Genomic DNA, 106049 nt, shown 5'->3' with positions numbered 1-106049 from the left:
CCCTTCCCTTCCCTTCCCTTCCCTTCCCTTCCCTTCCCTTCCCTTCCCTTCCCTTCCCTTCCCTCTACAGTTGTTTAGATGTTGGCTCTATGATGTTCTGTACTTTATAGGAGCTGGCTCCTTCCTGTCTACTCCTGGACTTTTCACAGGATCTTAAATTTTATTTTTAACTAAAGAAATCTAGCTTATATCAGTGCTTGTTTTAGTATCTGTGCATCAAAGATAACTGACATCTTTGAATCTTGCTGCAGTAGCCAGTCTCCAAACTTTTATCTTGATTTATGCTAAGCCAATGTACTGAGTTTATGTTGCGTTCTCAGGTGATACTTGGAGCCATACATCATGTTCTGGTGAATGCAGAGGCATTCTGCTAGGGAAGCGTCCAGTCCTTCTCAGTCACCTGTGGATTGTTTGCTGTCCTGTTGAATGTGCTTTCAAGTTCAGTACCTAGCAATACAGACTGCTGTACTTGCAGTCAGGAAATCAGCAGTGCAGGTGAGATAAACATAGCTCTGACACTCAGCTTTGTGGTTCCACTGTTTCACAGCATAGTCATAGTCATTACAGGTAGGGTCAGGTTAACTTAAAAATTATGTAGTTTTGCTTATTTTGCATGTTCAGTCCAAGAAATTCATTTCACTTTTATTTAAAACTTTTTTTTAATGAAAAGCATTAGTATTTTTTTCTATGACAAAAATATTCTTTCATTGAAAATAAGAACAGATTAGAATTCAGGTTTCTTTTATTCAAAAGATCTTTTTTTTCAGTTAAAGATTTGAATCAAAATCATTTTCCAAAAATTATCTAAAGTATTTCCTAGCAGCTTTTATATAAAAATGTATAGCAAGTTATTACCTTCGTGATATCTGCACCTTAGCTTGCGTGAATTTATTTGAGATCTAAGGTTTAGACCTAAATACATAGTACTAGTGCTAGCGAAGTGAACTTTCATAAATTTTAGCTAGGCATGCTCATCACTGCTAGCAAGAATACAAAGCAGTGTGAGCCAGAGTTGCAGATCTTCACCTTAATTCTGCAAATCTCATCCTGGCCACATACTTCTTAGTAAATGAAGTAATTAATTTAGTCAATTAATTTAGTTTAGGTGAGAATTACTATAGCCATGCACATTTTTCTGAGTTTTTAATAGTAGGGTAGCTGAATGTTAGCATGTTCATTCAGATGAATATTTCCAACCATTAATGCAAGAAGCTATACTCACTGAAAGATCTTGAAGTCAAAGTAAAAAATGAAAGGAAATACTTTTAAATATGAAACACTAAAAGAAATCTTACATTTAGCTGAACTCTGTTTTCTTCTCATATTTTCCTTTTTAGGTATTATCTTTTACCATCTTCTAGTTCATTTCAAGAGTTCTAATGATGCATTTAAAGTATGATGTGTTTTTTTCTGCTAAATAAATGAATTTGTCATCTACTTTTATGTAGCTTTTTTCTTTTTCTTTTTTATTTTTGAGAGAGAATTGTATTGCAGGTGAGACACAATAAGTGGCCAATTGAAACTAAGCAGGGTCCATAATTAATACTGAGCTAGTTATTGGTGCTGTACATCTAGAGGAAAATTAATGCATTGATTTATCATTTCCTAGAAGTATGCTTATATATAAATGTAGGAAATAAAAGAACTATGGAGCAGATGCTTTTCTTTCACATGCTATTTAAGTGCCTGTCTGGGTGACAGAAGGAATTACAAGATCAATAAATTACAAGAATTAATCTTCTAAGTCTGCCCTGCCCCTGCTGCCGCTGAAACTAATGGCAAAACTCCCATCAGTGATAGTGGCTTGATTGGCTGAAAGCATTTAGACTGAACCCTGAAAGTGCATGATGATATTTTTCCTCAAAAAAAGTATCCAAGCAATGCCTTAATAAAAAATGTGTCTAACATCAGGATACTCTCTGATTTTCTGTACTTTAATATGTGTGCTTCAAGGATTTCTGCAGCTGCCTGCACTGCTTGCATATCTAATGCTGGAAAGATTTAAGGGCAGTGGGCCAAACCGATGCCATAATTTGTCTTGTTTCTATTTTAGTCAACTAACTTAAGACCAATTACCTCTGGTTTTGCTTTTAAAATAGCATGTTTGTCTTTATTAATGTCTTCCATACACAGGCTTTTTTTTTTATACCAAGCCAGTTTCCCCTGGCTTACGTATGGGTGGAATCTTCATTCACTGTGATAGAAAGTATTCTTACTCATTTTCCCTTGTAGGTGGATAGTTGTGGAGAAGGCATTGAGATTTGTATGAAGGAGAATATATTTTCTGAAGTAAAACTGTGAGAAAAGCATGATGTGTAAATTATGACATTATAGCTTCCAAGAGCCTTGTCTCATATAGAAATTAGGAATTTTCTTCTGTTTGGATAATTGTCCCTGGACTGTATGGTGAGGTTTATAACATTTCTTTCCTTGAGCACTGACATTAGCCTAGATTCTGCAGAGGCTTTTGTTTTGTTTTGGGGTTTTTTTTTTTTTTTGCTTATTTTTTGACCAGATAGTTCATACATATTTCATTTTAAGCAATTAAAAGATACTTTGCTATAAAATTGTGAACCATGATCTGAATCTCCAAGTCTATGTTAAAAGATTCTCCCACCTCTCTTTCTTTGCTTTTTATCTTTGCCATAACCTATATGTCATATGTCTAATGAAAAAGTAAATTTGAAGTAAGGTTTTTGTCATAGTTTCATCATAGAACTGATGAAATAAGTGATGCAGGAGTCATCACGATGTCTGAGCCTAAGTCCTGCCTGCTATTCTGTCAACACYTCTGGTGTTGTCTGTAAAGAAATGTGGATTAATCTCTAGGATATTTATTCATATAAGGGTGCTTCTCAAAGACACATTCACTGCTTTAATGGTTGTGTTGTAGTCTGTGCTAACATGCTTTGACTGTGTTGTTGGAATCCTTGTGAAAGTGGTGGCCAAAAATACTGTTCAGTAAAGGAGCAGAAGGAAAAAGGATTTTGACTTCTTACAAATTCTGCTAAAAAGTTATTTTCTTGTGTTAGTAAATGTGATAGTTCTGGTCATGCTAATGTCTATTTGCAGATTTTATATGGAAGACTTGTTTTTAGTTTCTTACTTTCCACGGGGATTTTCCACGGGGATTTTCTGGGTAATAGGTTCTGCAAATAGACCATATATATAACAGAAGGCAGACCAAGGGTTCATTTTTGTACACTGTTTATTAGAATATCGGTGATACACAAATTACCATCTTGCTTTTGCAACTGTGTAAGAAAAATATTACTTTTTCTTCTTTAGATTTCACTTGTTTCTTTAGGAAATCTGTATATTTTTTAGCCAAGATTTTGTACACTGTTAGGAGTGCTGAAATTATTTCTTTTTATAATGGAGTATCCTGGACTGTTCTTGTTTCTACAGTAATTTCCATACCAAAGGAAGAAAAATAATATATGAATTTGCTTCTGTTCCCCAAATCTCCTCTCCAATCAGCCTTGTCTTATGATTTTGGTAAAGTAACTTCGTTGCTCAGTACATCATTATCTTTATCACTGAAAGAAAACCTTTTGTTTTCCTTCATCTAGGTTCTTGAGATTTGAATTATGAAAATGTTTTACATTGAATCAACTTCAAAGTAATTTATAAAGCTGACTAGTTTAAGATTGATAATGTCCTTGGTTGAACACAAAGGAAAAGTAACCTCTGCATGAAATTTTCATGTTCATCTCCTCCTCAATTTTCTAGAAGTAATTTTATCTGAAAGGTAACTGAGATACTCTCAATAAAGATCATAAAAAGTGGTATTGATTCATCTAAGTGCTGAGCAACAGAGTCATTTCAAAAAAAGATTAACTTCTGTATTTATATGAAAAGAATGGTTTCTAAAATCCATACTAATGTTAAAAATTATTGTCTGTCATTTTATGATGTTTACAAAGCTGTGTGAAAACATACTGCTCCTCTTAATATTGTTTTCAGTGTATCTGATACAAAGGAGTCCTCTTACTTTTCAGAGGAGTACTGATAGCTCTGTTAATATTTTTTTTTTTGAGGTTAAAGCCTGCTTTATAATATCATGTAATATGATAATATCATAGTCACCCTCTCTAATGTCTGCTTGTAATGGGATGTTGTAATTTAGGGAATGGACTTCAAGCACTGAAAATACTGTACACAGTAATGCTCTTTGGCTGTCGGCCATTTAGGATTGATTTTGTTTTCCTGAACTTCAGTAAACAGGGTCATAATTGGTGTAACAGTTCTGATTTATTTATAGTCCAGGTATATAAGTAGTAAAGTATGATACCTTAGCCAAAATCATTTGAAAAGCTATTGCTGTCTTTGTCTTTATGAACCTCTTGCTGAGGAATCTTTTGTAAAAATTAGCTGGATGATAACTAAGCCTGTTCCTCATGCAGTCCTCCTTTTTCTGTTTTTTGTGTTCTCTTGCATTTTTAATTTCGATGCAAAGGAACTGGAGTGAACAGATAGCCAAGGACTCTTCGGATATGAAGGCCTCTTACTTGCTTTGTGGGATTGTGTGCTTGAAATTTTAAATGTGTCAGGATGGGAACCTGTTGTATTTATTTATCTCAAAGTACTATTCTCACTTATAATTTTCTCATAAAGTACAGAAAAATTTTGCACATATGGCAGTAGAAGTTTTTGCATGTGTTTAAAATCCTATTCTAACTCTCATATAGGCCTAACTTCTAGGATGTAAGACTCTCGATTAAGATAGGAGTTTTTACCTACTGATTCTGCTTGTCTTGAATTTCGAATATTTTATCATTTCTGCCATTGTAGCTCTTTCAGATATTTCTAAAACTGAAAGTATTGTTTAATTTATGAATGGAGTTGTTTTATGTCTAGTAGTCAGGATAAAATATAATCTTGTAAAAAAGGGCTCTGCCATCGCTGTATTGTGGCAAATAATTTTCAGTAGTTTATGCTGCAGATCAAATGCATGTCCTAAGATGTTTCCTTTTAGGTTTATTACTGATCTAGAGGTGTTGAAAGATGTGCTGGGTGGAAAGGTAGCGCATACAGTGGAAATCAGTGGTATACAATGCAAAGTTTCTGTTTGCAAATAGTGTTTTCCACCTATTGACATGTCTTCCCCTTCATTGTGATTCTGACATTATAGGATAGCTGGATGGTTTGGACAATGCTTTTGAAATTTGGTAGAAAGGAAAAAATATTCCTAGAATATTCATACATTTTGAAGTGGTCTGGAACAGGAGGGAAAAAAGTAATCTCCATCTCACATTTTGTAGGGGCTGGAAAATCTATACTTTTCAAAATTGCATATATTTGCTTCCAATATGTTTTGCAAGATAAGAAGGTAATAATTTACTAAGTTAAGAGTGTTTTGAAAATCACACAGAAAGGAACTGTTATCCCTGACACAGGAGTTTGACTTGCATTGTTACAGGGTCCTTGAGACCGTTTCATCATCCTGTTCTCAGTGCTGTTAATTTTGTTTTGCTGTTTCAGGTTAACCTGTTTGTTCTGCTGTCTGTTGTCTGTGTTCTTCTGAACCTGGCTGGATTTATACTAGGATGCCAAGGTGCCCAGTTTGTGTCCAGTGTACCCAGATGTGATTTGGTGAGCACATATGGTAACTCACACGTATTTCTTGACAACATGCCACATAAGCTCACCAAGCTAGGATCACAAAAAGTGCTATATGCAAGGATAAAAGCAGTGGATGACAAGAGATTGAAAAACAGCTACGGTATGGTGGGAAAAAAGAAAACTGATTCAACTGTAGGGTCACTTAAAAATTGTGAAGAGATTCACTGAAATCCATAACAATACTTCTATTATCTGTCTCTGTAAACTTACTTTTTTGAAGTGGGGCCTTTATAAGCTGTTGACCTCCCAGAATGAAAGATCTCAAATGCTATGTTGTGAAGGTATTTATTATTTTTTAGAAGACCTTGCTTAGTCTAGAAAAAGTTTTGTTTGATATCACTGGTGGTTGAGCTCTGTTTTCAGGGTCTGATTACAGATGTGATTCTCTGTGAGGCTCCTTAATCAATTTTATGGGGTCATGAAGGAAGGAACTGCAAATATATCTTCAGAGAAACCCTCTTGGTGATATTATACACTGATTTTTAAACAACAATCAGTTACAGAACCACTGTGAAAGTTTTATATCATTCCCCAAAAAGATAAGCCTGTTGAATAAAAAGCTTGAACAGGTACTGTTAACTATAAAACTGCTCTGTAAGTGTAGTCTATGAGTGGGATTCTTCTTTTCTCCTGGGGTATACATCTGGTTTAAAAGAATCATGTTCATATCATAAAGCAAGAACTATGAGAAAAAATAAGGAAGATCAAAGCATACTAGATTGTCAGAATATTTCTAATGGTTACAAAGAACACACACAAGGAAGGGCAGAAGACAAAAGATTTTTCCTGGTATCTGATGAGGTTGAAAAATGTCTTATCATGAGCCGGAAACAATGGAATATTTTAAATTAAATTTAAGGATAGAAGATTATTCAGTAATAAGGATGATCATGTTTTTGGCATGGATTTGAAGAGCTTTAAGGATTAAAGGAGCAGGGAGCATCCAAGGTTTGCAAGGACTTGACTGTCAAGATTGGCCCAATATCTGAATATATTGAAGCAGCATTGAAAATTGTTAATTTTAATTCAGATAAGATTATTAGATGTTCATAGAACATCAGTAGTCATCTGTGCTTGGAAAGACAGGACAAATCCAAAAAGTGTTCCCAGAATTGTAAACTGTTTCCTAACCTGGTGAGTACAAGGTGTGACACTGACTATGGAGTTTCTGAACAAATAGCAGTAACTCTAGATATCCAAAATGTTGAATTTTTACCTGAAAACTAAGATAACTAAGATGCTATTTATGAAAAAAATGCAAATAGTGATGGCGTGCAAGCATAATCATTACTGATTTGATTGGGATGAAATTATAGTGGTGGGTGTCATTCTAACCTTAGAAGTTCGAAAATATGCCCATGGTTCACTCAAAGAGAATAATGTATTCCAAATACAGAATGGTTTATGCATCAGTCAAAGAAAGAATTTTCAAGTTTCTCTGAAATTAGAGGTGTTTGAATACTAAGATTGTTCAGTAATTGGTGCAATTTTGATTAGAAGTGTTCTATTCAAATGTCCTGAAATTATCAGTAACATTGATTTGCAGATAAGAAGTATGTTGAATACAGTTGTGTAATGTGTAAGTCACTGGCATAGAAAATTGTAAAAATTTAATTTTATAAGAAGTCTTTGATTTGGTCTATTTTGGAGTCAAAGATACAGTATGAAGCATTAGTTCTTTATGGTGCAGCGGAAAGTTTTGCATAAAACAGCTAATAAACTTTTTTTTTTGAAGTTGGACACAGGTGAAAACAAGATTTGTTTCTGCTGTGAAGAATTTCATCCAACAAAATGCACAGAAAAGGATAATGCACTGAAACTATACCCAATGAAGTCATGCAGTGCTGTTCATCTTCTTCTTAAGGTACCTTGCATGTACTGCGCGGAAAGGTCACTTTGATAATGTCCCCTCTTGTGCAAAAGTGCAGTGCTGAAAATATTGCTGGTTTTACCATAACAAATTATTTTACTTCGTTGTGAATTTGTGCTCAATCCTTTTTGCATTATGAACATCTAAAATAAAGCTTCCGGGTGACATCATTTTCAAATATAGAAGTGTTGTAGCATTTCCTTTAATGGTATTTATTCCACATCTGTGTTTCCTACAGAAAGGGTATATTTCATGGATGAGTAGACGGGCTATAAATCACARCCATAGTATCTCAAACCTTTCTGTATCTGTATCTGGACTCACAATAAGGCAATGAAAAGTATTACAAGTTGTTCAAATATTAGAAACGATCTATCCAGAGTACTGCATCATGTACATAATTAAAAACTAATTGTTATAGATCCGTGTATTTTTCTTTTTTTTTTTTCCTTTGATAGTAACAAATGGCTTCATTTAATCTTCTAATTTTCATAATTTCCATGTTTTTCAGAAAGTTCTCTTTGCACTCTGTGCCCTGAATGCACTCACCACCACCGTTTGCTTGGTAGCAGCTGCTCTTCGTTATTTGCAGATATTTGCAACTAGAAGAACCTGTGCAGTAAGTGAGTGCAGTGCACTGCCTAACAAAAAACGTAGTGCTAACAAAATTGAACAATTGTGTTAGTGCTTTCTGTTATAGGTAGAAGCTTTGTTAAYGGAGGTTGTATTTGATTAGGATGAATCTCATGTTTCCATGGAAGAAACTGAAGAACAAGGTCACATTTCAGATCCTGAAGATTTCATACCACCTGTGCCACCTCCTTCATACTTTGCAACATTTTATTCTTGTACTCCCAGAATGACTCACAGGTAAAGCTCTTCCTTTATTCTTGAGTCTTTGGGAACACTTAATTTAAGACACCTTAACTTAAGACAAGTTTCAGTGTAATTAACTGAAAAATATTCTCTACTTAAAAATAAACCAAAACAAAAAAAACTTTGTGAAAGACAAATGTCTTTACCAGAGACAGTGAAAATACAGTACATCTGACAGGTATAGTCCTTATACACCTTAGATTTAATAGAAACTGATCCTGAGTAAGACAAATACCACAGCATCACATGGCTAGGAATTTGTATGATGCCGTCAAGACTGTGAAAGGGTGAAAACTGAACCTCAGGCCTAACTTCTTGGCAAAGCTTTGACAGCTGAGGATCCTAAATAGCAGTCTGGTTCTTCTGTTCCAAAGGCCTCTACTGCCAGAACAATACCACTTCCCCGCTTCAGTCAGTGAGAGCTGATTAAAGGGTGTGTTTTTATAGTTCTGTTGGGCCAGGTAATCACTACCCTCGTCTTAGTACTTGAGAAGGCTTAGCCACASTGTGAGCAGTCAGACTAAATTCATACTTGCTGTTGCTGACAATCTTCTCAAATTATAGCTCTAGGGTAGAGGAGAAATACAAGGTAACAAGGAAGAAATTAAAATTTCAGAATCAGAAAAGGGGATAGTCACATGTCACTGAAATTTTCTCCCCTTTGAATTCATTATGACAGAAATGAACTTTAAGGAAGAAGGATTTGGAGAAGGACGAAATAATGGTTTTGTGTATTTTCTTCTGAGTAAGAAGAAAATTCTTCTATGGGAGATATTGCTTTATTTGGTGTAACTGCCTCATGGAACATTAAAATATAAGCTCAGATTTTGTTTTTTGGGAAGCAGGTTAAAAAACTTGTAGTTTGACCGTTAAGAATGAAACTATTATTTTGCACTACTGAGATTTCCTGCAATTCATTGTTGAGTTCTAGGTTTTGTCCTTTTGAAAGTATACGGAGTGGTTATGCAGTGTTCACAGTAATTTGAAAATGAGCTTTGCTTATTAGGGTATGACTTAGGTGAGTCTGCATTGTCCTGCTGTGAACACCTGTGGACAGTCTTTGGTTAAAATATTGTAATGCTTAAGTAATCTTTTTATTGTAGAACTGTGTTTATAACTACTGCTTTCTGCATGCTCGAAGAATGCAGAACTGTTTTCTTTTCTTTTCTTTTTTTTTTTTTTTTCATCAGGAGTACTGTGTATGACCTGCAGTTAATTACAGCTTCTGTTGTGTGTTTACCCAGGAAATGATAACATCGTATAGAAATAGTTTTAGAGTGAGCAAAGTGATCTAAAACTCAGAAGACTGAGCTTGAATACCAAGCTTTGTTACAACTACCCTATTTGAGTCTTGCTTCAAGCTTTTAACATGCTATTTATGAAGACAGTGTTTTTTTGAACATTAGCTATTTGTTCAAATATGTTTATTACAGTTACCCTGTTTTAAAATGGGTCTGTCGTTCTTTGCCTGGCATGTCATTCTCGATGGTTACCTTCCTGACCATGGTATTTCTCTTCGTCTATTTTCAGCACAGTGGGGGCTGTACGCAGTATTTAAGGCTTCTTTAGGATAATAATGGATAACCACCTTGACTTCTGCAGCATTAAAATATGTAAATGAAGGCAATGTAATTCCAAAGTCAAGTCACTTGTTTTAAAGTGGCCAGGGTAGGACATAGCAAGGGAGAAGTTGAAAGCAACAGATGGACTTAATTTCCGTTCTTGGCAGATGAGGAAATATGACTCACCCTAGAATGGATCCACAGTGTCCAACTGAGTGACTTACATGTGACCTGGCCTTTTCTCTTCCAATCTCCCCGCACATCTCACTCCCCTCCCTCTCTGGTCTATGCCCTGAGTGTCGACCTCTGCCCATGCCTTTCCGTGCTGTACTGCTGTGACTGCAGCATCCAAACGTCTCTGCAACAGGGAGTATTCAGAGCTGCACTAGGGCTCAGAGCCACAGGACTACCYGTCTGCAAAGTGCATCTGGGCAGATTAGAAAGCAGATATATGCTTAGGAGAAAGGAAGCATTACAGTGAGCAAAGGATGTGCCAAGGACGTGTTTGGCATGGGCCAGTGTTCTCCTTCATTCTCCCAACTGCAGGGCCAGAAGCATATACGAGCATGGACAGTTTGTCCATTATTCATGGAAAATCTTTGTATTATTCAGTGATAGATGCAACAAACTAGTGTTACTAATGTCCACTTAACTCCTATCTCTATCTTATTATTTTATAATAGTAAGTTTTTGGGTTGTTTTTTTTTTTTGCTTCTTAACTGGCAGAACAGCGTGTATGGTTACAGAAGAGATTCCACATGGGAAAAAAAAAGTGTTATTGGCATATGGGTTTGCAAGGAGACTCCAGTCTGGGCACCAAACCAATTGCCTGGGTCTAGCAATTCTGTCTCAGTTCAATTTGAAATATTAGCTGGGGATTAGAAGAATTTAAGCATTTGCTAAAATGTGAAGTTAATTCAAATCATGTATCCAGCAATACAGCATGTTCCTCAGATTAGGCCCATGCCACTCAGACAGGTGTTTCACAGCCATCACATGTGTTTACTGCTGTTGAACCTTTAAAGATTCTGAGGGGCCAAAGTCCTGGCACTGCTGCTCAGCGGTGTCCATAGAAGATAGGTAGGGGATGACAAGGATGGGCTTCTTCCCTCTGTTGTCCCAACCGGCACAGGCAGCATAGCATCTTACCACGGTCTGGAAGCATCCTACGCTGTCTACACCATGGAATACACTATGGAGTTCCCTGAASAAACTTGAACTGCTGTTCATTTGCTTCCCATATCATCATCTCAGAAAGATGCAGAATATTTCTTGTTCCTGCACACCTGCTTGTTTTTTGAACCTAATGAGTCCTGAAAAACAACACTGGCTATGTACTCTGTAAATATTTTCTACCTGCAGTGACTGAATTTTGATATCATGAGCTAAAATCTCAGAACCTAAGTCCTAACCCTGTGCTACAATTGCTGGAAAGGGAAAATAATGGGGAGGATTTAATTTGGTGGAGTTGGAATAACTGTCTAGAGGAAAGGTTAGATGAATACTGCCCACTCTTTCTCAATTTAATTTCCATGACTAATGCATGAATTTCTCTTGCTTACATAGAAAGGGCAAGTGGAAATTAAAAAGTAAAGAACAGACTGACAAACGCATTCTGGAACAACTTTTATATTAAAGGAATGTTTTTTTGGTTGAGTGTTCTCTAATAAAATTTAATAAGTTACAGTTCTTGGGTGCAATTTTAAATTTTAAGGTGTGATTAGATCAGGCATATTTAAAAACAAAATAAAACTCTAAGGCTCAAGAAATGTGTAGTTGTGTAGCCTKTATGTAAACAGATTCAGCACGTAAGTGGAATACTTGAATACTGCGAAGAGGTGGGGCCAATGAAATACCAATCTCTGTTTTTCTGAAGAATCTGGGGAGTCTAGGGACTGGTGAAATAGCTGAGCTAAAGTTAAAACATGACTTACTCCCTCCAATTTTAAAATTATTATCCAGATCTTTCATTTTGTTTGCCTTATACTTCTTCCTGAATTATCTCCCTTCCTTGATCTTGATCAAAAATCTTTCCCGGTTCTTCTTTTGCATGTTGCATTCCTTTCCCTCTAAAATGAGCTTCCATAGGCATTTCCATTCCCTTTACATTTTCCTCTCAGCTTGCATAAAGAAGATTTTCATCTTCCTCTAGCCAGCGTTTAGTGAAGCCCCGAACTCTGGAAGAAGGGACTTGCTCTCATGGCTGCTTTTCTTTGTAGAAGATCCACAGTTAGGGATGGATGGGAGCTTTAGTTGGATCTGGAGAGCAAGGCCTGTGGATTCTGTGTCTTGATTGAGGTTCTTCTGCTCAGTACAAAGCCAGTACCTGCTCAGGTATTGGCTCCTTTCCAGAACAGCTTTAAATGGAACTTGAAATGTAAGTTTCTGTAACCTTGGTAGAAATGGAGAAGGTGAGGAGTAGTTGGAGCTTGATGAAAAGTAGGTAAAGACTTGTGCAGTCTGGATCAAACACTTCACTGAAAATTTTGTCAGAAAACTCCCTTTGGTGGCCCCCTTGTCAGTCACAGCACTTTGTTCCAGTGTTAAATGATGTAAGATGAAAGTGTTGTCCAGTTTTCCAAAATGAGTTTCACCAGAGACTGGACTATTTTTCCCTCTTTCAGAGCTACTTACTAAAAGGAAAATGATATATGGAAAAAGCCCTTCAGGATTTCTGCTGTATTTAAGGTTGCAGAGAGCTCTATATTAAAAACCAGAAAGTAAGATTAACAGTAAAATACATTCATCTTATACTGTTCTGAAAATTAACTGTAATACTCAAAATATCACAAAAGTGGACTTAGTTTGGGTTTGTTGATAGCTATGCAGCAGTATCTGAATGTAAAACATAATATCAGAAATATCTTGAATTTCAGTTGTTTTTCATGTAGTGGGATGTATGAARAAGATAGAGGCAAAAAAGTCAGACCTATCTGGAAATCCCATCCATGTTTGAACTGTGCCATTCCCGACTCTTTGCACAATAAATCCAAAATGGGTTCCCAGGTGAAGTGCTGCCTCAAGATGTTTTGTAAAATCTTGGTGAGCTCTTTGAAGAGGCACCTTCTGAGGAGCCATTTCCTGACTTGTTCTGCAAAAATTCTCTTACAGCTATTGACAAATTCATTAGCTTTGATTGAAATCTCAAAGTCTGAGTTGGCACAGGAAAGCCAGTGGGACCCTGTAGCTGATTGATTATGTATTTCTGCAGGTGAAATTTGTACTGACAGAGTAATTGTACTTGTTGTTTATCCTAGGATGCTTGGATCTGACGTGATTCCATTACCACATATTTATGGAGCTAGAATTAAAGGAATTGAAGTGTTCTGCCCCCTGGATCCACCTCCTCCTTATGAGGCTGTGGCGAGCCAGAACAGCTGTGAGCAGGTAGAGTCCAGAACCATTATTTTGTTTTTTTTGCTGAAAGGATATGGTTCCCTCAAGACACAGTAAATGTCCATCAAATTTTTTCATTTTCATTTTTTTCACTTAAGAACAGCAGGAGAATGCATTTGGTTAAATATCTGGGATCACGAAAAATGGCACTGAAGATTTCAGTTAATAACTCCCCTTTCAGTTAAGATGTTTTTCGTAGTTGTGTGTTGTGAAAGATGCCTAGGGAAAATTTTATCTGACCGTGGGAAATACAACAAAACATGCAGTAGAGGACACTATTTCCTGGTTGCTCTGTAGGACTGTTGCATCAACACCTTTTTACCTCTATCTTGTCCCTATGTGCCTCCCATGTGGGACAGCATCAGGATTTTTCCTTTATTTCTGTTCACTGTTTTTTTCCAGAAAGTATTCAATAGGATAAAAAATTGGCTGATGGTGATGGACACTGAATTCTAAAATTCACTACCCTTAGTGTATTTAAATGAGTAGCAGTTGTTTTGCAATAAAGCAAAGCTGTTCACTTTGTAAAGTGTATGTTACGGTTCTTAAAAAATCAGTCACCTTTTTCTGTGTACTTTTTGATTTTATTCTAGGAAGACGCACTACAAGTAGCTGTGGTAGAAGTTGCTATTGATTCTGTGAACACAAGTGATAGGCAGGCCCCTCAAGGTAAAAGATCATTTACAATTTTTTTAAAGAGTTCTACGCAATCCAAATGATTTCATACAGCAGCAGCAGCATTTCTTTCTAAAACAGCCTCCATGTTGCATGTTAGAGATACAGAATCATGATTACTTTGGAATRGTAGGATCAATCTCTAAAATTCAGAAAAGTTATTTGCTTGTAAGATAAAATGTATGGACTTGCAAAATATCTTGCAAATAATAAGATGTAAACTTATTTTCTTTTTGTGAGAAATAGTGTCCAGTTCCAGCGCTCTTGTTTTGTTTTATGTACACATTGGTGCCTGTGGACATTATGTTGCTGATATAGTAAGAATCAGAATTAAGTGTTGATATATATGGGGCTTCTTCTGTTATCCAGCCTGCACTGGAAGAATTTTTAATGGGTGTCTGCATACAGCGTATGGCAAGACCACAAGCAGAGGCCAGACCAAACTCAGTTCAACATTCTTTTCAGAAAACCTTGTTATCTTCCAGAGCTGTATTCAGCCTAGCCCTTCTCCTTGTTGTTGTGTACACCTGCAGTTAAAACGTAGTTGGCTCGCAGGTAAGCGAGAGGCAGTTTTTCCAATACGTCCATGGCGAAGAGGAAAATCATCTCATCTACTGTAATCTTCACGTTAACCTGCCCTTTCAATGCAGATTGCCCTTGGTGCAGCAGATGGCTCTGTGAATGTGTGCCTACCCTGCGCAGCGTTCACAACGTAAGGACACAGGGAGTAAAGACAGATACTAAAAATGTAATACAAGAAAATAAAGGTCATTGCTTCACTGGTTGAAGTGGCCCTATCAAGTAATGGCAGGAGAGAAAAAAAAAAAAAAAAGATTATTTTCATAAAGCCGTATTTAATCAAGAAACATTTTTTTTAAACTTCCTTAGTAAGGAAATCAGATTGCCTGAAACTCTGAAAACAAACATTTAGAGTCTTCTAATGACCAGAAAGAAAATAAGAAGACAAAGTCTATCAGAAGACTGATAGGGCAAAGTTTAATCTCAGAATCTTTTTATAGACAAAATTACCATTTCTTTCTCTGTGTGCTTTGACTACAAACTGAAAAAGGGTGTCAAACACTAGCTTACTGATAAGTCCTTAAGGTTAAAAAAACAAAAAACAGGAAAATAAGATTACAGAAGTGCTAACTATGGTGAATGAAAATCTCTTTAAAAAGAAAAAAAAAGTATGAGAAATGTTGTATTTAAAAAACATTTTCAGAGACATAAATATGCAGGCCTGAGCTCATGTGATAAAGTACCCCCTCCTCTCTATCTTGTAAACTTTCTCTCTTTCTCCCCATTTCTCTCCAAGCTTTCTCTCTCCATTTCTTCTGCTCTGAATGGTTTGTAAAGAGCAATTTAAATCTTAACATGGCTGCTAAATTCAGATTCAATGAGAAAGTAAGCATTTTAATTACAAAAATGAATACTGCTTTTTCTGAATGCCAAAGCAAAGAATTTAGGCAAAGAAAAAGCTCTGAACAGTGTCTTACTTTATTTATGTTTATGGAAGGACACAGAAAATGAGCAAGTATACTAGAATCATATCAGAGTAAGTTCATTTTAATGTTCTGTATAATATACCATTTACATTAATTTTTTGTTCTTGCTTTTTCTTTCCTTATACAACATCAGCCGCCATCACACGTAAGTACAAAAATAGGCTTAAGGAAAATAGTTTCACCAGTAAAATGGAATCACCTCTAYCATTGTTTCAGTTGACAAAATGTCACTGCCACCATCCTGGCTTGTACCAGGAATAGAGCAGCCAGCAGGTCCAGGGAAGGGATCGTCCCCCTGTACTTGGCACTGGGGAGGCCGCACCTCGAACCCTGAGCTCAGCTTTGGGCCCCTCACTACAAGGAGGACATGGAGGTGCTGGAGAGAGTCCAGAGAAGGGCAACGAAGCTGGTGCAGGGGCTGGAGCTCAGACCTTATGAGGAGCAGCTGAGGGCGATGGGTTATTCAGTTCGGAGAAGAGCAGGCTCAGGGGAGACCTTAGAGTGCTYGATAACTACCTGAAAGGAGGTGGAGGTTGAGCTCTTTTCCAGAATAACTAYAGATAGGACCAGAGGGAATAGCCTCAAGTTGTCCCAGGGGAGGTTCARGTCAGACAYGAGGAAGAATTTCTRCACAGAAGGAGCGGTGAAGCCTTGGGACAGGCTGCCCAGGGAAGTGATGGAGTCACCATCCCTGGCAGTGGTCAAGAAAYGTGTAGAGGAGGCAGTTAGGGATATGGTTCATCAGGCAGGATGTTGAAGGGCTTGTGATGGGACTCGATGATCTAGAAGGTTATTTTCGAACCATAATAATTSTATGATTCTATGACTTCTTTAAGGAAGAGGAGAAATATTTAACTGGAGGAATGCAGGAAAGATGAAACAGGTTAAAAAGAATTCAAGCAAATCTTTATTTTATGGTCTGCTTTACTCTGACTTTTATATTACCTTTACTCAGGCGAAGAAATTCCTAAGTCTTCCAGCAGAGTGAGCCTTTCACCTTCAAATGAACACACAATGCCTGCAGCCAGGAGAGCCTTCCATCCCCTGCGGAAGCGATGCAAAAGTGACCCTGTCCTGCACTGCTTAATGCCTCAAGGTGACTTGGTCTTTCTATAGCAAAGCTTCTGTCTAATGAATTCTAACAAGGACATTATCAGAAAGGGTAGCACCATAATCCTACCATGTGACTGAATCAACCATTCTATCCAACAAAAAAGTTATATTAAACCAAACTTTATGATTCATCTCATCCTTCTCTTCCCATCTTAGCCCACCTTCTCTTCAGGCTTTCACAGGGTCTGTCTTCAGTATTACTTTTTTTTGGGAGAGGAGGGATAATGAGGAAGGTCTTTTCCAGCCATAACTAGTCTATAACTTTATAATTCTAAGAGATGAAACTTGGGATATTCTGTGGTAACTTCTAAAAACACTCAGGTACATGCGTTGATGCAAACAATTAAAATCAGCTTAGGTGTGGAAAACAAAACAAGCAAGCAACAAAAACTAAGCCAAGGAAACACCCAGATGGGCACCCAGTGATGTCTGTCATAGTGCTCTGGAGGGGCCAACGACGCTTTGCTGTGTTGAAACTGAYGGTGTGGCTGCATCATTTTGCTGACAGTCTTAGTCAGAACCTGCCATCTTACTAGAGGGCTCTGCAAGGCCCACAGTAGTTGGCGGTACTTTTGTAGCACGCAAAAAGTGAGTGGAGAGGAGGCATGTGAGTAATAACCATTTGTTTTGAATACTGAGAATATGCCTATATGGATTATCACTTACTGTTCCATGGAGTCGTTTCCCGTTTTGTTGTTTYGCTTTCCTTCTGTCAACCTCCCATCAGGACCGCCGAGAATCTGCTGCTGAAGGAGTAGCTAAGTAGAGCAGAGCCCACTCATAGCCGTGAAAACAGAGCAGGGTGTTGGGGAAGGCAGAGTCCCTCCATCRGAAGCAGTTGGGCCCTGCGGCTCAGTGTGTAACGGAGATATAGATAAGGTCTGTTCAGCAGTGGAGGTGAAAGTGAACTAGGCAGCTACTGCAGAAATGGAAGTCAGCTCCTTTTGCAAGAGAAGTTGGTTCAATTTTGTTCCCCCGCCGGGAAAGTTTGGTGCTCCTGATGTTGTGCTTGGCCTAATGCCAACCCTGCAGAGCTCCCTCAAGGACTCCCTGCCACCTCTGGCTTAGCCCTCCCACCAAGACATTCTGAATTGATTTCTTTCTTCAGAAAGAAAATAAGTTTTAAATATTAATTATTTAATATCAATTATTTATAATTTGAGAAGAAATTATTTCYACCTAGCTTGTACTCAGTACTCTTTACACAGATAATAACTGAATGTTAGTTATACAGTAAGATTGTAAAAATAGCAAATTGTATTCAGCTTACTTATTGTGTTACTTTATGCCAATGTTAATGCTACCTGCTTGTTTCAGCTGCAATCAGTCATTCTGATGAGAAGCARAAGGAAACTGATGTACACAAATGGCAAAACTTCACTTTCACCAAAATGTTCCTCCAGACTTTTTCTGACATACAATATGAAGATTTTTTTTTCTCCAATAAGTAAATTCAGTACAGACTGATTAATAACTGCCATCATGATTGTGAAGTTTTATTGGTCAAACTGTGCAGCAGATCATTGCTAGATCAGTTCTGGAATCTCTTTGGATGTGTTTATCAGTACTTCTCAACTGAAATACTTATTTTGATCTTTGTTTTTAGGTCCAGTGCTAAGCTGTGAGGCTGCAACTCAGACTGAATTAAAACCAGGCCTTGACAYGGTCACTTTGCGGAGGGGTTTGAGAGCCAGGGCGCCAAGGGCAAGACCCCGCTCTCTGATAGACTATAGGTCCTACATGGACACCAAGGTGCTTGTGGCTCGCTTCCTGGGGCAGGCCTCGTGCAGCGTGACCCCCGACGTGCACGAGCTGCTGGAGAGCATCAAGGCCGTGCTGAAATCGGACGAAGAGCACATGGCAGAAGCCATCACCAGTGCCACCTTTCTTGAGCAGGTAGCTGTATTACCTGCTTTCTTGAGCAGGTAGCTTGATGTGATGTGCAAACCAAAGCTGTCCTTGCTCTGGAGGGCACATTTCTAGACACGCGCCAGCTCCAAATGCCTGAGCCCAGTTTAATTTCATGAGTATCTGTGTACATTCACATCTGGGAATGCACAAGAGCCATGAAGTCCCAAAGGTCAGGCAAAGTTTTTCAGAAGACTGAACAGCATGTATCCTCAGAATTGAAGGAGATAGTCCTGTGTGGTGCAATCATGAATGCAAAGGAAAAAAGGGGAAAAAAAAAAAAAAAAGGCAGTATTGCGCATATATAAGGGGGATAAGGAGGAGATTATTACAAAACTTTTATAATTGTAAGCTGTAAAGAACAGATGAAAACAGTAAAATTTTCATTTAAAAATCCACAAAAAACTTTTTTTTTTATGGTAGGTAGCCAGAACAAATATTAGTCTTATTGCTAAAGGGAAAAAAAAAGGGTAATAAAATAATGTGCTTTCATTAAATGGAATCAATATTTAAAAGTTTAGATAGTATAAACTTTGTCTAAATGTCTGTATGACATACAGAGCAGTTGGAAAGATGAGGTGATTCGGTGTGGTTACAAGTCATTTGCTAGAACGTCTGTGTTTGCTTTAAGTTCTCACAGAAAACCCCAAAATTATAATTCGGGTTCTGGAAACAGAGATTTTGCACTGCTGCCATCAATGTAAGCRTAACTAATTTGACCTACATGGCTGAAACACTCATCCTAGGAGTTTCTTAAATCTTTATTATTTGCCTTGGAGCAGGTTTTCACTCTAGCTGAAGCTTGTTCCTGCAGTGGCTTTTGCAGGAAGCAGCATTTGGATTCCTACTAAACAGTCACTGACACAGCCAGGCTGGGGGTGAACGTATTCATGTGCAGCCTCGTGGAAAGAGACGGCGAGACAAAGCAGCACTCCGTGTCCTTCCCCACAGGACTGCTTTTCACAGACCTCTTTAGCAAATACCAGTCATGTGTCCCAAATTAACAGGGCATCACTTAGATTTTGGTTTTTTTATATAGACAATAGTCAGGCTAGCCTTTATGTTTTGGGCAGGAAGCTGATGCAATGGGGGGGGGAAAAAGAAGAACCTGATTTTACTTTTTTTCCTTTTAAAGGTGATGACCCCTGCCCAGCGAGCAGTGCCATGGAGGGCCCATATGCTGCCTTTCAGACACCAGCCTGGGTTGCTGCACCTGGAGAGCTGTGGTGACCTGAGCACTTTTACACCAGCTGAAAGTCACGTAGCAGAGAGAAGGGTCCAGGGTCTCGAACAGGAGCGGCCGCACAGTCTTATTGGAGTTGTAAGGGAAACTGTGCTGTGAGTTGATTTCTGTTTCACCGTAGAGCATTAGTGTCAGACATGACAGACCTGCGAACAGGAACGTCATTTCTGACAAGTAGGTAGAAAAATGTGTCACTAATGCATTTTTTTGTGCCCTCCTGCTCAGACTCTCGAGAGGAAACTCACTCTACAAAACCTCTTACAGTTTCCAAGGTGGCCTTTAACATGGGCTGTTCAGATGCAGTTACCATGTGGCGATACAGTACTGTTCCTTTGCACCTTTTTAATCTCACCATGTAACATGCAGTTGATTTTGATACTCCTTTTCCAGAGACAGGGTGCAGGATTCGGTGCCTTCACTTATGGGAGGTGGGTCGAGAATAGTTCTGCCTGGGTGCAGTCTGCATCTCACTGAAGAACACAGGCCAGAGGCAGGGCCTGTGCTTCTGTGCTGTTGCTTGCTTGATTTTTAGCAGTTTTTTTTTTCCTAGCAGAGGTGCTTCTTAMGTATCAGCAGCCATCCGTGCTGAAAGCAGTTACCATTCACACAGTCATCTCCAAACAGGCAGGTCTCCTGCTACTTGACGTGGCTTTGGCCAAAGCCCCCCRAGGGCTGCGGCTCCCTGGCTGCAGGTCAGTGCACGAGCCAGGTGCCTCAAGCTGCAGCTCGTTTGTCCAACTCAGTTCTGTATGTATGCTGCTACCTGGGAATACACTGCAGTGCTTCCAAAGGCAGGGATCAGGCACACTGTGACTGCTCCCGAAACTGCCCGTAACCATCCTGCTGATTTGCAGAAGGCTACAGTGTATTCCTGTTGCTTTAGAGATAAAGCTTCATCTAACAACTATTAAACAGCTTTCCTACTGAAAAAGATAAAGCTTTAAAGTGATTTTGATTAAGCTTGCTCTGAAGGAAAAACCGTTCATGCARTTTGATGCATGAAAGATGATAACCTGAGTAAAATAAAATGTTTCTCTGCACTCTGAAACTGGTGGATTTTTCTTCCGTGTCCGGTAAGGCACTGTTTTTTTTCTTTTTTTTTTTTAATCTTGTCTTGAGGGACAAAGGGGAGGGACAAAGCAAAACAAATGCAAAACAGAACATCCCAGAACCTGCTGCTCCACTGTGGTAGCTCCTTCCTCAGCTCTGTTTGTTTTTTGAACTCCATTACTGTTAACAGATTCCTTTTACACGCRTCTTTTTAAGTAGGAGTTCTTTCTGATCTTCAAAAAGATTAACTTTCTTTTCTTAGTTTATTATTCCCCCTCTAAAACTAGGCTGTTAAAAAAAAAAAAAAAAAAAAAAAAAAAGAATTATGCCCCCTGGTTTGCAGTGCAAACTGCTCCAGTAGCTTTTAACAGGTCAAGACTGGTTTTTGGCTTAACATCCAGTATAGCTCCCTGTCACTTCTGAGTTATGTGTTAGGTAGGTAAGGCAGGTAAATGCTTCAGGTAAAAGGAAAAAGTAAAAACTGTATTCAATAAACTATTTGCTTATTGTAGCAATTAACTTCAAATTGAYAGAGTAATCACTCCAGGACAAGTAAAACACAATTACTTACAAAACACAGGAATCAAGCTATTGCCTAGGTAAGCAGTTCCCCTGGGGAGCTGTAAAAAACAAGCCTGCTGAACCAGTCACTCATGCTTTAGAAGACAAGAGGAAAAGCCAGATGGCAGCGAAAGCTGCCAGCCAGGGAGCTGGGCGCAGCTTTGGAGCGAGCGCCGGCGGCTCACGGCCCTTTCAGTCAGCCAGCGAGGCGCGTCCTGCCCTCCGCGTCCTGCCCTCCGCGTCCTGCCCTCCGCGTCCTGCTCTCCGCGTCCTGCCCTCCGCGTCCTGCCCTCCGCGTCCTGCCCTCCGCGTCCTGCTCTCCGCGTCCTGCCCTCCGCGTCCTGCCCTCCGCGTCCTGCTCTCCGCGTCCTGCTCTCCGCGTGCAGCCTGCAGCCTGCAGCCACACGGGCTCCCTGCCTGCAGCTCCTCCCTGCACACGGCAGCGCCGGAATGCCGCGTTTCCTGGACAGCGCCCAGGCGGCTTCCCTAGACAGGCTCCCTTCTCTGCCAGCGACTCGACTGCCCTGCTGGCTTCGCACTGCAGTCACGGTCTCGACACCTCGAGGGGCCTTAACTCTGTGTGTGGTGCGTCCTGCCCGCCAGCACCACGGGCTAACTCCGCAGCCCCTTCCTGGCACCTGGCTATGGATGGGTGTTCTCCGGCACAGTGACCGCACAACAGCAAACACTGCAAGACGGGAAACAAGTTACCACAAAATAATTCTCTCGCAAGCTAATGGCTTTACAAGATACCAGACAGACTACACAGAACAAAAATACTGCAAGCCCTGGGGAAAATAACGGAGTCACCAATAATCCAAGAAGATGTAGTAAGTTTTTTAGCCTAAAGCCCTGAGATACCCAGATGCAGAAGTGGCAACGGAGCCAAGGCTCCCCCTCATTCCAGTCATAACTGGAATCTTAGCGAGAGACRAGAAAAAGGACCTAAGCACATTTAATACTATTCCTGCTGCTCTAAACCATGCACCGCTTTCAAAAGGTACAAGATGCTTAGCAGCTAACTAATCMTCACAACATCATACTGTGCCACTAGCGTAACACAGGTCTTCATTAGCAAGGAACTTCTGTACACGAGGAGCTTCGCACACAAGCTCCTCGCAGGCTGTGAATGGCAGATGCCAGTGCAGCCCTTGGCTAAAACAAAGTTATTTTCATTTACTTGTGTCCTCCCCCTGCATCCTCGCATAAAAAGAAAAATTACGCAGATCTCTCTGATGAGAACCAGTCTCCCACTTGCACCTTCTCTTCATTTTTTCTTTGCTTTGTCCTACCAGCTTTATGAGCTACCTTATGTTCAAAAGATAAATGCCTTCCCTCCACTCCATTTCCAAATGCAGTCTCATTTGCCTTGCAGACAGCTTTAGGAACCAGCGAGAAGACTCCCTTCACCAGCAGYGCTCTCAGACTCTGCCAGGTCTTTCAGAATAAATCATACTGATGACCTTCCGAGGAAAATAACAAATCCAGAAATGGTAGTATGACAWAAAGTACTTTTAGTAAAATCTCATTTATGAAAAAGGTGTGTTTAAGATGATAATTAATCTTAATGAAGCAATGAAATGACTTTTCCGTCATACCGAAGGTGTCTTTAAATAATATATTTGTGGAAGACTCAAACATGGTGATAGTTAACACAGCAAAAACTGGAATGCAACCTAAGATACAGAGTAAGTTTCATTTARGAGCAGCTCTTTCATTTATTACCTGAAAATAATGCTGTTTTAAGAATAAAGTTAATAGCACTGGTTCACATTTGCAAACATATGTGTACTGTTACTCCAAACTAAGTGACAAAGAGAGAAATACCTTCCAAGCATTCATGCATTCAGTGTCGGCAAGGCAAATCCCAGGCTAGTGCCAGCAAACGCTCAGCCTCATCTGAGGTATTTTTGTTTTGAATTTTATTGTTGCAAATCTTACAGACATTAGCGCTCTGTTAAATAAAGGAATGTAGCACAGTAAATACACCACAACAGAACAGCTGGCCAGAGCCCCCTCCCCCCAACAACGACAACCRAAAAAACAATTCCTCCTCCGCTCCCCCCCCAACCAAACCACTGCAGCTTTATTAGAGAGGTCAGAGACCCGTGGCAAAAAACATCAGCGGAATTACATTCAGTAGATGTGCAGTATCAACATTCCAGGCTCACATATATTTTTTATATATATTTATATTTATATAGAGAGATCATTGAGTTAAGTGTTTACAAAGAACAATATTGTTACAAATACAATACTATACTTTTCCCAACGCTTTACAATAATTTCTATTCACCCTCTTTACAGAACAATAGTACAACTTCATACTCTAGGTACTGTGCTAAGTATGTACAAGAGATCTCAACCACATTGCCATCTTCAGAAACTTATTATTTAATTTAGAAAACAAACAAAAAAACAGCAAACAATTCTGGAAATCCCAATAAATTTGAACAAGATTAAAAAAAAAAAAAAAGCATGAAATTTGTCAATAAAAAAGTGTAAAGGATATTTCATCCTTAATGTAAACATTGAAGAGTTCATTAGAATGTATGAAGCAGGGAGGAAGGAAAGAAGAATTTCAGGGCAGTCACTGAAGAAGGAATGTAAAGCAGCAGTTTGTTCTTGGAATCCATAAAGAATTCACACACATAAAATCTAACAAAAGGCTGCACTAGTCTGAGAAATGCCAACTCTCCCTGTGAGCTCCCTGCTCCTGAGACTCCTTCCGCCCGCAAGCCGAGGTGGGAGCCGTGCTCCGGAGCGCGTGCGCCCCGCGCACCTCCGGCGCACAGCACGTCTCCGGGTTGGAGAAATCCCGCTCCGACGGCGCGGCCGGGACACGCAGGGCCTGGCTGGGCTCGGAGCCCGCGCGCTCCCGCTCACTGAGCTCTAGGCACCTATTTGTCACCTACCGTGAGAGAACTGGTTAAGCACTGACGTGCCAGTACGAAGCGTACGCTTCACTGCCGAGGTAATGGCCTTGTTTTCAAAGACGCAGTTGTATCATCCCCATGTATTTTTGCATCCCCAAGTATTTTTGCATGTTTAGGGCTCCCTGGTCACTCTGTGGAGTGAGCGGAAGACCCTGCTGCACGAGTTGGACAGAGCGACAAACGCAACGAGAGAAGCCGAGGGCGTAAACATAGCAGGAGCCAGAAGTGCGAGAGCTGCGTCCTCGAGAGCCTGCTGAGCTTCCTCAGGCAACTTACGTAAAGGCTGCACTGTATATAGTCCTCTGAATTGTACACGGTTATATATCATATTTACATATATTACTATATATAGAAAGTTCTCAAAAAAAAAAAAAAATCAAATGATCCTCATAAACCAATGCCTACAGTTAAACAACATACAGGTCATTCACTATCTATCCGCATCAGTCTGGTAGCAGAGGTAACTACTAACCTTAAATACTAATATCACTCTCTTGTGCAATCTGCCATTCCAAGATTGGAATTAAATTATCTAACAACAAGAACTGCAGTAAATCAAGTCATTCTACATTAATATCACACTAAAACAGCTTCACTTACTACAACAGCGTGCGCACTATTCCATCATCTCCTTTAAATATTTACTGCCCACTGAGATGCAGAGTTCATTCGYTCACCCTGATTAGCCCATGGATTCCCATGATTTCCACAAGCCAGGAATGCACCCCGGCGACAGGCGAGCACGCAGTGGCTCTCACCCACGGAGACAGGCCGGCGCCGTGTCCGTCATCTCCGGGCATTCCCTACGGATTCCCTAGCAATCCCTAGCATTCCCTAGGGATTGCTGCCTCGCTGCGCGCGGCTCGGCCCTCCCGCGGCCACCACGAGCATCGCCCCACGCAGGGCAGGGGCTGCAGGGGCTGCACGTGTCTGTGTCCCCCACTCACATCCCACTGAGCCTCCCTATCRTGGCCAGACACCCCAGAAACTGTCCATTAGGGAAATATATAAACATACACATACATATATATGCATACATATGTGTGTGTGTATATATATATATATATATCTATCTATCTCAAGGCATTATCCTGGCCTAATGCGTGACTCAGTTCTGGTGAAAACATCAGTATTCAGTCCTGGTGAAATGTAACCACAGAGAAGGAGATGATTTCGTCTTGCTTGGAAGAAAAACTTCTGCTTTTTTAAAAAAGAAAAAAAAAATCTACTTATGGCATGAAAGTTAGAGGCCTATCAAATGCTAAATTTTACATATCCCCATAGTATATTGTCTTCAAACAAGTGCATATAGTACACACAAATATCCTTTAAGTATCATATATATAGAAAAAATTAACATATAGCAAAATAAATAAATTTATTCCACCTTACCTCTTCCACTGTTATCTATGTCATTAACTAAAGAAAATGCTGATACAATTAGACGGATCTTTGGACAAATATATATGTTAAAACTGGCTCAGAGAACAAAATTACTCAGAATGGTATGCAGATCTCTTATATTCAAACTTCATAAATAGCAAGCAAGTTTTAAAAATGTCTATGTACACCGGCACACTTCTCTGTGTGCACAAATCTGGAAGCAAGAGCCTAGAAAAAGTGTAGCTACTCAGGACAGCCCCCCACTATCTTCCTTGTAGGTATTTAAAGGTCCTTCCCCCAGCCCCATTTCATTTAACTTCCAAAATAGGCGGGGGACTATAAAAGACCTGTTGCATTTAGGAACAAAGTAGAAGAAAACGAGGAGACAGAAAGCGGGGGTGAGGAGGGGCAGCTGTAGGAAACACCTCCCCAAAGGACTTGGTGTGAGCAAGGAAACTGCAGCGCATTCCAGCAGGTCCCGGATACTGCCTGGAGCTCTGTTATCCCGAAGAACTGATGGCTGAGGGGAACTGAAAGGTGCTGCGTTTGGGCAGGTGGTGTCACCACAGCAGCACCTTCTCGTTCTTCATGAGCACGTGATCCTTCACCCACGGTGAAACTTACCCTTTCAGAATCCTGCTTTCCCTACAATTAATAATGGTTAACACTGAGCTCAGCGCTGGTAGGGAAATAGTGGAAGAGAAGCAAAGGAACACGCGTGGTGTCCAAGACAGCTCTACAAAGACACTATCACTGTATCTATTTGGTAAAGTCAGCTTTCCTTCAGCAACACTTACTCATGTCATCAATTATAGCCACAGAAATAAAACTATGTAGCATAAAACACAGTTAACCCTTTTCGTGAACCCAGCTGTGAGCACTGCTGCTGTTATTTGCCTATTTCTGCATGTGGATCTGCATAAAGCTTCACTTGAAAAAGGAATGCAACCAAAACAGTCCCACAGATGTATCTTCCCCCTTCCCCATAAGCYGGGAAATAGTGGGGAAAGGGAGAAAAGGGAAGGAGGGAGGAAGGAAGCAAGGGAGAGGGAGGACACGTGTGTGTGAGAAAGAAGAAAAGGTCTCTGCAGACACAGAAATGCAGCACTAGAGACACAAGCACTGGCGAGGAGAAGGCTCCTCCATGCACTTGGAGAGGTGCCGGCCTTCAGATGTAAACAGGCTGCTCCTGAGCCGTCAGCAGCCGGTACATGGCGGCCGGCATCGTCTTCATGTGGATCTGCGGAGAACAAGGCAGGTCAGTCTGCGCTCCCCGCACAGAGCTGCTGGCCGGGCCCTGCCACGGTCTTGTGGGGCACGAGGAAAAGGTGAAGCCTGACAGCTTCCATACCCCTGTCCATCACAYGTGGCCATTCATGAATATGGAGCATCAGCCAGTCATCTACAGCTGCGGGCACTTAMTATTGTTATGAGGGTGTTTCTAAAATACATGAGAACTATGAGCAAATAATAAAGGAAATGGTGTGCTGTCCTGGAGTTTCACTTCTGCTATTTAAATTTGAACAGCAACGGCCCACGAGAGGTACCAGTGGTGACACACGTGACACCTCTTACCTCGCCAACAGCGTTGGAGAGGATGTGCACAATCTTCTCGTGGGGTGTTGCAACCACACTCTGCCCGTTGATTTCGATGATCCTGTGGCCGACACGCACGCCGCCCCGCTCTGCTATTCCTCCTCGCATAAGGCTACAGATCTGCAGAGCACAGGACAAATTTATCAAAGTCTGAATATGCAGCACACTTCAGTTCATTTACCTTTGCCTGCAAACTGTCACTCAGCATTTAAGCATATGTCCTTGTAACAAAGTCTAAGAAATAATGGATTGCTCATTCAAGGTAAATGTTGTTAGGGACAGAGATGGCACCTTCTCGCCCAAGAGCAAAAACAACCGCGAGCAGAGGCTGTTGGAGCTGTGCTGCACTCGTGTTGTGGTCTGGCAGTTTTAAGAGCCCAAGAAGGGTCACAGCTTAACAATGTTCAGGATGCAGATGCCTTCCCTTAAAAGAGAATCAGGGACAGCATCTTTCTTTCAAGGTCCTGCAATGTATTTGTTAGAGATATGATATAGACGTAAACCAGCCTCAGCTGCAGTTCCTGCTCTAACCTGAAGCAGCCTTTCTGCTCCTTTGAGACTCCCCAGCTGCAAGGGGAGCAGAGCAGAGCAGCTCCAAGCAGCCCAGCTCTCGCACGCTGGGCTCAACACGTGTGCCGAGTCCTCCCTGCAGTGAGGAAGGGAACGGCAGGTTCTTCCCCTCCCACTTTGTCACACACCAGCAAGAGGTTTCACTCTGTTACGGCTTCCCCAGGTGGTCTGGAGGTGACTTACGATCCCGTTCTGCACACTGAAGCCCAGCTGGTATCGGAGGTCTGGTCTCCTGATCAAGACGGTGGTTACTGGAGGACATCTCACTATGTTCAGCTTAACCCGGGCCTGGTTTTTCAAACCCTGTAAAAACAAATCCCTGAGAAACGCTGKCAAAGACAGGGTGCAACATGTAACAGGGGCTCTGGAAAACACGACTGCTGCAGTACTGGTATGGGAACAGCCCCGAATGTGCCGTGCTTTATGTGTGCATCCCAAAGGAACAGGAGCACTGAGTACCAGACACGAGCAGGGGGATATTCAGTGAAACAAACAACTCGGCGTCAAATTCTGCTTACCAAGAAGCTGACAGCTGTTCTAAGAAACCTGGYACCCTGAAGGCAATTCCCTGATTTCAGGACAGGAACCGTGCATGGGGATGCCACGGCACATGGCATATGGCAGGGGTGTCCGCAGCGGCGAGGTGGCCAAGGCCGGTACAGCTGCCATGGGGGAGGTGGCGGYGCCGTGCGCGGAGCCACGGCCGTGATGCTGCCCGTGCCCATTCCGGAGCCACGGCCGCGCCGAGGGGACCCGACACTGCGCGGTGCCCGTGTCCCGTCGGGCGGCCTCGTGCCCCCTGTGCCGCCTGCCCCGCAGCTCCTCTGCTGCGCCGACCATCCGCCGTTGTGCCCGGGGTCCCTGACTGACAGGGCGGCCCAAAGCCGGCCACGGACCCCGCGGGTGGCTCGAGCACCCAGGCCGGCACCTGCAGCGCGCGGCCGCCCCAGCCCTGCCCTGGCGGCCACCGCGGCAAAGCCGCTCGGCCGGAGCCGCCCCTGGGGACGGGGCTGCCCCCCGGAGCCGCCCCTGGGGACGGGGCTGGCCCCCGGAGCCGCCCCTGGGGACGGCGCTGCCCCCCGGAGCCGCCCCTGGGGACGGGGCTGGCCCCCGGAGCCGCCCCTGGGGACGGCGCTGCCCCCCGGAGCCGCCCCTGGGGACGGGGCTGGCCCCCGGAGCCGCCCCTGGGGACGGCGCTGCCCCCCGGAGCCGCCCCTGGGGACGGGGCTGGCCCCCGGAGCCGCCCCTGGGGACGGCGCTGCCCCCCGGAGCCGCCCCTGGGGACGGGGCTGGCCCCCGGAGCCGCCCCTGGGGACGGGGCTGGCCCCCGGTGCTGCCCCTGGGGACGGGGCTGGCCCCCGGAGCCGCCCCTGGGGACGGGGCTGGCCCCCGGTGCTGCCCCCCGTCGCGCCCCGGCTCGGCCGGCCCAGGCAGGCAGGGCCCTTGAGCCCTGGGAGCAGCAGGACGGGCCCCTGCCAGGCGCCTTGCCCTTGCATGGATGGCACCCATGCCCTCATTCTCCTGAAGAACACATGGTCTATCTTTCCACATTCCTAAGAAAAGGCAGAGAAAAAGAGGGGGAAAAAGTCGCATGTCCCCATTTTTTTTTTTTTTTAAATTTTGGATAAAGTATATATTTTTTAAAAATGGCTAATTAGATCATGTGGATCGGCCTGGAGTCTGTTTACAACAGCAGACCCCAGCAGATGCCTCTGGAAAGAGACCTAACTAGTAGCATAATGCAGTTAGGGAATAAGCATCACATATGGAAGGCGGCTTCTTAGCTCTGCCAGTCTACAATTGCGTTATGGTAAATTAGTAGCAGAGCTTGCATCTATAACATAAAAATAATCTTATTTGAAGTACTTGGAGTACTTCAAATGCARGGAACTCTCTTCATGGGAGTCTTTGCAACATGCTAAACATCTGAAACCCTGAGATCCTTCTGTGACTTTTGAATGTGCTCGTACTAGGCTGCCTCCTTGGAGCGTCATCCRGGAGCAGGGGTATGAACAGCTCCAAACCCCAGCTTTTCTTTGGAAAGACGAGATAAACAGCAGCTCCTCTGGCAGCAGCCACAAGCACCTGCGAGGAAGGAGTCTCCAGAAGGGTCTACAAGGGTCTCTAGAAGCTGGAGACAGCAAAGTTGTCTTTGTTTTTGTTTTAAGAAAGCACAGAAATGTTTCATCATTTCACAACAAAAGTCTACCTGGAAAGGCTCTAAAAGGCACAGAGCAGCAAAACTCACCACAGTTTCTGAAATAAAACTGATGTGGGATGGGAAAGAAGGACAGCAAAGCAAAAACACATGAAGAGCCTAAATTTGCAGCCAGCTTGGTTCCACCAAAGCTGGCAAGGAGATATTTAATATGATTAATTTTTCCTCTCTTCTCACACATAGAAAAGAGACTGCCCTTTTCTGCCACGGCTTTAGTGTCCTGCCCTTCCAGAGTTTCCTTTGCACTCGCTGGATCTAAAAGGGCAGGCTCAGGTTTGTGCCTCTGTTACTCCTCAGGGCACAGCAGCGGCATCCCTGGGTACGAGAAAGGCAGACGTCTTCCGAGCAGACGTCTTATCTCGGGCATTAGGACACCAGCCATGGACAAACACAAACCTATGTAATTCTGTAATTCACAAAGTAATACAAAATAAAAAACAGGTATTGCAGAATACAACTACATAGCAGGAATTAGCAAAAATAAAATTTCATAGGTATATTCCTAGAAATAAGGGGACTTTTGTATAGTGTGACCCTGCATGTCTACATGCTACCACGTGAAGGGGCTCTGCAGGATTACTTCAGCAGACATCCGAGGATTCATTTTAGTTTTACCTACGGCATTTCCTAGGGAAACTCCCCCTTTCTGGAAGCTTTGATGTCTACATACCCATTCCCTTCTCAGCTGCAGCTACCTCAGGCATTCTTTAGTTCCAGCTGACCTGCTTGCTTTTTGCAATCACATACTCTTGTGACAAAGAAGAGAAATCTTCCGATAAAACACACTGTTYAGACAAATTAAGAGGAACATTTCACTTCCACCTAGCTCAGGTAGCTTTTGCAGATCATAAATAGGCTCCTTTTTCTTCAAGATTAAGTTTAAAAGTTTCAACAACTGTACCAAAAAAAGAAAACGAAGGACAAAAAGACTCAGTTCCCTTTGAGTTAGATCCTAAGAGGCATTTAAACAGCAAAAATGGCTTASGGCAATGCTGGTCATTTGGGTCTCCATTTGTCATGTAAAGTTTTAAGTGTCTCCAGGCATTTATAGTGATATATTCCTTTTGAACCAAATACTGTCCTGGGGCCCGAAGTTCTGCACAGAATCCTTACCTATGCAATTAAATGCCATAGCTCCCTTCCTGGGACTCAGAATAACAGGCAGCACTGCCTGGTTTGCCCTGTTCTTCTGTRAATACACTCACGGTAACAAATGAAATGGGGAGTGCTAGCCAAAAACTTGGTAGAAATGAGRAAACATACAGTTCTATGCTTTCTACTTACTGTTATGCTGTAGCACTTTTGAATCGTGTGTCCTGCAGAGCTGCCCAGCCTACCTTGATGATGCTCTGGCAGGTTGAGAGGGGCAGCCCCACGAGGCTGGTCCCGTTGATGGACATGATCTGGTCCCCTATGTTGAGCTTCCCGGACTTCTCCGCGGGCCCTCCGTGCATCATGTTGGCTATGATMACCGTGGGCAGGATGGATCCCCAGCCAGACTCCACGATAACCACACCAAGGATTTCTCCCTTTTGCTTCTCAATGTAAACCTGCATTGTAAGAATAAAGTATTTCAAACAATTTGAACAATGTGAGAAGGAAGTTTCAACAGTCCTCCCCACAAAAACACCAGTATCTTTTATGAATCTTTTATGACCTGCGTGATGCAATGGTGACCTGGGTCATCTTTACTAATTTCCTTCAACATATACAATTCTTAAAGCAGGAATCAAACACTGTATCAAATACTGCCTCCATACTTTTTTTTTTTTTTTTTTGAATACTTTTAGCAGTCTGTTTTAAGTTAGTTTCAATAACATGCAGTGTCCTGTATGTCTCAAAACTGCTTGGTAAAGAGAACACAAACAGATGGCAAATTATTTCACTGCTGGTAAATTCTGGATTCACTGTTTCCCTTCGAAACAGAACTGCCCACAGGCTGTCCTACTGGGAAGGATATTTTGTTCTCATCGAGTCATTTACGAGAAGCACTAATGGTTTTCTAATTTCTGCCAGCATGGACCTGCAGCTGGTAGGGCAAACTCTGTTCTGACAAAACAGGACATACATCTTTGCAGTTTTCAGACTTGGAGAAGTGGATGAGGTCGTCATTGTACATGTCCTGGGTGTTGAGCAGGTCGCTGTACTCCTTCTGGCTGAGGTCCTCCGGGTTGATTCCGTTWGCCCTCAGGAACTCCTGGTAGGCCACACTGAACGCCTGACCTATGGACTGTGCAATCAGCTGCGCCTGTAGCACATCCCGGAGCAGAGAAAAGGAGGACAAAAAAGGGAAATCAGGTGCTCTCAGGATCTTGCCTGTGGACACTTTCRCTTACAGCCACACTGTAAAATGGTTCCTTCCCACGAGTTACTGCAACCCTTATAAAAAATAAATGCAATGTGCTGGAGGGATGGCAGTGCTCGATCACAGCTCCTCGTGTTCGAGCCATCCTCAGCCTGACACCGTGTTCCCTGCCCTCTCCCCATAGCACCRCTGGCTCTGCCAGCTCCGTGCCGCTTTTCCTCCCCAGCCCATCCAACGTGGCATGTACCTGCACCCTCCCAGCACCTTCCCGGCACCAAATCCCCACAAATTCCTCCTGCGGGACAGAAGTTGGGGACAAGGGCTGTGGCGCAAGGGCCGGAGCTGCCGAGAGCCACCCGGAGCCGGGCGCTTCCATGCGGCAGCAGCCGGGGAACAAGGTGCCTTTCCATGGCTGCCCGCTACCTGCAACATCCAGTGGGACTCACAAGGAAGGAAGGGTTCCCAGCCCTGAAACAGAGCTGGCAGCTACCTTAGARCAACTCAAGCTAGCACTAAACCTGCTGATGAGAAGAGCACGATTGTTGGCACTGCAGAGGCCTATGCCTGGCCTGTCATTATTTTTGGCAACGCTCAGATTAACCTGTTTTTGACATCAAGAACAAGAGAGCAGGAAAACAGAAGTACAGCTCCTCAGCTCACCAAGCTAAGAGAGGAGACAGGTACAGACTGTACGATCACGCATAAACACCGAGACACTTTTCTTGGAAAAGAGTTCAGCTCCAATGTAGACACACAAAACTGTTGCATGCCATGAAAGCTCCTCATGCAAGGACCATCACAAGCAGGAAGGCACTTTGGCCAACAATGACTGGACAGCTCATGGTTTATGAGGCAGCGACCAAGTAAATTCTTCTAGATATCCCACCACCCCAGATGCCAAATAAAYGACAGTGAAACATACGAATTTGTAGCGTGTGCAGTCTGTACTGCTCCACTGGAGGTCCGGGATCTTTGGAGCTGCAACCTCTTTGCTGCTAACAGCTACTATGATGTTTACACTCTATTCCTCCTGACTATTTTTTCCTAGTCATCTGGATTTTTGAGACAATTTTTGCAAGCTATTTGTGAGCTACGTCATGGTTCAAGGACATCTGACATAATCACCAGGATTTCTTAGCATATTTTCACGCTATTGAATGATGTTTTCTTTGGAACAACAGGCACGTACTTTCCAGGCCAGTATCTACTGGCACAGGGAGGATCACATCTGACACGAGTACAACCTSATCCAACTAAACAACTAAAGCAACTCCAGTGATCCCCAAATGGAAACAGATTCCAGCCAGCCATGGAATTAAGAACAGCCTAGGAAAAAGATCCGGGATCATAGTTAAGATATCACAGGCTCAAAGAAAAGCAGACGCTACTGCTGGCATCTGACAATATAATCTCTACTTTTTCAACAGGCCAGTAAAAGAATTCAGTGATAGCTAACATTTGTGACCGGAAATACAGGAATTAGCCTGAAAAACAGCCTGAATCTGGGCAGCTTATCAAATGACAGCATGCYTTCCAAATCACTAACTGCACTTGCACACTAGTTTCTTGGGGGATTTTCCAGAACTTGCTTATTTGCACTTAAAAAAAAGTTTTGAAACCCCATCATTTCTTATATTCTCTGTCAAAGTTTGGTAGAACTTTTATCAGTGCTCTTGGTCTCTGCAGTGGGCAATCAGCAATATAGGTTCTGGTATTTGCCACCAGAGAAGCTACCTGAGSGTAAATTCAGAATAGGGTCCCTATTACATAAAATCTCCTGTYTATATTCTAGGGAACCTTCCTATCTGAAAGTCCTCCCTCATACTCCACAGACTATAAAGGTAGACGAGCAGTTACAAAGTAAATAGTGATTTAGTTTTAACTTCTGTTAACTAGTTCAACTCCCACTGAAGTGAAAAACAACTCTTTTCTTCACCTTGTATGAGGCACATGAGGTAAGCTCATATATGCTAGGCACAGGAAGCAGAAATAAATAGAAATTACCTCCTCGTCTGTAGTTTGGGCTATATGATTCAATTGAACCACGTGGCTAACATTAATGACATTTTCCATGGAAACAGCCTATAACTTGTTATTTGAAGGGCTGAGAGCTAAATTAGATTTGCTTTCTTCCTAAATTATTAGACAACATTGTGTGGCATTTTTCTGCCATAGATACTTGGGCTTCCATTAGTTACATAACAAAGTTACATCAAAAAAAGTGTATTTGATAGACGGTCATTCTAACAGGCAGAATTTCTGAGMTAGTCTATGAAAGTTGCAGGCCTGCCCCTCATTGCCACTGGTATTGTAAGCACTTAAAATAGGGAAGCTTTTCTATAAATAACAATTCTGTGAATAAAATATCAACAAGATGCAAAACACAAGTTCCTCTGCTTAAATGAAGTATTTTTTTTCAGTTAACAGATAAACAGAGCACTAGTGATGGACTGTGTCAAAATGCGCTTACATTTCTCCCCCCAGACAMCCATGAGACAAGAGTAATTCCTTACATCCTCGGACTCAAAGACGTGGCAAATCATTTTGTACTGCCTCTTTCCATCCTGGGAAGGGTGAGATGCCTCCACGTTGTCCTGGGAGTTGGAGCGCGGCATTCGTCTACGCGCCATCAGGACAACTATATTCCCTATGTCTGCGATGTAGGAAATGGTCCGCAGGGGATGATCCATCATGGTTTCCTAGGCAGCAGAAAAGCCAACATCATCAGCTATTTCCAGGAAGCTCTTACTGCGCTCCTGGTGCTAGACAAACACCCTCACGGTAATTGTGAGACCCTTGTTAGTAAGGTCCGTACAAAGCTTCAWGCACAAGTGGAGGTGCCAAGAGAAATTCCACGTTCCAGAAGCAAACCGCAGTGCAAGTTTCACAAATTAAAATTACATTATCTCTGGAAAAGAATGCAAGATTTCAAATTCAGAACCTGAAGGTGCAGAGCACATATGGGACCAACATGCAGAATTATGAACTTCAAATTATCACAGCCTCGTGTTTTATACTACTTTATGCCCAACCTATCCTTGCCATGCTACCATACCAGGCTGCCTAGAATATTCTGTAAACTTAGCTTCTCATAAGAAGTATGCTGACTGCGGTAAGCTCTTATGGTTAAAAATGAGTAATACATGTAGGGTATGGTTGAGCATGGATTTCTTACTAGGAAATCCTGGCGGGAAATAACCATCACATTTTGGAAAGCCACATTTTCACAGGTAGCTGAGGGTCTAACAGACTGTTACTACAACACAGACACTGGCTTCTTCATGTATACCTGTGTGTCTGCATTCAATACTTTTATTCGCTGTGTAGAAATGAACAGGTCCACTTCAGTCATGGGCTGAGATTCACCTTCTGGAGCCTGCGAATAAACGGATCAGCGTTAACAAGCTATTAGATAAAAGCCTTAAAATGATGCTAGATCACCAACAGGGACACRCTAAGACACAGTCACCAGAACAACAACCCAAAATACGGTATTAGCTTGCAAAAGCTAAAGATAAACACAAAGATATGGAAATTATATAGATATATATGAAAGTTAATTAGATATTATTTGAAAAATTGTTAATTCCATAAAAGCCTGTCTAATCATTTCTCTGATCCAGCRAAGTTATACCTCACTGCAATATGAACTGCATAAAGATTCTGTGAAAATCAAATGATATTTCTCACATTATGAATCTCACTTTAAGGTAYGTTTTTCACACAAGCCATGCAAAAGACTACAGGTACCTCTTGCCTGAGGAGTTTCTATATGGTTTAACAGTGATTATTCAGACCCAAGGAAAAACATGTACCACAGGTGGGTACGCTTTAATCAATCTATAATGCAGTTCTGGTAAGAAGGTCTTCATAGTCAGAAAACATACTATTCAAGCACTAACCCACTCGAGAAATGATACCTTTGTTAACAGAAAGCAAATGCTTATAATTTAAAACAAATACAGCTAAAAATTGTTAAAAGGCTTAAAACTCCATAAACAAAAATTATTACTAAAACTGGTCAATCTCAGCATATTATTGTGTATATATGTAAACTTTTTTTTCTTTTTTGCATCCAGCAATACAATACACCTATCAATCAAGCAAAATACTCCTCACTGAGGGATTAAAAAAAAAGACCTTATTATTCAATCCAATCCACTGTTTTACAGAGTTGAAACCTTTGTCATGTCAGTGCTGTTTCTTTAGTACATATTTTGGATACTGCCTCTAATCGTTTGATAAATCCAATCTTTGCCCCATTTCTAACATGAAATGGCTAATGATAAGCAACGACAACAAAATAATTGCCAGTCAGGCAACTCATTTCTGAGAAATGTCAACTTGCTTGGCAGCTCAGAAATAAATCTAAACAAAAACTTGCTGGATGCAGAAAGTAAAAGAATAAAACAAAAATAAAGGAAAAATCCCTCCTAGAAAACAAACAAACAAACAAACAAACAAAAAAGGCATAACATCAAGCTGATGAAGTTTGTACTGCACCTTCTTCCTGCTTTTGGCTAATTTCTGGGCCATCTGCTTAGCATGAAATAAACAGAGACAGGAGAACAGTTAGAGAAGAACTTACAAGTCAAGCAGGGACCAGCACACTAATGCCAGGGCGTGCAGAGTACTAGCTACTCTAATTTAGTCCCTGCTTAGATAAATTTCTCCTCTTTCTTTTGGTTTAAAACAAAGTTTCACAGTTTAAAAAATGGTAAGAAATTGCACAATTGCACTACCAAGAATACAAAGGGCAAGAACACAAACGGCATTTAAATGTTAATCTAACCGAACAAAGGTCATTTTTTCTTTTTCTTTTTTAAAGGTGCTTCCTTTCATTCATATCACACATTTATTGCACACAGGAGGGGCTCAGAAACACCAAGTAAAAGGTATTTTAATCCTCAAATAATCCTCAAATATTTTTGTTCAGTAGTAAAGCATTTAAATTCAAGTTGCAAAATGCTCCCATACATGTAAAGTAAGCTTAAAAAATAATCCTCCCTACTGTGCTGTTCGTTGCTGGAGAAACAGAACAACTGAAAATAACTGACTGAATCCTTTTGCCCTCCTTTTCCTTCTCTTTCATGCAAATATACCCTTGACAATGTCAGCACCCTGCATCCGGATGGGAAGCTTCCCTGTGGYAGCTGCATGAAGGTTCCTATCACATGTGGTCATAACAAACAGTAGATACTTTCACAGACTTCTGTCTCCTATCACTTAGCAGTTTAATTATTTTATATCTAGAAATAATCCACTCCCTTGCATTAAATTAGTAACTTTGTGCTACTACTGTGACAGCAATAATAACACCAATAAATATCATTCTTAAAGTCTTGCAATCAATAATTCAAGTGCAATACAAACCAAAGATGCGCTGAACTTATGAACCAGCTTACTGAAGAAATACAATACTCACCAAGCAGGCAGATATTCCTTTATACTGCCTCTTGGCTCAGTAAATTAACAGGTGCTCTTGTGTTGACAAAAGTCTTATGACAGATTTCACAGATAAGGATTCATGACTAATTGTGTTTAGGATGAACAAAAAGAAAGCCTGAATCACAGWCATATCAGATGTTTAATGCTTACAACTTAAATCTATCAGTTTTAGTTTATATAAGTCTGAAAGCAGCAATTAATATTTAATTATTAATATTAAGACTGTGCTACTTATTTATCAGTATGAACAAACACTTTCAGACCAGTTCTGGATAAACGTTTTCAAACTGAGAAATGTGCTATAGCCTGGTGACAGCAACCACGTGCAAAACAAATTAGAACTGTCTCATGCTGCATTAAATTAATTTACACTGGTGCTCAGAAATAATGTACTTATCTTGAATACAACTGCCTGGCATATGCTGGGCAGAGAAAATGCTGAGGTAGAGCATTAAACCCTTCTCTTGTACGAACTCCACGGTGACAGACCTCACAAAAGAGAATCAGCACTGCTTCAAATGACAAAGGAGGAAAGATTCCTGGAGGCAGAGGTCTACAGTGCACAATCCAAGACAATCCAAAACACCTCGATTAGCATTTTCTTCAGAATTTTCTCCTGATTCAGTGGAGCAGCCTTAATTTTATTTTAACTTCTTGGAGAATGATTTTTAAATAATTTCACAAAACTGACGTGCCAGTTTTAAGAAGTGATAGGTGCTGCACAGAAAGGTCATGAAAGAAGTTTGGTCCTCGAAATTAGTTAGGATAATTCTACAAGAGAGACAACATAAGACATATCCTCTTCTCAAATGTTATTTTTGCTAGCTTAAGTCAAAAGATCTTTATTAAGTGTTCTTACAAATACAGAAACAACCTAATATAAATGAAATGCTATTTTTTAAATACACAGAGTCCAAACATTTAATAYAAGCTAAATGACAGTAAGTGAAATGTGACTATGCATGTACTTGTTATTTCCAAAATATTACTATTTCCTAAACAAAAAAAGAAAAAAAAAACAGCAAACTTTCACTTAGGCTAGAGGGATRGATTAAATACACAAATCCCTTTTACCTTCTAGAAAAATATACTRCAGATGAAAGAATCCCAGATGATCTTTATAAAAATAATATGCAAGATTTTCATGTATCTATTCTATCTTGAATTATTTCAGTAATTAAATCAACAATTAAAACTGTTCAAACTTGTTGATGAAAAATAAAATGTTATTTTATATGCAAAACTCAGCAACAAATCTGCATAGGTCAGTTGTGAACTGTAACTGTGAACATTAACTTTTCTAACCTGTTACAAGTTTAACAGTCAATAATATATGGAGAGATGTAAATCTCCTTGCTATTTGAGCAAAAGAAGACTACAGTCAGAAAACAATGAAGAAACATCTTTAGAGGAATATTTAGTCAAAAAAGTTTGATGAATGCATTAAAATAATTCTATGTTTTAACTTTGCTTGACTGGATTCCATAGAGAAAATCCCTAAGAAAAAAAAAKCTACAAGTCCTTTTTCTGCCTTTAACTGAAGAGATACTCAGGGAGATGCTCAGGTAAAGAAAAGTACAGAGAAATATTTTTAAAACCAGTTCAGACTCTAAATGACTGAATTTGTGCGCAGACTGAATCTACTAGAACATGSAGATGCATGAAGCTAACAGTACATGTTGATTTAAATGGAAGGTATGTGTAACAGCAGGTCTTAAACTGCAACTTCTTCCTTTTTCCCCCATGTTCTTAATTTCATGTTTGTGTGTTTTTAAATAATCCACCTTCATTCGTAGCTCTGTTATCTTTAACCACAGAGAAATGTTCTCACACAACACATTATACACTCCATAAATCAACACGAGTAGGACACCAGTGTCATCAGTGCTCTGAGGGCAGCATTTTCTACACGTCTGGGCTAAATGCTCTCCTGAGCAATGATGCATCTGGCAGGAGGAACTCCATCTGTCATCATGAAGTCATCACTAAGTAAGTTTGGTTTTCATGAAAATAACTAACAGAAGTAGCCAAAACCAAATCTAACAAACCAGAGATCCTAAGGCCTGGGGCTATTTACATTTCCTGAAGTTCTCCTAGAAGCTGAAAAGCAGTATCTGCCAAGCAGTAAGCAGTCAAACTTCTGAAGTTTACTCCTAGCTTCAGAAAATTCAAGTTCACAAGCCAGAGTGTCACCAGGCCAGTATGCAACCACATAGGTCTTCATTCTGAACAAATTTACAACCAAAGTATGTGCATACCTGTTCTTTGTTTTTGGTACATAAAATACCACTTTGACGGGTGAAATGCACTGAAAAAACAACATCTGTTGAGACAAAGCAGTGCTGGGCCATAACAGAGCCCTTGGAGAGTATATTCTGTTAATGAAATTTTAAAAACATATTTCATACCTAAGATTTTATGTTGCTCTGCCTCACCAAGTCAGTTCTAAAGYTATGAGGTTTTGTCCCAATTTTCTTTATCACTTTTCTCTTTTTCACCTTCCTTAGTCTTTGCCTCTCACACACGCCTCCTAGACACTCAGCCTCCAGGCCAACTTGCCTAAGCCTCCCAGCTCCCACCACCAGTTCAATAACAYAGCTGATCCTAACTGTTCCTTTCACCTTCCAGCCATACCTCTCTCCTAGATCCAGTCCTTACCTTATTTCTCTCCCTTCTCTTTCATTTCATCTGCATTCAAATCAGGCAACTCCTCTATCACGCATCCATGCAACAAGAAAGGAGATGTGGAGACTAATAAACACAGACAGGCACAGTCTTGCACCAGAGTAACAAAGGAGCAGACACTGTAAGGGAAACTCTCAGCTGTAAAAGTGGAATATTGCACACAAAGCTCTCAATAAGATTTCTTAAGTCTTAATAACTGCAAAAATCGTTTTAAAGGTGGGAACCAAAACCACCGTCACCAGGAACACACACAGATCACTGTTTCCAAAAAGGCTTACTAAATTTTATCAGATTCCTAAAAAGGCAGGGCAAGATTTACCTGTAACAGATAGGTTACTTCCCTGCCAAACATACCTCCCCTCTGGTGCCTCCTCTAGTGCTAGAGAGATGGTGATTTTCAGAGACACAGCTATGAGAACTTAGGCATAACTGAATATGGGGAAAATAACAACTCCTGAAGTGTCTAAGTGGTTCTAGCAGGAGCATCCTTCTAAAAGTTCATGCACAGACTGAAGCAGGCACCTGTCACGAAATATATGGGAAGGAACAAAGACTGTAGGAAGCATCAGGAGACCTTAACATCCAGAGCTATTAACTGAGCTCAGTTAATAATAATAAAATGTCATCTCCTTCCCTCTCTCTCTTTACACTATTGTACACATGGAGTATAAATTGCAGCCCAAAATAAATTGTGCAAAAAAGAACATGTAAATAATCTCATGAAAGCTTTCACATTATGAGATTATATTGGGTAGCTGAATTAGCAGAAGCTACATGAAATGGAGTCTACCATGCAGCACTGTATCGGGGTTAAGGGAATTTATCTTAACCATGCAGCATCCTCTGTACTCTGCAATATTTCATTCATAGATCTTACTATCTATTGACATACCTGTCCTACACAGAAATTAGTGAGTATTTCTGTTTTCAAGGAARTGTAATGAATATATCTGATTATATGAAAAATAAATTTTTCTCCATGCACCTCCACACCTTTTTTAATCAAGTCATAGCTGAAATGAGGTCAGGAACGATGGCCAAAAAGACCACAGCTTTGACCTAATACCATACCAGAAGCAACCACAGCATGAGCTTTCTTCTAAACCTGTTATTTCTCTTAGCACCTAGGTAGCATAAAAATTAGACCAGCACTCGCTTTAGATTTTAGATTATAGTAAAAGAAATAAATAGCATAGTAAGGAATTAAAATGATTCCTTATCATCATGCAGCATAGAACCGGTATTTGCAGAAGCAAGATAGGGCACTCAGCCTTTCTAAAAAAAAGCAGATAACCCAACATGAGAGGACTGCATATTTAAAAAGTTAATATCTACCACTGTTAGACACCAGTGTGAGAAGTAGGAGTCATTCCTCACCTTGATCCTGCTGACAGCTTCCTGAGCCTGCATCATTCTCACATTCTTGGAGGGAGTTTTATCTGAAAGGAGTTGAGTAGAGCCAAGGTAATTGGCAGCAAAAATGATTCCATCAATTAAGTCTTCAGGATCACAAGGTCCAGGAACTGTAACAGAGGGAAGAAAGCACTGAAGAAATCACACTGAACCATGGCACAGCAGCAGCACCCCGACCACTATTGCCTGCGCCTGACGGCTGCAAACCTCCTACTGAGGTTTAGCACAATGACAGGGCAGCCAGTTCTTTCAGGGGCACAAAACACTGAGCAAATGCTCTCGACATTTCTCGGTCAGAAGCTGTAATTCCTAATCAAACCTGTCACTCACGATAGCTCATTCTCTGCTGAGGCAGGCATCACCCCTGGGGAGAACAACCTCTGAGAGCTCCTGCTCCTGTGTAGACATGTGGGTRTGCACTTGTCCCCTCATCCCTGCCAACAGCCTCCTAATTTTGACTAGTCTAAACATGACACAGTTTAGACACACTCAGAGTCATACAGAGAGCTGAAAGGGTGAGATTTAAAAACATCCAACAACAACTTGGTCACTTGCTTATTAGCCACAGCAAGTAGGGCAGACAGACGAATCTCTCTGTTTTCCAGGAACAACACCCCTCCATACGGAGAAGGTTGGTGAAACTTCCTCAACTAGGCTTGCCCCAATTAAAGACAAGACTTTCATGCAGCTACTGCTGTCTGGAAAGAAAAGCAAAGCAATCTTTGAATTTTCTCTTTCTGTCATGCTCTCATAATAAAATGATTATTAGAGCATGCAGTTTCTTTGTATACAGAGGAGGTAAATCATGCAAAAGCTAACAAAAGCTCATGTAGCAGAAAACCTGCTTTGCACATTGTTCTGAGTAAGTTTAGCAAGAGTATAAGTGACTCCGAGACAGGCAGCTCTATTTAATCAGAGGGTCAGTACTTGTAAAGCCAGGAAGACTTCTTCTCGCAGGCCAGGGAATTAAATTTGAATGCTGGAGAAATCATTACAGTCATCTTGCACAACCTTGTCAGAACAATAGCCCATGGTTCACACACATTCTCATGTGCTGTGGAAACTTCATTAAAAAGAAAAAAAAATGTTTTAGTGGTGTTCTAAGTGATACTGACAAAACGGATCCACCAACCAAGAAAAGCCATCAGAATTGGGATAGAAACTATGAATGCAATACTGAAAAATAAAAGATGTGTATTTCTGAACCTCCAAAAGAATCTAGCAGGGCTTAGTTTAAGCTTCAGATCAGATTCAGTTTAACTCAGATCATCCAATCCTGAAAGTTTTCTATTCAACAAAATTTTACACGTTGTAAATTCCACAGTTCTTTGGACATATAATAAAATATTTAGAAGTTCTATATCTTACCTTCAACATAGGTTGGAAATGAAGCCAAGCTTTTTCTGGACTGCAATTAAGACAAAGAGGATTTCAAACAGAACAAAGCATGCACCAATATGCATTAAAAAAATTTCATGCTAAAAAGATTAGTCAAAGTTATTAGCCAAGTAAGACCACAGTTTACTAAGAATTCTATTACTCTGACTAGCCATTAGAGACTATTATTCCTAAGCACAATGCCTTGCATTAGCATGTTCACCAGGCAATAAGCTATACTCAGTTTTCAGCTACTAGCTGGTGTTCAGTAGTTTATTTCCTCTCTACTGATCTCTTCTTACTAACCAAGATGTACACAGAAAAATCCGTCCTATCTTATAGACACTGGATTTTCCGATTACATACAGACACACTAAGGGGTGTATGACTCCATAGCCTTATTATTCCTGACTGAAACCACCAGCCCAGTGGTTTAATCATTAACCACAATCTTATTTTTTTTTAAAATTAATCTGATCTTAAGTGTATCACTCCTGTCAATATAGTCTACACATAATCTTCCAGATTTCAGCAGGTTAAGCACTAACTTTATGGAATATCTCACTACTTTGTGGAATAAATGAATTTAGTAACACTACTCCACCAATTATGTTTGCATAAAAAGATACATAGACTCACACTTGACTTGGACAGTGAAAACTGCAAGGGCATTTGTATTTTCCTTATTGTATCCAGTAAAGAATCTGATTTCATAAGAGTCTCAATTTCATAAAAAGTAAACTAATTAAAAAACCCACTGTCATTTATCTTGTAAAATTAAAGACTAAAGCAGTACCTTATTTCCAAATGTCGCTTTCTGTGAAAAACTCTGTGGATAATATCAAAATCTGAAAACTATAGCTTAATTGAGAAGACTCAATTGTATGATCGTATCAAGATAGGATGTGAGTAAGATCAGGATAACGTCCACTGTGTTAGACAAATTCCAGCTGAATTTACACATCTACATATATGCTAAATTATTTTCTTATAAGGTGCACAACTTACTAGGTTCCATGTGTTAGCAGAGAAAATTGGAAAATTAACAAGATCACAGTTGTGCAGCAGGTTAAGGGATTAACCCCATGAGGCTTCTTCATTTATTATTACTTGAATAAAACAAGTAATACATTTCAACCAATTACTCAAGTCTTGCTATAAAATAAAGCCAATATAGCAGAAAAAAAACAAAATATGCATGACACAAGGAGAAGGGTCTGCACAGCCTAGAACAGCTACTGTTCCTTGTGAGAATGACTAAGATGGAGTATGCAACAAGGAAAGTTCTCCATCAGAGATTTTACTAGCACAAATAAAGTTGTCATTAAACTGTTATCTCCCACTTCCAAAGCATTTAACGGAACTCAGCTGCTGTGAGGACACAATTATTTTCTAATTGGGAGAAGCTGCTCTACAGCTCTTCTGTCTGCAGTGACCATTTTTACTGGACCTCCTATACAAACTCCATCAATGGTGTCCATTTGCTGCTGGTCTTTGGCTCTGARGAAATGGGATGTTGGGAAAATGGGACTGTTGACAGCCCAAGAGAACAAATCCACTGCATGCTTGAGAAAATTACCCACTGGTATGACTTTTCCAAAATATTATTATTWTTWTTWTTTTTAAACAGAAATGCTGAAGCTTGCCCAAAGTTTGTAATTACAGGTCTGACAACTACTCAACAATTTGACTAGTTCATACAAAACCCCGTCAAGAAACAACTTAATTAACAGCAATATATGCTTCTATTGCAAAAGCTCTATGTACAAATCAGATTTTTTATTACCCACATCAAAAGACATTCTGCTAAGACCACAGTAATAGCAATGTAAAGTTAGTGAAAAAGAAATGAAATCTATACCTTCTAATTTTACACATCCATGAATAATTAAACACTTAGGCCATTAATATTTTATTACTCTTGCTAATTTGCTTGCCTTTCAGACAAGTGTTATAACATCTATACTTTAAGAAATGTTTTTATTAAGAACTAAAAGCTGTTCCCAAAAATAATCAGGCTGCTTCATCATCGTTACTTTTGCAAGCGAGGCACTAGAGCAGAGCACTAGTAAGGCCTTATCTGAGGGAAGTAAATGGCCATATAGACCCCACTGTGTAAACGTCTTACTGAAATTAGAAGCATCTTGATATTCTCCTTCGAGTACATTTGATGATATCTAACAGGTGGAATACACATGAAGTGAGAAAGTAAAGACAATAAAATGTTAGAGCAAGGTCAGAATATTGCAGACAAATATGTACAGGCACAAGCCACTGCTGAAGGCTTTGGCACAGTAGAAATTAAGAATTTCTTGTTTTAGGTCTTTTGAAAGCCTCCATCATCTCCTAAATGCAAACATAAACTGGCACAAATATATATATATATTTAAACATATATATATATATTTAAACATATATATATATATGTTTAAAGCTTTTCTACCCTTTGATTATAACAGAAGATTTAAAAAATTCAGTACTCCTTAGTGTTTTAATTTTAACAGTATTTCTAGGTATAGTAGTCTTTGCCTTGGTGGAAGATAATTCCTTTGTTGCTATCAGTAACAAGATGGCATATTGTTAGCTACTGTGACTGATGTTTTTCAAGATTCTTCTTCACATTATCTTTGTTAAAGCTTAAAAAGGAAAAAAACCACAGATACTTGCAGATTTTTATGCTTATAGAGCCAGMCAGACTACACTGCTCTAAATATTTATTTTTTTAATGAAAAAATATTTCCTTTTCACACTACGATAGTTCCATTTAAACAACCTCATCTTGTTTTGAGGTACTTYGCAGGGTGAAAAACTCTCAGATGAGTATTAAAGAAATTATTTGATTTTGAGAATCAAAAATTATGGATTCATCAAAATCAAAAATTATGGAACAGTATCTGAGATCCTGACTGTCAACAAGTGTCGGAACCAAATCACTCAGCTCTTCCAGCAGGTCAGTTTGTCAGCAAAAATGCTGCACAACTGAGTTTTCACTTAAGCAAGGTTATTCATCATGCTGAATTCTACAGACATTCTACAAGATTTTAGAAAGAGCTCCTTTSATTTGCCTCTGATTCAGAGGTCATGCTGGCTGTTCTTCAGTGAGTCAGTATCTCCCCAGCCTGTTAAGAGAACCTTGTGGCAGCCAAAGGTAGAATCAGAAACACGATGATAAACTTAAAGCCTTTGGCATGTTAGAGACTCAGAGAGCCAGGCAAGCACAAAGGGAAGGAACTGCAAACTGTTTTTCAGTTTGTTACAGCTTAGGTTAGGAGAGAAGGAATTGCAGACACAAAGGGGCAACAACAACAAAAAGGCATGAACAGCAAGAAAAAGACTTGACTTTCAGAAAAGATTTCACTCTACCTCTTTATTAGTGGAGGGCTCTGTTGTGCTGCAGGCATCCTGGTGATGCTGCCTGCTTGATGATTCAGCACCTCGGGGTGAAGCGGAATCTGGAGATGGAGACTAGATATGGCAAGAAAATAAAATTCAACAATAAACTGGGGGACCAAGGTAGCAATTCTTCTCTCATATTTTTGTAAAATTTCACAATGGAAGTAACACATGAGAAAAAAAAAGACAAAACAAAAATCGGACATATACTTGTTGAAATGTTCTAACCTCCATTTCTGTATCATAAGTATCATATTTCTTACTGTATCTCACTGGACTTTAAAATGAAACCTAAGAAAATAAACCTTATGTTTCTTACCAGCAGCATACAGAAGCAAGCAGGACATAAAAATAAAGTCTACAGGCAGTGACAAGCACCACTCACTCAAAAAGTGTGTCATAAAAGTGCATTTTTGGATGGAGACTCCAGCACTGCGCCAAGCGCTTGCACTTCACTGTCATCCACCCTGTTAAGCTGCAGCTGCAGCATTTTCACTTGCACAAGACCACTTGCATGCAGACAAATTATCCCGACCTTAGTGGAAGCTGCAAGCAATGCAGAGCAACCTCCAGAACTCTGACATTCCAGACCGGAAAAGATAAARTCACTGAGACAGAACTAAGCTGCAATGACAGAGAAGTAAATTGACCATGACCAGAAAACATGGATTCAGCTGAAGTTTATTTAGTCTCAACTGTCCAAGAAGGAGAATGAACTCAAACTGATTTTCTCAGGTATGAACACAACTAACCTGGACTGGTAAATTAAATTAATCTGAGTAGAGGTAGGCTGCAGGTTTTCTATAGATGCTACCCCCATGTCACTATACAAGCACGGAAAACATTATTCTTACTGTTTCACAGATTCCCTGGAACAGATTTTCTCATTTTTATGGTTTTCCAAAGGACAATTTCAACAGGGAAACAGTGTCTTTCAAATCACTTTCCCAGTGACTTATTACCAAGAAGACCGTCCTCCCTTCTCTTATAATTAGGTGCCCTTCAGTAATAACCTTTCCTTGACTGGGTAAAAGTTAAGAAAGGTTATCCCCCGCCACGGCTCTGCAAAATACGAAGTGAACAGCATGGAAAACAAGTATCATGAAACTTCTCTCTCTGTGTGATCCATCAGTAGCTATGCTGGCAAGCCAGAATGGGAAGCCTATTGAGTATCAGCTGATTCATAATGAATGGCTGATCCATAATGAATGCTGCTAACATGGAAAAGCCACCCTCAGAATGCAAAGTCAAGCACAGGGAGAACTGTAGGACAAACATGACACAAGGCATGGAGCTAATGAAGGATGTCAGGATGTCAAACAGCACAAAGCCTCAACCCAGCAGGTGCTCCAGAAGCAGATCTTCCAGGGCTACTCMCAAAACATGTCAATATACCAGTCACACACTGAATTTTCAAAGGAAGTTCTAGCATTTAGTTATGCAAGCTGGGCTTTCAACTCAGCACCCCTACAACACTTCAGTCTCCTCTGACGTAGGAAGCTTTATCCCAGTTTTGCCAACTCAACAGTTCATCAATGACKGTAACAGGGAAACTGTGTTCATCTGGTTCCAAAAGCAATTACACAACACGGCTCTTCTCTAAGCCAGCTAGTACTTCTGGGGCTCTGAGCTGGCGCCAGTTCTAATCCAGGAGCTCCTTCCTGCTATGTCTTCATGCCAGCTCTTTCCCTAAGCTGAAACAAACAAGAAAGAAAAAATCTTTTTTTTCCCTACACTTTCAGTCTTTTACAAGACCAATCTTCACTGCATTTTAAGTATTAGAATTGTATTTAATAGAGTATACTAATAGAGGCTAAAGAAAAAAAAAAAAAAAAAAAAAAGGAAGGAATTAGCTGAGGAAAACAGGAATAGCCACCTGCTCGTGTTGCCAAACTGAAGGGTTGCTGGTTAGAGCCCTGGCACCCTCGTGGGAGCCCTGTGGGAGCTAAGGGGCTCCCGGACCTGCTGCCAACTTCCAGGAGTTACCGCTCCACACTGGCTCGGCTGCACAAAGAGCAATTCCKCTAGCACTTCCACTCCCACTGGTTACATAATACTATAATGTTAGGTTTACATAAAGGTGCATAGTACCACCCGCCTACGGCATCAGCATATTCTAAGTTTTAAATCGACAACAAAGAAGCAAAGCATGTAATCTTTCAATACCCAATGCTAGCTCTCGTCTCCACACACTGAGAGAGTAACAGCAATAATAATAACGTTCTTGTTTACATTAGCTCCTGAGATTTATAAATTATGCATCTTTTAAAATCCGTTAACAGTTAATCCTGTAACAGGAKCTTTACAAATATCTGTACTATCTCCATTTACACAGCAATGTTAAGAACCACACAACGTTCACAGAGCAGCTTTCTACATATTGTTTGAATGTCTGCTAAAAATTTCATTAAAAAGCATTCTGACCCAATCAGGAACACCCCAAACAAGCACCATACTGCCTACAGCTTGCTACATAACATGAAACTACAGCTATTCCCACAAATAGTCGTATACGACAGTTCAGTCTTCRGGAATAAACAGCCAATTTTCTTCTGCATGAAAATGTGAACTAAGAGATACAACATGAAATATACAGGCAAAGATGTGGTCAAAATCCAAAAGTAGCTTTTACAACAGCAGCAAAAAATACTTTGTTTAAAAAWAGTGGATAAACAACTTGCACAGCTCCTCCAAACACTACAAAATAAAGTCTAAAACAAACAAAGGTCCGGTGCTGCTTCATTGTCTGTAAACAAAAGAGYTGTAAAATACTAACAAAAATTCCTTCCGGACAAAAACAATAAATGAATGAAGTTACTACCCAACAAAATCCTATTTTCTTTAAAAAAATACAATAAATACAAGAATTGCTTTTCTTTCTTTCTTTTAAGGCAAGTGCCATAAAAAGTACTAGCAAATTCATTTCTCCTCTCTGAAGATCTACTTACATTTCTCCTACGATACTCAACTTGGTACATCCAAAAATTCTCCATCTCGCTTGCAGCCTCGTTGATTCCTACTAACACGCAACTCGCTCCTCTGCAGAACCTCTCCCTGCTGAGGCGCCGTGGGGCTTTTGGCAGAGCTCATGAACAGAGAGGTRAGAGCATCGTGTTGCACCTCAGCTATCCAGGTCTGCCCAGCTAGCCRCTTAAAACCACATGCAGACAAACACAACTGATACTAAAGCAATATGGTCTTGTTCACGTTTCCTCAGTAAGGATCCAGCAGAAAAAGTAGCTCTTTGAGGACCAAGAGCTATGCGAATTCAAGTCCATAATCTGCAGGTCAGAAGTCTGTGACCTGCAACACCTGTTTACATTTATGGTAAGTATGTATAAGTATCTGAGGGGAGAATATAGGAAGGGGCCAAGCTCTTCTCAGTGGTGGCCAGTGACAGGACAAGGGGCAATGGGTACAAGCTGAAACACAGGCAGTTCCATCTCCATGTGAGGAAGAACTTCTTCACTGTGAGGGTGMCAGAGCCCTGGCACAGGCTGCCCAGGGAGGCTGTGGASTCTCCTTCTCTGGAGATCTTCCAAACCCACTTGGATATGACCCTGGTGTCCCTGCTGGAGCAGGGGGGTTGGACTAGAGGATCTCTGGAGGTCCCTTCCAAACTCAACCACTCTGTGATTCCGTATTTCAAGTTAAATCTTTGTCTACTGTCATATTTCAAGCATAGGAAATGAAAGTACCAAGAAAGAGAAATGGTTTCACTTCTTTTTGTGCTTAATGAACAGCTAGCTCAAGTTAAAGAAAAAAAATATGTTGCATATCAAATATGAAAAGATTCTCTTGGGAAGTTTCTAATACCGAATAAAATGAGGTTTGTAAGCAGAATTGTTATACAGAAGATCATAAATCCCTTGATACAAGCAACCTACCTTCTGCTCTTACTTACCACTAGCTAAAATGATTGCTATTTGGCAGGAGTTAAAGTCTGTTTGCCAAGGCTGCCAATAATGTTGYTGCAGAGCATACGTAGTGATTTGAACAGCTGGCACCCTGCTCACTAAAAACTACAGCAAGACTATCAGCATATGTTCATGGATGTTGGACCATGGAAGTTAAAGGGTGCATTAARGTAAGTGTGGTATTAAAATAGAGGTTCTGAATAAGCTGACACACAAACGTGTATATGGCATGATCTGTGAATTTTAATTTATAATTGTGATGTAAGGACAGCACTTGGGTTTGTTGTGTATTTGAAATCGTGGTGCAGTGCACTCACTGTTCATAAATATCCCGGATGCTCCAGGCGCTGCCTGGCTGCTATCTGCACTGTCGGGACAGGGGCTGACTGATGGCCTTACCGCCCCACAGGAAAACATCTGAGCAGCTGCTGCAGGGGGTCCCCATGGAGGAGTCTTAGGGAGTCCCGGCGCTTCCAGCAGGTAGTTCCTATTGCACCTCTGGTCAATGGCCAGACACTGGTGGTTGCTTCAGGTGCTGACCCTCCCCTGGCAGTTTCTTCTGCAAAAAATACCAAACTGCTCACAGGTAAGATACTTGAAAATGGTCACTAGAATCATTCCTGCAGGTAATGTCATGCATAACCATTGTTTGTATGGTTAAGATGCTGGGCTGTGTGTGGTGCATAGCTCAAGGTGCTCTACAGCAATGACTCCTGGCTGCTTTGGTCATGCAGGGCCAGCTCTGTGTGAGAACAGCAGCAGTTTGGGGTTTCCCCTGACCCTCTGGAAGCACCTACCAACACCCAGATAGTGACYGACCACCTTGTCTGAGAGATTTGACTGGCCACAAGAGTGTTGTACAATGCAAAAGCTTTGAATAAAGTAGCATTTTTTAAATAAACACTCCACACACAAGTGTCTGCGCATCAACGCTGGCCTGTAATCCTGCAGCAAAACTGATCAAAGTTATGAAAACAGGGATTCTGCCCCAAGACATTCATGTCCTCTGCCAAAGCCTTTACAGAAAGATACTATTCACACTCCTAGACCTCAAAGTAATATAAAAAAAAAAAAGAAAAATAATACTCATGAGTATAGATCTGACCCGTAACGGTTTAATCAAGCTGTAACTGCTGCTTTTACAACACAGCCCTTAGTTTTGCCTGTTTGAGAGAGACCCTCTGGCCACACAAGACCGCAGCAGCCCTGGGAACCCCATGGAGAGGGGCTCTGCGAGCAGATGCTTCTGTGATTAAAAGCTGGGTCCGCATGCCCACCGCCCGCGAGACGCCCCACAGACGCCGGCACCAAGCGGCAGGATCCATCCCGCGCTTGCACAGGGCTCCATGCGGGGCCACACAGCAGCATTCCCGGAAAACGGCTCAGCACTGGCTCTTTCTCTTGTATCCCCATTTCGAATGCAGCATTTCACGTGTCAGCCTGACAAGATTAGCACAGAGCACACTGGTGTTTTCCAGACTTCAGAACTTCAGCACTACTGCTCTAGTTTTCAATGGCACCAAAAAATAATGCAAACGTGCTTTCATCTTTCAGTAAATTATTTAAAATATACTGAAAACAAAACAATTCAAGGAGTCATGAATCCAATCTTCACTCTAATTTAAATATCCATAACTCTTCTGGGGATGGTTTTTGTCTTCAGATACATTACTTGGTAAATATATCCTTTCTCCTGCATGGTTGACAAATCTGTATAAAGCTTTTTGCCCTAGTGATAAATATATATATTTTTATAAACTGGTTTGCCATATACTTTAAGACTGYAGATTAATGCAGATGACAGAAAGTTGACCTGTATTCTGTGCGTCCAATTAGGAATTTTAAAATCTGTTYAGAAAAAGAAAACAATATCCTATTAATAGATGCTCATCTTTATTTCATTCGTTTTCTTTCTCTCCCCCCTGCTTTTGTTCATCTATTACTGAAACCTGCTTAATTATTTAAAACAGACTTCTCTATTGCCTTATTAATAATAAATTACTTCTGCTGTGGAAAAAGTGAAACAAAGTCATCTCCATGRAGACACTACCATTCTGGAGTTATAAGAACTGAGAAAACTCTGCAACTGAGAACTTAAAAGACTGAAATAAAATAYATTCTACCCGAAAGGGCAGAGAAGCAAAACTCTGCAGGTCAGTTCCCCTCTACGTGAAGGGCCTGTCTTCAGCAATCAGCCTCTGCTTCAGAAGTCCAAGCCACCCATGTATGTGGTTTAGCTTTATATTAGTTATCATTCTAATACTCCCTCTGCCCTTCCTTTGTCTGCAAAGGAAGACCATGGACACCAGTGATGGGGTTCTGCAAAACACAAGTCTTACACAGCAATAAAATATGTCCTGGAGGGTCAACACCTGSATTTCACATCCATGAGCTTTTTGACGGGTGATCTAGTTTAGAGGATGATGGTCTCCATTCCTAGTACTAAGTTTCAAGACCTTATTTTGAGTGACCTATTTTCATCAAGGGYGAAGTTGGCTGTTTGCCTCTCTTCTCCGGTCAAGGGAGGAAGGAAACGCTCTTTAAACCCTAGCCTCCCCCATCTTCCCCCCAGAAAACAAATAAAAAAAGAAAACCTTAAGCTTCTTTGCCTTCCACTRCTTTTCTCAGTAGATCTCCATTTCCACATCCTAAAAAGGCTCTTCACAAAGCTCTGTGACCTTTTAATGCTGTTTAGACCTTTCATGCAGATTATACACTAGAATACTCCACAATTTTGAGACACCCAACGCATAACAACTCTTGTCCCTTCTAGCAAAAAGCACTCAGACTTCAGTGATTTGCCAAAACAYTGCACATGTCCCCTGTTTAGGCCCCTAAACACATGTGTTTCTGTGCTTGGCTCCACACACCYACAATACCTGGTTTCTGAGGAAGAGTCTGCCAGGGAAGGTTCTGTCTAAGTGGGACCAGAGCCACTTAAAAAGGGAACATCCCGGGAGGGGCCTGTGAACGGGGAAGAGATGCTTCTCAGGGAGCCTCTCATACCTGCAGGGTATCTGCAGGTGCCGGCACCAGAAGCTCCACGAGGGTCTCTGATGTCGAGCTTTGCTCTGCAGGAATTGTGCAGGATCTCCCCAGGTTCATGCCCAGGATACCTAACCCAACTGCAGCCCCTCTTTTCCATCAAGAGGCAGTTTCCTCTTGTCTCACTGCTGGCAGCTGTATGGCTCTCACTGGTACTGTGTTTGGAAGGGATTTTTGATAAACAGATTTTGGAAATACAGGCCAACTGCCTTAAAAATCATTTGACTGAGAAATTTCTAACRAACAAAAACAATCAAAAAATCAAAAACAAACAAACAAAAATGCCATCAACTGTATTTATTATAAGGTCATGGACAGCTTTTATCAAATATCTGCCCATAAACTAAATGTCAGAAGATTCAAAGCCTTTCTCACTCCAGTGAAAATATGCATCATTCAGTAAGACTGCAAAGGGCACATGACAGCACGTACTCTACATTGTTAAATATTAAGCAGGTACTTGGATGCATTATTTATTTATTCACATAAGTCCCTTACTTACTTTCTACATCAGAGGACTCCAACATTTTACTACAGTGGAATCATCTATGGGATGCTAGCAATATCCTTTTCATATGCAAACAAAACTTCGATTTTGGGGAGAAATACATAGGAATGACTGAATGAACTTGGAAATGAGGCTTCTCAAAAAAAAAGGGCATTCCCCACCTGATCTATATCTTTCTTACTTTCATGTTCGTTGCATAATCTTTCCAAATATTATTATATCTAATCTATTATTATAGACCCTTCTGCAGGGTGGTTATTTCAACTGTTTAGCTTCTGCTGGATCCTTCAGGCTGGTCTTCCAACAAATATCCTGGTTTTAATCTACCAGATTAAAATGGTAGATTAAATATACCAGAATTAATCCACCAGATTAATCTACCAGAAAATGCTCAGTACTAAGGAATGACAGTCACTTTCTCACGAAAAAATGTCAGAAAAGATACTGTCATATTTAATGACTCTCAACTGCAAGTCATTCTTCTGACTCCCTGGTTGAATCATTCTCTTTTGAAGATTCCTAGGTAAACAAATAGCAACTGCTATTTAGACCTAAAAAACTCTTACCAGTTTCAGTATTATATGATTAACAACACAAAATTGATCACTGATATTTCCAAGTACTACTCCTTAAAGCAAAAGAGTTTTGTTTAAAAACAACATGGAAATAATTTTCAGGACAGACTGGTAATATGCTAAAGCTAATAAAAGTACTCAAGTTGCATCACTTTCTCCTTGATGCTTCTGCAGGAGGAAAAAGCTGTTTGAAGTYAGAACAACACCTCTCTTAATCTTTCTTATTTCATTATCAAGTTTACAAACTAGGCTGAATTATGTCTCTGGTATATACTGCTTACACTGAAAAACTTTTCTTTTTTTTTTTTTCCCTTTCCTTATAAATAGCTTCAACTGTATTTTTATTCTAATTGATCCCTCTTGCTCATAGCCAACACAACCCAGTTTTATCCAATTTACTGCTAAGCAATTCTAGGAATGCTTTGTTAAAGAAAGTAGTCTGTTCAGACCTGTATAAGTTGATTTCTTAATAAAGATTCCAGTAGTGCAAATACAAACCTCATCTTCAGTGAACACCAGAAACTTTTCCAATTTCAAATACCATATTTCTTCTACCGCATTCACACTTTAATCTGCCACACACAATCTATACTACTTGCTTAACTTTTTTTTCCTCCATTCGAGAATGCAGATGGTCTGTATGTCTACAACCACCTTCGCACTAAAGCATCTTTGCACTAAACTATGCTTACTGTCATTAACATCACTGCACCAATTACTGCCAGCACYGAAAATCTCTGTGAGGCTTCTGTGTGAGAGGCCATGAAAAACACTCACTGAGAAATTAACTTTTTGGTGCAAAATCAAAACTGGGACATCTTACAAAATCAGTTCTGCAAGGTGCAGGTTTTGGAGAGTATCTGGAGCTCTTTCAGGGATGACTCAGAGCTTCAAAGATCCCCAGTAGCATTACTGCTACTAAGAGTTCTAAGCAGCAAGAAATATGATTCTCCTGAAGACATCATTTAGAAGCACAGAAAATACAGTGGCTAAAATTTACAGGAAACAGAGTAACACAGTTCATATTTGAAAAAGAAGGAATTAATCAAGGCTGTTGGAAATTCAATCCAAAAAGAAGCTGCATTCAAAATAACAAGTTTTCTTCTACAGAATGGCCAGTTGCTTAAGCTTTGCACTTGACTGCCAATCAAGCCTATAACAGATTTTATTTGTAAAACATGAGGGAATAAATATGCACATTACTGACAATTTTCAAGGAAAAAAATCTGTAAGCCTCCAGTCTAGGCTAGTTTGCTATTTTTTTTCTTAAGCAATTCATACTACATGCTCCACAGTCTCTTCATACTTGTAAAATACTACTTATTTTTTAATATACTTGAAGAACAAAAATTCATATTTCTATACTGCATGGGATCTTTCGTTGTTATCTTAATTTGCTTTGCTGACATTGAGGTTATCTTRAATAGTTCTGAGGGGTGGCTGGAAGGTTAAAATAACACAGCTTAAAAAGCCAAGATTAATCAAACTTCTATCATTTAGTGTTTTTCTGAAGAAAAACAACTTGTACAGCAATAAAGATGAGGGAACAGATGTTTACAGCACAGTTCTCCTTGAAGCAACAGGATGGATCTGCTAATAGATGACTTTGGTCCACTAACTCATCTATTAGCAGATTTTCCACTATTTTTTTCCACTATTATTTCCACTATAGCAGATTTGGTCCACTAACTTTGGCTTACCAGACCTTTCACATTAAGAAATTTAAAAATTTCTTAATTAAAATTATTTATGAGTTTATTGTATTAGGAATAAAGAAAAGCCACAAAATTTCACATAGAGATGGCTATGACAGGCCAACAACAGCAGCTGGAATTGTTATGGGAAGCCCCAGAGAAGAATGCATCCAGGGACACAACTTCCGCTGCTGTTGCTGGTACATCGTGAGAAAGTACGGACAAAACAGCAAACACCGGCTGAAGAGGAAGATAAGAACCACGGAATCTGCAAGAAACTGGCTGAAGGTGGGCAACAGGACCAGAGTTCATGGAAAGAGTGAGCATCGTAGATCTTGAAAGTTCACCAGAGACCCCCAAAGGGATGGGAGGTGCCCRCACACAAGGGAGGCGTGTGGCAATTAGTTCCAGGAGACAGAATGATTATGTGTGATCATTCCAGGAAATTTAATGCATATGCACATGAGAAATACAAGCATTGGTTAACGTAGCCTACGGTGTGCATGCTGGCAGGAAAGATCCCCCACGCACCTAGCACTGCAAATAAATAACACCTGCTACTTAATGCTACACTGGTGTTAAAAAGTTCTTAATTCTGACTTCTCAGCAACAGAATGAAAAACTGAACTGATTCTGATCCAGTTAAGCCTTGTGCCAAGAGTATTTAAGAAATGCTAATACTCTAAATCTCTAGACAGTGACCTTCARTGCTTGGGTCACAGGAAAGAACACCTTTACAGCCTGGAAATAAAAAATACATTAATCTTTTCCCTAGAATCTGAATCTGTTATACCATCTTTATAGAAATCATAAATAATACTGACAGATTTCTAGCAGAAACTTACCCGACAGAAAACAAAACTTAAAATTAACAGGCACACTCAATGCTAGACTAGCGGTGACAAGTTGTTTCTTAGCTATTCTAACTACACAGTGGTTGTTAGAAAATACTGTAACAGCATCTGTTCCAGAAAATAAAAAGCCAAGACTTTTGCAAATCAGATTGTTATACAAATTAATTGAGGTCAGCTGAGGYCATCAGAGTCTCATGAAGGAAAATCTGTTTAACAGACAGTGCTTAATGTTTAGTTCTTACCTGTCTTCTTTAGCATGAATTTAAAAACACTACCGTGTCCAGAATCACATTTGTTCATTAAACGAACAACCCCCATTCCTGCACGACCTCGTAGGTGACAACCAAAGCTACAGACAGACATGGACAGGAGCAGAGAGCGCGGTGTACTCACATCTCCATCTAGCGGCCTCTGGTCGTCACTGTCCCTCGTGGGGCTGATGTCCTGCCTCATCACCCAGATAGGCTCCTTGGGTTCATCCGGGGTGTATGGAGATCGGATGGTCCTGGTCTTCACTTCCTCGATAGCCTCTTTGATGTCCTTGATGGCCAGTGAAATGGCATCTCGCTTTTCCTTGCTGTACCTCTGCACGGGTTCTCCTGAGTTGGATGTGACTCGGGGGCCAGCAGGGAGCTGGCCATTGCTTTCCTGCCCAGGAGTAAGAGCGTGCTCCAAACTCTGCTCTGCCTCCGGCATGTCTTCAGCTGCCTTGTCCAGGCTCTGGGAGCTCATGCTCTGCTTCACCTCCGCCACAATCTGATCAATGTCCTCCTCTTGCTCGTARCTATCCATCCTGGGGTAGGGCGCAAACTCAGCCTCCTTCTCGGGGCTGTCAGACTCTCCGTCCGACCGCTCGTCGTAATGGTGAAGGCGGGCACCAAGCGCTTCCTTGCGGTAATTGTCCACCTCCTCCCTTTCCCGCTCATAGAGCCTGAGCCCATCCCTCGCATCCAGCTCTGGCGCGTCCCCTATCTCCTCATACACGTGCTCCTGCAGCCCGTAGTCGGCGTAAGGCTCGGCGTACTGCTCATCTTCCCCCCGGTGGAAGAGCCGATGCGTGTACACGTACCCYGAGTAGGCCGCGTTCATGGCTTCCTCGTGCTCTATGGAGTGGAAGTGCAGGTGGTTGGGCAGCGCTCGGTTGTGCACGGCCTCGCCGTGCTCGGCCTCGGCATTCTCCGTGTACTCCTCAGACTCCGGCCTATACTGCACCGCATACGCGCTCTCATCCTCATTCTCCTGAACCCTGTCTGTGTCGTAGCTGTCCTCCACTGTGGCAATGACGTCTCCTTCAGCAGTATCCGTGTGGTTGTGGAACCCGCTCTCCGTGCTGGCCGACCTCGCCAGCATCCCTAGCATGCCCTCCTCCTCCTGGGCGGCCGGGCCCACGCGGCTGCTCTCCGTGCGCCCCGGGCGGCGAGGCGCATAGCGCTGCTCCTCCTCCAGCCCCGAGTGCGCCAGATCGGCCTCCACAGACTCGTTCACAGCTCCGTTGGATGCCTCTTCACTTACCTCCCCCTCCGACGGGCCAACCAAATGGTTCATGGCAAGGACTGGTGGGCTGGCCAATTATGCTATGGACATTTTGTCTATCACAGCTGGAATGAGAGAAAAAAAAACACTGAAGTCACTCTTAAAGTCCATGAACAGAAGATACAACAGGCATTCTTGCTACCCCAGAAAATAAACTTAGAGCTTCACGAGCTGTAAAATCAGAGGACAGCCCACAGAGCAACACAACCTTCCATGCTAATAACCCCCACTAACACCAACCACCCACTATCCCGGTCACAATTTTATGGATAAATTCTTGGTGGCAGAACCATCTCAGAACAGCTCCTGGGGAAGCACCTGACAGCGAGATCCAATATCCTTATTGGGAGACATCGAAGGTGATGCCTCTGATACACACTCCTGCACCAAACGCCTTCCCTAGAACATGGAATAGGCAACACCAATACCCACAAGTGTGACCCTGCCCTTTGAGAAGGGCCAGACCTGCTGGCCTTACTGAGTAAAAATCTCCAAAGATCACAAAGTTACTACAGAGCAGATAAGTAATATGTAGCCAAAGATTATAATTGTGCAGGCCACGGAAACAGGAAAAAACAACACAAGAATCTAGGTTAGCCTCTACAAGTTTCTCAGAGCAACTAAGCACATCTAACACAGAAGGTTTCATTTTTACCTATTTCAGCCATTTTGAACTTTATYCCATATTTTAAAAACACAGTTTCATAAAGACAAGGGCATCTTATGTGTTCCAAGTCAAACCACATACCCATGAATAAAATACTGCTTTAGTCTGTGGTTATAATTAAATATTAAGAGAAAAGGTACCCGCTGAAAGATTTATAACCTGAAGGAACTATGAGACCCTATATACTAAATATCAATCAAGAAAAATTAACATGTAAATAGGACTTGAAATAGATTTAGTGAACGCACGCAGGGAGATTTAGATAATACCTTGCTAACTAAATTTGCTCTGTGCAGAATGGCACTGGGAATATTTTCTTGTGGAAACAAAGTAATTTCAGGTGACCTCCACCACAGCTTTTGACAAGCTGGCATGTGCAGGTAGGCAGTATGTGTGCTATGTCCTAGTGGGCGGCTTCCAGCTCAACAAATGCTTTTCTTACCTGTGCAAAAAATAATGTTTTGGGCTTTTAAAATAGATTATAAATTTTGCCCCCTATTCCAGATGGATCATTTCACTGCCAGAAATGATATACACTTAGGTCGTGTAAATGTAGTTTGCTGTGTTTAACCTCTAAGATGTGCTCTTTCCGCATTCACAGGARTAGAAAAGTTATAACTCATCAAGGTATAGTAGTTGTAACCAAATAATTGAAGTAAATCACATAAACCCCATCAACTAAACAGGGAAAGATACCATACAGAAACTTMGATTGTAAAGGTGAACAGAAAAAGCTACTTTAAATTCTAATTTCAAAGAAATTATAAGAAAATTCATATTTCCTTCTATGAGAATTCTTCAGTAACAAGGTAATGCCTCTTCCAACACAGATTTCAGAAAAATCAGGAAAAAATTGATGGAATTTGGTTCGGTGCTTATAGCATACACATAAAAATACAAATTCCATCCATTCTTTCCTGAGTTTTTTTGGACACTCTAAACATTCCAACACTCCAAAGATTCCAACTCTCAAGTCAGATGACAACCATATAATATAAGGAAAAAAAAAGAACAGCAGCATCGGAGAGCTTTCAATCTTAAGAACAGATTAAAATAGAAAAATCAATTCAAAGTAAGATTCCTTGATTCAACTAAAGCCAATTGCAAAATTTCCATTGCTTTGAATAGACACAGAATTAGACCAAAACTGACCATTGTTGAAAAATTTTGCATTTCAATTGTCACACTCACTGTAGCCCTTGACTCTTACCTAGGTGTCACTGGTCACTCATAGAGAAAGGTAGAAAGAAACAAAGCTCCACACAACTGTAGGATGATGGCAAACATTTTTGGCAAGAAAGGCAAAATTCAACTGCATTTCTGTACCTCAACTCAACRCTTTCTGTACCTCAACTCAAAAAAAATTAGCAAATGCTACAGTATTTACTACAATCAAAGATAAAACAACATCTGAAAATACATGATCCGATTCTGGAATTCGTAACACAAGATCAACTGCAACACACTAGCTGGCATGTAAGAGACGGAGTGTGATTGACAAGTACAGCTATGAGAAAAAAATAAAGAGATACAGACCACTTGAAAGCCTTTAACATTTTGCAAAATGAAAACTTTCACAGTAAAAACTGTTTTACTTGTGATACTGTCCTCATCTGAAGAATAACTTCAAATAATGGTATYTGAAAATGTTCGTGTTCCCCCTCCCACTAGGTGAGGAGAAAAGAAGAAAAATGCTTTAAAGGCTTTTACTGAARAAGTTCATCTTTTGTTTGCTCACTTTCCAATAATTTCAATCTATTTTTTTTTTAATTTGCAACAAACATATATGGAAAAAGTTCTTTCAAATTTTAAATGTCAATAATGAAGATAATCTGCTTATAAAACTGTGAATCTGAAGAAAGGTCCTTYGGCTACCTCATCCCCAATAACTTTCTGTCAAAAGTCAAGCTTCTGAACTAAATACATAACTGTTTAAAATCAGTCCATTAGGCATTATTATAAAGTAATGCCTAATGGACAGGTGTGGGAGGGTTCAAAGCACTTTTCTTTTGGCCAGAAGGCAGTAGCCAGAAGACAATTAAAAAACAAAACCTTTCTTCTCTCAGCAGCATTCCCCTCAAAGAGATACAAGGTCTTCCCAGTTATTTTCATCAGGCCTTCCAACAGCACCTCATCTAAAGCAAGCAAACAAAAATCAATGTCCTATGTAAAATGCCATTGGCCGAAGAGAATATAAGCAAGAAAGGTCATCTGACCCTGGAAATAAAGACATAGCTCCCGTCTGAAAGATGTAATACTGTCACATTAACTACCCAGAGCAGCAGCTGGGCTCCGGTAATCAAATACTGGAAAGTGCTTTTCAAGCACTCCTAGCTTTGCACGCAGAATTTGATGGATGAGCCTGTCTCCAAATCAGACAAATCAGAGGTTGATTACTAGTGCAACTAGCTCGTTGCTGAAGGTTAAACTACCTTCATGGTGGTAAAGAAAATGTATCTCTAATATTTTTAARGCAATGGGAAAACAAAAAAACCCACACACAGCTTGAGGATATTTTCTCCACTGATTTATACTAAACCAACAAAAATCTTCAAATAAAACCCTTTTAACCCAATGAAAGGGAAAGCTTTCAGCATTCAAGCCCAGTGCGTGACAGCTATGACACCAAATGCAACAAGAAAAGGTGAAAATATAAGTGTTCAGTCTCAGATTTTTAGTTAGCCGCATTCCCAAATCTGGATCTATAATCCTTTACTTTATCACACATGCAGGCAGAATGTTAACAATTTGTTAATTCYGAATGTTAACAATTTGTTAATTCCAAATATGTGTTTAAAACATGGAACACAGTGTACTGTATTTCTATGGCCCCGCTATTGACTTTCTGGGATAAAAGACCACACTCTAAATAGGCTTATATACAGTTACCTTCTTAAAACAAGCTGCATGCCATAAGCAACATTCCAGTTAATCTTTTAATTTGCAAGTCATCTGTTGCCCCTAATTTTGCAGAGATGTCAGACCACCAGCACAGGTCTCCTTGCCAGGGCTGCCAATGAAATTTCATAGAACACGCAGGAATTTCACTTTGCCCGCCAGCTCCACACCAGCATTTCACTGGACTTGTACACAAACACTTATTTCTAAAAGGCATATGCTTACATCTTACCCTTCAGAAAAACAAAATATATTCTTTTAGCAAATATGTGTCTCTGAGATGCATCTTTCAATCCTTTTTTACCTCTTCAAAAAATGGGTAAACCCTCTGATGTCCAGTGGCAAGACTTCAACTATATGTGCAATGCCTTATTAGACTATTAGACTGAAACCTCCTTGTACTGTTTTAGACAGTTCTTTTTCAAATTGAATTCCCCAGTTTGGGAAACCTGATTGCTTTCATTTCTGTGTGACAAGTAGATTCACTTTAAATAGTTTCAAGGGGGAAAAAAGAAGAAAATTATATATGTATCTTGTCAATCAGGTAAAAACAACACCYGGAAAAAGACACTAATCTCCTCATCCTCCTCCCATTGTTTCATACTGCCGAGGAAGAAAAGCTGCACACACAAAACTTCTGTGCAGATGGAATTCTCTTAAGAAGGCTTGTGGGACCCCAGTATCCTTGTAAAAATATGAAGATGTTACACACATTAAAAAGTGTATTCTGCTTTTCATATCTGCTGCAAAGTCTTTTACTCCACTAGTCACAATGCCATGGTAAAAACCATTTTCAGCACAATATTTATAATTGCCAAATATTTTCCTTAATTTATGTTACTTGACTGCATCTTCAGTTTTGTATCTCCAGGTACTTTAAATCAGTTGTCAGATTGTTAAAGGACTGCAGAAGTATCTACTATTTCCAAGCTCCTTCCCCTCAACAAAGCTGAGGTTCTTAAGAAAGATTCTCTCTCGTTCAAGGTTGGAAGGGACCTCTAGAGATCACCTAGTCCAACCCCCTGCTCCAGCAGGGACACCCAGAGCACGGGGCACAGGGCGGCATCCAGGCGGGTTTGGAAGACCTCCARAGAAGGAGACTCCACAGCCTCCCTGGGCAGCCTGTGCCAGGGCTCTGGCACCCTCACAGCAAAGAAGTTCTTCCTCACATGGAGATGGAACTGCCTGTGCTCCAGCTTATGCCCATTTCCTCTTGTCCTATCGCTGGCCACCAACGAAAATAGCTTGTCCTCTTCCTCCCTGCATTCTCCCTTCCTGAACTTACACATGTTAATCAGATCCCCTCTCAGCCTTCTCTTCTCCAAGCTGAACAGGCCCAGCTCACTCAGYCTCTCCTCAYAYRAGAGATGCTCCAGTCCCTTAATCATCTTTGTCGCTCTCYRCTGGACCCTCTCTAGAAGCTCCACGTCCCTCYTGTCCTGGGGAGCCCAGAGCTGYCCCCASYRCTCCAGGTTTGGCCTCCCCAGAGCTGAGCACAGGGGCAGGATCCCCTCCCTGCCCCTGCTGCCAACATCSTCCTCATGCAGCCAGGAGCCCATTGGCCTTCTTGGCCACGAGGGCACTGCTGCCTCATGGCTAACTTGGTGTCCACCAGGACTCCCAGGTCCCTCTCTGCGGAGCTGCTCTCCAGCAGGTCAGCCCCTAATCTGTSCTGGTGCCTGGGGTTATTCCTGCCCAGGGGCAGGACCCTGCACTTGTCCTTGTTGAACCTCACGAGGTTCCTCTCTGCCCAACTCTCCAGCCTCTGGATKGCAGCACAGCCCTCCGGAGTGTCGGCCATTCCACCCAGCTTGGGATCRTCCACAAACTTACTCAGGGTGCCTAAGTGCCCTCGTCCAGGTCACTGAYGAACAAGTGGAACAGTTCTGGGCCCAGTACTGACCCCTTGGGGACACCACTGACCACAGGCCTCCAGCTGGACTCGGCCCCATTTATCAGGACCCTCTGAGCTCTGCCATCCAGCCAGTTCTCAATCCACCTCACCATGCACTCGACGACTTTTTAATACTTATTTAGAACAGATAAAAGGCAGTATTTTGCCAGTTTWGACTCCCATGGCAAAATTCAGAAGAGCGATAGTTACTAAAAAGATAACTGTTAAATCCAACACTGGAAAAGAAACCAACTTTCAGTTCCATTGGACCTSAGCACATTGAATGGCTGATACACAACCAGCATGCAACCAAGAGTGAGGCCAAGGTAACAGATGAAGGATTAAAATCCCCAGCTCCACCAGTTCCTGCCCAGTCCTGCCCGAGACCAAGAGCAAGGGGCCGAGACAACCCTTCACCGGGGTTATGTAAAGGAACCCCAAGTTTTGCTAGCAATAAACACCTGTAGCGTTACGTGCACCACCTGCTCCCCAACCATGTGTGGTGCGAGGCCCCAGCTCCCCTCGTATCTGCAGTCCGGCTTCCGACCCGAGCAGCAGGTGCTCTGCAGGGCTCCTCAGGCTGATGCCGCCAGTGACGGCGACTGAGGGGTCCAGGGAGGAGGTCACTGCCTCCCGGATGTCCCAAGGCACCTGGCTTCACACACAGAGGGAGCAGCCCCTTCCCAGACCGACCAAACCCCAGGTTCTGGGATAGGGCTTTATCTGGGAAAAAACCATGCCGGGGCAGCTGAGGCCTGCCACCTGCTGCCGGTGGAACGGTGGTGGTCASTGCCAAAGAGTAGGCACGGACCAAAGAGGTCCCAGCAGGAACACCGAGAGGCCGCCTCTAGAGACAACCTCTGCAGCTAAATTTAACAACACATTTATACACTAGATTCAGSATGATTTATACTTAAAAACCTGCAAATTCCAAATTGGAAGTTGTTGAGGGAATAAATGTGTTCAGTTTCACCAAGCTGCACGGTTAAAGTATAAGCACCATAAATATCACAAACGTTACAGCTGCTAGCATATGAAAAAATGTCTCATTTATCTATTTTTTATTTTTAAAGCTTTCTGTTGTTAATCTCTGGTATGTTACTGCTGGTTTTATTTCTGAATGTACTATGGATTGAGTCTTCAGTTAGCTCCCAGATAATCTACAGCTTTATTCATCAGAATTGGTGTTCCAGGATTTAAATCACTGCTATTAATAAATTCTGCTTCAAAAGAAGTTAAGTTAAAACAGAATACAAGCAGGGTCAAAGCATAACAACATTTAAGATCAGTATTACAATGTGAGCCTAGCTTCAGCCTGTATTAGATATGCAGTTACTAAAAATGTATCTCACCATATGGTTGCTTGCAATGCTTTCTCCTCTGCGCAAAAGGGAAAAAGCAGAACTGTCTCAGGGCACACAGTGGAAAATGCTGACTCTCCAGCGATGAGCGCTGAATGGAAATGATGTTATCTTTTCACCAGGGACATTTTTATAATAATGGGAACTACATGTATTTGTCTCCATTTATATAAAGAAGGATTAGCACTAACCTGCTCAAAACAAGTCGAAGACCCCTTCCATCTCCTTTCAGGGGACATTAACAGTGCAACACAGAACAAGGACAGTGGGCAGAGATTAAAGAAGAAATGAACCAGTAAATTGCAGGTCATGGCAAAACAACCTCAGGATGAGTAATAGCTCCTCAGACCCCACTCGGGGCGCTAGCAGGAGCCAGGAGGTCCAGGAGGCCCTTGGACTTTTCTCCTCCACCTACAAACAGGAGCCTCATCCAAGGCTCCCGCTCCCATCTGTCCTGSCTGAGATGAGCTCCGCGGGCTGCATCCTCGCTTGGCCTCGCTGCACTCCCCACAGCTGCTACTTTTGGGTACGAGTGCCACGCATGAGCCATCAGCCAAGAATCAGACCCAAAACACTCTCCAGCCTAGTAAAACTTCTGACCCACTTAGTCCTCCTCTCCTAACACCCTGAAATGAYGCCATGAGGGTTCTCATCGAGGGCTACCCATTTTGCATGGGAAACAGAGCTTTATGGGTAGCTGAGCTATACATTTTGTAATTCTTCAATGTAACTCACAGGTTGTGTCAGGAACAGAGAAACACTGGGGTGGTGCTGAGACAGCAGAAGGCTCTTCTGGAACATGAGAGAAAGCTCTTCAGTAAACATGAAGCTTTTACGAAAACCAAACTAAAGTGTGGAGAGGAAAGCCCAGCCAATTATTCTGCTAGATTAATTGGCTTCTTTCAGCTGAGAGAAGCAGGTTACACAGCACTCTTTCTAGAAGTCTTGTTTCAAAGCAAAAAAATAAAAAATAAAAAATAAAAAAGGTTATGGTAATAGATATATAGGTATATGCAGGCTTAAGAGAGCCTCTGGGACAACCAAGCAACATTTTTTTTGCTTCTTAAACGCATCTGCAGCAATTCTAGCTGCTTTAAAGAGAAATCAGCACCACCTCTTGATCTGAGAGCCTCCTGCTTCCTAACCAAACACAAGAGCATTGAAACAGACTAGCAAAAACACACAGAAAAAAGTGCTGAAACTGCTGCAATTTTTCAGTTAGATTGTGCATCATGTGCTCAGCAAAAAGGATGTGTTCAGGTGCTCAAGAACTTAGAGACAGGAGGTCTTCCTTTCCACCTTCAGGGGAAGCTGCCCATACTCCAGACAGCATGCAAAGAACAGACCTTTGACTCATTTTATTTCAAAAACACTAAAGAATCACACCTGAATTAAGGTGGAATTAAGTTTTTGCCAATATAACAGGAGATACTATTAAAATTTAAATAAGATGTAGAAAACACCACCAACCAAACCTACACAATTCATTGTCAAAAACAAGAGCCCCTTTCTCAATTTCTGTTTCAATTTCAAACATCTGTACTTTGCTTTCCTGGAAAGGTTTGAAGGGGATGCATTCACGGTGCAGAGATGCTATTAAGATCAGGCAGGATGCAGAGGACAGGGAGCTGTGTTAAGTATAGAACTCCAGAGTACTCAATCATGTTAATGATATAGCACTCTGCCACCTCATACCTTATCTAATCAGTGTATCTTTACCTCTCCACCCTTCAAACCAAATGAATTAACACTTTCCAGCTGCCACATCTGAAGCTCTCTTCAAGGGCTCGACATGGGCCTGCATTACACTAYTGAGAAGCATATTTTAAATATTAGGTGGTTTCCCTCCTTCCTTAGGGACGGTGTCAGAGCCAAACCCATTTCCATCCACAGCAATAAGATACTTAAGCAAGAGAATGTCAGAGCTGCAGGCTTTCAAACCCTCATTAAGAAAAGCTGAAGGAATATACTGAAGCCTTCCAAACCACTTACAAAGCAGCCCATTAACAAAAAGACCTTATTTATCAGCATAATCACAGCTAAAAACAAAAAAGCAATTTACCAATAARCAGAAAATAATCCTACTGATTTCAGGCTTAAATACTCCCAAATACTGCTCAATGTTGCTAGAGAAATATCTATATATCCTTTATTCCCAGGGAAAAAAAACCACACACACACACACAGAACAAAACAACAGATGCAAAGGAGGARGAAGCAGAAAAAGATAGATGCAGGTTACAGGAGATTAAATTTAACTTTATTCTCCCTCCTACACACAGAGTTGTCTTTTCTCTTGTGTTTTCTGTTACCATTCTGGTCTTCAATGCGATTTTTACAGCTATTTACACATCCAGCCATCAATTTCTAAAAGCATGTACAGATTCTTCTAATTCTTTCCTTTCAAGGCCTAGCTGCTGAGTCAGTCCACATAAAAAAAGAAAAAAAAAAAACCACAAGAAAAAATAATGTGCAAAATGGCAGACAGCTCATTAAGTTCCTGAAGGCTGAAAACTGGTATACCTCACCTTGATCTTGCTCACAGCTTTGCCAGAGGGAGCCGCAGGGGCTGCTCCGCTCTCCCGCTTGGAGCTGGGATGCAGGGCTTTGCTAATCGCAGGGAATACAGTCYGGGGCCTCCCAAACGCCCCTTGGAGCCGCAGCTCCCTCACAAGTCCCTGGCAAAGGGCTGGCCGGGAGGTGGAGGGATGCCTCTTTGCAGCCACAGGATCACACACTTTAAAATAATAATAGTAAGGAAGAATATGCTAACCACGTTAAACGGGTCACACACAGGCAGCCAGACCAAGAAAACTAAAAGCAGATGCATGCTGCCAAAAATGTAAAGCATTCCGTGCACTTGCCAGGTTCTACTGCCTAAGAAAATGATCTTGCAAGAAAACAATGATACATGAACGAGTTCAGAAAGAAACAAAAAGGAGAGGAGTCACTCAGATGTTTCTTTCACATCCTTATGCAACATTTGCATCTAAAACTGCAATGTAAACCAATCACCAATAACACAAACATAGACAATAGCAAAAAAGACTTCAGTGCAACAACATTTAGACATGCAGTCATACAGGAAACAGAACAAAAATAACAGATTTCCTAAACACACACAAGGAGGCAGGCCTTTTTTAATACTATTTTCTTCTCTTTTTCACATATCAATACTTAATTATGAGAATACACTCAACTGAAAATATTTCTATTATGTATTCCTACTCTTAGCAATTTTTTTTACATTATTAGCACATTAAAGTAGCGCACATACAGCAAAGAAATGCAGCAACTAAAATGGTTAATTACGAAGTAACACACATTTTCACATGGGTAAATTTACTGGAAGAATGTTCAATCCTGAAATATGTTAATATATAAAATCATTACAATATCTAAGTAYTCATCTACCAACCTTTTTACCCTTTTTGCCTGTTAACAATTTCAGGGCCARTATCTCTTTTCGGTTATATACAGAAACTGTTTTCAAGACCATGTACTTTGAAAACATGCATGATGCTTCTCTGCAAACTCAAAGTCCTTATAATTTTCTTTTATTATGCTCTGAAAACAGAAAATAAGATGCCTTTTAATTGTTGCATGAAATCTAGATAAAACAGATAAATCCTGGAGTGTGGTAAATTTAGAGTCATTTTCCTTTATCTTAATCATTTTCAAGGATCATGCTTCCCACAATACACTAAGGCTTTCTCTTTCGATATCTAAGCTTAAATGTGGTATTTACACTGTAAACCTCTACTCTCTAGYGACATTTGAATCAAATTAAAAGGCATGCTGCTCTCTTGTCTGTTCTRCTCCATGCAAGTGAATTGTTCTGATCTCTCTTCAAATATTTAGCCTTTGCAATTTATGCACATGCTAATTGCATTTTTCTTCCTCTGCAGTACATGCAGCACCATCTTGGAGGATTTTCAAGTTCAGGATGAAAAATAATGAGGGTTTGATCTCKCTTGGAAGCGTTATTTTAAAATGAAAGTAGGGTGTCACTGATAAATTGTTAGATTTTATATGAAAGTGGTTATTACACATATATATAAAATGTTTTTATATATAACAAATATATATTATAAAAATATACATACATGTATATGGAAGTGGTTAAAGTACTATGACCAACTATGTGTTTTTTCTTCAGCGGTGCAGCCCACAGGCTCCAGGCTTGGTAGCCTGCAGGCTACAGGATTAACTCAAGATTATCGCCTTAGTGCAGAACTTGGCGGTGTCAACCACATGACCGGCCACTGCTGGGCAACAAAACACACAGCCTCGCCAGACCATTTAAGCTCTTGGCTGTGCAAATGTTTTAGAGAACCACCGTGACCAGGACGCCTGACCTCCCTAAAGGCACAAATCATTATGAGCCCCCAGGTTCTCGTGCTTGCCTGAACCACTGCATAAACCACCTGGAGCTCAGATACACAAAAGTTCTGCAATTAAATCACTGCAAGCTAAAGGAATTCATTTTGAAAACAGAGTTCAGAAAGGCACACAAGCTTTTTCATTACAGCACTTCACGAATCACAGTCTATCCTGGGAAAATATAAAATTCTCTTTAGATCTATGAAGATCTTCAGGCTCCATGAAAGTGTCTGAATTTCTCACTTGAAACTGATTAGCCACAGACTCCAGAAGACAAAAAAATGGTGAAAAGGAAATAGAAAAGAAAAAAGACACACACATACAAAAAGGTCTCAGGCTTGCAAGAGTGAAGAGAGCATTATTTACATTGGTAACAGCCAGTTTGCCAAACTGGGATTCTACATTTACACTGTAGTTCAACTCCGAGCATTTTTGCAAGGTGTCTCCTGATGGTGCCCACATTCTGCACTTCATGTTGCAATGCAACATTGCAGAGCACAAAACAGATTTCTTTCAAATGAAACTAAGCTGTACAAAAGGAGGCTCCATGAAGGCTATGGAGTCATTCAGTCTGCCCACAGGTGCTCACACAGTGCAGACAGAGTGTGAGATGCAACCCCTGAAATGTGGGAAGATGTGGAAGATCAGAAGAAAGAAGGAAAATTAGAACAGACCAGGGAAAAGGATGAAACATTTGGACAATTAGTATATCCTGGTATGTTTGTATACCCTAATTGTGTTTAYAAATTTTAGGAATCAGGAAAAAAAGCTGACTGGAGGGGACTCCCGGATATCACCCATTCCAAACTGYGGCTTGAAAGCGAAACTGATGCCCACACTTGACCAGGTCATCCGCGGTTTCATCAGCCAAGCCCCAAAACCCAGGACAAACGGGATCCTCCAAGGCCTCTTTGGGCAACCTGTTCTGGTTTGCACTACCCTTATGGTAAAGAATTTTTTTCCTGAGTCTATGAAAATGCCCATTATTGTGATAAATCTTGATTAATGCTGTGGTTGAAATGCCAAAATTTACTAYAGACATTAGGAACAAATCCCTTGCATAATCATGCAATATATCTGTTTAAATGAGCAAATGTAAGCTTGGGAAAAAAAAATGCCCAAGGGATCAGAAACTGGACATGCAAAGAGGTGAAATGGGGACAGTGATGACAAAGGAAGAGAGGGGACATTCAACAGAAAGGTAGATTAATATGGCAAAAATTGTGTCATAATAATGCCTTCTGCAATTATCCCTCATTCAATAGCTATCCCTCACTCAAATAGTTACAAGTAATCTAGCTGAACATCTGGCATATAGAATTTAAAACCCTGCCAATGGTATATTTTTATTTAAGTGTTTCATAACACTGCATATTTGTGTTTGAATTCTTTGCCCATGAAAAACAAAATTAGAAGTAATATTTAATGATACTTGTCTATTACTAAATCCAAAGGAATATTATTTTCTTTGCATATATTAGAATTCTTCACTCTTCAAAAACTGTTTTCCTAAACTCATTAAGAATCGTAAGAAGAGTCCTAAGAAAAATACAGATCTTCAGGGAACAGAGGGCACATGAGCGTGTAACTTCTCTGAAGTTCATTTGGACATGCCTTTGGACATGCCATTTTTCACTTCCAAATACCTCATACTTTTTTTTTTTTTTTTTTTTTTTTATTATTCGGCATTCGAGATCATCTAGAGACTCGAGCTAACATGTGTACTGCGGCACTCAAAAATGTAAACAACAGCCTAATTCTATTAAAAACAATCTTCTGAATGCATCCAGTGTTGCTTTAGATTGGAATTGATTAGTGAAATTCTACTGCTTCATCGTTTCTTTGCRTGCATTCAGTGATTTCTAACCAAGACGGCAACGCCCTGTTGCCACATTCAAAGAGGCTATTAACAGATCCAACTTCTATAGGGCTATGCCAGTCTAATACCTGATTTATTGTTGGCAAGGTACTTTCAATATTTACTTTAATAACAGATCAACTTTCCGAGCTGAAGCCTCTTACACMGTCTTTGCTGCAAGGTGGGCACCAGTGATTCCCTGGGCAGGAAGGGACCATTAAACCACCCAGTCTGAACACCCACGAAGGAGACGTTCACTGCAGCTCCACAGCAACGTGGTTACTCTGTGCCTTGCTTGTTCTCAGCCCTGCACACTGGCTTGTCACAGAATCACAGCCATCTAGCCACTGGAATTTATTATTATTATTTTTTGCAATAATTTTTTTAATAATTTTTTTGCAATAATTCAGCAAGAAAGATTGTTGAATGATGTTTGTGAGCCTGTAAGGAGACATGGAATGATGTATTAATCCATGTTCAGATGAGAAGTCAACATGGCATTTGTTTACCACTGATTATATTCTTGCTTACCAAGAATTCATACTATAAGTACAGACATTTCATATGTAATTTATTTGTAAAATATTATCAAAACAGAAACTAAACTACTAAGTTTAGCTATACTTTAGCTATATCATTTGCATATTCTCCAAAGTAACTGCTGTAACAAAGAAATGTTCCATACAAGACTATTAGAAAACAAACTGACTTATTTTAATTACTCAGCTATCGAGAAGCCCAGAACAAACTTTTGCTCACGCATCCATGTACCAATCCCCTCACACACCTCTGTGTTAAGAGAGAAGTCACAGTTTGGAAATGAACAATGGGTCCAACCACAGTAATCCAAATACATACCTTAAAAAAAAAACATCAGATCGGTCTGGAAGGGGAAATGAACAAACTGAAAGACAACAAAATACTGATCAAACCACTCGACATCAGAAGGCTGTTAGTAAGAAGCATGAGAACAGCCTCAGCACTTACGGGTCTGAGAGTAAAAATAAAGCAAATTAGGTCATATCCTGACTCCTTAAAAACAGTACCAAAACAGAGGGACAGGGGAGGATCTGACTTTTTCCTGTTACCACTCCAGCTGGGATTTCTTGGATAACGAGGCAGGAGAGGGCTAATCCCCACACAAGCAGGGCTCAAACCTCGGCCAGGGAGGGCCATCGCTCGGTGCCCGCTGGCCTGACCGAGCTGGTCTGAYGGAGCCTGCAGCGTGCGGCGCGCTCCTCCCCAGGGCTGCTTACAAAAAGCCCCAGGGCAAAAACAGGCTCTTCTCRCACAGCCCAGATTAGACTGTCAATAGGCTTTTGGACCCCATTTCTTGCTGCCAACATCTTTAAGGGATAAACAGCAAGCATCTAAACCAGGCAATCTGAGAGCAAGCACAAAATTCCACTTAAGAGTTTTGTGGCTGTGCAAAGTCACTGAGGAGCAGACACATTAGCTGATGATTAGGCTGATGATTCTCTTGAGGCRACCCTGTGCAGTCGTAATTGGAAACATGAAAAAGCTAGAATGAAGGTCAGCAATAGCAAACTACACAAACTCTGGCCTCAATTCTTCCATCAAGCAGAGAAATAGCAGCAAAACAAGGTCCCCAGATCCGCACAGYGTCCCAAAAATGAGAACAAACCTATTGTTTTGCTTCATGCAGACAAGACGACACATGCTGTGCAAATACCTGTGCTGGCAAACTGGAGAGCAAGCCCAAAATAGATACAAAKTACAGGAAAAAAACTAATAGCAAAATCAGGAAAGGAGATCTGTAATGACAGAAAAATTCTATGTTATGAAAAGGAACACAATGGTGTAGAAAAATCCTTTCCTTCCCKAAGTTTCACAGGAAATATGAATAATGTTTATATTCTGATATTTAATTCCACATGGCTTGAGAATAACAGCACCAACCATAACTTAGGTAACCAAACGCGCTGGGAAACTGAAGTAGAGACTTACTTTGTAGCCTATGGTAGTAGGAACATGTGTACAAACATCTTAATGAGCTCATCCAGCAAACCCCAGGAATACAAACACACACCAAAAAAATCAGCAAACCAATCAGTGCAATTCAAGGCACAACAAAGCAGAGTCATCTGTTAAGTCAAGATCAATGTGTATTGCAAATAACTAAATCAGAGAAAACGTTAAAGAAAAATAATGAAGAGAACTTCGGTTGAGACCACACACAGCCAGAACTTAAGTAATAACCAAAGACAACAGCCCAAGGAATAAGAATAAAAGTYTCTTAGGCTTCAAGACACCATAAGCACAGCTTTGCCACAGCTCTAATGGAATAAGAATCATAGATGTCAGGCTCAATACTATCACAACTCATGTTTTTCACATCTCAGAACTATTCCTAAATTTTAGAAAAATCAGCTGCAGCTCTGTTGAACACAGCATTCAAAATTAAACATTTTGCTATCTGTTCTGCTGTGCTAAAATTAACATGAACTTTTTAAAAGAAGAGTATATCATTTCCTTTCCAAGAAGGCTACATACATGTCAATAGAAAAAAAAAATAAAGAAGAAAGAAGTTAACAGTATAAAGTTCACTAGCACTTTTGGGTACCTTCTGCTCTAAAACTCGGCTCTTAAATGCAGAGTCTGACACCTGTGTAGAAACTCTTCTGAAGGAAACACATCAACTACCCCTCCCAACTTCAACAGCCCATGTAAATTCAGGCAGATGTTGCCCCACTATGAGCAATGTTCTATGTTTTGAAATAATATTTGTTTTCCTTTTTTCGTATTTTGAGGAACTAAATAAAAAAAAAAAAAAGCACGGGAATAAAGGCATATAAATTGCTTCTTAAAAAATATTATACATTTTTAGTACAAAGGACTGTCAGAACCTTCCCTCTATGTTTTATCAATATAGGGACAGATATCTTGTGTTTGAACCTGCTTAGTATGCATCATCCTCAGCAACAGAATTCAACCGTGTTCTAAGCAGTAGCCCTCATTAGAYTGAAGAAAAGTAGATACTTCTGTTAACAAATGCTGATCTTAAAGTTTCACGGACAAAACCCTCTGCTTCTTTACTACCACATCCAGATTCCACACRGCTCTGAATTACAGCTCAGGCAGAACACTGTGCACAGAGGAGCTTCACATCCCTGCAGCTTCCAAGGCGGAGCCAGTAGGATGCCCTGTCCCTGTGACACTGCAGTAGGGAATCCCTGCTCTGAAGCATCTCCTCTCCTTCACCGGTCGAGTAAGGAGAGCGAGCCCTACCAAAGGATTAAATCCCCCCATGAGAGGGCTGTGTTCAGCACATCCTCCGGGAGACGCAGTCGTGCAGGCAGAGACTCACCATGCCAGGGGCTGGAAGGATTTCTCCACGACGAGCTCTCCTGTCCTTGCACTCCAAGCTCCGTTCACCTTGGCTGTCTCCTCTCCGCCCCTGCCGGCAGCGGCAGCCAGAGCTGATGCTCCCTGCTCCCTGATGCTGCTCTTGGCAACAGGGGCTGCTCCCGCAACAACCGCCTCTCTGCCAGTCCATTCGCTATTCAGTGGCAGTGCTTCCGTACAGCATTGCCTTGCTTTTTTTTTAATAGAGAATTTATCTAGATTTTTGATACAGCTGAAGACAAATATCTTCATCTTCTAACTCTCATTACCTTGCAGGGCTGATCTTTAGCTAATGATGACTCACAGCTGCCACAGAAAGCAGCAAGCAGCGCTGCCTTAGTGGAATGCCAAAAAGAAGTCAAAAGATCAATAAAGAAAGACATAAAGCTGATGTACAAACCTGATGAGCTATTCAACGTCTCAATTAAACCGATTAACACATTACGGGATTTTTGTTTTAACAATAATTTTTTTTACCAATCAAGTAGAAGTTTGTTTAACAAAGGTCAACATGTTTGTTAAGAATTACTTTTATGCAAAACATTGTTGTGTTTTGAATGTCTTTTATGCATTAATGTTGTAAAGAACCTGTGATGCAATATGGAAATCACTGGTACATATTTATATATCAGGAACAAACTATTAGTCTGTTTCATTAAAATCCACACAGAGGCATTTAAATCAATGTGAGTTATTTGGTTTACCAAAATTAAGTCAGTATACAGGACTTTCAGAAATAAATATTAGCCAACTTAAAAGAGAAAATCATCTGCTGCTTCAGAACCATTTCTAAGCAGTTTATGTTTCCGTATTAAGCAGCAAGAAGTTATTAGTCCATGGCAATACATTATTTCAGGAAAAAAAATCTAAGAAGCTCCATTTGATAAAATAGTTCCTAGGCCATTCTGGATTTATGTTAGCAATAAGTTGAGAGATCTCTGCATATGATCGTGTCTGAAACACATCAATGCTGAGACATGCCTTAGATCTCTCCAGTTCAAACCAGCAGAGCAACAACAAAACTGCAACGAGCATGAGGTTAACTTAAAGAGCAGAGACTCAGGACATAAAGATAGAGGAGCCCTGGCACAGGCTGCCCAGGGAGGCTGTGGAGTCTCCTTCTCTGGAGATCTTCCCAACCYGCCTGGATGCCGCCCTGTGCCMCRTGCTCTGKRTGTCCCTGCTGGAGCAGGGGGYTGGACTGGATGAGCTCTAGAGGTGCCTTCCAACCTCAACCACTCTGTGATTCTGCCATTTTCCCCTGTAGTTCTGAAACACAGCTGAAGAGCAGAGACATTTTAAATGGCATCTGTGAGACCATCACTACCCAAGGCTCTTTCTGAAAAGTGGTCTGGGAAGCTTACATAGCATGTGATTTGAGGAAAGTACAGGTTTCCAAACAAACCTGGAACATTCTGTCCTGTAATGCTAAAAGGCTATTTCCTTCAGAAAGTTTAACTTTGTCCTCCCACTCTTCGAGTCCTCCACCCCATGCTTCCTAGTCACAGGACACTAACGTCATTGCCACGTATGGCCGTAATAGAGATAAAAATTCCATTTCCAGGGAATCGCTATAGTTGCTAGGGACACAGGTGGCTCCTCTCCAATTCCCCGTCAGGTGTGAAGGCCCACGCAGCGGCGGATGCACTTGGCTGCACACGCATGGTCAGCAGCAGGGCTGTCATCCTCCCAGCTGGGACATCCGGGTCAAGGGAAAGGGATGCAGAAAACACAGAGATGGAGCTGCAGCTCCAAGTACTAGCTCAGCAACAGCAAAAATACTGCAATTTTTGAGAGAACTAATGAGAAAAATCCTCTCAAATCAAATTACTGTAACTTTGTCTTAGAGATAGAATCAAGGAAGCAATAGGGTCACAGAAGAAACAAAGACATCCAGATGTTTCAACACACACCATAGACACCCATGAATTCCAAAAATATAAAACAATGTGAGATGTTCTGCAGCATGGCCTGTTCAGCACCACAAAAACTCCTCGTGATAACTCACTGGAACAGTAGCACAGAAGGTGACAACCAGAGCAAAGAAGAAAGAGTAAGGCAGTTATATCATCTATCAGGTGCAAAGCATTTATTCTGAAATTCAAGAAAAGCTTAATGATCACCTGAACTGAATTTAAAATAAAGTGAAAACTGAAATCCCCAACAAAAACATGGGAAAGAAGTCAAAGCGAATTGCGTATTATACAATTCTAAGGCCAAGCTGACTTTTTTTTTTTCCTTAATCAGCCATGTCAGCTGCCCAAAAATCAGAGTATGAGGCTACAATAGAAGATTTCTTAAACCCAGGCACTCAATGAAAAACCAAGCAAGACACAGTTACTGGGGAAAGATAAGGATATTTGTTGTTTTAGGAAGTTAAAAGGTTACTAGGAAAGTGACTAATTTATGTTTTGTTCTGACTGAAGGGGAAGTAGTGTTGGAAATCGAGATGTGAGAGATAACTGGGCTGAAGTAATCACACGCAGTGAAGCTCAGTATCCCAAGAACAGCAGAATTGCGAGTAGGACTCGATAAGGGCAACAGACTTGGGGTCCAACAAAAGAAAACAAGTAATTACAAGAAGCTTAGAAAAGCCCGGTTTTCTCCAATAAGCCCACAAAACCACAAGCCAGTCTCCACCTGTGACCAATATTTATGGGAACTTGTTCTACTGCTTGTTCTATGTAATATTTTGATCATGTCTGTCATAAGACAGAGATGCTCTGTGAACACATCTGGCTGTTAGAAATCCTTGGTTTTTATCTAATCATTTCCAGACAACAGGCAAGGCACATTAAATCTATCCTTTGGTTTTCTCACATGTAACAAGCAAGACACCAAGATTAATCAGACTTCTAGACTAAGGTGAAAACCTACCAGTGCGTATTTCTAGTGAATTCTACAAACAAAAAGCACAATTTGTATCAACTATTCCCAAAAYGACACAGCACTGGCAACACGAAATAGAGTGAGAAAGAGGAAAGGAGATTTCTTTGAAATAAAACTTCCATATGCAACGAAAATAGGTAAACTGCACTTCCTTCATTGGTTTTGTTTTAGCAGTAGGGAAACACACACAGCTTAAATCAGGGCTATTCTACTTAACCATTCAGTTTATAAACCCAGAAACTGTGTCTCCCTGAATCAAACCTTCTGAAGATAAGCACCTGGGAGAATTTACACGAAACGTGCACTTGGTACATAAGCACATGCAACAGCAGTAATTAAATCAAACGTCTTTCAAGCACGTTATATGTCACGTGAATCTTTTCACTGAAGGTTAATTCAGGCATACTGCTGCTAATGGAGAATAAAATATCTATAGAGACTGTGAATTTAACTATAAAACATATCACCAAATTCTGGTGCACCTTTTTACAGAAACATGATAAGAATAGCATTATTATTTTTTGTTTAAATCTGACTTATACTTGAAATCAATATTTATCAATAAGCAAATGCTTAATGAAGCAATGTCACAGTGAGTTGAGTTACCTTCCCATATGTCCTCCAAGTGATTTATACAGCTGGCAGCAAGCTGAAGTGGTAAAATTTTCTGTTTGAAATTGATGGCGTATTCACTACAAAAAATCAGAATTCCTCCATTTATACAGTTCAGGGCTGCTTCAACAGCCTTATTTGCTGTCACCTCACTGAAGCAAATGGGCAATGAGGATGAGATCAGACAGAGTCTTTGTAAATGCCTTTGAACAGCAGGGATGGCACCTGCAAAGGCCGAGTGCGGCTGCTCCACTGCTCCACAGGGCAGAACCCCATTCCTTTCGGAGGGCACACAGGCCAAGGTGCCCCCTGATCCTCCTAATCCAGGCATGCGTCCTGCATAATCCTGAGGCTGCTTTGCAAGGAAAACTGCCTTAGGCTTCAGTAGGATCTCCAAGTGTGGCTATGACTATAGGCTTTGACATCTATTTCAGAATACTTTAAGTATCAGTGTGCCTTTCATAAAGAAGACAGCTTGAAAAAATCACGGAAAAAGGCACAATTATTTTCCTGTAACTGCTCAGCACAATGGAGTGGGGTCACACGGTATAAAAATCTTCCAGACACAAGTGTTTCATTAACAACAGCTACTCATGATCCATTTAAAAAGGACTATATAGATCCCAAGGCAAAGGATTTTAAAATCTATCATGTCACAGGCTCACTGGCCTCAAAATAATGTCCAAATTCAAATTTATTGAGTTTGATCAGGAATTAATGTCACTTGCCTTAAGCAACTTATTTTCTAATTCCCATGGAAAGTGGCAGAGGGAAGGTCCAGAGAGTTTGTTCCAGGAAAAAGGAACACATATCAGTTCCCATCCAGCTTTTCCACTATGTAATCCCAAAGGACTAGACTCAAGTGGAACCGTATCAGGCAGCATAAAACAAAAATTTGTACTAAATTAATTTCCTGAGGTATAGATTTCTATTTCATAAATTCTATGCACTGTGAATAGTCCAGCCTATTTGAGGTGTGAACAGAAATCTGCCATCCCAATGTCTGTGCTCTCAGCAAACAGCCCCAGAGCTGAATGTACATGGAGGTATCCAGAAAGACTCATACTTTAATCTATTAAAGAGGGTCCAAAGTTACAGGTGTACCAGCAAGCTAATTAAGCAGAGCTCACAAAATGACTGACCATATACTGTATCATTCTTTAAGAAAGTTTTTTTTAAAACAAAAACATGTTAATAAGTTGTGCTGAGGATTTGAACTGAACTCGCCTACCTCATTTGCACCCGTAAGTGCTGCAGACACAATCCACTGGCTGCCCTGGGACTAGGGTTGTCTCCAGCTGCACGCACATTCCCCTCAGCAGCAGGGCTGAAAGCAAGGGTGGCATTTCTGAAACACCTTTGTCTCCCTGTAGAGATAGCCCTCTGTGACACAGCGCAGTCGACACGGAGTATATGAAAGAAACAAAGATGTGTGCCATCCATACCAGGAGAGAAGTGGCCCAGAAATCATTGGAATGACCCCTTAAAGAGCTGGAAAGGAGAAAAGAATGTCATGGTAAAGTAGGTGATGGAAAGGGGAAGGGAAGCACTTGTGCTACTTTGGGCACTGACTGCTGAGGGCACAAGAGTATCAAAAGGAACACGAGCAGCTGCAGTAGGATAGACGGGCTAAAGACAATGAGATCAAACAGCTAAAGGCTGAAGGGGAGAAGAAATGCATTTCAGTTATTAGAGCAGCAGTTTGAAACCATCCTAATGCAAGTCCCTTGACCCCCAACTACCCAGCAAATTAAAAAGTTATTACTAACGCCATTCTGAGGATTGGGACATACAGGGAAATTGTATACGAAGACAATAGGGAAGTAGTAGCAGCAGGATTGCAAGGCAGAAACCCTTGGACCTTGGTCTGTACCACTCCCTGGTCAGGGTCCGAGATGCGGAAGCCAAAGGCAAAATTCTCAGGACAACCTGACGAGACTGAAAACGAGTACTTGTGGCCACCTCTCAGGAGGCGATGGGACATTCTTACGGCTTGAGGAATCAAATGGATTCTGGGAACCGAGAGTCCTCTTAAACAATTAAGGCAAGGCTTCATAGAATCATAGAATCATAGAATGCCGAAGGTTGGAAGGGACCTCAGAGGTCATCGAGTCCAACCCCCCTGCTCACGCAGGGTCACCTAGAGCACGTGGCACAGGGCTGCATCCAAGTGGGTTTTAAAGATCTCCAAAGAAGGAGACTCCACAACCTCTCTGGGCAGCCTGTTCCAGTGCTTTGTCACCCWCACARTGAAGAAAYGCTTCCTTAAGTTCCTGYGGAACTTCCGATGCTTCAGTTTGAAGCCATTTCCTCTAGTCCTATCCCTGCCCACCAYTGAAAAGAGGCCGCCCCCCTCCTCCTCACTGCCTCCCTTGAGGTRTTTATASACRCTGATCAGGTCCCCCCTCAGCCTYCTCTTCTCCAGGCTGAACAGRCCCAGCTCYCTCAGCCTTTGACTGAGCTTGGTTACCTTGTGAGTAGCTTGGTTACCTTGTGAGTAGCCTCTTGGGATGGAGGAACAGACCCGTTGGAAAGAGGAGATTTACTAATGATTAAGGTTAGAGGAGTGTCCAGGTTATCAGAAGTTAGGCTAAAGGTTGCCTGCATTCACAGGCAATGAGGGACACCCCCATGAGGACYCCAGTGGATCTGCTCAATTTGAAATCCATTATTAAATGTTTGTCCAGTATTGTAAAAACTTGTCTTCAAAGMCTAAAAGAAAGGAATTTTCCCAGAATGGTTAASGTTGKAAGGGACCTCTAGAGATCATCTAGTCCAACCCCACTGCTCCAGTAGGGAGCACATGGCACAGGGYGGCATCCAGGCAGGTTTGGAAGACCTCCAGAGGAGGTTTAGGGCCTGACAGCACAATAACCAGACCTGCAGGTCCCCTCCATACACTTAACAACTTGAACAGACCTCTAATGGCACCTGGTCATCGACGGAGGAGTCATGGGCTGGACTGATCTACCACCCACACTTGAATATTCTGGGTTGGACAAGAAAGAGCATCATCCRCCAAGGCCAGGTCCACAGAAACACACCAGATGGGAAACTGAACACCCTAGATGGAGTCTCCGTGGTTCCCTGCAGCCCCTCGGAATGACTTGTGCAGACACAGCATGGAGAGCCCCYGACCCACACTATGTGGGCAGTCCACGGGTAGCACCAGGAAAACTGCAGAACAGGCAGAGGGAGCAGATAAGTGCTGGCCAGCAGAAAAGAAACCCTCCATCTGCTTCCGCTCCCGAAAAGGCAGATAACTCTTCATCCCCTCAGGAAGTCACGACATGGATTAAAAGTAAAATTTTGCAGACTGATATATGGGCATGTATAATCTGTATAACAAAATGCCTACAAAGAGCCCAAAAATAAAGAAAACTAGATTTGAAATTTCTAATTGACAAGGGRCAGAAATCAATGTCCTTGAAACAAATCAAGCATTTGGGAATTTCAGAAATTTAAAAAATAAGTGGAGTCACAGGTGATACAGAGAAGTGCCCTTTGGCAAAACCTCACTCTCCAACGGAGACACTGGAGAAAACATATCCCTGATTTTTCAGTAATTTGATTGATCCTCATGTGATTTCCTTAGAAACCACAAACCACAGGACTGGAGCCTCACTCACATGGAAGCTCTTAAGAGTTAGAAGGATGTGCTGATCACTCACCAGCCCTCTACACCCTCTCTATCCCTTGTTTCCAAATGTTTTTTTTTTTTTTTTCTGGACATGCCTCCTATTGTGACATATTCCAGAAGCGACCATCAGACCCACAAGACCTGTGCTCTTGCAGTCCATTTAATTCAAGAGTCATCTAGCCAAGTATGAATCCTGCAGTCCACTGCCTCTAGCTCTGCATTAGGCAAAGACATACAGATTAGCAGAAACAAATTCTGAATTTCTCTGGCTAATTTTAAATATACTTCAACAATGAGATTCACAGAGATGAAAGCTGGGAAGATGCTTTAATGACATGGTTTTAATCTGAAACTTTTAAAATTAAACAGTTCAAACACGTCAAAGTTTTTTGTTTTCTCCTCCTTCGCTCTATCTTCATAAATAATCTGAGGATTATTTTTCCAAACGCAAGAGTTGCTTACTGTTCCAATGTTCAATATATTTGTACAATGCGTAATATTATTTTCATATTGATGGCAACAAAAGTCTTAAGATGCTTGAATTTTAAATTTCAGGTAAACTTATTAAACAAAAAAAAAAAGAGGAAAAACGATTGAATTTGCAAAAGTTAGTAAAATGTGAAAATAAACCAGATCTAGAATAACTGGATAATTAAGATAAAGATTTAATTTAGATAAATAAAACATCTTACTGCATTGATTTCTTCATTTATTTCAAAATACACCTGAAACACTTCAGCCTTGATTTTCTCAAGATTACTTTTGAGAATTAGGGTTCAGTTTTAAATGCTATAAACACATCCTCATGGCCTGAGAAGGCAACTGATGTACTTCTTCTGTAYGGCTCCTTTTTCTCCAAGCAAAAAGAAAACTGTTACATAGGTTCAATGAGAGGTTCATGCAACTCCAAATTGGCTCTCATTGTAATTTCAGGAAACACGAACAGAATTCCAGCTGCAAAATCACAGAATTACACAATTCTGTGACAGAGATAAACAAATTCAGAAATAAAAAACAATGAATTAATTCAAGTTCCTGAAATATTAGCCCAAAAAAACCGAGCAGGTAGAGAAATGGGAAGAGGTATCAAAATAATCCTCGAGAACTGAGGATTCCATGACAATTCCATGACAATTCCATGACATGGAATTCCTCTCAGAGCGGAATTTCAATTTTCCTCCAAGCAAAACCTGGGCAAAGCTGGATCCTAGGAAAACAAGAACGTGGGAAGCAGGAAGAAAAAAAGCTACTTATTCTGAAGGGTGATGGTGGTAAAGGGGTAGATTGGCACAAGCAAAAAATTGGAAATAGTGACTTCGTGCTGCAGCAGCTTTCAGAGGGGAATTCTGGGAGAAGTAGCAAAGAGGTTTCAATCCCAGCTCTTTCTAAGCAAAACACCAACATTTTATGTAAGGGATTATCTGAGRCATCAGCGACTGAAACCAAACTGCTCTGCTGTGGTATTTCTCTCCTTGTTCCAGAGAGGTGACTCTGCACTTCATGAACCGATGTGCAGAAACCATGCGACTGCAATGCTGCGAGGCTGAGAAAGCATCACAATACACTTCTATTGCTCTTGGACCTTTTTCTCTTAGGAATGCACTGTTGGAAACAGGACAGGCGGACTTTCAGAATGTCATTCATACAGAGTGATTCTTGTGGTYTTGGGTGTTTTTTAAATTCAGTTATGATAGATTTTGCAAAAAGGCTACAGTGCTGTTGTAAGCTGTGTACAACTGTGCAATTAWCTAATCAACATTTTCTCCATGTGCACATCACAAGTTGGCTTTTCGGGTGTTGTATCTCATAGCATAACAGACGTGGCACTGCCACAGATACGACAGTCTTCACTTGGGAAATATTACCTTGTTTAAATTCTGTCAGTTCACACACACTTTTGATTAGCAGTTAAGGTACTGGAGAAAAAAAGAAAAAAAAAAAAAAAGGAATAAACACTGAATGACTCAATCTGCCCCCTAAATTTCTCTAGAGGGGCGTCTGGCTCTTGAGGAGACTAGGGCTGGTACATAATGGTTTCTTTGTGCATCACCTTGCTCATTTTCCTTTTCCTCTCCATTTCCTTTGCCCATTCCCTCCTCCCTTAGTCATTTCTGCACCCAGGCAGTTCCCYGCTGCCAAAGCCTGCTGGTTTTGCCCTCTACACCAAGGACACAGTGATTCACACATAACACTAGTGAAGTCATAGATTCATTAACATTATAAACCTACTTATCAAGTACAGCATATCTRCTACCCATACTTAATAATTTTTCATCACTCAGCAACTTCTGTTTAGAACCCAGTTTCAAAGATCTCAGGTCATATTCACCATTTTTGAATAACGGTTTGTGTTTTTGATGTAAAAGAAATTGACAGTCATTGATCAACTGATCATGACATTTCAGACCACAGTACAGAATCACAAGAGTTGTTTAAATCTCTTCTTGATAAACATCAAACCAACTGGAAAAATACCAGACAACCAGAGCCACATGTTGAGAAGGGACAGGAATAGGCCACWGTTTAACGGTGGCCACAGTGGCAGTTCAAGGAAAGCAGGTCTCCCCTTCCGGGCACGCAGGTAGGTCTCCGTGCTCRTGTTCTGGGCACTTGCAGAGCTGGCCTGGTCACCTTCACGCTGTCTTATGCCTCAGCATAGGGGACAACCTTGCACACAGGCTGTGCCGAGCTCAGCAGCGTCTCTGCCAACCCCTGCCCACTTGGCATCGTTTCCCTGGATAAATCCATGCGGACTTATCTGTTCCCTGCTACCAGCCTGTCCCTCATGGAGTCCCAAAATGTGCTCCGAAGAGATTCATTCTGTGTTTTTTCCCACAGAATAAAGCGAGACTAATGAGCCTGTAGTTGCTAGACAGTACTTACGCCTTTCCCCTCCGCCCAAAGATGGATGCAATATTCGCCTTTCTATAGGCATGAGAAAGCTCCCAGAATTTCCATGACCTTTCAAAGATGACAGATAGTGGTTTTGCAAGTCCTGCCATCCAGAATACAAGCAAYATAGATGACTTCTGCATTGTCACTAACCACCCAGTACCAGAAAAGAGATGTGAAAATGGTATCTCAACAAGAGTAACAGTTCAATTCCAGGAGTAATTCACGCTAAACATTTCAAATCAAACTAAATATCTATTTTATTATTGTCTTGTTTCTGTAGTAAGAAACTGATCTCCATTTTGAAATATTTTCAAAAATGTAACTACATTATCTGAAAACTTTAGAAACTTTATGCCACATTAGACAGCAAGATATCCCCCAGGTACAATTTAGATCAAAAGTCAAAATACAGAAAATCCAAGATAAGTAGTTTATCTTGTCTATTAATTCATACTAAGGCTCTCCGCAATACTACAGAGACAGGCACAGAATAAGAATCTCAGCAGAGCAGATTTGTAGATTTATTTACAAAATAGTAGGAAAATAATGCAGTTCATATGCTCTTTCTGCAAATGCGACTTTCATTTATGTTCTCTCAGACACACTGTTCTATTTGTGACAGGAACCAAATTATACCTCCATGCTCAATTACTTAAGAGATCTGACAGTGTTTTGCACCATATCAATCTCTTCCAAAATTCTTCATTTCCTCTAGGAATTATCTCAGACATTTTCTCTAGTGCAGTATCATTCTGGAAGCACTAAGGTAGAGCAAAGGAGGTCTCTAAATCAAAGTGTGGTGATAAACTCATAAGAGGAAAAAAACCATAACTAGACTCATTAGCAACTGTGTATTTTCCAATACACAGGAGTTTCCAGAAGCAAACATTTTCTCTCTCTTCTGTCTGGTTAACTGTATTTTACACTGTTAGAATTAAAAATATATTCATTAGTAATAAATTGCAGCCTTCTTGCTGTTAAAAGCAGTCATAAAATCAAAACCACATGAGAAGGAGAGAAGGAAAGAATAAACCAAGTATTAAAATCTGCATTTAATTTCTTCATTTTTAAACAAATATCAGAGATCTTCAGCTCTCATATATATCTGAAAGCTCAGAAGAAAAGGCAGTGGAAGAAAAATCAAAATGTCCATATCCAAGTGGTATCTGATTTTGGAGTTAAAATTTTTCTTACAAAATCTTGAAAAGATAACATTAGAATTTTCTTTTGTAGTTTATCTATCCAAGTAATCAGAGATGTAGAGCAGAAAATGTGATGTACCTTTAGAAACTAATAATTATGCAGAAATTGTGCTAACTTTTTACTCTAGCATGGATAACAATTCTGGTAAGAAATGCAATAGCTATATCATACTATCCAGAATAACTGAGATCCATTTTATCTGGACAGTATGTAAAAGATCCAGACAAAAAAAAMCCCAAAAAACTAAAGTTTAAATCAAATCCCCTTCCTGACACATTTTAATTCGTAGTGCTCAAGCTATTACATTGATTCTGACACTTAAGGTTCTGCTCCACAGAACTGAGAAGGTAATTTACTATAAATCAGCCATTTGTATAGAAAAACCTATATCCAAATACATCATAAAAAAGTTTTGTCACTGGATCTCCTTCAGCAAGAGGAGAGGACAGTGATTACTCCCATTATCCAAGTTAAACTGTGATCAGGTGCTCGTGTGCCAAATTTGCTAAACTCTGGCTCCATCACCTCCGAACACAGAGCAAGAGTACTGTGAAAACAAGCAGTCCAGACAGCCTGCTGCCATCATTTGTACCAGCGAACAAGAAAGAAACGGAAAGGCTTTAAGGTTAATGTATCTGGAGCTGACCCAGGTCTAAACCAGTGGAGCAGAAACCAGGATATGGCTCCGTTTTGCTCTGCAAGCCCTTGGGCAGTAAAAGGCATGTGGGAACAGACAAGGAGCCAATTACACAAGAGAAGACATTCCACTTGCTGYTATAATCTTAAAAGTTCCAGGAGATTCTACAAAAAGATCCAAACATCACACTACTGAAAAGCTTCACTCCTTCCCAGCATACAGAATCCACTTAATCACCCATCCTTTCTTTCATACACTATTCTCCTGTTTGGATTACTTACAGACTATTCTATATTTTTTCTTCTACATATTGCTATCTGTCTGTTGAACTTGGCTTGGTTCTAGCAACATATTCAAATCACCAAATTGTAAACCAAACAAAACAGTAATTAAGAGCTTTCAGAAGGTCCTCCACATCACCTGAATAAATATATCCTCATTGTTAAAGGCAGACAGGTTGAAATTCATAGCTAGCTCTTGATTTAGAACATTCTTTTGATCCCATCTACTTTCACTGTATAAATCTGATACAGCTGGTAGTTGTATTAATACATCTTTCCAGAATCCAGATCGATCAGCTTGCGTGTGTATTTTACATTACACGGTCCAATACATCTTCTGCCAAATATCAACAGCAAATTCACTGATTTCCAGAAAGAATAGAATCAAAACTGTCTATGTGAGGAAGAGGCAGAATACCAAAGCAATTTTGCCACCTGAATGCTACTGAAAGATTCAGAAAATTATACTAATGGAAAACAGTTTACTGAACATGTTTTTTTCTGTCTCATAGATTTTTTTTCAGGTGGATTTTTTTCCCCTCAGCTATAGGCAAGTAGGCAGAAAAAATAAGAGTTACATTTTCTTTTGAGTTTATTAACTGTAAAAACATATTTTCTGCACCTTAGGTTGTAGTTTCAAAAAAATGCAAGACTAGGATCCAAAACTAAATAACCATAATCACAGATGGCTACAGGTCACATCTTACTCTTAGCAACTACACTGCAAATATTCAGTTTTTAAAGCTCATCAATCAACTGAGTAATTCTGAATTTAGAAAGGGGTAAATATGAAAATAGTACAGTATACAGTTTACCATATGAATGCACAAAGAGTCAATTTAAACAGATTGTGCTTGAACAGGGCAGCAGAAAAAAGAAATGCAGAAACTTTGTAAGCAAAATTGCTTCCAAACAGAAAATGGGAATATCCTCAAAGAAGCCCACAAAGCCTCAGTGTCACTTCAGTTAAGGTCACAAGTAAGGCTTATGATGGTAGCAAACAAAAGTCATGGATTAAACACTAAGGGTCAGCCCCMATTTGATCCTAAATCAGTGCATCTCCACAAAATCCTGCATAGTCTTGAGTCACTGGTATGATTATATTACCTGATATAATGTGATGACTTACATGAAGTGTCCTTAAAATCAAAAACATTTTATTTTCAATTAATCTCAGAGTTTTCYATTTCATATATTTCAAGCAAATAAGAAAAGCCCCCTGTAAGTAGTTATTTTACAATTAACAGCACACTGTATGGCAACTGCAGATAACACAACTTTACTAAATTGACTAGGACTTGAACAATTTTCCTAAAAATAGACGAGCGAACGCTACAAAGTCGAAGAATCTATCAGCTTCTCTCTCCTTTTCTATTTTCGACCGAGGTGKTTTTCTGCAATTTTGCAAATTTCCAATGATTTGTAATCATGGAATCATTGTGAAGAATATCAATTTAAGAAATATTTAGCTAAATCTAGAAATAATGCTGTTGATGATATCTTTCACTAATTTCCACCTCAGYGATGTAGGATGTCAGTTTCTGAAAGCACAGTTTCAGCTGCTATTCAGAACTTCCCTAACACTGTAATGTCTAATCACTGCTCTGAAAATGCTGATGCCTTCAACTCTGTGGGGCATTCCTAGGGGTTTTTCTAGAGCAAGCAGTTAGTGAAAATGTAAACAGAAGCACATCACATAATCAGTATCAAAATAATCTAAGTGTTACTTTAAATAAAGGAGGTAATCCCTTACATCAAAAGAGGATTATCAATTCATTACTTCCATCCTCACTGCATCAAGATTAAAGCAGCAATGTCACCTTAATTTTTTGTTGCTCTACACAGAAAGAAGCACTGCATTGTAGCACTTTTCACATGATAAACAATGGAGTAAATTTTTGCACAAGTTTCAGTGAACTAGGCTAAAAGTCCTGGAAGCCTGTAAACTGCCTTAAGAACAAGAAAGAATAAGAAAGAACAAGAACATGAACAAGTTATTTAATTTCATACTTTCTAATTATGTAAACACTGGCATTGTTAATCTAAGTTTCATATATTCCTAGAAGTTGCACTTGAGCCACCCTTCCATTCCACACAATAAAACTAAAAATGCACTTCCCTCCATTGTCTCAAAGACATAWAAAGTGTTCAATCAGTATGAACAAAAATCAACAATGTATTATTCTGTCAAACTTCTTTTTTGGTTAAACAGTTTTCTAGCAGACTTTTCWGGTCAAAAATCATAATTCATGCACTAAAAGCAGCTATTTCTATCTTGTTTTATACATGGAGATCTTAATATCATACACRTTGAACTTCATGTGCTTTAGCTTGGAAATTTCCATTATGTTCACAACAAAATTCAGGCTGCAGAAACTACAGTGTGTTTTAAACTCCAAGTGAGTACCACAATGCAGAAAAGGTAGAGCAATCACGAAGTAAAGCTGAAAGATGCATCATTGCTACAGCAGATAACAACTGTGTTTCTGTAAAGTGAAGGTGTCTRCTTCAAAAACCATCACTGCAACAGTCCTTGATCACCTCACTGCAGAGCACAAACCCTGCATATGCCTAAGAAGTTGGAGCTACCTTCTCCAATTTATGCAAATCACTCCAGTGCTTGCAAGAAAGAAGAAAACTGCTGCATCAGCTCTAAAGATCTGTAGGTCTGGTAAATTAACAGACTTTACTGTCTTAAAATGGAGAAAAAAACAATTCCAATAGATGCTGCTTTACTGTAGATTGCATATTTTTCATCTCCGACTCAAAAAACATTACCTTCCTTAGTGAAAAAAGTTGAGGGAGGATGGAAGTCAGAAATACTATTTAAAATTTGCTAGATTGTAAATATCTACAAGCTCTGAAGCCATGACAGTAGTCCGAAGCATTCGCAAGCGGTTGTGATTGAAGTCTCATCATCCAGCAGAGCTGGACACCTCGTTACTGTTCTTTGATTCTGGGAATCTAAGGGCTGTGGCTGCTCAACAAGCAGCATCTCCTGTTTCACGTGTTGATTCTGTTAAGGTGATGGGTAAAGAGTATAAGTGCGAGTACACTGTTAAGAGCACTATAAACCTCTTAATGATAAAAGACACAGCCATGGTATCAATGGAATTCAAAAATAACATTACTCAGCTTTATATATTACTGAAAAGCAGTTGCCAGAGTGCCACTTCTAAAGAGCAGCAAGTGAAGTCGGAAACGCTCAAAGCACTTGGCAGCCATACGCAGCCAGAATTATTCCATATTTTCAGTGAAAATAAGCTGACATATGAATGCATGACACCTTCTTACAAGTCAGCATTGCCAGCCAAAGAGATTTCCAGTAGAAACAGTACTGTCCCTGCAAGGAAAATGCTCTAACAGTCAAAGAGCACAGGGCCTGCAAAACTCTTCAGTCACCTACACTGACTCTCTTGAGCCCTACAAGTCATCTCCAAAAACAAACTAATAAATCAATTAATTCAGCATGACTATCATAATTTCTGCTCAATTTCAGTATGATGTTTTCAACACCTTTATCTTTAGGCCATCCTCCCTTGTTTTAAAGCTTTTGAAACCTAACTCATTTTCACTCTGTACATTACTTCATTGAGGGCACTTGCACCCTGTTACAATGCCTCTCTATAATCCTTTTTTTTTTTTTTTAAATCCAACTTGTATTAATCTAACTACTCACTGATCCCTACAACRTATTGTTTTTTTTTCTTCCTACAGATTTTATTTTTTATACTATTTAAAGAAAGCCAAGCAGTACAAATGAGACCATGTTTGCAGTCCCAATAAGAAATACTCCTTGGTACAGGAGACTGCTGATAGAAGCATCCCACTAACCTTGAAAGGAATAAAAATATCACTACAGAACCGCTTTTATGTAATCACACTATAGTAATCTGTTAGACTTCTAGATTTAACAATAAGTTGTGATATTTTGTGAGAATCATACTGGTGTTCATTCCTGAAGTTTATTATGGTTTATTCAAATCACCCTAAACATCAGACCATTGAAACAACCAGGGAACATTCCTTCAAGGACAAAATGAAAATAATTTATCACAAAAGAAAAAAAAAAAACTGGAAAAAATCCTGGGAAAAAAAAAAAGAAAAAAAAAAAACAGAATGAAGGAAAGTGAATCTGATTACAGCAGTTTTAGAGATGAAATGACCCTAATGCCTAAAACAAAGCCAGGTCAAAATCCTTCAGAAAGAGATTACTGAAGCTGTGAATTCCTCCCTGCATTATTTTTGAAGTCCTATGTGCCACCGAGTATTCAACTCTACATGGTGTATCTTCTCCCTGGGAGAAAATTTCACAGTTTAATTGACCCCAGTCTTACAATACATTTCCAATGTTTCATTTTCCCTTCTGTATCCCATCCTCTCATTCATCATGAAGTCCTCCTTGTTCACAGTTTTGTTTCCCACTATTTCTATTGGGGCACTAACTTTTCAGTTAGGAAGAAAAAAATCTTTCCCTTTTGTAACAAATTTGAAATAACAATACAATCTCCTCCAAATTTAAGTATCACCCCTACAGTCTGAACGTCCCTGTGATATTTCAAGTATATAACTCATATTGTAAGAGACACATGACTAAGAAAAAGATTAAGATTTTTATTTTCTTTCAAGAAGAAAATTATTAACAGAAGGTCATGCTGTAATACTAGAAATGACTCATGCATTACTATTAACTCAGTCTCTGAAATCCTTGCTGCCTCAGTTCCCCGAGTCAAAACACAGCAAGAACACAATCTTTTCACAGAATCACAGAATATTYGAGGTTGGAAGGGACCTCTAGRGATCAWCTAGTCCAACCTTCCTGCTCCAGCAGGCACACCTAGAGCATGTGGCACAGGGCGGCATCCAGGTGGGTTTGGAAGACCTCCAGAGAAGGAGACTCCACAACCTMCCTGGGCAGCCTGTGCCAGGGCTCTGGCACCCTCACAGTAAAGAAGTTCCTCCTCACCTGGAGRCGGAACTTCCTGTGCTCCAGCTTRTGSCCATTTCCATTCRTCGAAACCAGCCTGTCCCCTTCCTCCCTGCATTCTCCCTTCCTTATACACATTAATCAGATCCCCTCTCAGCCTTCTCTTCTCCAGAGAAAACAGGCCCAACTCACTCAGTCTTTCCTCAATACGAGAGATGTTCCAGCCCCTTAGTCATCTTTGTCACTCTCCACTGGACCCTCTTGAGAAGCTCCACGTCCCTCTTGTCCTGGGGAGCCCAGAGCTGCCCCCAGTGCTCCAGGTTTGGCCTCCCCAGAGCTGAGCAGAGGGGCAGGATCCCCTCCCTGCCCCTGCTGCCAACATCCTCCTCATGCAGCCAGGAGCCCATTGGCCTTCTTGGCCACCAGGGCACTGCTGCCTCATGGCTAACTTGGTGTCCACCAGGACTCCCAGGTCCCTCTCTGCGGAGCTGCTCTCCAGCAGGTCAGCCCCTCATCTGTCCTGGTGCCTGGGGTTATTCCTGCCCAGGGGCAGGACCCTGCACTTGTCCTTGTTGAACCCCAGCAGGTTCCTCTCTGCCCAACTCTCCAGCCTGTCCAGGTCCCTCTGGATGGCAGCACAGCCCTCYGGAGTGTCGGCCACTCCACCCAGCTTGGTGTCATCCGCAAACTTGCTCAGGGTGCACTCTGTGCCCTTGTCCAGGTCATGTTCTCACAAAAAAGCATCAAACCTGCACTAAACTTGGACTTCTGACATGCCAGAACTGAGTTTTTAAAAAAGGTCATTTTATTGATATTAAAACCAACTTTCACTCTTCTACAGGAAGAGGAAATCTAGTTTACTTGAAGCCATTTTCCCAAAGGGTTATTTATGGGGCTGGGGTCAGTGGAAGGGTAAAAAGGAACTTGTGACAATTCTTCAGAAGGTTGAGGAGACCCAAGGGGTTCTGCTATCCATGCTGACAGCAGAGAAACACAAAAGCGCAAGTTTTCCAAAGAATATATCAGTATTATAGTGTTATTTAACAAAAAGAAAAAAAAAARGGAAAGAAAAGGAATTTTCCCATACAACCAGGGTGCAAATTGCTTGGCTAGAAACAGGGAAGTATTTGTTCTTACTTTGGCATCCTTTTAATTCACCTTTCCTTCCTTTGCAGTTACTAATTAACCTTGGCAAAAACAAGAGAGTTTAACTGGTTGATACAGAAGGAGTTATGTTAAGTAGGCAAGCAACAGAACAGTTCTTAATAATTCTTAAAACTAAATAAACGTTCAGAATATAGCATGGAGACAACACATCACTTTCTAGGATAGTCAAGACAGAACCTGACACAAACTCCAAAATGGAAAGAAAAATAAACACGATAACTTGAAAAAAATATAGGCTGATGATTATAGCTACCAATTGCCAAAATACAAAAGAAACGTAAAATCTATATATATAGGACCAATATAAAAACAATAAAAATGGCATATAGAGAGTGTATGTACATATATAACTTAATATTTACTGATTATTCAGAAAAAAGTTTCTAAGTATTAAAATAATTGTATTTTCACAGAGTAAATACTAACTAACGAAGTTTCTGCCCCAACAGATTATCAATCAACAGATTGTTAACAATACAAACTATACACAGAACAGCAATGAGGGAGTTCACTTCTGCAATCCAGGAATGCATTTGGCCCTAGTAAATCAATAAAACCCCACCAACCTCTGGGTAAAGCAGTTGTACAATCACAACAGCAACAATCAAGTATCCTCTTTTGCTTATCAAGTACTACAGAATGCCATGTACTTATTACACAGTGACAACAAAAGAAGCTGTGTCCACATCTGTCACAATGCGGTCTTCTAGGTCTAGAACATCACTGAACATCCTTGTTAGTGATAAACAGAAAATAGAGAAGATACCATGCTACTCATGCAACATCTAAGTATATGCAATTATATTCATCATTATGTAAAAGAAATCCAAACATAAAATGGAGAAAGTTCAACTTGTTTAACAGCAAATTCATTAAGGCCACAGAGAGTGGAGAGGCTTTAATTTGTAATATTAAAGCTAYGCAGAGTAGCTGCCAAGTCATTAGTGTGAAGACACAAGGGCTTATTTACATCCTGTAGGCCACTGGATCCAAACTGCAGCCTGTGAAGCTCTTCCTGCCACAATGGTGAAGTCTCTGCCAGCTCTGAGGTTATGCTATTAACCCAGTCTAGGATTATCCTACAGTTTCCAAAAGATAAAGTCATTTTTCTGTTCCCAGATTAAACTCTCTTCACATGTGTCCTCCACACATTCACGAGATCTGCTGGAAAAGCTATTCTTTTTGTTGTTGTTTTCTTTTTCCAAATTTCAATCTCTAGTGTATGAAAATTCGCATTTTTTTCCTGTTTGTGGAATATGTAACATACCAACTCATGAACCGGACTACAGATTTAGCCTCTTTGTGACAGAAAAAGTGCAAATGATAATGTAATTTACAGACTACTACAGATGGTTAGAATGGAAAAGAAGAAAGCCTCACCACATACAATTTCAAAGCATTTAAATTTCGTCATACCTACTCCAAAATTAGGATACAGTAGACACAATTAAATATATATATGAGTTTACTTTCCAGCCCTTGCTATATAGATGCTTCACTTGCAGATGCAGACTCTTAGTTAACTGAGTCCTTTACTTCCTTGCAAGAAGGAATGTAATTCTCGCATACTGCAGTTGGCGAAAGAAGGAAAAAAAGTCAAAATTCTCATAAAAGCCAGCACACAGGAAGGTTTCCTGTCAAATACCTTGGTGTGAGATGCAAACAAATGTGAATGTGAAGATAATCTTGCAAATACAAACAAAAGCACTTTTGGCCGTCCTGAGTCTCCCCCCAAAATCCAGCATTAATAATACCTAATCTTATATGAAACAGCATGAAACAGATACATTTTCTACTCAGTTTTCACTTGTGGAACTCAAATGCGTCATCAGAAGCAGAAGTGACAAAAATCTCACCAGTTCTCTCTGTTAGGGTTTGGTAAGCTCTAGCCATCACCACAAGGAGCTATTAAAAGAGAACTCAGATTCCAGTGACYGGGGGGAAAACACCTCACACAGTGGTATTTTCCACTGATGACAGCAGAATAAGATGACTAAACCGCTTAGGTTTCATCCCCTCCCCAGCAGAAAACAGCTTCCAGGTTTTCAYAGCATCTTCGAACTGGAAAATACAACCACTTTATTTTCCCTTTAGACCAACTGCAGCCGGAAGATCTGCCCTTTGAGTAACAAGGCATAGTGTAGAACTTTGTTGGGATCCTTTCATTTCACGGAGGGGGAGGAGAGGAAAGGGGAAAAAAAAAAACAAAAAAAAACCCACCCACATACGTCACGAACTTTTTTCTTAAAAAATGGGATGAACATGGGATTTTAGACTGTCCTCAAAAGACTCAACTAGTAAGCAAGAGTAAAAAAAGTGTCAGAAACTATAGAAATCCAAATGTGTAATATGCACTTGCAGGTACTTTCTGTACTTTATGCAGTTATGTATATGTCACAGTGAAACAGCAAATATCACTCAACTCACTATAATGCTGCACCATCAGAATGCACCAGGTAAGTGGTCCACTCACATGGTCACTCCTCCTCYGTGGTCTTCTCCAGACATTATGTGTGTGAGCACATGATAAGGAAAGCTCATCTTGAAAGTTGCTTGTTCTGATTATTTTGGTCAAAGCAATTGTAGTATTTGATGTGGATTCTGAGGCCAATTTCCAAACTATTGTTTTGCAGGATACGTGGGGCTTCTTGTGGGGAGAGGAGAGTAATATTTTTGCCATGGTAAACATGGAATTCTATGCAATAAACTACAGGCTTTTTTAAAAAAACTTATTTCTGGCACCAACCTCACACAGCTACCCTCCAAGACTGGCTTAACAGATAACTGATGCTTTCTCATTTGTTAAACATACTAGTTTGTCCTTTCTTAGAAAAACATAATAGACTATTCCCATTTCCATATCCTTTCCTTTATGCTCACATACACCTCTTCACATTACCTGTAAAATGCTGCAGCCAGACTGACTGAAGAGTGACCCTGTTTCCAGCACAGGACAATGGAACAGAGCCCACTCTTCACTTGCAACATCAGGGCTAGCATCCTACCTGCAGGTTTCCACCTGAACTGTAGGAAGACATCTCTTCTTTGAATCCATCTTCTCTACAAGCAATGCTCTCTTTCCTAACACTGCTTGGCAATTCAACTGATTATTTCATGTTGTTCAAACTAAAGGTAAGTGATTATAACCGACTTCACAGCACCTCAGTCACTGCACGTGGACTTGAAAGGTCTGACAACAACATGTAATTTACAAATAYAATTCTACAGATAACAGAGAGTGATCAATGAAACCCACAGACGATATGGACTTCTGAATTGTAACTCAGAGCTACAAAACAGTTAATTTTATCAGATACATTCACTATTCAGTAAGTTGTTACTTCTATAAAGCCAATACAAAAAATTTGCCACTAGGGTTTGTATGTTATTATGTATGCCATAATAACCATGTTAGATATTGAAAAATATAAAGCAGCAGAATTCCTGTATTACATCAGAGGCAGAAAAAAAGACTTAAACAGTGAAATAATAAAAGCAGCACAAGATGTGCATCTAGTTGGAGAACATCAGCTGCTAAGAAGTGTGTGTGAAAGTTAAATTTTTCATAAGTGAAGAATAAATAGGATTTTTTAAAACAAGTGAGCAACAGCTTTATGTTTAACCCACTGCTGCTTATCCAATTAATACACCTTCCGATTGACTTAAGAAGTATCATAACTGACAAGAAATAACTTCCTCTTCCTTATACCACATAAAATCCATAAATTATTCATCCCAACTCTGTAATCTCTYTACTTATAACTGGTAAATCTGATAATAAATCTGATTTCTGGTGCAAGATGCCTATGATACAACAGTCCACATCCTTACGAATTTAAACCTTCCAGTGATCCAACAATTATTCTATAGATTCTGCCCCTTGAAGACACAAGGTACTAGGCTGGGAAATTAAACAATCTTCCTTCTCTGTGTAAAGGCAAGTGTTCTTTCTTCTGAATAGAAAACAACTCTCATCTTACTACTAACGCTACTCTGCTACCTGGTGGGTGTCCAGTGGATGTACATAAGCCTGCACCRTGGTACACATGGAGGCCAGTCCTTAAAACACATGTACAAAGAATCTAGCGCTCTGGGTCCCAATGAAATTATGAACTGCTCAGGTTTCAATAAAGTTATACACTTGAAGAAAAAAATATCAAAAATATCAATGGGCCCTCTGCTTAAGAAGTCAGCATCTTCATGGACAGAGATGCTAAAGAGTAAGAGACCTACATGAATACAAAGAGAACCTTGATATTGCATTAAAATACTAGACAGCCTTTTCTTCTTCTTGAAGGCGGACCCTATTACAAGGACGCATTCCAGTATCTCAGAATATCAAAGTAATGTCACCAAATGTCTGGCTTGAAAGGCTGCAAGGAACACAATCTGATGCTTCCACGTTTGATCATATGAAGCTGTCAGGAGGCACTGCTATACAATCTACACAGTAAGCATTATGAATTATAGTGGAAAATAGATTGCCAGTTGTAGAAGTCAGTAATTCTTTTATCTTCTATTCCTGTCATTCCATGTGTTATAAAGCCACTTCACATTGAATGTTTACTTTTTAGTGTATAGAAAGCTTTAAAAGATTTTGCTGAAAAACGCTGCTAAGAAATTTAATGGATTAAATAAAAAAATAATTCAAGCATTATGGTTATATTCAATTATATCAATGATTTTATTTCATATGTATTTCAAAATATACCTTACATACACTATTTAATAATACTGGGTAACCTGAACACACTTTTACTTATACAAATGCTATAGGAAAAATAACAACAACCACAAGCAGCAGAAAAAGGAATGCAGGAGACCCTACACATCTGATAGATAACTCTAAAAATTCAGCTCTCATTTAGTTCTATTTATTATCTACTCMATATCAAAACAGGTGGGAATTTTTCGTAATAGCTTTCAAAAAGGTTCAAAAGGCTATTCAAAAAGAACTGGCCAATTACTCTGCTTCAAAGAGGCATAAAGTTTTTGAAGCATTCACTATGCAAAGTAGCATCTAGCTACTTTGAACTTTTGCTTTAGCTTTAGCAACTTGGCTTTGAACATTTATAGATCTTGTTACTGGAGCCACTTGGTTCCTGGGGATTTGTCATCTTGGAAGGTCCCTCAGCAATTTCATTATTCCCTCCTTAGTATCACATCTGCCAGCATCTTTGCCAATCCCCATACTCAGCAACCATAAAGAGTTTTTATATTAAGGAAAAAAAAATCACATATAATGACACAGAAATTTCTGAAAATGAACAGCAACTCTGGCATGATGTCTTGGCAAAATTCAAACAAAAACACATGGAACACATGGTAGTTCTTCATCCAAAAATAGACTTTCCTTTGCTATAAAAACATAACAATCATAACTTATTTTGAAAAACAAATACAGCTAACTCACCTTTTCTTTTCCCTTACCCTAAAACAAAACATCATTGCTGTGTATGAAAACTGCCCATACTTCACACATAAAAACACTGTCCATAAAACCCAGTATTTCAGTTGCAGTTTTAATTCTTAGAAAATCATAAAAAAMCCCAGTAATTCTTCACAGCATAGAACCTATTTTTTAACAGACTGCATGAACATTAATGGTGTAAAGGCTAGGGTTGAGTTTTTACTGTACACTCTTCATAAAACCTCATTTGCACATTGTTATGTAGTTCAAAATGCAACCAGCTAGCACTTGTTAGCAATAATAAAACCCTAATGTCAAAACCCTAGTTATTTATGTCAAAGCCTTACGTGCATTTTGACAGAGTTCCAGATCTCCTCTAAGAAATGTTCGGTGATTGCCCAGTCATGAAAAGCAAACAGCAAGAYCTCAGCAAACAGCCATTATCATATGCAACCCATGTAAGGACAAGGAGCAACCCCAAGACCTACACGATACATCACTGTGACAGTTAACCATATTTTTTTTTTTTTGCCCATGGGAACAGTAATATTTATAGCTAATACATATTACATCACAATCAAATATTTTTTGCTTCTTCTCTTTGTAGAGAATAAAAAATGCCTGTTTTTAAGAGGTTCCTATATGGTTCATTTCAGTCATTTCTGTTTACTTTTTCTGGAACTAGATTTTGCTAAAGAAATAAACTACTTTAGAAAGCTCTCACTCTCATCCATTTTCACAAAGATTTTATTTTTCTCTTGAACTTAAGTCAGTTCAGCTACTAATTTTACCAGAGGGTACAAAGCAATTATTGGTAACAGCTAAAATAATAATATTTTCCTTTTTGCTTTCCTTCAACAAAAATGAAGCTTAGGAGGCTGAGATACTTTGGCTCCTATATCACTGACCCGAAATCATCAGATCAGTAGCTAATTACGGATAACAGTTCATTTTAACAAGAAGGCAGTTAGATTTGTATGCAGAACACATTTTGATGAATTGAATATCAAAGTATAAAATGAGTGTAACTCATGAAATACAGTCTTTTTCTGTATTTTAATTACATATAAAGTTATCCAAAAGCAGGGTGACCTAGAGTCAAAATAAAGTCATTTAACTTCCACATTATCTTTAAATAACGGAATATATGATACTCAACTTCTGATTGCCTCTTCCCAGTGATGAAAGAAATGAGAGTGAATGCATTCTAAGAGCTGCAGGTAGTTACAAACTCAACTGTTATCAATGGAAGGCAACCTCTCTCTACAAAAACAATTGAAAAATATAATGAATTTAAAATTGGTTTTATCTTCACTGGAACCAAGGGTTGTACGTGTCAATTCCATTAAAATTGCTGTTTCAAAAAATCAATGCGACTCAATTGTACACAAAATGTAAGAAGTTCATACAGTAAGAACTATATGAATTTCTGTATGAAACTGTACTGTTTCTGTATGAAACTGTTAAAACTGTATGAAGATGTCAAATTAGAGAGAAATCAAACTAGGTCATAGGTAAAAGACTAAATCTAGACAGTTTGCATGCTAGTCATTACAAAAGCAACACTATTATGAACAGCAGTGGTCTCAAACTTCCCTCAGTCTTAACGCTTTTCCATAGAAAACAGATTTCAAGGACTTTGGAATTTGCTCATTTTGATGGTATGAAATAAAATTAAGCATGCCAAARTCTGAGTGATGTCACAGCAATCTTTTAATTGGATTACATTAATCATTTATCAGCAATGCAGGATAATTCTTGTGTGAGAATAGAACCTGAGTTCATCCCTATTTATCACCCTGAGACAAAATGTACAATAGCTGTGATTATCAGAAACAGAAAGGAAGTGCATGGTATTTAAAAGTCACAGAAATACAATGGAATTACAAGGCTACAGACTGTTTCCAGATAGTATCTTTTATCTAATCCACACTTTCAAAATCTTAAATTTTACAATTAAGTCAAATAAAAACAGGTAATCATAAACTTTTAGGGAAGGTTTGCTTCATTAGCCAAAAAGTAATTGCACTTCATAAAATTACTGGGAAAGCTTAGAGTCTTTTCTTTTTTAAAAACTATTGCTCAGTTTTTTAACTTCTTACAATATAATTTAACCAGAAAAAATATTTTCTACACTTCTGGAGGGTATTCTTCTTCTTCATAGTCTAAAATTTTTCTTCATGCTTTTTAAGATTAGTGGATGACCAGCTAATCCAATATGCCATATACACCCATATTTCAGTAACTTTCTGGATAGAGTAGTAATTTTCTGGATAGAGTGAATACARTAAGTATTAAAAACAGATCTCACCAGAAAACAACACTGTTTCCTTCACAGGGCAGACATTCTCTCTGTTGCAGCATTCCCACCTGTCCCAACAGCAGTCACCAAAGTGAATTATTCTTTATGGAAAAAAGTTCTGCAGGAACAGAGTTACAGTTCAGAGAAAACTATACCAGTCGTATTTCATACTGGCTGGACTGTACACCAAAGCTTTTTGGACATCGTTTGATATTTTTGAAGTCTACAAGAGAAACAGCACTTTTATTTTAGAATATGCTTCAATTTGTTTCAATTTTTTATATTAGTGACTCAAGACCTAAATAGATTGGGTATGTAGCTTTTAATTGCCTAATTTGAGCAGGTTTAGATCAGTTGGGTTCAATCAGTGATCCTTTCTGCCATGTTGGTTTAAGACAGGTGTTGAAGAAAGAGGAATCTGCCCTGACCTTATACATAAAAAAGGGGTCGACGTTCTGTTTCAAGAGCATTGGTAACATTTATGCTCCTAAAATTCATACAAGTCAGGCAATATACCATAGACCATAACTAGTTTCATCTACCCATCAGATTTAAGTGTATCAGTTAAAACTCCTTTTTACTTGGGCCTACAGACATCCTAGATCACAAAGTTATACTCGCCACTTCCCCCCCCAATTGCAATTGAAGAGCTTTCAGATTTTTTTTTTAATGATTTCCTGATTTAAATTTACCTGGTCTAAGAACAGTTTTACATAATGTTACAGAAGAACCAAGACAGACTAAGATTTCTAACAAGATTCTCATCATACTAGGCATTAGACAAGTATTCAGCAACATTATCAGCAGAAACTGCAACTCACATAAAAACAGATGCCAAAAAATAACTGTGGAGGAAAAAAAAAAGCCAAGTACATTAGGAAAAAAATGTTGTACTCATGTAAGTTTTAAATTTGCCATAATGATGTGATTTATTTTCTCTTATTTCTGCTTAAAAGTACCTTCTTCTACCCAGTTTCAAATCCCTTTTCCTCTTCAGTGTCCATCCAAGTTTCTAGCATAACGTGTTCCTTGTCAAGAAAATAACAAACTGACTGACCAAAATTTGGACAAATGGAATCACAAACTCTTTCTAYTATCTGCAAAAATGAAAATAATTGCAGGGAAACCAAGTGATTCATCCAGCTCAACACAGGGTCACAAACCTCTATCTCCTAGACACCAGTCTGCTACTTCAACCACATGCTCTACCCACACCAGTAGAAGCAGTTCTTAGCGATTTTTCCTATGGTATGTATCCTAAGCACTGGTAAGAACCTGTACCTAGGGAGTTAATTTAGGGTAATAGCTCAGCTGAGCTTGGTAGCAGATGGCCAAGTTTTTTAAACTTCATGGCTCTGCTCTCATGGCGTTTYCAGATCTGTTCTCATCTTCTGGAGTTCCAAGTTTGCATTTCAATATCAGCAGGGACACTCCTGATGCCCAAAGACAGTGCCTTGAAGATTCAGAAAAGCTTAATTAGTTGAGAAATCAAACCACAACTTGAAATCGTTCAGTCAAATCTTCAAGGACATGTTGTTTGTGTGGCATAGCATTTACAAACAGGTTTTACCTGGAAGTCTACCACTCTGTCAGATTTTCCTCATCTGTGGTCTTTGACATGCAGAGATGGACTTCTACTAACGTACTCATAAAAAAAAAAATAATACAGATACAGTTTGGTCACTGGTTAGTAAACAAGTATGTATAGATGAAYTTGTAATTCAATAACAGATGACAGCATGGGGACTAGGGAATAAGYCTAAACTGAAAAAAAATTATATTCTGAATTCATTATACATTCTGTGTAATTTTCACAGAACATCTCCTCCACCTTTTGCTAGGTGACAGCAAAAAGAGAAGTACCTCATCTGTTTCACTGTATCCAGACCTCTATTGTATTTTGAGAAAATATCTCCATTCCATCCCTTTCATTAGCATCCTTTCTGATGTAGTAATTATGAAGAAAAAGAAATTGCTTATGTAGACTTACTCTCCCACTAATCATTTCAAACTAAAGAGAACACACTATAGCCTTCTAAGGGGTTACCCTTTAATGATCACAAGGTAGASTACATGATGAACATTACCCAGCCCTGGACAGCAAGGCCTGGACACCATTTTCCCAGTAGCAATAGTGGCATCTCCCTGCTCACTCCTTAGAAGGTTAAAACTGTCTTCCACTCCTTATGTCAAGGCAAACTCTTTTAGACAGAGAGGCAGTCTCACTGTAAAATACCATCCTATGGTCAGTCAGATACATATCCTCAGCTAAATCTGCTGCCATTGAAAGTTGGCATTTTCCCCATTATTTCACTTCCTGTGCTTATTTATTTACAATAATAATATATACTTGTTATATAGTTATACATAGTTATATATAACATGCATTCATAAGATTTAGTTATTCCCACATTTATAGGAAATATTCTCAATAATTAGGTTAGATATGGTCATCCCTATATGCCTGCAAATGTAGAAGCAGCAAATGAGGATATTTCTCAGGTCCTCTACCAAAATCAACGCAGAGGATTTTTTGGAGAATACAATCGCATGCAATACAATAGGAAAACACTATCATACTACTGGTATATCAACTCAGTCAAAATCATGAGGCAAAAACAATCAAACGTTTTCAGGAACCCCTATACAAAATACAACACATACAGCCTATTAGAAACAAATGGGCAGGGGCATTGTTTGCCAGGGCTCTCATTACAGAGAAATCTTCATCTTCAGTGAAATAAGAAAACCACATTTTAAAATGCATTACTAGAACATCAAGGTTTGAATTTAAACCAAGAGCAATAGGTTCTTGTTTAAATTCAAGCCTCAATTAATCAAGTTGCACAGACAACATTCATCTGAAACATTTTTTCTCCTTCTCTGAGAGATACACAGAAAACACCTATTTTTTTCTCACGTATAACCTAACGCAAACCCAGAGCTGCTGTAAACAAGAAGTTTGATTTTCCTTGATTCTATCAGCTTGAATGGCTCAAAATTTACTCAACAACTCTTTTTTAAAGGCAATTGTTAAGTTTTAGAGTTTAACCTTGACCTCACATGCAGTAACACTGCAGAGCCAATACACTGTATATTTTCTCCAGTATTTTTTCTGGGTTTGCCATCACATTTCCTTGATTTTGCTCATGATAAACATTAAGGCATATTCACAAAACCTAAAACCATGCAACACTGCAAGTGACTTMACAAGCTGGTATACTGAAGATAGAAAACAGTAAGTTGAACCTCCCCCACGCTGCCTCTCCTGCACCCAACCAGCCTTCAGTGCTGGCAGGACCTGCTTATCACAGTAGAAGGCTATAAATGTTTCATAAATGCACATAATTCTCATACTGCAAGCTTTTACATCTTACTTTTAAATTTAAAAAAGTAAACATTGCATATTACTCTAGCATAAAATTATACCCCCCCAAAAAATCAGAAGAGAGTTAAGGAATTATTTTTGCTCCAACTAAAATCCATTCAAATCTTAAATACAAAGAATTCCAGGTTCTGATTATGTCATTTATTGGATAGATCCCCACAAACTTTAGTCTTGAATTTGGCAGTAATACTTTTAAAGTAGGAAAAATCCTACAGATTCTAAACATACGCAGCAAACGAGATGTTCACGCCTACCACCAAACATCCCTATCTATTCTCCTTGCCCCAGAAGAATGGGGCCACAACTGACTATGCCAAGGTTTTCACGTCCTGCATCCAACATCACAGAATTTATTTCAAAKCATTATTTTGTATTTGTATTGCTTTAACACACACGAGGACAGCTTTAACAAACAAAAAAAAAAAAAGGGAATGTACTTACATTCTTCCCAAAACACAAGAACAACATGGAAATGTTTAAAATGTATATTGTTTGTATAACAAATTGAAAATATTGTTTTACATTAAGTAATTACAATCTTCATAGTTATATTAGGAAGCATTCGTCTCTTTCCCTGCAACACATCAAACCTTTCTATCTAACTAGCTATAGCTAATCACTTTTATTCAATGGAAGAATGATTTCTTCCATTTTACGGTCAGAKGGCTGTATCTACGTTCTATGAATGTCTCGGAATATCCTTAATAGGTTTCCAAAAGACTGCCCTTGACAAAATAATAGATGGAAAAACACTACTGCCTTTTTACGTGAGGACAATGCCATAGCGCAAATGTACAGCTCTGAGCTACAACTAAAAAGGTATAAGAAACCTTAGACCAATGGATTCATACTATGCAGCACAACCTTGAACAGCCGGCAGCTCGTAAATCTGTGTGGTTTCAAAGCCTGCGTATTTCTCAAATTCAGATTACTGTTTTTTTTCCCCAGCAAACACAAGCTGCTCTTGCTCCTTTTCAGTCAAATTCCATTTTACATTTCACACATCAGCCATCCATAAAGCCCTTGCCCAAGTGCATTAGAAAGCTGGATCTGCTGGTTTTGCAGTTCCCCATGCTCCTGCATTCTTATATACTGGAGACTTAACTTTCAGTATAAATGAACACGAATGCCCCTGCTGCCGTACAATTCCACATTAACTGCTCTCCTTCGGCCAAAACACAAGCCACCACGTAATGAAGCACGGAGCATTTTTAATACGGTAACTGCTGCACTCCGCGCGGTTTTCAGCACCCCCGAAGTGAAGGGGGTCGGGAACCTGCGGGGCAGGAGCTGTGTTTGCAGCCGGCCAGCGAAGGGCTCCACGTGAAGCCCAGGCAGGGCTGGGGCCGGAGGCAGCTGCGGGTGGGCAGCTCCCCGCGGCGCCGGGGGCCAGGGCGCCGCTCGCCCGCGGGCCGTCCGCGCATCGCCGCGACCCCA

The 106049-nt window shown here is 40.3% G+C and overlaps 2 protein-coding genes across 5 annotated transcripts in view; one reads left to right on the top strand and one right to left on the bottom strand.

Moving 5' to 3' along the window:
• FAM189A2 (family with sequence similarity 189 member A2) overlaps nucleotides 1–19902 on the top strand; it is a 26669-nt gene extending 6767 nt beyond the window's left edge. The window contains exons 3-12 of the mRNA XM_026035845.1: nucleotides 5485–5595; nucleotides 7361–7489; nucleotides 8007–8114; nucleotides 8232–8365; nucleotides 13191–13320; nucleotides 13923–13998; nucleotides 15643–15654; nucleotides 16465–16605; nucleotides 18229–18518; nucleotides 19666–19902. Coding sequence (XP_025891630.1) covers nucleotides 5485–5595; nucleotides 7361–7489; nucleotides 8007–8114; nucleotides 8232–8365; nucleotides 13191–13320; nucleotides 13923–13998; nucleotides 15643–15654; nucleotides 16465–16605; nucleotides 18229–18518; nucleotides 19666–19872 — 1338 coding nt within the window. The 3' untranslated portion in view covers nucleotides 19873–19902. The remainder of the gene's footprint in view (nucleotides 1–5484; nucleotides 5596–7360; nucleotides 7490–8006; nucleotides 8115–8231; nucleotides 8366–13190; nucleotides 13321–13922; nucleotides 13999–15642; nucleotides 15655–16464; nucleotides 16606–18228; nucleotides 18519–19665) is intronic.
• Nucleotides 19903–26855: 6953 nt separating this feature from the next.
• On the bottom strand, nucleotides 26856–75262 carry APBA1 (amyloid beta precursor protein binding family A member 1). Of its 4 annotated transcripts, none has more exons than XM_026035835.1 (13): nucleotides 75224–75262; nucleotides 57695–58899; nucleotides 46679–46780; nucleotides 43307–43346; nucleotides 41903–42048; nucleotides 36896–36931; nucleotides 35682–35768; nucleotides 34906–35091; nucleotides 32156–32335; nucleotides 31425–31637; nucleotides 28053–28172; nucleotides 27279–27419; nucleotides 26856–26943 (listed from the first exon to the last, which is right to left on the bottom strand). In XM_026035835.1, the coding sequence occupies exons 2-13, from the start codon at nucleotides 58844–58846 to the stop codon at nucleotides 26872–26874; spliced, it is 2475 nt and encodes an 824-aa protein (XP_025891620.1). In that variant the 5' UTR covers nucleotides 58847–58899; nucleotides 75224–75262; the 3' UTR covers nucleotides 26856–26871. The 4 variants fall into 4 exon arrangements, with proteins under 4 accessions (XP_025891620.1, XP_025891621.1, XP_025891622.1 ...); XM_026035836.1 differs by having other exon boundaries at nucleotides 36896–36928; XM_026035837.1 differs by lacking the exon at nucleotides 36896–36931.
• Nucleotides 75263–106049: the final 30787 nt, after the last annotated feature.

The sequence above is a fragment of the Nothoprocta perdicaria genome, unplaced genomic scaffold (genome assembly GCF_003342845.1).
Source record: "Nothoprocta perdicaria isolate Ctin4 unplaced genomic scaffold, notPer1 scaffold_168, whole genome shotgun sequence".
In the NCBI taxonomy this organism is placed as follows: Eukaryota; Metazoa; Chordata; class Aves; order Tinamiformes; family Tinamidae; genus Nothoprocta; species Nothoprocta perdicaria.
The sequence above is the reverse complement of the archived record's forward strand: the minus strand, read 5'-3'. Positions and strand labels throughout refer to the sequence as shown.